At 45.3% G+C, this 144,179-nt stretch overlaps 3 protein-coding genes across 3 annotated transcripts in view; 2 read left to right on the forward strand and 1 right to left on the reverse strand.

The window, feature by feature from the left end:
* Window positions 1-17,537: 17,537 nt before the first annotated feature.
* Window positions 17,538-29,714, forward strand: LOC125455144 (uncharacterized). Its single transcript, XM_048536817.2, has 3 exons — window positions 17,538-17,673; window positions 22,605-23,101; window positions 24,969-29,714. The coding sequence occupies exons 2-3, from the start codon at window positions 22,612-22,614 to the stop codon at window positions 25,445-25,447; spliced, it is 969 nt and encodes a 322-aa protein (XP_048392774.1). The 5' UTR covers window positions 17,538-17,673; window positions 22,605-22,611; the 3' UTR covers window positions 25,448-29,714.
* A 30,617-nt stretch (window positions 29,715-60,331) lies between these two features.
* On the reverse strand, window positions 60,332-119,263 carry LOC125455206 (guanylate-binding protein 3-like). The gene is made up of 10 exons (XM_059648832.1): window positions 119,181-119,263; window positions 103,251-103,451; window positions 96,119-96,246; window positions 89,718-89,827; window positions 80,880-81,067; window positions 74,166-74,414; window positions 71,122-71,399; window positions 70,760-70,972; window positions 67,735-67,837; window positions 60,332-60,645 (listed from the first exon to the last, which is right to left on the reverse strand). The coding sequence occupies exons 2-10, from the start codon at window positions 103,441-103,443 to the stop codon at window positions 60,410-60,412; spliced, it is 1,698 nt and encodes a 565-aa protein (XP_059504815.1). The 5' UTR covers window positions 103,444-103,451; window positions 119,181-119,263; the 3' UTR covers window positions 60,332-60,409.
* Window positions 119,264-139,646: 20,383 nt separating this feature from the next.
* Window positions 139,647-144,179, forward strand: part of LOC132210044 (guanylate-binding protein 4-like) — a 24,830-nt gene continuing 20,297 nt past the window's right edge. The window contains exon 1 of the mRNA XM_059648857.1: window positions 139,647-139,743. The gene's annotated coding sequence lies outside the window, so the exon portion shown is untranslated. The remainder of the gene's footprint in view (window positions 139,744-144,179) is intronic.

Genomic DNA, 144,179 nt, shown 5'->3' on the forward strand with positions numbered 1-144,179 from the left:
AAATGGTAGATGGAGTATAAGGGTAAATGTGATCTAGAAGAGCAGTTTACAATTTCATTGTGGAGAGATTGCAGACCTCAGTGGTACAAAGGGGTCTGGGTGCCCTGGTAAATGAAGCATATAAAGTTGGAATGTTGCTGCTTATCGCAAGCGTGAATGTAATGGAGTTATATGGGATTTTGGTGAGATCATAACTGTAATACTGTATACAGTTGTGGTGTTCTTATTTGTAAAATGATACAATTACTTTATAAGTTGTTTAGAGAAGGATCTCTCAACTTATCCCTGGGATGGAGGGGTTATCTTGCAAAGGATGGATGGACAGGTTAGGTCTATACCTGTTAGAAGAATGAGTGGTGATCTTATTGAAGTAGAAAGGATCTGGAGTTGTCTTGACAGGGTGGGAACATGAAAGATGTTTCCTGAAAGGGAGACATAAACTAAGGGGCATCATTTCAGAAGGAGGTATCCCTTTTAGAGCAGAGACGAGGAAGATGCCTTTCTTCCAGAGGATCTTGAGAAAATTAAATTCTCTCTCACTTGAAGGTATTGGAAGTTAAAAGTTTAAATGTATTCAGCACTGAGTCAGATGGATTTTTGAAAGATAAGAGAGTCCAGGGCATTGTGTATAAACTAGAAAGTGGACATAAGGCCACAATCATATAGGCCACAAACCTATTGGATTGTGGAACAAGGTCAAAGGGTCAAATGTTGTTATTCACACCCCAAAATCTCATGTTCCTAAGCATTCATAATAGAATCATCCATAATAACAAGCTTGTGAAATGTAAGTAAGGAAATGTATTGAAACGGAAAATGCCTTTTTCCTAAGCTACACTAGATGACCTGTCAATCAAAACATTCAAGACCAAGTAGAGGCTTTCTTCTCTGAAGCTGTTGAAGTTTCCTTTATTTTATTGGGACTGTGGGCAACTATGTCACACATCTGACTGAACAATAAGTATCTAACTATTGAAGCTTAAAAAAAATGTTTTTCTTTGGGATTTCATGGCCCCTCAATGAAAGTGTTCCAAAATCAAGTGGCTTTCTGTTTGCCCCCTCCTCCCCACTTGAGAGTGAGGTTTTCTGTGAGTAACTCATCCTCTGAGAGGAGTAAGCCACTTCTACTTGCTGAATGGGCCCAAAACCACAAAACCCGTGTAGGTGGGGTTTAGGGATGGGGATGGGAACGGGTTTAATTTGATGGGTGCTTCAATGTGGTTGGTAAAGATGGCAGGTTACCACACCCAATACCTTTCCCATGAAAACTGTTGGAAATGGGAATGGGGGCAAGAATCCGAATCTCATTTGTAGGCCTCTCAAGTAAGGCCCAGCTCAGTGAAAATATGGGCCTGAACTACACAGTGAGATGATGTGGAGGTGCTCGTGTTGGACTGGTGTGAGCAGGGTCAGAAATCACACAACACCAGATTATAGCTCAACAGATTCATTTGAAATTTCAGTCTTTCGGAGTACTACTTATGATTTCAAATAAACCTGTTGGGCTATAACCTTTTGACATGTAACTTCTGACCTTACACAGAGAGATGTAGGATCCAACGAACAAAGATTTGGATTAAAACAGTAAGTTTTAATGAGAGACTTATATAATGAAGGAGCAGCAGAGAGCCAGTGTTTTTGGGAATTGTCATCATCTGGGATGAAAGGGTAGAGTCAATAGGAAGTTTGCAAAATGGAATTGAAAGTATAGCAGAGACAGCTGGAGGAGTGTGGAGCTGGAGGAAAACAGCAGGCCAGGCAGCATCAGAGTAGCAGGAAAGCTGATGTTTCGGGTTGGGACCCATCTTCAGAAATGGAGAGGGGGAAGAGAACTGGGAAATAGAGAGAGGAGGTGTGGGGCTAGGGAAGGTAGGTGGGATAGTGGGGGAGTTAAACCATTTTAACTCCCCTTCCCACCCCCTGGGTGACGTGTCCATCCTGGGCCACCTCCAGTGTCACGATGACACCACCCATAAACTGAAGGAGCAGCACCTCATTTTCTGCCTCAGGAGCCTGCTGCCCGATGGCCTAAACATGGAATTCATCAGTTTTAAAATCTCCTCACCCTCAGCGTCATCCTATGTCCAACCCTCCCTCTCATCCCCGCATCCTTGAACTGATACAACCTGTCTCTCTTCTCTCCCACCTATCCACCTCTCCCAACCCACTGACCAACCCCACCGCTCCCCACCTGCATTCGCCTATCACCATCTCACCTACCATCCCCAGCCCCACCTCTCGTCTCTCCATTTATTCCCCAGGTCCATTCCCCCTCCTCATTTCTGAGGAGGGCTCCCAACACAAAACGTCAACTTTCCTGCTCCTCTGCTGCTGCCCTGAAAGTATAACATGCAGAATTGTAAGAAATGGTTTGAGAAGTGGGATTAATCAGAAAGAGCTGTCCCAGGCTTGATGGTATGAATGGCCTCTTTCTGTGCTGTAAGGCTCAGTGATTTCATGTTATTCTGTTTCTGATATTACGCTCGCTCCAGTTTGTATTACATCATTAGGGCTTGTAATAATCTGGGAGCTGCGTTAGCGTCACTTTCCTTTCTTTATCTTTAATGTAATGTCAAAACTATCACTGGGCCCATTAAATTCAATCATCCCTGAGCACCATTGACAATTTACACCCTATCAACTCTCTGCAACAAATTGAATGTCCTGTGGGAGGTGAGTAACCACAAGTCAATTCATTCTGAAAGAGAAAGGGAACATTTCCCTCTGAGCTCTAACGACTAAATGCAGGTTTTCGGAAATCAATCCAATTTTACAGTCCAGATTAATGAGGTCTGATAGGATGCACTTAATGGAAAGCAGTATCTGAATTGCCACATTTCTCATGTTACAGACTATAATTGATTTTATTTTAGTCTACCTTCTCTTCTTCAAACTCTAATTCTTAAAACTTACATTCTTGTTGTAACAGTCTGTGACTGTACAAGCAAAATAAGATCACTAAAAGCAGAAGCTAGAAATATAGGCATGGCAACTGAAATAAACAGGGCACAGAAATTGGCCAAAAAGCAAGTTATGCCATGAATTGTTGATGTTTTTGGTCAGGACCTTCTTCTGAAATGGGGAGGGTGAGGGGAGCTGGGAAATAAATGGAAGCAGGAGGGTAGGGGCTGGAGAAGGTAGGTGGGATGGTAATAGGTGAGTGCAGGTAGGAAGTGGTGGAGATTTTGCAGTAAGGTGGGAGGGGGCATAGATGGAGGAGAAGATGAAATGATTGTGTTAGGATACAGAGGCAGGGATGAGAGGGAATGTTGGACGTGGGATGAGGCCAGGGGTGGGGAGATTTTAAAACTGGTGAATTCCATGTTTAGGCCATTGGGCTGTGGCTCCTGAGGCAGAATATGAGGTGCTGCTCCTCTAGTTTGCGGGTGGTGTCATTGTGACACTGGAGGAGGCCCAGGATGGACATGTCACCCAGGGAGTGGGAGGGAGTGCCGTGTTCTTCCAGCTCCATAGTGTGTTGTCTCTGACTTCAGCATCTGCAGTTCTTACTATCTCTGCATGCCTTGAATACTTCAGTCCAGGGCACACAAACGCAGAGACAATCCTGCACAGAGACAGGTCCTTGCAATATTTGAACCTAGACAATTGAAAACCAGAAAGGCACCAGAACATATGAGTAAAAGGGCAGTTTGACATTTCCTGACAATCACATCCCCAGTGGGTACATGGGACAGATGGGCCTCAGTAAAATAAAGACCAGCGGCATATTCTGGGCCAGAAACCAGGCACCCAGTTCCCAAAGCAGACCCTTCAAAGGGTTTACTGTTAACGAGCCATCACAAACCTGTGACAATATTTCGAGGCAATCAAAGCAATTAACTTGATGCCCCTAGTTGATTGTGTCAATGGAAAAATTCCAGATGATGGCCCTGGCAGGAGTTGAGGTGAGCCCTCTGCCCAGCTGGAGTCCCCTGGCTGAGAGCAGTTCATCCAGAGAGAGAGAAAGAGAGAGGAATGGAGGAAGAGAGATAGAGAGAGAGAGAGAGAGGAAGGAGGAGGGAAAAAGAAAGAAAAAGGGAGAGAGAGAGAGAGGGAGGGAGAGAGAGTGAAAGAGAGAGAAAAAGAAAGAGAGAGGGAGGGAGGGAAGGAGGGTGAGAGAGAAAGACAGAGACAGAGATCTCTGGGTCAATTGCAGGAAAATGGGATTAGCGTAGGCTGGCATGGAGATGTTGGGCCAAAAGGCCTCCTGTACTCTAAAACTCAATGACTGTACCTAAAAGGCAATGCCAACAGACCCAACAATAAATTTCAAAAAGTAACTTGGCCAATAGAAATTTTTAGGGTCATGGGGCAAGAGCAAGGCAATGGGACTGAGTGGATAGACCTGCCAAAAAGGAAACCCTGAAACAATGGATTGAATGTTTTCATCCTGCGCTATATGTTTCTACCATTTTAACGATGTGATAACTGCAGATGGGCCTGAACTGAATCTTGCATTGGAGCTAGGTTAGACTGAGGTTCAGGCGAATTGGTCTGTCAATTTCATTCCATTCTGAACCCAAAAACAGCCAGCCTCTGTTTTAAAGAGTGTTAATTGACATGGAATTCATGTTATTTTATGGGAGCCCAGTTCACAAATCTCGCTTACAGTCAGCAAATGCAAATGTTAGCTTTATTCAGACTTGTCTAGGGTTGTGTTTGTACTCTCTGGCTTTTTCTTCCTACATCAGGCAGCACTGAACATCGATTGCTTCTTGACACCATCATTAACTGCGTCTTTCAGCTTTCTAAATATCACATTATGTTCCACTTGAGCAAGCCCCTTTCCCCAGTGAAAACAAATTACCCTCTGTCAGTCATCCCATAAGTGAAAGGAGTGGACTGTTTTAGTTTCATTCCTCATCACCTCTTCAAGACATTACCATACTCTTTACAGTGCAGTACTTTCACAAGCACTTTAATTGTAATATAGACAAATATGGGTGCAGGAATCTTCCTTGTCACTGTAACTTTGCACCAGTTTCAGTGTAAGAGCATCCTTTTTGAATGACAATGTCAGACAATGTCACCTTATCACTCAATCACACATGATTATAGCAATTGGTTTTATCTCGTACTCGCAGTTTATCTCAGGGCAATACATTACACTGACTGATCACAGCCTCACACTGGTTTTCTCCAACAGGCACAACAATATATTATTTAACAATATCATTTACAATGGCCCCCATCATGCACTAAACTCTGTTACTTTACAGGCTGTAAGTTACAGGAGCGGAATTGGGCCATTTGGCCCATCGAAATTGTTGTACTGTTTGATCACAGCTGACACATTTCTCAACCTTGTTCTCCTGCCTTCTCTCCTTAGCCCTTGATTCCCTGACGAACCAAGAATGTTTTCCTGTTTTAATTTTTAACCGGTGTTTCTTAGCCAACAAACTCCGTTTGTATTTAAGCATCTGACCACAGAACTTAATGGACGCAGCAAATCTGGTCATTTACCAGATCCCTCAGCAGAGAGCCTATGCAGAGGTGAGAGCCCATCGTCAGCTTGATCTCATCCAAATTTGTCAGTCTTAGATCAGTAACTGTTCAGGAAAAGAACATCAGTGAACCAAATGGGTTTTCATAACAGTTCAAAGGAAGGCCCACCTGACCAGAAATGTTAACTCTGATTTTCTCAACACAGATGCTGCCAGACCTGCTGAGCTTTTCCAGCAACATCAGCATTCTGATCTCAGAGTCAGACGTGGTGTGTTCAAGCCCTAGTCCATCTCAGATATATAATTCAGACAGATAATGTTGTATAGTATTGAGGAAGGGCTGCTATGTCTATGTGCTGGGAAATGATCTCAAACTATTACTCGGAGAAGGACCAGTAGTTATAGAACACAGAGAGAACATAGAACAGTACAGGCCCTTCAGCCCACAATGTTGTGCCAGCCTATTATCCTACTAAGATCAAACTATCCTGCATACCCTACCATTTACAATCCTCCACGTGCCTATCCAAGAGTCGCTTAAAAGTCTCTAAAGTATCTGAGTCCACTGTCACTGCCTGCAGCACATTCCACACACCCACCCCTCTCTGCTTGAAGAACCTACCTCTGACATCTCCCCTATACTTTCCTCCAATCACCTTATCATTATGCCCCCTCATAATGGTAAATCAGTAGTAAATAATAGTAAATATATCAGTGTTCTGGCTATGATTCCTCTCTCAATCATTCCCACCAATATTGAGTAACTCTCAGACATGCCACCATGCATTTTTGAGTTCTGAGGACAGGTCACTGGAACGGAAACTTTAATTCTGATTTCTCTCCACAGAGCTGCCAGACCTGCTGAACTTTTCCAACAATTTCTGTTTCTGATTTCCAGCACCCACTGTTCTTTCGGTTTTTATTCATGTATTTTCGAGATCTAGCCGTGCGTATATTGATGGCTGTATTCCTTTACATGCCACGAATAACTGAAAAGCAATTGCTTGGCGATGAAACACGTTGAAATATGGTCGGCTAAACAAAAAAAATCAACTCTGACTTCAAAAGACAATGAGATAGACAAGAAATCATGTTTGTTAAAAATAGTTCAGTTCATTTTTACAGAATGGCAATATTTTTAGCCGACTAATAATATATTCTTCAGCAATGTAAGTAGGTGTTAATTTTGTATGCAATGTTTTCTCCATCAGCCTAATATTTTATTCATGTTTCAGCCGTTTTCCCCATTGGCTTCATCATTTATTTATTTTTAGGGAATTGATTATTTTCCCTGCATTTCCTTTTTCTAATGCACTGCTAGAGAAGTTGCAGGATTTTAGTATCACTTTGTATCTTACTTAATGGTAATTAATTACGTTAAACAGGGGACACTAGTTTAATTGTTCTTTGTGCTATTGGCTGCATCCCTTTTGTAGGCAGGTCCTCAGGGTTGATGTCGACTGGCTTGCCATTTGGTTTGCTGGGTTCTGTGGTGCTTGGAAAATCCAATGCACAATCCTAAACCCATGTGTGGTCAGTCTGGATAGTAGGTTCATTTCCTCCCCAGCCTCGTTTCCACCCCTGTACAATACCGACAAAGTGCCTCAATGTGCTGGGAAGATAGTAGGAACGGCAGATGCTGGAGAATCTGAGATAACAAGGTGCAGGGCTGGGTGAACACAGCAGGCCAAGCAGCATCAGAGGAGCAGGAAGGGTGGCATTTCTGGCCTTGGCCTTTCTTCAGAAGAAGGGTCTAGGCCCGAAACATCAGCTTCCTGCTCCTCTGATGCAGCTTGGTCTGCTGTGTTCATCCAGCTCTACACCTTGTTGCCTCCATATGTTGGTGCCTTCCTGGAATGAGCCTTGTCCATTTTGGTCCGTCCCAAGTCACTGTCTCTCATGAGTCGATGGAGATGTCTGACCTCTCCAGATCTGCTTTGATGACCCCCCCTTAAAGCTGTTTTTCCACTGTCTCCTCAGGTTCTCCTTCTGTGCTGGGTTCTGAGTAGAGTGGCTGTTTTGACAATCCAGTGTCTGGCACTGGGGAGTTTTCCACCACAATAGCCTTACCAGACCTTCCAATCCAGGAGCAACAATGCCTTCTCCAAAACCAAGTTGCCCAGTCTTGGGGCACGAATCGCCAAAGCCAGCTGTCACCCCAAAAGCAAAGCCTCATATCACGCAAATCCTCAGTTACCCTTACTCATAACATACTCACAATCACAAACTGTACTCGTGTTCCCATGGATGTAGTGATTGTAACGAGGTCAGCCAGGTGGGCCTTATAGAATATGAGCTCCCTGACTGGCATTGTTAATCTGGTCCAGTCAGGGATCCCTGGCTGACAGGTAAGAACAGGAGTGTCAGGCATCCTGCTCACTCTCAGAGGTGACTCCGAAGAAGTTGGACCAGTATCAATGACTCCCCACCTGTAAATAGAAGGGTGGCTTGGTGACAGTACTCTGACCTTTGAACCGTTTCAATGGTTACTCTCTAATTGCTCATGACAATCTATTTCAGTATGTAGATAAAGCCAGAGACAATTCTCAGGTGCTTGGTGATCACAATTCAGTTTATTTCCAGCTCTAACAATCAGGACTGAGCCAGGATGCACCCTATCGCTAAATGCACTGCAAAAATTTTGCTTCTGTGAAGCACTGAGCAGAACTCCACGAATCACCACCAAAACCCATTAACATATCCCTCATAGATATCACTATGGCCAGGAACCTATAAAGGAGCAGAGAAAGAGACCGCTGAGTGTTCCATTCCAGAAAGATGGAGAGAAAAGGATTGGCCTCGAACCACTCTTTATACACGTGCAAATTTATTTTCAGAATTGTATATCAATTTATGAGATACACTCCTGAACCCAGCAAACATAACTCAATCTGTGTCTATAGGGGCTCAACTAGAACTTTAATTAATTCCCACAATGTTCAAATGATTAGCCCCAATGATAATATAATTGTTAACAAGGTCATTCGCTGAGATCATGGCTGCGATTTGTACGTGAACAGCGTTGACCTGCCTTGCTTCCATAAAGTTGCTGCTTCTTCTCAATGTCACAGAGTGTGCAGAACAGGCCCTTTGGTCCAACTGGTCAATGCTGCTATTGCTGGCCCACATGCCTTTTTTTTAGCACCCCAAATTCACCTAACCCCAAACACATCTTTTTATCTCTTTCTCAGGTATGCTATTCGCCTCCATGCTGTTGTACTAACAAGTCCCATGCTTTGAACTGCACAGACTTGAGTCCTGTTGTGTCTTGACTCCAAGTTAAGTCAACTTTTCTGCATCAGCCTGTGCCTTCTGAATCCAGGCTGAACGGCCATTCAGTTTTTGGAACCTTGATGTCACTCTTTTATTACATAAGTTACAGCATTTAGAAAGCTAACAGTGGCTGAATTGTTTCACCCTGTTTTTTTGATCTGAAAGGCACTTTGTGAAAGTAAGAACTGTCATTCTTACTGAAATCTATAAAGTGTGCTAAGAAACAAAACATGTTCATTAGATCTTTCTCAGGAATATTAAAGAGGTACCATCACCATGGAGAAGTAAGTGGAAGATTTCCTCCAACTTGCTATTTTAATTGAGGAATTGAGAGAACAGTGTCAATGCGATGGGAACAGACCTCAGCAAATCCATTGTATGATGTAGGCTGTTTTTGAAATATTTTCACAGAGAGGGACAAACACCTGTCCACACAAGAAGGACTTAAATTAATTCTGTAAATTTATAGTCAATGAGTTTCCGTTTAATTTGCACATTGGGCTAACAGCCTCTGTGAGCCTCCTTCTTCAATCCTCTAGTATAATACTGAGATTTAATTAGCCATTAATCACTCTCCTGATGTCATGGAAAACTGTACAAATTCAGTTTCTTTCTGAATATACCAAGGAAATGTCTCACTATTTCAATCACTGGAAACTTCCAAAAGTTTTAAAACTCTGCATTAAAATTCCCTGAAAAAGCACCACACTTGAATATTCCAACTTGCTGAAATGATATTTGCATCCCTGTGATGTGTCTAAGTAGCACAAGGCTTTGCAGACCAGAAAACTTTTAAGCATTGCCTTGCCATATCAGTAGTTTATACAAACCCTTTCTGCACCTCTGATCCCCTGCTTACAGTCTCCTGTGGTCACTTTTTGAAAGATAAGGAAGAGTCAAAGTTTTTTTTAGGTTGTTTGAGCAATTTATCAATTAATTATGGAACAGGAAGTACATTTAGCCTCTTGATTCAACATCCTTTCTCCACCACATGTTGCAAAAATGCTGCCCCCTCCACACTTGACATCACCTCTGATGAAGCGTCATCGCGACTCGAAACATTGGCTTGCTCTCTCTCCATGGATGCTGCCTGACTCGCTGTGATCTCCAGCACTTTTTTGTTTTCAAGACAGATTCCAGCATCTGCAGGGATTTGCTCATCCTTCAGCCCTTTGAAGCTGTCCCATCGCTCACTGAGATAATGTCTGATCTGCTTCTATCCACTTGCCTTGACTTCTAATTCATTCATCCTCTCGTCGAGCAAAAATCAACCATTCCCAGAGAATACTTAATGAATTAGCATCTCTTTCATGGGTTTCACACAGTGCAGTAGGAAATGTCTTCTGATCACTTAGTAGGAGCAAATTACCGCAGATGCTGTGAACTGTACTGAGAACAATCACTGGAACCTTTCTGGAGAGCACAGCAGGACAGATAGTATCTCTGCGGGGAGGGTAAGCTAACATTCTGAGTCTGGATGACTATTCAACATTCAGCTCTGATGAAGAGTAATGTAGGCTTGAAACGTTAGCTTGCTCTCTGTCCATGGTTGCTGTCTGATCCTCTGTGATCTCCAGCATTTGTTGATTTCTGATCACTTTCCTGAGTATCTTGATTCTGAATGGAAGACGCCATTTCATGGTCCTAGACTGCCACATTAGTAGGGAATTTTTTTTCAACTAACCTGACATTTCATTTCAAAACTTTAAAAACCACAACCAAATCATCCCTTTAATGTAACATAACAAGGTGTAGAGCTGGATGAGCACAGCAGGAAAAGCAGCATCAGAGGAGCCAGAAGGTTGAAAGAAGGGTCTAGGCCCAAAACATCAGCCTTCCTGCTCCTAAGATACTGCTTGGCCTGCTGCGTTCATCCAGCTCTACACGTTGTTATCTCAGATCCTCCAGCATCTGCAGTTCCTACTATTGCTGAATCCCTTTCATGTAACATTTTTTCACAAACCTTCATCACATTCTGCTGAATCTGCACCTTTCAATTCCCCTTTCACATGTATCCGAAAAGCAATGAGTGTTCATGCATCTCAGTTCCCCGTACTATTTTTAACAGTGACAACAGATGATGTTTCAATTTTGAGGACTTGGAGTAGAAAGTTATGTTTTGAATGGGAAATTAATCTGGGCAGCAGCATAATAGGACACATCAGGGCTGATCCTGCACTTTGCTGATTGGAAAAGGAAGAAGCTCTACCCATATAGAGCTTGCAAGAAAGTATCCACATTCATGTGGTGCCTTCTTATTTTTTGGTGAGTGTCATATGTGCCACAGAAGCGCTGGTCGCACATTTTGGATCTGAAATCCAGACGTGAATGCTTCTGTTCCACTCCACCGAGCTCAGAATCAAGGCAGACACTCCAGTGCTGTCCATATGAACCGTGAAAGCAAGACCCTTCTCAAGTGAAAATAATGAACGGAAGGCAAGATTTAGCTATAAAAACCAAAAGAACTGTGGGTGCTGTAAATCAGAGACCAAAAAAGAGATTGCTGGAAAATCTCAGCAGGTCTGGCAACATCTGTGCAGAGAAATCAGAGTTAATGTTTCAGGCCAAGTGACCCTTCCATCAGAGATACAGCCATGGTGTTCTGGCCAATATTGATCATGCATCCAGAAACTCCCCATTGCTGATAGAGACATCTTTACTGTGTGCGATTTTCCTCTACATTATAACAGTGGCTGCCTTTCAAATAATACTTAATTGTTTGTGAAGCACATTAGTAGGTCTTGAGCTGTTATATCACAGTAAATATACAAAGACAATTACTTTCTCTCTTCCTCTGTATTTGGTGGTATTTGCATGCTTTTGTTTTTCTTTCTTTTCTACTGATTATTCACGGTGATTGCTTTGCAACTCGATTTCCTTCAAATGTCTGATCTTCTGTTTCAGAGTTCAGGTCTACGTCACTGTGGGACTTGGCGATATTTTGAATGGGTTTTCCAGGTGAAACATTTTGACCATGACTTGCCATGTATGCAGGTTCCCATGGAACCGGGCCCTTCTCGATGCCTTTATGTGATGAAGAAAGGTATGGACCAGTGTGTTTGGATGCCCAGCTATACACCAACCAGGAGTCAACACAGCAAATGTACTCATCCCAGTCAGACCAGGCAGCATCAGAGGAGCAGGAAAGTTGATGTTTCGGGTCAGGACCCTTCTTCAGAGCTTTTCTGCTCCTCAGATGCTGTTTGGCCTGCTGTGTTCATCCAGGTCTACACCTTGTTATTCCAGACTCCAGCATTAACAGTTCCTACTGTCTCATCCCAGTCTGATGTGACACTGGGACCTCAAGACAGGGGTAAAAAAAGAGCTGATGGCAAATGGGATAAAACAGTAATGTATCTAGACTGTGGTCAATGGAGAAATGAGCGATATGAGACTACAGAATGGATTGTTGAATGCAAAAACATGACGCAATGACAACATTACTGGAATAACCAAAGGCCGATCATCATGAGGCAACAGGTTCAAACCTCACCATGGCATTTAACGGAATTTAAATTGAATTAATAAATGTGGAAATGTAATGGTTCAGTGATGCCCTTTTCGTAAGGTAATCTGCTACTCTTATCTGGTTCTCGAACATAGAACATAGGACATCGGACAGAGAACAGTTCGTAACAGCACAGTACAGGCCCTTCGGCCCATGGTGTTGTGCCATACTTTTACCCTAAGCCTAAGATCTATCTAACCTCCACCACTGCCTTATACTATCATCCATATGCCTATCTAATAGCTGCTTAAATGCCCCTAACGAGGCTGACTCCACGGCCCTCTGCGGCAATGCATTCCATGCCCCTACCACTCTCAGAGTAAAGAACTTACCTCTGACATCTCCCCTGTATCTACTTCCACTCACTTTAAAACTATGTCCCCTCGTAATAGCTACCTCCACCCTAGGAAAAAGCCTCTGGCTGTCCACTCTGTCTATACCTTTGATCATTTTGTACACCTCTATCAAGTAAACTCTCATCCTTCATTGTTCTAAAGAGAAAAGCCTGAGCTCTCTCAACCTTTCCTCATAAGACCCTCCCACCATTCCAGGCAACATCCTAGTAATTCTCCTCTGCACCTTTTCCAACATGTCCACATCTTTCCTGTAATGAGGCAACCAGAACTGGACACAATATTCCAGACGCAGCTGAACCAGGCTTTTGTATAACTGGGGCATACCTTCACTGCTCTTGAACTCAATCCCTCTATTAATGAAAGCTAACACAACATACACCTTCTGAACAACTCTATCCACCTGGGTGGCAGCTTTCAGGGAAGTGTGAACATGAACCCCGAGATCCCTCTGCTCCTCCACACTGCCAAGAATCTTTTCCATTAACCCTGTATTCTGTTTTTATGTTTGTCCTTCCAAAATGAATCACCTTACACTTTTCAGGGTTAAACTCCATCTGCCACTTCTCAACCCAGCTCAGCATCCCATCAATGTCCCTTTGTAACCTAGAACAGCCCTCCAAGCTACTGACAATGCGACCTACCTCTGCAAAGAATTTAGTAAGGTTTGTGAGCCATGCTCTATCCCTCACAAATCCATGCTGTCGATCATGAATCAAACTGTGCCTTTCCAAGTGATCATAAATCCTGTCTCTCAGAGCCTTTTCCAATAATTTGCCCACCACTGAAGTAAGGCTAACTGGTCTGTAATTTCCAGGGTTATCCCTTTTCCCTTTCTTGAACAAGGGAATGATGTTTGCCTCAATCCAATCTTCCGGCACTATATTCGTGGATAGTGAGGAAAAAAAAATCATTGCCAAAGGCCCTGCAATTTCTTCCTTTGCTTCCCATAGAATCCTTGGACAAACCCCATCAGGCCCAGGGGATTTATCTATCTTCAAGTTCCTCCAAATTCCTAGTACATCTTCCTCACTAACATTGACCTCCTCTAGCTTACCAGCCTGTTTCACACTGTCCTCTACAACTAGATCCCTCTCAGTTGTGAATACTGAAGAAAAATATTCATTAAGGACCTCTCAGGCATAGCTGAAAACGAGAAAAAGGTTCTGGTCTACAGGTAACTCTAAATTCACACAGGTATGGAAAGCCACTTTGTTGTTGCACGAAACCGAGGCAGAAAAGACTAAAAGAGGAGAACCTGACAAACAGGAGACCTGGCATTTGCCTGGCACCAGAAGCAACAATGGCAAATTCAGCCCAATTGACCCTGCAAAATTCTCCTCACCAATATCTAGAGGATTGAGCCAAAATCATTACTTCCCCAGTTTGGCCAACACTGAGCATCGCAAAAGTGATAGTGTATATACTCCGGGAGAGGGGTTTCAATGTTGGTCACAAAGCTTTGGTTAGTAACTAATACCAGTGATTCAGCTGTTTGGGTCCTAAAGGATATTGCGACTAGTCTCAGGCTGCAACAGATGGTGATGAGCCAATAAAAGGGAAAATCAAACTTCATCTTGTCCTCACCAATTTGCATATCACATATCCATCCATGCTCCCCAGTGTTGGGGAGCCAGTTAGCTCAGTTGGCAGGGATGATTGGTTTGTGATGCAACAAGTTGCCTGTAGTGTGGTCATCAATAGCAACAGACCTGTACTCTGACACAATCTGTAACCTCATGCCTTAGCATATCCCCCATTCATCCATTACCCTCAGGCCAAAGGATCAACCCTAGATCAATGGAGAGTGCAGGAAGGCTTGCCAGGAGCAGCACCAGGCATACCTGAAAATGAGGTGAAGGTACAACATGGCAATATACGAACACCAGACAATGGGAGAAAATGCAAGAGACAAAACTAAGTGACACCCCATAACAAATGGATCAGATTGAGCTCTGCAGCCCTGGCACATCCAATTGTGAATGGTTATAGAAAATTTTTAAAAATACCCTGAAGCAGATATTCCACTACTATTCCATTCCTCAATACAGGGGAACCCCAGAACATCAAAGGTCTAGTCATTGCATACACGTCCACATCTTTCCTGTAATGAGGCAACCAGAACTGGATACAATATTCCAGATGTGGCCGAACCAGGCTTTTGTATAGCTGGGGCATACCTTCACTGCTCTCGAACTCAATCCCTCTATTAATTAAAGCAAACACAACATACACCTTCTGAACAACTCTATCCACCTGGTTGGCAGCTTTCTGGGAACAGTGGACATGAACCCCGAGATCCCTCTGCTCCACCACACTGCCAAGAATCTTTTCCATTAACCCTGTATTCTGCTTTTATGTTTGTCCTTGCAAAATGAATCACCTCACACTTTTCAGGGTTAAACTCCATCTGCCACTTCTCAGCCCAGCTCTGCATCCCATCAGTGTCCCTTTGTAACCTAGAACAACCCTCCAAACTATTGACAATGTGACCCACCTTTGTATTGTCCGCGAACTTGCTAATCCACCCTTCCACTCCTACATCCAAATCATTAACAAAAACCACAAATAGAAGAGGGTCCAGGACAGATCCTTGTGGTACACCACTCGTAACTGAGCACCATGTTGAATGTTTTCCATCCACTACCATCCTTTGTCTTCTAAGGGTCAGCCAATTCAAAGTTGAGAGGCGACTTAATTGAAACATATAAAATAACCAGAGGGTTAGATAGGGTGGATAGGGAGAGCCTTTTGCCTAGGATGGTGACGGCGAGCACGAGGGGCGCATAGCTTTAAATTGAGCGGTGAAAGATATAGGACAGATGTCAGAGGTAGTTTCTTTACTCAGAAAGTAGTAAGGGAATGGAACGCTTTGCCTGCAACGGTAGTAGATTTGCCAACTTTAGGTACATTTACGTCGTCATTGGATAGCATATGGACATACATGGAACAGTGTAGGTTAGATGGGCTTGAGATTGGTATGACAGGTTGGCACAACATCGAGGGCCGAAGGGCCTGTACTGTGCTGTAATGTTCTATGTTCTATAACTTAACCACTGTGGATCTTGTGGCCTCTTGCATCAGGCTTAGTAGTGTGGATATACTCTAAGGCCTGTCCTCGTAGGCCCCTACTGGGGCACATGACTCAACAAGAGGAGGCTGCAGATGCATTAAAACCGGTCACAAGCCATTGGCAGCCAGTCATTCCAAATGAATGAAGATGTGGGAATGGATGAGGGGGGGTGCCGGGGTTGAGGTGTTATGGGCTGGGGTTTGGCGAAGAAGGCAACTTTTCAGCATTGATTTGTATTTTGCTGATTGAGGGAAACTATTTGCACTCGCTGGGTGGGAGAGAATGATGAAGCATTGATTAAAGATTCGCGAAGTGATGGAACATCAGCACAGAAACCTTTGGAACTTTCTTCCAGAAAAGTCAATCGATGCTCGATCAGTGATTAATTTTCAATCTGTGATTGATATATTTTTGTTGACCATCGATATTAGTGCTGTGAGTAAATGTAAGAAAACGGGGTTAGTTTACAAAACAGCTGTGGTGTCATTGAATAAATGGAAAGTTGCAGCCGTGGGCAATGATTGGATAAGCTTGGGTGGTCTTCCTTAGAGCAGAGGAGGCTGAGAGGTGCTTCATTGAGGTGCACACAATATTGAAGGGCTTGGATAGAGTGGGCAGGGAAAGACCTCCTTCCTTGCAGTGGAGAGAACAATTATCAAGGGGCTCATGTTGGAGGTCGGAAGTATTAGAGACAAAGTGAGGAAAATAGCTTTCACCCAGAGGGTGAAACCAGGTGGCAGTTTGGTGGTGGAAGCAGAGATCCTTTATTTAAAAGGTACTTGGATCTGCCCCTGAAACACTACAGCCTGTGAAGATACAGACCAGGTGCTGGAAGATGGGATTAGAATGTGCAGCTCATTTCTTTTCCGTTTGCAACTGTCATGGGCAGAATGGGCCGAATGGTGGCTTTCAATGCTGTATCTTTTCTCTGGTTCCATTGGTGTAACAGTCCTGAAAGGCTCAAAGGCCTCCTTTAGCTCCTATATTCCCCTTCATTATGTATCAGAAGACTTCTCCTCCACAACCCCCTTACTGGAGGTGGTCCATTCATTTCTCATTTGCACTGTTTTTGGGCAAGTATCTTTATATCCCGGCCTTTGCCCCATTCGCTTTTATTAAATCTTTGCGAATTTGTCAGTGAGGCTGTTTTGAATGCATCATTTTAACAAATTATTGGAGGTTTCCAGGCCCAACACCATAAATAAAACCTTGTGTTTCTCACTGTCTCAGGAATCTTTCGTTGTGTTCTACCTTTAAGCCAGCAGCAACATCTAACATTATCAGATTCCTTTTTAAAACACACACTATTCCTTAACGCCTCGGGAGGTTTCTTGTATTTATTGGATTCCAAAATTGATTCTCTATCATTCATCCAATGATGCATCGCTGAATGGGAATTTCTTCCCAAAACCAATTACAAACTGCCTTACTTGAAGAGTTTGCAATTCTGCAATGTTTAATGACTCTCGGTGATACAATTTCTCATCTGTGACTGGAACACAGGCAGTACGAGAGCTGGCCAGCTCACAGTGATCATGGGAAGCATCTGCAAGATTGTAGCTCCAAGATGGTGGTGCGAGTGGGCGGGATATGGCAGGAGGGGGTCTTCCTCCCCTGCATGAATGCCAATCAGTCAGGGAACCCTGAATAAAGCTCACGGATGTGCCATTTTGTGCTTTGGCCCTGATAGTTGAGCTGTCTACCAAGTTTCTATTCAGGATCCAGGGTGAGAATCAAACTGGGGAACCTGAAGGAGGAGGAGGAGGGATGGACTTAAATGCATTAATGTTCCTCCATCACTTGTCTGTTAGAAATATGCCCCTCCCATCACTGAGCCTGGTATAAAAGCAGCTACACCACAGTTTTTGCTGTTAGTTACTGGCTGTCTGGGTGAATTTACTGGGATTCCCTTCCATCCACCATTTGGGTCTGAGCTTTCTCTAGCAGCCTCTCACCTCTCTCAATACTGGAAAAGAGGGAGAATTGGATTTTATTTACAGGACCACTCGACAGGATTGAACAGTGAGTACCATTTTAGGCTTATTTTCGACGTTTTTCTTTGCCTCAGTGTGCAGGAGAGTCTCCCCCTCTCTCTTGGCCTTTATGTCTCTTTCTGGATTTTTCTTCCTAAAAGGGCTCCTCCGAAGCGAATTGGGTGGGATTTAGGTTTCATTCGCACGTGCTCCAAGCGAGGTAATCGGTCCTCGATGATGTTATTGTGATAGGAAGGTGGGTGGGGGTATCATCAAAGTTTACCCAGTAAGGTTCTTGATAGGTTTGAACTGATTGAAGAAATGAGGTGGGATTTGTGTCGAATCAGTTCAGGGTCCAAGTGTTGTGAAGGTGATCCTGGCAGATTAGGGCTCAGTCCCTGCATCGAGAAGCCAAGGTGGATCGAGCCTCGTGGCTTGTATTTCCTCAGCAAATGTATTTGCAGCTCCTGACCGCGCCCGGAGCTCCTTCCAGTCTCGTGCTTCTCTCACATTTCACTGGAAGCACTGCAGTCTGACTGGCAAAAGGGATTTAAATCAGGACAGAAAATCAAACGGTTGAAGCAAGGTCTATTTAATTTTTCAAGAAATTCCATGTCTGGAGTTGAAATCTAGTTTGGAGGGTTTTTTGACACACAGTAAAAGTTTCCCACATTTTAGCTCCTGACAAAGCACTGAATAGTGCTTGAACTTTAGAACAGAATAGTTGCCTGAATATATTGAGCAGAAGAAAGATCTTAATTCAGAATGTGTGTCTGAGTGTTGAAAGACCCCACTTCACTCAGCTCTCCTTAAGGGACAAAGTCCAACTGTTTGAATAAGAGTTTCTTATCAGTAAACATCATTTATTGAGATTCATCCGTAATTTTTATTTTCAAATAAGCACAGCGAGGTTTTCATTTAAAAGAGAGAGATCTTAAAACAAAGGTGATTTACTTTTAAGGGCAGTATCTATCCAACAAATTTTTTTCTCAAAGAATCTGACTTAGAACCTTTTCTTTCCAAGAGTGATCTGAGAGAGAGAATGAAAAGACATTTGGACAAACAGCAGTGTTTTAAAAATCAGATCCCAGTTTCTGAGCTTGATTCTACATAACGTCACAGTGAGAGAGATAAAGAAGCACAGTGTGGAAGTAAAATGTCAGACCATTAAAGTTTCATTCTCATTGCTTGAGCAATATGAATAACATCTTTATTTGAAATTTGAAAGCAGCCCACATCATTTTATTTTGAAGAGAATTTCCACTGACTGCTGATTATGAGAAAGGGAAGGCTCTATTGTTATTATGGTTTTTCATTGTGTGTGTGTGTGTGTGTGTGTGTGTGTGTGTGTATGTGTGTGTGTGTGTGTGTGTGTAAATCAGCCCCTCAAATCCATACGACATAGGGAAATCTGGGCGTGGCAGGCTTTCTGAGAGAGACATCTGGCTCTTGACTTCTGTTTGACCCAATCAGAAATCATGATTTTGATTTCAACCTAGAATTCTCAAGCTTGGTTTTTATTGTCGGAGGGGCAAGTGTGAACATTGAATTATACAATGAGGAGAAAAATAAGTTCAGTCATTAGATAGTCGAGAAAGGAGAAGGATAGACAGTGTGTGAGAGAAGGGAAGGGAGAAAGAGGCAGAGAGGGATTTGGAGAAAGGCAATGGTAGGAGAGAGAGGAAGAAGGACAGGGTAAGGGAGATTGACAGATGGAGTGATAGACAATGAGGAAGGGAGATATAGGGAGAGAAAGGATGAGGGAGAGGGAGGGGAGAAGTGGATGGTGTGCAAATCGTAGATATACAGAGAAAACAGAATGAGAGAGGAAAAGGGGTTTACTGTAAGGGAAGGAGGGAGAGGCAGAGAGAGAGGGAGAAGGAAAGAATGAGAGAAGGAGGAAAGAAGCAGAACCGAGAAGGGGGAAGAGAGGGAGGGAAGGCAATGGAATGAGGGAGAAGAAGGGTTTGAAAGAGAAGGAGGATAAGTCGGATTAAATGCCTCATGCAGCTCACAAAGTGTCAAGAAAACACTAAGTTTTCTGAGATTAAATTAAAATGTGTTGTTAATCAAAAGATAATGCAATGAAACGACTGTAATCAGCTCACTTTAGAATTATTCCTGATCTGTTATGAGCAGAGTTTATTGTACTCTCCTTCAGTTACTCAGATTGTATGGAACACATTACTTTTGCCAATGAGAATGTTGATTGAAAGTCGTGTGATTTATTTCAGACGTGTATTGTAAGGATTGTAGAAAGAACAACCAGTGGTGACGTGTTGCAGTAGCCTCTCTCTGACTGTGTGCATGCGTGTGTGCGCGTGTGTGTGTTCTGAAAATGCAGGCAATCTGTGCTGGTGGTGAGCTTTAGTATTGCAATTTGGGTAAACAATACGTTTTGAGTTACTGCACACTGTCAATTTATCTGCAATGCTCTGAATTAGACCACAAAAGGAGAAGGTTGTGTGATTCCTCCACATTTGCTGAGTCTGTTTCATGTTAAAAAGGATGCCTTTATTTTGTGTGTCTAAAGGATGCTTCGAATTGATTGTCAACGCTGCTTTGCTGTGACATTCCATTTCCCTCCAGATTATGTTTTGACATGCGCAGATACCAAACTGTTGAGTTCATAGTCACGCCTCCTAGAAACTCCAGTCAGACCAGTGAAAAGATCATTGCATTTGAGAACAAGGCCAGAGTAGGGACCAAGGATAGACATTAATAGATTGATGAAGGAAAGCAGGAGAAACCAGACAGCAGTGAGGCAGTGCAAATCACAACCACAGAGGTGAATGATGTTAGTGCAGTTCAGGGAAAACTGGATAAACATAAGGGAGAAAAGAATAGAGGATATGCCAATCCGAGAGGGAGATGAGAAGTTCACGTTGCATAACCGGCAATGTAAGCCAGTTGTGCTCAATGTCCTGGCTGAGTGATGGTTGTTCTATATTATTGTTGTAAGAGAGCGACTTACCAACATTGCTTAGACAGCACCTCCCAAAGCTGTGACCTCTAATGTCTAGAAGGACAGGGGCAGCAGATACATGGGAACAAGTTCCCCTCCAAGTCGCTCACTATCCTGACTTAGAAATATATTGTCATTCCTTCACTGTCATTGGGTTAAAATCCTGGAATTCCCTCTCTAAGGGGAATTGTGGATCAATCCACAGCATATGGGCTGCAGTGGTTCAAGAAGGCAGCTCACCCCCACCTTCTCAAGGGGCAACGTGTGAATGGGCAGCAAATGCTGGCCTTGACAGTAATGTTTCCTAATTATACCACCTATTAATCTATGTCCTGCCTTTAAAGCATCGGAGCATCAGAAAGTGCTTCGCAGGGATATTATAAAGACGACTTCTGACACTGAGCCAATAAGAAGACATTAGGTCAAATTATGTTTCACTGAAGTAGGAGGAATTATGGAATGTTATAGAGAAGGAAAGTGAAGTAAAGAGGTGGAGAGATTTATCAAGGGCATTTCAAGGCAGCCAACGGCCTTGTGGCATTATTGCTACCCCAGTAATCCAGAAACCTAGGTAATGTTCTGGGGGCCAAGTTCAAATCCTGGCGTGGTAGGGCAGTAGCATTTAAATTCAATAAAAATCTGACGAGTTGACTGTTGAGGCAAAGTCCATCTGGTTTGCTAATGTCATTTAGAGAAGGGATCTGCTGTCTTTCTTTGGCCTGGCCTACATGTGACTCCAGACTCACAGCAATGGGGTTGACTCTCAACTACCCGGTGGGCAATAAATGATAGTCAGTGACGTCCTCATCCTGTGAATGAATAAAACAAAGAGTTCCTGAGCTTGGTGTCTACCCAACTACAGGCACTGCCAGCAATGTTGGAGTGATTAAAATCAGAGTTACACAAGAGGCCAGAATCTGAGGAGCCCAATAATCATGGGAGGCCAGGGAAATGTATATACCTGGAGGAGATCCCAGAGATAGGGAAGGGAGAGAGAGTAGTGGAAAGCAATGATGCTCACATATTAGACAAGACATTATATTATACATTTTGATTTTATATTAGAAGCTGAAATGTTGAATAAAAATGTTGCCCCTGTCATGTTAACCTTGAGTGACAAGGGAGCTTGAAGGTATGGGGTTAGTGGTAAGCAATGATCTGTTTGAATGCCAAAATAGTTCTTACTCCTAACTGGGTCATTCTCCTTTTGGTCACTGCGATATTAAGAATGTTACATATGGTTGTGAAAGATACAATTTTGCCAGGCATCTTCTAACTTTGTTCTTTCTATACTATACAGTTAAATAATTTTGATTGCCCCTGAATCAGTGAGCGATTCTCACTGACATAACAGTCAGATTGAAGGGGAATGATTTTGCTATTCCTGCTCAATAAGATATTTTGAGCTCACTCACAGCGCATCGCCTCCTGCTGTCCTAGTGCAAAATAGCAGCTTCGACCTCAGACAAGTTTATCCGCTGGTGATTGTCCACTTTGGTCAGTTAGAAAGAATTCTGAATCAGGAGGGTCTGGGTTCAATTAGTCTGGCAGAATGTCTTGTGCAGCTTTAATGTGGTACTCCTCTGTGGGATCCAGAGATAGTAAAATGGTGCTCATTAAACTGCTCGGTTCGGGGTACTGGGAATACCAGGGAAGTGAGACATCTTAAAGGCATCTGAACTCGAAGATGTATTAACCTTACTTCAGTTACATTTCCATCATTCGGTGGAATGATATTGAGTGATTTATCAGTCGGGGAACTGCCTTAATCATATTTGGAATAAATGATCATTTTCCTTCGAAAGGTCAATGAAACATTAAAAAACAAAAAGCATTTATTCACATTTTGATGAAGTTTTGTATATCTGCAAGATACCTAAATGTAAAAGATACAAACATTTAGAAGCAAATGATATGAAAGTGGCCAGTAATTCCAGGGAAATGCAGAGGTCTGACTGAATGCAGGTCTCAGCCATTAATCAGCTTTTTCACTTTTCATTCCTGTTCCCCTGCAGAACAACCATGACAACAATCGATTGCGAATCATACCAGAAAAAGTTCAAAGATGTCACATTGCCCCCGTTTGTGAGTGGGATGTCTTCCGTTGTATCCTTCGCCAACTCCGCTGCCACCTTCGGTAATAAGGAGCTGGAGGAGTCGGAAATTGGGAAGGTAAAGGTTGATATTGAATTGGCCTACAAGGAGATGAGCAGGGCTGAGAAAGAGGCCAGGACTGTGATCGACTCGATGACAGCTGAGGCCCTGCAGCTGGCGGAGGACTTTGACAAGGCTCAGAGGGAGAGGAAGGAGCAGGAGGAAAGTCTCTGGATCAAGAAAGATGAACTGATAATCCTGGAGAGTCATAGATACCAGGCCAATGATCAGCTTCAAGCTGCCAGATCATCCCTAAAACACAAAGAGACTGCCCTGGACACTGCAGAGGCCCGGAAAGGGGATAAAGTCACTGGAAGGGACATGGGAATTGGTTTAATATTCCTTGCTCCTTGTGTAGGTAAGAAGTGCTCAATATTCAATGAAACATATAAAATAACTAGAGGGTTAGATAGGGTGGATAGGGAGACCCTTTTTCCTAGGATGGTGACGGCGAGCACGAGGGGGCACAGCTTTAAATTGAGGGGCGAAAGATAGAGGACAGATGTCACAGGTAGTTTCTTTACTCAGAGAGTAGTAAGGGAATGGAACGCTTTGCCTGCAACGGTAGTAGATTCGCCAACTTTAGGTATATTTAAGTTGTCATTGGACAAGCATATGGACGTACGTGGAATAGTGTAGGTGAGATGGGCTGGAGATCGGTATGACAGGTCGGCACAACATCGAGGGCCGAAGGGCCTGTACTGTGTTGTAATGTTCTATGTTCTATGTTCTATAACACACCCACAGGTTTAAAGGGAATTGAAGGCTTGATGGAGTAGCAAGATGTCTAATAAGGGGTGCCAATCCATTAGGAACGGATTCATCTCACATTGTCCATCACAGTTTCTCTGTAGGTTTAGGTTCAAGGAGATTAAAAAGACAAGGGATGGTCTTAGAAATGGCTATTTAACTGCCAGACGGCATTTGCAACATTTCACCCGAGGCCTTGTCTAATACCTCAGGCGGACAGCAAGGACCCCCACTTTGACATCGGTGAAGAGACCTCTCCCTGGTGATCTGGGTTCCATTGTTGTCAAGGATTTTATGATAACTGCTGTCAAACCCACAATTTCCAACTTCTAAAAGAAAAAGGGTGGCTGGTTGATACTTTACCATCTCCAAATCCCGTCCTCACGCATCACCAGATATTCTGTCCTTTGGTTATGAGGTTAGTCTGAGGCCATGGACCCTTGGTATGGGGTAATTTTGATTGTTTTTAACACAACTGTTTGGACAATCTCACCACAGCAGGTTTGACTTGAACCTGAACCTCTGGCCGAGAATTAGGATCATTTGCACTGTACCACAATGTCAAGGAACGCTCACATAACAATTATTCACAAGCTTCCTTGTTCTTTGTTTCAATTCTCCTCAGTTTCCTCGAGCTGATTTCCCTTAGCTTCACTCAACAGATTGTCATGCTTGTTTATAAGTAACCCCTCTAAAGACTGACTTGATTCACCACTTGTTCAGGTACACATTCCCTGCTTCCACCCCCTTCTAACTAAATAGCCATTAACATGGAGAAGGTCTAAAGAGATTGCCTGGTTTGATGTGACTGATCAGTCAACACGTAGTCCTCAACTCAGAGATCAGTTGAATGATAAAAAGCCAGACTCCTCCTAGAGAGGAGTAAGAGAGAATTAGTACATAATTAGGCAGGACAAGGGAGACGTTATAGGGAGAGTCATCCTCTGACAGTACAGACACAAAGTTAGTTTAAGGTCTCTGGTATGGTATCCTTTCAATGAAAATCCAGGGAAGCGATGGCCTAGTGATATTATCACTGGGCTGTTAATCCAGAGAGCCTGCTAATGCTCTGGAGACCTGGGCACAAGTCCTGCCATAGTGGAGTTTCAATTTGATTAAAAATCTGGAATTAAGAGTCAAATAATAAAGATGTAGCTATTGTCAATTGTTGGGAAAAACCCATCTGGTTCATTTATGTCCAAATTACTGCTATCCTTAGCTAAGGAATAATGCCCTTTAGAGAAGGAAATCTGCCATCCTTACCTGGTCTGGCCTACATGTGACTCCAGACTCATAGCAATGTGGTTGACTGTTAACCGCCCTCTGGGCAATTAGCGATGGGTAATAAATACTGGCCTAGCCAGCGATGCCCTTATCGCATGAATCAACAAAAAATATTCCTGTATTAAGAAGATGTAACATAATGGAGCACAGTTCCCCCTCAATGTCACTTGTCTTTTGTTTTCATCTTCTAGGAATTCCAATGACTGTCAACTACAACAAGGAACTAAATATCACAAAAAAGTTGGTGAAGACAGTGGATGGTGAAATCAATCGTCTCCGGGCTGAAGTCAAGCAGAAAGAAGACGATATGCAAAAGTACAACTATCAGATACCAGAGAAAAGCAAAGAGATCGAGAGATTGAAGGAGAGCCTGGCTCGGAAAGAAAGAGAGGTGGAAAAGATGGAGAGAGCATGTGGGCTCTTGGCTGATATGAAGTGCAAACTGAAATATTGCTACAACTACCTGTACAGTCTCCATGGGGCTGTGGAAGTGTTGTACACCTCCTGCCAGGACTTGTACAGTCTGGATCCAATCATGCCCATTATCGAGGAAACATTTAAAACAATACAGCAGCAGAACTCCTACAATGAGCTACTAGCCTACGATGGAGATGTACAGAAAATGGTCAAAGAGTTGAAAATGATACAGTATCGAATGAACATGAAGTAGAGGCGGGTTCTCCTCACAGCAAATGGACTGCTAACTGTCACTTATTAAGGAATGGATGTGGAATAGCAAAGGAGGCTAAATCAAGGGAGGAGACAAGGGGAAATTTTCTTATTCACTGAATGCTTGAAGATGAAATACATTGCTGAAAGGCTGGTGGGAGGGTGATTTGTCACTTTGAACAGGGAATTAGAGAAAACTTTAAAAGGAACAGCTTGCAAGATAATAAGGAAAGAGCTGGGCACTGGGATTTATTGGATAGTTCTTCCAAAGAGCCAGCACAGGCACAGTGGCCTGAATGCTTCTTTTGCCTGTGAAATTCCATGAGTCTATGCAGCAGGTTGGTGCAATCAGTCTGATTGTTAAGTACAATTTGAAAATGCAGTGACAAAAGCCACTGTTGAAATGTGGGAAGGCGAATGTCCATGAATGGGGTTAAGCTGGTGGGTTTTGGGCAATAGGTGGGCAAAATGCTCACAGTTGTGGCTTTCACTCCTTCAGAACTAAAGAAGAATCATATTGGGCTTAAAACATTAAAACGCTTCTCTCTGTTCAGATTAGATTCCACCATGACCCATATTGAAAATGAATGCTTTAAATTTGTCGGGTTTACGGCTGAAGAGTGAGGATGGTGAAGCTCCTAACTGATGTCTACTTAAGCCTTTTCAGAAGGAGAATCTGCTGGACCTGTCTGCTCAGCCCCACGCCTCAATTCAGATCGGTGAATCCCAGTGAGAGGGATTCAGAAACTGGACAGGGAGTAATAGGTTAAACAAAGGCCTTCTGTCAGGGATGGTAACCAGAGAATGGATCAGGAGGAGACCATTCAGCCCCTCAAGGCTGTCCACTGCCATTCAATCTCACTGCGGCTGAGTGGTATCTCAAATACACTTGCACACTTCTTTTTGTTCTATTTCCCATCCCCAGCTAAAATCGATGCCCTGAAAGCTCCAGCAGATTCCCAGATTTTTGGGAATGGAGTTCCAGTTTTCACTGTAATTCATGTGAGGGATTTCTTCCTGACTTCACATTTGAATGGACTGGTGCAGATACGAACGCCTATTCCCACCAGATGAAATAGTTTCTATGTGTCTATCCTATTGAAATACAATTAGATCACTCCCCAACTGCTTAAACACTGAGGGTTAAAGATTGGTTTATGCAAACTGACCCCCACCCCCTCATTTAACCCTTTAAATCCCGGTATGAGTGGTGAATCTGCACTGAAGCCCCTGTTTCCTAAAGTGCAGTGATGAGAACACAGTCTGACCTAGACTTTGTATGTCATTGGATTATTTCTAATGAATCCTGAGAGAAACTGTGCAAACTCCAAATCAAATTCCAAATGGACCAAGGCTGAGGGAAGAGCGAAGAGATTGAGGTGGCTTCCAAGGTCAGAAGATTCCTTTGTGTACTGATTAAGGGGATACTGAGGAGCATGGGCTAAATGGGAGGGTGGGGAGGTGGGCAGGGAATGCCACCAATGAATCCTAGGAATTCTTGAGATGACGTGACTCAACTCCCTGGATGAGCTTTGCTCATATGTCACCTTCATTAACTCTGGTGGAATCATTGAGGATTAGCCAAGCACCAATTTGATAAAGTTTGTAAACACAGTTGGGCAGAGGAATCACTGCTGGCAAATGTAACGTACAAATAGATTATAGTAAAATTAAAGTTCCAGTTCCAATGAACTACAGCCGTTTATTGTTCAGAAATAGCCTCCTTTTTTATTCCTCTCCAACTTTGATATTAATCTCATGTGTAGAAACAGCTATTTTCACATTGCAATTTATCATATTCAGAACAAAAATCGTGATTGTGGTAAATGAGATTCTCCAGCTGCATGTCATAATGAATATAATCTTGATAATTAATAGATCCTTGTATTATTGTAATTGCCTATTATTATCGGAACGGGTTTGTGAAGACCCATCTCACTGCTTCAGAGTTAATTATTGTGACCTGTGGGATGACTAACTTGGAACAACTTGAAAAATGTGCTTGTAGCCACTGACTCACGCACCCTTCCACCTGTCAGAAAGTTCTTACCCTTGAGTTGCTATCTCCCTGTGGGGAATTGGTGGTGGGGAGAAGGGAGGAGCTCCTGGTGAATGGTTTATTAACAATGTGGTTGGATAGGAAGGAATGGTTAAACTAATCCCTGGTTGCAACTGTCTTGTGGTGTAGCACATTGAGCACTTCACCAGTTTCCAAGTCCCTTTTTCAACTGATCACAAGCTCCTGGCATGTAGCTCAAAGCAATCTGGGTTTCTGGTGGAATAGGAGCCAAGGGTTTAACATGGTGGTAGCATGATGCCTACTGTGCCCAGGCTAATTTCAGAACCCTCACCATCTTGGTGACAGGCTTCCTGGTCACTTATTCCATTGTTGTTTGTGGAAGCTTCCATTGTGCACATGTTGGCTGTCATCTTTCCCTGGTACACAGCAGTGACTACAAAATAGAAGCTGCTTCGCTGCCCCTAAAGTGTTCTGAGGCTTTGACAGGCACTGCAGGCGTTCAAGTTCATTCTTTGAGGCAAACAATTGGAATGACAGAGCTGAAGAAACCAGCAATTCCAAGCCCCCAAATACAGGGTCAGCAGAAGAGGAGGGGAGACAATGGTCTAATGGTGTTTTCACTAGGCCTTTGATTCGGAGATCCTGGCGACCTGGGTTTGAATCCAGCCTCTACAGATGGTGGCATTTGAATTCAATAAAATATCTGGAATTAAGAATCCAACGATAACAATGAATCTATTGTTGATTGCCGGGGAAAAAATCCCATCTGGTTCACTAATGTCCTTGAGAGAAGGGAACCGTCATCCTTACCTGGTCTGGTCTACATGTGACTCCAGACCTATTGCAATGTGATTGACAATGAGCAATTTGGGGTAGGCAATAAATGTTGCCGAGACAGTGATGTCCTCATCCCATTCACAAACTAAAAATAAAAGCCGTGAGAGGGCTGTCCAATTTCGAACAATTTTAACATTTAAACAATAGTATTGATTTCTCAGCTTTCGTTGTTCCATCATTGGCAGCCATGCTTTCAGCTACCTTGCCCTCAGCTCTGGAACTCTCTGTCCTTGTCTCTCTCTCTCTCTCTCTCTCTCTCTCAGTCTCTGTCTCTCTCTCTCTGTCTACCGACCTCTTAATCTTTCATTGAGATGTTTCTCAAATCTGCCTCTTTAGCTAAGCTTTGGTCTTCTGCCCTCAAGTGGCCCAGTGTCAAATTTTGTTCGACAATGTCCCTATGAAGCATCTGGTGATGGTTTCACTCTGTTAATGGTGATATATAAATGAAAGTTGTCGTTATTTCACTTATTCAATGGCATCAACTGTTTAAAGTCACGTGTGTTGGAAGGGGAATGGATTGGAAGATGCTTTCTCAGTCCACTCTGATTCGTTAACACTTTGAGAATGATTTTATTTTGATTAGTTCCATGACTGATAACATTTCCTGACAGAATGCCCTGGTGGTAGGGAATTAATTATTCAAACAGCTAGTCCTGCAATTGAGAGATAGCCTGCAAAATAATTATTTTTATTGGAGTGTGCAGACTGTTTTCAGGGATATTTGTTGGTTACATGTATTGGAATATAAGATAACTTATCTATTTTTGATGACAGATTAATTTGTGTTACTGAAGGTTATTGGTGGGCTGTGTTGACAAAGTGATGTGGGCTGCACTCTGGCCTCTGCAATAATGCCCACTGCCCATGCCAGTAAACAGCACAGGCAGCAGACGAGGATGTGAAGAACTCAGAGGCACTTGACCTGAGTGTCTCAGTAAAGATTGTCGGTGCAAGCCCAAGGCCCAGGATCCTCAAGGTCGCTGGTTCAACTCCCCAACAAGATCGAGTTCTGAAACTGAAGTTGGTATAACTTGAGGGCCTGGCACCAGGTAATTGACCACCAAACCTTGTTGTAGAAACCCAACAGGCTGCTGAATGTCTCAGAGGGAGCCATCAGCTTCTGAACTGTATCTGGTTCCTGTGCTGTGTTATATGGCTGATGACCAATATTCTTGGGCTGGGTGGTAAACTCTGCCTTGTTAGTGTCACTGCTTCACAAAGGGTTTAAAGAGGGCTTCATTGCAGAGGCATCTCTACAACTTTGAGGAGAAATGATGTCTTAATAAATGGTTTGTATTTTACTTTTCAATGATGTTTTCACACTGCCGCTATTATTAGAATGAGAACTGTTTTTATAACCCAGGTAACTGTATCTTCGATAATGTTTCATAAAAATAAATGTTGGACCAATTTTCGGTGTCGTGTAGTTAATCATGAGTTTGATATGGTGAAGTTGGCGTGCGTTGGGAATCGCAGTCCCTCTGTACTTGAAAGTTTGTGGGCTTAAGCCCAAATTAGAGGCACCAGTGCAGTCCTGAGTCAAAGGATGCTGTATTTCAGAGACAATGTTAAACTGATGTTCTGTTTGTTCTCTCAAACTTTCACAGCCATTGTTCAAAGGGGAGCAGGAACGTCCTCCCCAGTGTCATTAGAGCCATAGGGGTTTACAGCATGGAACCAGGCCCTTCGGTCCAACTTGGCCATGCTGCCCAGTTTTCACAATTAAACGTGTCTCATTTTCCTGCATTTGGTCCATATCCCTCCATACCTATCCCATCCATGCACCCTGTCTAAATGTTTCTTAAAGACAAAACTGTACTCGCGACGATCACTACCTCTGGCTGCCTGTTCCGCACACTCACCACACTGTGGGACAAAATTTCCCCTCTGGGCCCTTTTTGCATCTCTCCTCTCTCAACTTAAACATATGCCTTCTAGTTGTAGACTTCCCTACCATGGGAAAATGTTGCTGGCTATCTACCTTATATATGCCTGTCAAGGTTTCAGAGACCTCTATGAGGCCAGCTGACTATAAGTAGAGTGCAGAAAAGATTTCCCAGGATGCTCGCTGGACCAGGAGGGTTTGAGTTACAGGGAGAAGCTAGATATGTTGAGACTTTGGACCCTGGAGCATTGGAGACTGAAGGATCCGGGCCGATATTTCTTCCACAATAACATGATGGCAGCGGATTGCCTGGTTGTCATTAAAATTGTTGAATTTTTGGGATGTTTTTCTGTGCACAGTTTTTGACAGTATTTCCTACAAGGTACTTCATTCATGTATGAATTGGGATATCTTGAAAGTGAGTGGGGCACTATATAACAAAGTGTGGAGCTGTATGAACACAGCAGGCCAAGCAGCATCAGAGGAGCAGGAAAGCTGATATTCCGGGCATAGACCCTTCTTCAGAAATGGGGGAGAGGAAGGGGGCTCTGAAATATGTAGGGAGTGAAGGGGGAGGCGGATAGAAGATGGATAGATGAGAAGATAGGTGGAGAGGAGACAGACAGGTAAAAGAGGCGGGTGATGAAGCCAGTAGAGGCGAGTGTAAGTGGGAGGTAGGGAGGAGATAGGTCAGCCCAGGGAAGATGGACAGGTCAAGGGGGCGGGATGAGGTTAGTAGGTAGGAGATGTGGGTGGGACTTGAGGTGGGAGGAGGGGATAAGTGGGAGGAAGGTCAGGTTAGGGAGGAGGGGACGAGCTCGGCTGGTTTTGATATGCGGTAGGGAGAGGGGAGATTTTGAAGCTTGTAAAGTCTCAATCCCTCTTCCGTACCTACACTGGCCCTCAACACCACCTCTTCCTCCGTTACATTGATGACTGTATTGGCATCGCCTCGTGTTCCCACGAGGAGCTCGAACAGTTCATCCACTTTACCAACACCTTCCACCCTAACCTTAAGTCCACCTGAATCATCTCTAATACCTCTCTCTCCTTCCTGGATCTCCCCATCTCCATTTCTGGCAACCACCTAGAAACCGATATCCATTTCAAGCCCACCGACTCCCACGACTACCCAGAACACACCTCCTCCCACCCACCTTCCTGCAAAAATGCCATCCCCTTTTCCCAATTCCTTTGCCTCTGCCGCATCTGCTCCCAGGGTGGGGCACTCCACTCCCGTACATCTCAGATGTCCTCATTTTTCAAGGACCACAACATCCCACCCCGTCAGTAGCCAAGAATGCCCTAGACAGTGTCTCCCACATTTCCTGCAACTCATCCCTCACACCCTGTCCCCGCAATAACAACCAAAATGGAATCCCCCCTCATTCTCACATACCACCCCACCAACCTCCGGATCCAACGCATCATCCTCCAACACTTCTGCCATCTTCAATCTGACCCCACCACCAAAGACACTTTCCCTTCCCCACCCTTATCTGCTTTACAGAGGGACCGCTCCCTCCGTGACTCCCTTGTCTGGTCCACATTCCCCTCCAGCCCCACCACACCCGGCATTTTTCCTTGCAACTACAGGAAGTGCTACACCTGCCCCTACACCTCTCTGCTCAACCCCATCCCAGGCGTCAAGAAGACTTTTCACATCAAGCAGATGTTCACCTGTAGATCTGCTAATGTGGTATACTGCATCCTCCATACCTGTTGGGGAAACCAAGCGGAGGCTTGGGGACTGCTTTGCTGAACACCTACGCTCGGTTCGCACTAAACTACCGCACTTCCCAGTCATGAACCATTTCAACTCCCCCTCCCATTCCTTAGACGACACGTCCATCCTGGGCCTCCTGCAGTGCCACAATGATGCCACCTGAAGGTTGCAGGGACAGCAACTCATATTTCGCTTGGGAACCCTGCAGCCCAATGGTATCAATGTGGACTTCACAAGCTTCAAAATCTCCCCTTCCCCCAACACTCCACCGCATTCCAAAACCAGCCCAGCTCGTCCCTGTCTACTTAACCTGTCCTTCCACCTACCCGCTCCTCCCACCTCAAGCCCTACCCCTATCTCCTACCTACTAACCTCATCCCCCCCCCGACCTGTCTGTCCTCCCTGGACTGGCCTATCTTCTCCCTACCTCCCCACCTACACTCACCTTTACTGGCTTCATTCCCGCCTCTTCGACTGGTCTGTCTCTTCTCCACCTATCTTCTCCTCCATCCATCTTCTATCCCCTTCCCCCTCTCTCCCTATTTATTTCAGAATCTCCTTCCCCTCCCCCCTCTCTGAAGAAGGGTCAAGGCCTGAAACGTCAGCTTTCCTGCTCCTCTGATGCTGCTTGCCCTGCTGTGTTCTTTCAGCTCCACACCTTGTTATCCCAACATCTACTCTTGTTCTTTTTTATGATTAATGCTGCCAGATGAGTCAATCACTCTCTACCACGTCTCACACAAGCCAACAGGGCCTCACACATCTGTAAATCACCCTACGCCAAACGCCCCACTACCTAAGCCCCATACTGAGGGAGACTGAGGGGAGCATGACTGAGGTGTATAAAATTATGAGGGGCATAGACAGGAAGAAACAGGTCCTCTTGATAAAGTCATACAGTCATTCAGCATGCAAACTGACCCTTCGGTCCAACCAGCCCATGTTGAACATAAACCCAAACTAAACGATTCCCACTGCCAGCTCCAGGCCTATATCCTTCCAAACCCTTCCTATTCATGCCCTTATCCAAATGTCTTTTAAACATTATGATTTGGCCCACATCCTCAGCAAGTTCATTCCACACATGAACCACCCTCTGTGTTAAAATGTTTGCCCCCATGTCTTTTTCACATCACTCTGCTCTTCCCTTTAAAAACGTGCCCCAAAGTCTTGAAATTCCCCATCCTAGGGAAAAGACAACTCCCATTAACCCTATCTATACCCCTTATTATTTTATCAGCTTCTATAAGGCAACACTCAACCTTCTACACTCCAGTGAAAATTTGTTCCAGCCTATCCAGCCTTTCTTTATACCTCAAACCTTCCGTACCTGGCAACAACCTGGCAAATCTCTTCTAAACGCTCTCCAGCTTAATAATATTGTTCTTATAACTGAGCGACCAGAACTGGACCCCATGTTCTAGAAGAAACCTTATCAACATCCTGTACAATTTCCACATGACTTTGCAAATCTCATACACAAAGGACTGAGCAATGAAGACAAGTGTGCCAAATGCCTCTATAACCATCCTGTCCATATGTGATGCAAATCTCAAAGAATTATGTGCCTGCACCCCTAGGTCCCTCTGTTCCACAACATTACATAAGATCCTACTATTAATTGCGTAAGCCTACCCTTGTTTGTTGCACCAAATGAACTTTCTTGCATTTCTCCAGTTTGAACTCCAGCTGCCATTTTTCAGCCCATTGGCCCATTTGATCAAGATCCCACTGTAATCTTAGAAACCCTTCTTCCCTACTATACCACCAGTTTTGGAGTCATCCGCAAACTCACTAACCATGTCTTCTATATTCCCATCCAAACCATTGACATAAATGACAAATAAGAGAGGACCAGGAACGGATCCCTGTGGATCACTGCTCGTGACGGGCCTCTAGTCTGAAAATCAATACTCCACCCCCACTGTCTATCTCCTGCTGTTTATCTAATTGTGGTATCCAGTTGGCAAGCTCAGCCTGAAATCCATGTGACTTAACTTTACTAATTAGTCTACAATGCAGAACCTTGTCAAAGGCTTTACTAAAGTCCATTTAAACAATGTCTAGTGCTGTTCCCTCATTCATCTTTTTGGCAACTTCTTCAAAGAATTCAATCAAGAGTTGAGGCACAATTTTCCTCGCACAAAGCCAGGCTGATTTTACCTAATCAATTTTTGTCTCCCTAAACGTCCATGAATCCTATCTTTTATAAGCATCTCAAAAAATTTACCCCTAACCAAAGTCAGACCCACAGGTTACAGTTTCTCCTTGGTTTCTCCTTACACCTTTCCTTGAACAAAGGTACAGCATTAGCCACATCAGTCATCAGGCACCTCACCTGTACTTATAGAAGGTGCAAATATTTCTGCAAGGGCTCTCACAGTTTCCTCCTGTACTTCCCACAATATTCTGGGACACATGAGATCAGGTCCCAGAGATTTATCTGCCTTTATATTCTCTAAGACCTCCCAAACTTCCTCTTTTGCAACATGAACTGTTTTTAAAATAGCAACATTTATTTCTCTGCATTCTCTAGCCTCTACTTCTTTCTCCACAGTAGAAACTCATGTGAAATATTCGTTTAGTATTTCTCCCATCTCTTGGAGTTCAACACAAAGATGACCTCATCGATTTTTAAGGGGCCGGCCCTCTCTTTAATTACCCTTTTATTTTTAGCTACTTGTAAAACCTCTACGGACTATCCTTAAACTTTTCTGCCACTGCTATCTCATATCCCCTCTTTACCTTCTGGATTTCTCTATTAAGAATGCCCCCACACCCTTTATATTGATTAAGAGTTACAATTGAACCGAGTTGTCTACATCTGAAGTAAGATTCTCTTCTATTCTTGATTGGGGCAGAAGGTTCAGAGAAGATGTGAGGATAAATGTTTTCACCCACGGTGTGGTAACAGTGGTAGAAGCAAAAACCCTCAAAACATTTAAGAAGCATTTAGATGTGAACTTGCAAAACTAAGGGCCATGTGCTAGAAAATGGGATTAAAATAGTTAGTTGGTTATTACAGAGAATTTATAATCAGGCAGGACAAGGGAGACATTATGGGGAGGATCATCCTCTGAGAATACAGTCACCAAGTTAATTTACGGTCTCTTGTACCATCTCCTTTCAATGAAAATCCAAGGAGGTGATGGCCTAGTGGTATTATTGCTGGATTATTAATCCAGCAACCCAGCTAACGTTCTGGAGACATAGGTTCAAGTCCTGCTATAGTGGAGTTTAAATTTGATTAAAAATCTGGAATTAAGAGTCAAATAAAAGCCATGAAGCTATTGTCAATTATTGGGGGAAGCCCATCTGATTCACTAATGTCCAGATTAATGATATCCTTGCAGATTCAATGGGCTGAATGGCCTCTTCCTATGATGTGGGCCTCGATGACTCAAGGACATGCTGCTTGTGAGCTCATTTTATCCATTGAAAAACTGAACTCGCAAGCAGTGTGTCATTGAGTATCTATTTTATCCATTGCAAAATTGAATTGAAAAGTGCTTTCTTGGAACTAGACTATTCCCCACCCCCAGCAGGCCTGAAACTGATTGACATTTAGTTGACCCACTGTTAAAATAATACATGGAGATGTGGTCTTAAGTGCACACATATATTTATGGATTATGAGAATTGGGGAATTGAATATTTAGACAGATCCTGAGTTGCAAAGAGTTCATCATGTCACTGGTGGAACTGGAAAACAACCTTTGATCAGCTGTTTTCTTCATGAAAGCTCAAGTGCACTTGGGAGAAAAAAAGCTTTTAAAAGAGAAATAAGGATTGCTTTTATGATCCACAATTGTAAGTTGAACAGACTTGAGTTTTGGAAGTGGCCTTGAGTTGAAGGTTGCCTAGCAACAGCCTTAAACATTAAAACTCTGAGTTTTACACAAAGTTTTTGTTTTGTCAGTGAGAGGGAAGCATCCAAGAAGCAAGAAAAGAAAAACAATTTCTGGAAAAGAGATAACCTACAGCAAGGCAAACTGGTTTAAAAATTTATAAAGCAAATCCACATTATCTCTGCAGAGTAGTAATGTCTGTCATGTACATGAGGGTGTGTGTGTATACATGAGTATGAGTGAGTGTGAGTGAATTTGAATGTGAGTATGAGTGTGTGAGTGTGTGTATATGTATGTCAGCATAAGAGTGAACATGAATGTGAGTGTGAGTATGAGTGAGTGTGAGTGTGACTGTATGTGTGAGTATGTGAGTGTACGAGTGAGTGTGTGTGACTATGAATGAGGGCGAGTTTGAGTGTGAGTATGAGTGAGTGTGAGCGTATGTGTGAGTGTGAATGAGTGTGTGCATGTGTGTGTGCATGTCTGTCTGTGTATGTTTGTGTGGGCGTGTGTGTGTTTTCAGGGAAGCAGATACGGTTAAGTTCTATACAGTAGGCTAGCTAATGACCAGCTTTGCCACATTTAATTGGTATGTTTATGCTAGGGGCTCAGTTGCTGGATGGCTGGTTTGTGATATAGATTTGTGAGGAGTAGTGACCTTCAGCTTAAACCCCCAATACTCTCTAATGGGAGCATAGCCCTATGGTGCATTAGAACGAAGATGACTTTACCTATGTTTTTAATGAACAAATAAGTTATTTCTGAATTTATTAATTCAATCTGGCAAAAGCCTCTTTTGTTCTGGCTGACAGAAGTGAAAAGAAACAAATTGGCCATTTGGTGTTGAAATAAAACATCTACACCTTTGGTTTGAGAAGTGGGTTCGAGGAGCATCGCACTGCTCCCATCAGAATAGACAGTGCCCTCACTTCTCTTTCTGTCTCTCCATCGTCCTCACATCACTTTGACCCACGTAACTGCTCCTAACCATTGGTTCCTCCTTGGGAAAAGCAGCCCTCCCCGTGCCTGATCCTAAGTCAGATACAACAGTGAATGGGACCTCTGGGAAATGCTCCAATCCCATCGCTAGTTGAAGACTGACCTCAGTTGCATCATTTGCGTTATTCAGGTGAACTCACCAATCACACAACAGAACTAGTGAGCTACCAAGTAGGTTGGAAGACAGAGCCTAATGCATACAAATTAGCCCATTTGTTCAGCGGCGGGAGTCGGGAGAGAGCGCGAGGGTGCTGCTGGGAAGGTGAGCCTTTCATTTTGAAAGATTGACCTCGTGGAATCAGCGGCCTCCATTTTTGCAGCTGCAGTGGGAACGGTGAGCGCAAGGACCAGGGGGCTGCCAGGAAGGCGAGTCCTTCATTTCAGCAGTGGAGCTGAGTGGGAGCGGTCAAATTGCGCTCTCGGAAGGTGAGTGAACTGATATATTTGGGCAATGGCTAAACCCGAAACACCACACGTGTAGTGTCTCCCACTAGCCCTCCTCCTCTGTCCAAAGAAATAGACTCTGTGGCGTGTTGATAAGGTAAGGTTCTACCTTTATTTTAATCGTTCGCTGGTAAGTAGAGTGATTGGTCATTTCATTTCTCTATTATTTGATATTATAGTAGGACTAAGCTAAGCTCAAGAGTAAAAATGGCAGGAGATCTCAGACCCGTGTTGTGCTCCTCTTGCTCAATGTGGGAGCTCAGGGACAGGGCTGATGCCCCTGACTCATTCACCTGCAGGAAGTGTGTCCAGCTCTTGTTAGGCCGCATGATGGCTCTGGAGCTGCGGATGGACTCACTTTGGACCATCTGCAATGCTGAGGAAGTCGTGGATAGCACGTTTAGCAATTTGGTCACACCACAGATTAGGATTGCTGAGGGAGAAAGGGAATGGGTGAACAAAAGGCAGAGAAACAGCAGGAAGGCAGTGCAGGTGTCCCCTGCGGCCATCTCCCTACAAAACAGGTATACGGTTTTGGATACTGTTGGGGGAGATGGCTCACCAGAGGAAGGCAGCAATAACCAGGTTCATGGCACCGTGGCTGGCTCTGCTGTACAGAAGGGCGGGAAAAAGAGCGGAAGGGCGATAGTCATAGGGGATTCAATTGTAAGGGGAGTAGATAGTTCGGTCTGTGGTCGAAAACAAGACTCCCGAATGGTATGTTGCCTCCCAGGTGCACGGGTCAGTGATGTCTCAGATCGACTGCAGGACATTCTGAAGGGGGATGGCGAACAGCCAGCTGTCGTGGTGCATATAGGCACCAACGATATAGGTAATAAATGGGATGAGGCCCTACAAGCAGAATTTAGGGATTTAGGAGCCAAGTTAAAAAGTAGGACCTCAGAGATAGTAATCTCAGGATTGCTACCAGTGCCACGTGCTAGTCAGTGCAGAAATGAAAGAATATCTAGGAGAAAGCGTGGCTTGAGAGATGGTGCAGGAGGGAGGGGTTCAGAATTTTGGGCATTGGGAGCGGTTCTGGGGGAAGTAGGACTATTTCAAATCGAACAGTCTACACCTGGGCAGGACTGGAACCAATGTCCTAGGGGGTGCTTTTGCTAACGCTGTTGGGGAGGGTTTAAACCAATGTGGCAGGGGGATGGGAACCTAATGAGGAGGTTAGTGGACAGTAAGGAGATAGTAACTATAGCCTGTAGGGAACTAGATAATGAAGTCAGTGTGACTAAGGGGAAGAGTAGGCAGAGAACAGATGATAAATGCAAAGGAACAGGTGGTGTAGTAGAAGTGTAGTAGGTAAGGCAGATGAACTTAGGGCTTGGATTGGTACCTGGGAGTACGATGTTATTGCTATTACTGAGACTTGGTTGAGGGAAGGGCAAGATTGGCAACTAGATGTCCCAGGATATAGAAGCTTCAGGCAGTATACAGAGGGAGGTAAAAGGGGTGGAGGTGTTGCATTACAGTCAAAGAGGATATCACAGCTGTACTGAAGGAGAGCACTGTGGAGGACTCGAGCAGTGAGGCAATATGGGTTGAACTCAGAAATAGGAAGGGTGCAGTAACAATATTGGGGCTGTACTACAGGCCTCTCAACAACGAGCGTGAGATAGAGGTACAAATGTGTAGACAGATGATGGAAAGATGTAAGAGCAACAGGGTGGCTGTGAGGGGAGATTTTAATTTTCCCAACATTGCCTGGGATTCACATGTGTTAGGGGTTTAGATGGAGCAGAATTTGTAAGGAGTATCCAGGAGGGTTTTCTCGAGCAGTATGTAAATAGTCCAACTTGGAAAGGGGCCATACTGGGCCTGGTGTTGGGGAATGAGCCTGGCCAGGTGTTTGAAGTTTCAGAAGGGGATTACTAATGGAATTGTGATCACAATTCTGTAAGTTTTAGAATTCTCATGGACAAAGACGAGAGTGGTCCTAAAGGAAGAGTGCTAAATTGGGCGAAGGCCAACTATAGCAAAATTCAGCAGGAGCTGGAGAATGTGGATTGGGGGCAGCTGTTTGAGGGTAAATTCACATTTGAAATGCGGGAGGCTTTTAAAGAGAGGTTGATTAGAGTGCAGGACAGACATGTCCCTGTGAAACTGAGGAATAGAAAGGGCAAGATTAGGGAACCATGGATGACAGGTGAAATTGTGAGCCTAACAAAGAGGAAAAAGGGAGCATACATAAGGTCTAGGTGACTGAAAACAGATGAAGCTTTAGAACGATATCAGGCAGCTAAAAGGAGTCATGAAATATCTTTAGCAACCAGAGTTAAGGAAAATCTGAAAGCCTTTTATTCATACATAAGGAACAAGAGGGTAATGAGAGAAAGGGTTGGCCCACTCAAGGACAAAGGAGGGAAGCTATGTGAAGAGTCAGAAAAAATGAGTGAAATTCTTGATGAGGAGAGGGACATGATGGGAGTTGACGTTACGGGTAGATGTTTGATTATTCTAGGTCAAGTCAGCATAAGGAGGAGGGAGTGTTGGGTATTCTGAAAGGCATTAGGGTGGACAAGTACCCAGGTCCGGATGGGATCGATCCCTGGTTACGAGGGAAGGCAGAGAGGAGATAGCTGGGGTTTTAACACATATCTTTGCAGCATCCTTGAGCACGGGTGAGGCCCCGGAGGACTGGAGAATTGCTAATGTTATCTCCTTGTTTAAGAAGGGTAGCAAGGATAATCCAGGTAATTATAGACTGGTAAGCCTAATGTCAGTGGTGGGGAAGCTGCTGGAGAAGATACTGAGGGATAGGATCTATTCCCACTTAGAAGAAAATGGGTTTATTAGTGATAGACAGCATGATTTTGTGCAGGGAAGGTCATGTCTTACCAGCTTGATAGAATTCTTCGAGGAAGTGATAAAGCTGATAGAGGAGGGAAGGACTGAGGATGTGGTATACATGGGCTTCAGTATGGCGTTTGATTAGGTTCCCCATGGTGGGCTAATGGAGAAAGTGAAGTCACAAGGGGTCAGGGGTGTACTAGCTAACTGGATAGAGAACTGGCTGGGCAACAGGAGACAGAGTGTTGTAGAGGAAGGGAGTTTCTCAAAATGGAGAACTGTGAACAGTGGCATTCCTCAGGGATCCGTGTTGGGACCACTGTTGTTTGTGATATACACAAATGACCTGGAGGAAAGTATAGATGGTCTCATTAGCAAGTTTGCAGATGACACTATGATTGGTGGAGTAGCAGATAGTGAAGGGGATTGTCGGAGAATGCAGCAGAATATGGATAGATTGGAGAGTTGAGCGGAGAAATGGTGGATGGAGTTCACTCCAGGCAAATGCGAGGTGATGCATTATGAAAGGTCCAGTTCAAGAGCAATCTATATGGTAAATGGAAAAGCCCTGGGGAAAATTGATGCACAGAGAGATCCGGGTGTTCAGGTCCATTGTACTCTGAAGGTGGCAACACAGGTCGATAGTCAAGAAGGTCAAGAAGGCATATGACATGCTTTCATTTCATTGGATGGGGTATTGAGTGTAAGAGTTGGCAGGTCATGTTACAGTTGTATAGGAATTTAATTCAAACACATTTGGAATACTGCATACAGTTCTGGTCACCACGTTACCAAAAGGATGTGGATGCTTTGGAGAGGGTGCAGAGGAGGTTCACCAGGATGTTGCCTGCTATGGAGGGTGCTAGCTATGAAGAGAGGTTGAGTAGATTAGGATTATTTACATTAGAAAGACACGTTGTGGCGGGGGTGGGGGGGTGGGGGGGAGGTGGTGGGTGGGACCTGATTGAGATCTACAAAATCATGAGAGGTATAGACAGGATGGATAGCAAGAAGCTTTTCCCCAGAGTGGGGGTCTCAATTACTAGGGGTCACAATTTCAAGGTGAGAGGAGGAAAGTTTAAGGGAGATACGCGTGGAAAGTTCTTTGCGCAGAGGGTGATGGGTGCCTGGAACATGTTGCCATCGGAAGTGGTAGAGGCAGTCAGAATCGTGTCATTTAAGATGTATCTAGACAGATACATGAATGGGCAGGGAGCAGAGGGACACAGATCCTTGGAAAATAGGCGACAGATTTAGATAGAAGATCTGGATCGGCGCAGGTTTGGAGGGCCGTAGGGCCTGTTCCTGTGCTGTAATTTTCTTTGTACCAGAGACAATGGGAACTGAAGATGCTGGAGAATCCAAGATAACCAAGTGTGGAGCTGGATGAACACAGCAGGCCGAGCAGCATCTCAGGAGCACAAAAGCTGACATTTCAGGCCTAGACCCAAAATGTCAGCTTTTGTGCTCCTGAGATGCTGCTTGGTGTGCTGTGTTCGTCCAGCTCCACACTTTGTTATCTGTAATTTTCTTGTTCTGTTTGTTCTCTTTGTAGTGGATAGCTCAATAAATAGAATTACTCCATGGATTCAGCGCAAGGCAGCCAATCATGAACAGCAACAATTTCTGGGTAAACTCAGCAGAACAGGCAGCATCTGTGCACAGAGAAACAGAGTTAATGTTTCAGAATTATTCTGGGGAAGGGTCAATGGACACGAAATGTTAACCCTGATTTCGCTCTATGGATGCTGCCACACTTGCTAAGTTTTCCAATAATTTTTGTTTCTGTTTCTGATTTCCAGCATCTGAATTTCTCTGTTTTTTGTTATGCGTTTTTTGTTTAACAGCTGTACATGCGCTACTTTACATCATGGTCAGTGATGACTCATACTCATAATTTGCATATTTTCTTAAAGTGATGCAGCAATCACATCTAATTTTCACACCAAATGAGAGAGAGAGTTAAAAATGGCTGTGCATGTTCCATATACAATACATGAAATCATCTCCAGATTCAGAGCAGAGAATGGGGAGATGGAGTAAAGCCACTGAATAGGGAATTAATAAAAGGTGGTCTCAAGAGAAGGAAACAAAGGATGACGGTGTTGGGAGTGTATCAATGGAATTGCCTGAAATTGGAAAAACTTCCTTTTGGTGAGATTACAATGAGTACAGTTGGAAAATTGATGGGATCTTCAAATTAGACTTCAGTTCCAGTGGAATGTCAGTTAGACCTAGGTATTTGAAGGGAAGTAGCAAGAAGAAGTTAAAGCTACCGATTTATGAATAATCATAAAATCCCCACAGCCCAACAGGTCCACACTGCCCTTCCAAAGAGCATCCCACCCAGACCCTCTCTCCTACGCTTGCATTTCCCATGGCTAACCCACCCAACCTAAATATCTGAGACAATGGGAACTGCAGATGCTGGAGAATCCAAGATAATAAAATGTGAAGCAGGATGAACACAGCAGGCCAAGCAACATCTTAGGAGCAGGATGGCTGACATTTCGGGCCTAGACCCTTCATCAGAGAGGGGGATGCCACCCAAAGGTTGCAGGAACAGCAACTCGTATTCCGCTTGGGAACCCTGCAGCCCAATGGTATTAATGTGGACTTCACCAGCTTCAAAATCTCCCCTTCCCCCACCGCATCCCAAAACCAGCCCAGTTCATCCCCTCCCCCCACTGCATCACACAACCAGCCCAGCTCTTCCCCTCCACCCACTGCATCCCAAAACCAGCCCAGCCTGTCTCTGCCTCCCTAACCTTTTCTTCCTCTCACCCATCCCTTCCTCCCACCCCAAGCCGCACCTCCATCTCCTACCTACTAACCTCATCCCACCTCCTTGACCTGTCCATCTTCCCTGGACTGACCTATCCCCTCCCTACCTCCCCACCTATACTCTCCTCTCCACCTATCTTCTTTTCTCTCCCTCTTCGGTCTGCCTCCCCCTCTCTCCCTATTTATTCCAGAACCCTCACCCCATCCCCCTCTCTGATGAAGGGTCTAGGCCCGAAACGTCAGCTTTTGTGTTCCTGAGATGCTGCTTGGCCTGCTGTGTTCATCCAGCTTCACACTTTATTATCAACCTAAATATCTCTTGGCACTATGAGTAGTTTAGCATGGCCAATCCACCTACCCTGCAAGCCTTTGAGCTGTGGGAGGAAAACAGAGCACCCGGAAGAAACCCAAGCAGCCACAGAGAATGCGCAAACTCCACACAGACAGTCACCTGAGACTGAAATCAAACCCAGGTCACGGACCCTGTGAGGCAGCAGTGCTAACCACTAAACATTTTGGTTTCTATTGTAAATGTCAAAGATATAACTTATGTTTCAAACAATTGTAGGACTTTCACAGGTTCCCAGAAGACAATTCACTGGGATATTAGGGAGAGGTGATGGTCTGGTAGTATTATTGCTGGACTTTTAATGCAGACACACAGATAAAGTTCTGAGGACCCAGGTTCGAATCCTGCCATGGTAGATTGTAGAATTTGAGTTCAATAAATATCTGGAACTAAGAGTCCAATTACAACCATGGACCCATTATCAATTGTTGAGAAAGACCCCTCTGGTTCAATAATGTCTTTTAGGGAAGGAAACTGCCATCCTTACCTGGTTTAGCCTAGATGTGACTCCAGACTTGTAACTGCTCTCTGGGCAATTAAGAATTGACAACGAATGCTGCCTAGCCAGCAACACCCTCATCCTGTGAATGAATAAAGGAAAAAAAAATTATCTGCACAGCCTGTCCGGCTGGAAAGTTCTCTCTTTTTCCAGGAGATAGAGATCTTCGTTTTATGGCTAAGGTCTTTCCGAAAGGGCCATCCACAGGCACCCAGAACATTTTCACCCTCAAAGGGATGGGGTCAAAGCCACTGCTTAAAGAAAGCCTGAGGCCTTTCCTGGGATTACAGGTTCCTAAACCTCCAGGATTATCCCGGAGTCTCCTGGAATTGAATAATAATATTCGAGATCATAAGCAAGAAAACCCAGGAGAAGCACTGTTGTGTTTGTGGTGAAATATTACAGCTTGTGACTGTGTTTTCTATTATTAATTTATAGAGTGTGGGCTTTTCTTTCTGGTTCAGCATTTATTGCTCATGCCTAGTTGCCCCTTGAGAAGGTGGTGGTGAGTTGCCTTCTTGAAACGTTTCAGTCCACGTGCTCTGGGTTGATCCACAATGCCCTTAGGCAGGGAAATCCAGGATTTTGACCCAGTGACGCTGAAGGAATGGTTGATATATTTCCCAGTCACGATGATGAGTGGCTCAGAGAGAAACACTCAGGGGGCAATATACCCATGGATCTGCTATCCTTGTCTTTCTAAATAGAAGTGGATGTGGGTTTGCTTTTGAAAGAGCTTTCATGAATTTCTGCAGTGTATCTTGGTGCACTGGGATGCCAGGTAAGCGGGCTGTTTTGTCCTGGATGGTGTTGAGCTTCTTGAGTGTCTTTGGAACTGCATCCATCCATGAAAGTGGGGAGTATTCCATCACGCTGCTGACTTGTGCCTTGTCGATGGTGGACAGGCTTTGGGAAGTCAGGAGGTGAGTGACTTGTTGCAGGATTCCCAGCATCTGGCCTGCTCTTATAGTCCAGTTTATGTGGTGAGGCCAGTTATGTTTCTGGTCAATGATAACCTCTAGGATGTTGATAGTGGGGGATTCAGTGATGGTCATGCCATTAAATGTTAAGGGATGATGGTTAGATTGTCTCTTATTGATGATGGTCATAGACTGGCATTCATGTGGCGCAAATGTTATTTGCCACTTGCCAGTCCAAGCCTGGATATTGTCAAGATTTTGTTGCATTTGAACATGGACTGCTTCAGTATCTGAGGAGTCACGAGTGGTGTTGAACATAGTGCAATCATCAGCGAACATCCCCACTTCTGACCTTATAATGGGCGAAAGGTCATTGATAAAGCAGCTGAAGATGGTTGGGCCTAGGACACTACCCTGAGGAACTCCTGCAGAGATGCCCTGGAGCAGGGATGATTAACCGCCAACAACCATGACCATCTTCCTATATGTCAGGTATGACTCCAACCACCGGAGAGTTCTCCCCGATTCCAAGTGACTTTAGTTTTGCTGAAGCTCCATGATCCCACACTTGGTCAACTGCTGCCCTGATGTCAAGGGCAATCACTCTCACCAACAATGAGGCTACAGTGAGACATCAGGGAGAATAAGGTGAGTCAGTTGAGAAGCCTCATTTCCTATCTTACTCCCGCCACAAGGATGCTAGGCACTGAGAATTCTTGACATAGAATGACAAGTGGGCACCATGTGACTGTCACTCACAACTCACTCCTAACTGCCATCTTGGATACTGGGCATCAGCCTATTCTCACACTCTGTCATCCATGGACCTTGGCATTGGACACTCGCCAGCCTTTCCACATCGTCCTGGCATATCTCTGATCCTCATGATGCCAGGCTGTAACTGGGAGGCTAATGTAGCTGCTGTGAGAAGAGTTTCCCCCCAGGGCCAGGGACTGAGGTCATGGGCTAGACTGCACCATCTCAAGGCTGCTCACTCACTCTCCTGGAGTTCAGTCCCCAGTGACCAACCCAAATGCTCACAGGATTGGTTTGTATTTCAGCCTCTGATCCTTCAGTCAGAGCGAGTAGCCTCATTGTACTCCTATTTAACCTTGGTGTTTAGCACAGACAGAGTCAAGCAGCAGGCTACAGTCACGTTCATGTCCATGAGGAGAATGCTGTCACAGGAAGCGAAGGGAAGCCTCTGAGACACAGTCAGCAGCTCCAGAAGGTTCAGGATCAGGGACCCTTCCTCATACAGAATGAGGAGTGGAATGTTGGACTCTCCATTACCAGCTTCACTCTCTGTGCCCGAATGTCAGCTACTTCCGTATCGATTGAGACTGAGGGAAAGATTCAATTTGATGGAAGTGTGTGGCATCACTGTTAGTGTTGGTGTATGTGGGGGGAGACTGAGCGAATGAGTGAGTGAGTGTAAAACTGAGTGAGTAATTGAGAGTGATAAGATCAGAAGTCACACAACACGAGGTTATAGTCCAACAGGTTTATTTGAAATCACAAGCTTTCCAACCATTGGCCCTTCATCAGGTGTTGTCTGACTTCTAGCCTTGTCCATCCCAGTCCAACACAGGCACCTCCACACCATGAGTGAGAGTGAGTGAGTGAGTTAGTGAACAACTCAGTGAGTGAGAGAGAGAGAGAGAGAGAGAGCACGCAGCATAGAAGGTTGGTGCTGTGGGACAATTGCAGGGAAGGATTGAATGATGGAAGATGCAGCCAATAATAGCTAGAAGGTGCAGCTTGAGCCTTGGTAGGAGCTGGCTGCATTATCACAGACTGAGTGGGTGCGAGGTATTGAAGTGAAGACGATGCCGCTTTCCCTGGCACAGTGGCAAGGGGCATTGTCCATCTTCCTGGTCCACTGGCTAATCTCCAAAATACAGAAGCTTCAGCTCCCGCGAATCGCTTTGAAACCCAAAGTAAGATGTTATAATTCCCCAGACTGAGGAGAATATTACAAGTGTAAAGCTTCAGCACAGGGGCATTGAAAAGCTTCAGTCTACAGAGCATTACAAATGAATAAGGCTGTAAAAAACGCAATGGAACATGGGGATTTATAGCACAACCTCCCCAGTGGTATGGAGCCATCGTCCTTACAAAGGACCAGGGTCACCGCTCTCCTTTGAAGGGGAACAATAGGAGCTTGAGAGAACCTCCCGATGAGAGTAGGTTCAAGGTAGGAGGCAGGATCCCCTTGGACTCCTGCAGCTGGTGGAGTGATTCAATGCACTTTGTTGGCATCAGCCTCGATCACATGTTAGTCAACTGGCCAAATGAGCTGCTGTCTATAAAAAGCCAAGGCGCACTGGTGAATCTATACAAGCCTCAGCTGAACCTTGGTTAGAGCCTGTGTGAAATTCTGAGCTACACAATGAGAAAGATATCGAGGCTATAGGCAGAGTCTGATGCAGATGCTGTAAGGAAGCTGCTTTTACAAAATGGTACAAAGAAACTTGTCAACAATTGTTACAGAGACAGTGGGAACTGTCGATGCTGGAGAATCTGAGATAACACGGTGTGAAGCTGGATGAACACAGCAAGCCAAGCAGCATCAGAGGAGCAGGAAAGCTGACATTTCGCGTTGAGACCCTTCTTCAGAAATGGGGTGTCGACCCGAAACATCAAACTTCCCTGTTTCCCTGATGTTGCTTGGCTTGCTGTGTTCATCCAGCTCCACACTGTGTTTCTTCAACAATTGTGGCTATTTCCACTGGAACAGAGGAGGTGCCAGTGTGGTTTAGCAAAAATACCTGAAAATATTATTGGACAGCTGGATAGAGACTGGCGTTTTCTGTTGGTTGTGTGATTGAAGAGAAACAGAAGGGATTGGAATGCTGGGTATCCTCCCTGAGGTATGTGAGTGAGAATACAGCAGGGGCATGGGACCAGATCACTGCGGGGAGAATAAACACACCAAGATGAGATGACGGGCTTACAGGCCTGGCTATGTATTGTTAACTTATTCACAATACAGAAGATATAACCACAGCGTGGAAATCCTGCGGCTCTTAACTTACAGCCCTGAGGCTGTTTGCCTGGGCAATATCAAGAAATTAGACCCCAGGTACAAAACCAAGTTAAAAGACTTTAACTGTGCATTTCTTTTGGCCTGTCTTGTGATTTTTTTAATTTCCAGAGAATATTGAAGAGATTTTACAAAAGCTAACCTGGCAGCTGAATGAGGGCCATTTTAAATGTCTTTAATTAACCTGTTCATTCACATTACAACACACATCCCCAGTACCCAAGGCCCCAGACACGCCTTCCAGGTGAGGCAGCACCTTACCTGCACTTCCCACAATCTAATCTACTGCATTCGCTGCTCACAATGTGCTCTCCTCTACAGTGGGGACACACAGACCCGGTGATCACTTTGCAGAGGGGAGATTTCCTAGAGCCACCGCGGAGGATTTAAATTTGTTGGGGAAGTGGTCAAACATTGGAAATAGTGAGAGGGATCAGTCTCAGGCTAGTACAGTTGGGAAAAATAGTAAGTCAACAATCAAAGCAGGCAGGAGCAAAGCAGGGAACGAGGTGGGACTGATAAATTAATCTGCATTTATTTCAAGAGGCCTGACAGGTAAACTCAGGGCATGTTTGGGAACACGGGACTGGGATATCATAGCTATTACTGAGGGGGCATGCCGGACTGGCAGCTTAATGTTCCAGGGTATAGGTGCTACAGGAAGGATAGAATGTTGGCAGGCGGGCGGCCGGGGAGTGGAGGGAGCTGTTGTAGTGGGCAAGAGAAGAGGCAAAGTGGTGTTTTTGATCAGAGATAACATTACTGCTGTACGTGGGAAGGATACTCCTGGCAGTACGTCCGGGAAGTAATTTGGGTGAAACTGAGGGATAAGAAAGGAATGATCACCTTATTGGGATTGTATTATACACCAATTTGTAAGGAGATCTCAGTTAAATTTAGGAATAATAGGGTGGCTGTGGTAGTGAATTTTAACTTTCCAAACATATACTGGGATTGCCATAGAATTAAGGGCTTGGATGGAGAGGAATTTGTCAAGTGAGTGCAAAAGAATGTTCTCGTTCAGTACGCAGACGTACCTGCTAGAGAAGGGTCAAAACACTAGGTCAACTTTCCTGCTGGTCTGATGCTGCCTGGCCTGCTGTGTGCCTCCTGCTCTACACTGTGTTATCCAGAGACAATGTGTTCCTGTTAGGGTGAAGGCCAAGGCTGGCGTAGGAAATGCTGCATAACTAGAGAAACTGAAGTTCTGGTCAAGAAAAAGAAGGAAGTTTATGTCAGGTATAGACAGCCTTTTTTGAGCGAATCCCTAGAGGTGTGTAAGAGCAATAGGAGTACACTTAAGAAGGAAATTGGGAGGGCAAGAAAGGGGACATGAGATAGCTTTGGCAAATAGGATTAAGGAGAATCCAAAGGGATTCTGAAAATATGTTAAGGGACAAAAGAGTAACAAGGGAGAGAATAGGACCCCTTAAAGATCAGCAAGCCTTATCTACTTGTGGAACTGCAGGAAACAGGGAAGACACTAAATGAGAATTTTGGATCAGTGTTCACTGTGGAGAAGGATGTGGAAGCTGGAAAGCTTGGGGAAATAGATAGTGATATCTTAAAAAAGTTTCCACATTACAGGGGAGGAGGTGTTAGATGTCTTAAAAAGCACAAAGGTGGATAAACCCCGGGACCTGATCAGGTTTACACTAGAACTCTGTGGGGAGGCAGGAAGTGATTGCTAGCCCTTGCTGAGATATCTGTATTGTTGATAGCCGCAGGTGAGGTGCCGGAAGACTGAAGTTTGGCTAATGTGGTATCTTTGTGAAAGGTGGGAAGGAAAGGCCAGGGAAAAACAGACCGGTGAGCTTTAAATCGGTAGAGGGCAACTTTTTGGATTGAATCCTGAGGGGCAGGATTTACATGTATTTGGAAAGACAAAGACTGATTAGGGATAGTCAACATGGCTGTGTGCGTGGGAAATTGTGTCTCTCTAACTTGATTGAGTTTTTTGAAGAAGTAACAAAGAGGATTGATGAGGGCAGAATGGTGGATGTGATCTATATGGACTACTGTAAGGCATTCAACAAGGTTCCTCATTGTAGTTTGGTTCGCAACGTTAGGTCACATAGAATACAAGGAGAACTAGTCATCTGGACACAGAATTGGCTTGACTGTAGGAGACAGAGGGAGGTGGTGGAGAGTTACTTTTCAGACTGGAGGCCAGTGACCATCAGTGTGCCACAAGGATCACTGCTGGGTCCATGGTTTTTTGACATATATATAAATGATATGGATGTGAATATGGGAGGTATGGTTAGTGAGTCTGTAGATGATACCAAAAGTGGAGGCGTACAAGGGGACTTTAATCAGATAGGCCGATGGGCCGAGGACTGGCAGATGGAATTTTTTCTAGACAAATGTCATATGCTACATATTGGTAGGGCAAATCAGAGCAGGGTTTGTAGACTAAATGGGAAGGTAGTGGGAAGAAAGACTCTTGGGGTGCAAGCTCATAGTTTCTTGAAAGTGGAGTCACTAGTAGATAGTATAGTGAAGAAGGTATTTGGTAGACTTGCATTTATTGGTCAGTACATTGAGGACATGAGATGGGAGGGACATGTTGCAGCCGTACAGGACATTGGAATACTGTGTGCAATTCTGGTCTGTCTGCTTCAGGATGTTGTGAAACTTGAAGGGGTTCAGAAAATATTTACAAGGTGTTGCGAGGTTTAGAGGTTTGAGCCATAGGGAGACACTGAATAGGCTGGGGCTATTTCCCTGGCAGCATTGGAGACTGAGGGGTGACCTTATTGAAGTTTATAAAATCATGTGGGGCATGGTTAGGGTGAATAGCTAAGATCTTTTCCCCAGGGTAGGGAAGCCCAAAGCTAGAGGGCATTGCTTTAAGGTGAGAGGGAAAAAATATAAAAAGACCAAAGAACATAGAACATTAATTGTACCAGTCTCAACCATTTCCTCTGGCAGCTCATGCTATACACACCCCACCATCTATATGAAAAAGTTGTGTGTTTACTCAGAGAGTAGTAAGGGAATGGAACGCTTTGCCTGCAACGGTAGTAGATTCGCCAACTTTAGGTACATTTAAGTCGTCATTAGATAAGCATATGGACGTACATGGAATAGTGTAGGTTAGATGGGCTTCAGATCGGTATGACAGGTCGGCACAACATCAAGGGACGAAGGGCCTGTACTGTGCTGTTATGTTCTATGTATAGAAGCTAATGTTGATTGGATGGGACTGGACATGTAGACAAGCTGGTTTAGAAGACATTTAGCATGCTTGCCTTCATTGCTCAGGCCATTGAGAATAGGAGATGAAAAATCATTTTGAGGTTGTACAACACATTGGGGAGGCTTCCTTTGGAGTTCTGTGTCCATTTCTGGTCACCCAGTTATCATAGAATCCCTACAGTGTGGAAATAGACCCTTCGGCTGAGAAAGCCCACACCAACCCTCAGAGCATCCCACCCAGACCCATCCCTCTATACCCAACCCAGCCTGCACACCTTTGGGCTGTGGGAGGAAAACGGAGCATGCAGAGGAAACACACGCAGACACGGGGAGGATGTGCAAACTCTACGCAGACAGTTGCTCGAGGGTGGAATTGAAGCTGGTGCTGTGAGGCAGCAGTGCTGCCCAATTATAGGAAAGATATTTTTTAGCTGGAGACAGTACAGAAGACATTTACCAGGATGTTGCCAGTAATGGAGGGTTTGTGTTATTAAGAAAGGCTGAATAGGCTGAGACTTTTTTTTACTGGTTGAGTACTAGGAGTTTGAGAGGTGACTGAACAGAGGCTTATAAAATAATGGCTAACAGTAGGTGTCTTTTCCTAGGCTGGGGGATTTCGAGACTGGGGGCATGTTTTAAAGGTCAGAGGAGAAAGATTTAAAAAAGACGCAAGGGACAATTTATTTTACACAGTGGGTTATTTTTGGGCGGAATAAACTTGCTCGGTAAAAGACACTGTCCCCGTGCTCCGGGCAGGGGCAGCAGGATGCCCCGTCCCTGTGCTCTGTTGGCTCTCTGACTTTGTGCTTGCATCACCCTCTGGTGGTGAGTTGGTGGAAGGACTGGTTATTGCACTGCCACCTGGTGGTAGTTTGGGGAGAAATGGAGCTACTACTGATCAAGGGTCTAGGCCTGAAACGTCAGCTTTCGTGCTCCTGAGATGCTGCTGGGCCTGCTGTGTTCATCCAGACTCACATTTCATTATCTTGGAGCTACTACAGCTGGGATCAGAGATAATGGGAACTGCAGATGCTGGAGAATCCAAGATAACAAAGTGTGGAGCTGGATGAACACAGCAGGCCCAGCAGCATCTCAGGAGCATAAAAGCTGACGTTTCGGGCCTAGACCCTCTGATGAAGCCAGAGGGTGGTGAATCTGTAAAACTTATTGCCACAGAGGACTGCAAATGCCAAATCATCGGGTGTGTTTGAAAACAAAGATAGTTAGGATCTTGATGATTAAGGGGCTCAAGGGTTGTGGGGAGATGGCAGGAGAATGAGGGTTGAGAAATGTCTCAGCTGTGATTGAATGGCAGAGCTGATTTGACAGGCCAAATGACCTAATTCTACTCCTATATCTCATTGTTAGATGGTCTGAGCTCATAGAATGGAGGGAGAATGACCGAAATGGCTGGGTGCAGAAAATAATCAAGAAAGCTAATGGGATACTGGCCTTTATGTTAGAGAATGGGAGCACAAGAATGCAGAAGTTATGCTACTGTTATAAAAAACTCTGGTTTAAGCCTACTTGGAGAAATGTGAGCTAATCTGGGTCCCACACCTTCGGAAGGACATATTGTCCTTGGAGGAAGTGCAACAAGATTGATACCTGGACATCCGCCACCCTAGCCCACAACCTAATTTCCTGGTTTAAAGCCCTGATACCCATCCTGTTTCAGCTTTCCGCTCAGAACCTCGTCCCAGATTGGTTCAGGTGAAGACCATCCCAACAGTACAGTTTGCTCCGGTCCCAACAGTGATGCCAGTGCTCATTAAATGCAACCCTTCTTTCCCAGACTACTCCTTTAGTCACATGTTAAACTCACAATGTTTCTTATCGCAATGCAATTTATATATGTTTTGGGAAAGAATCCAGGGGTTGTCATCCTTGAGCTCCTGTTCTTTAATTTTTTGTTCTTAATTTCTAATATTGCCCAAACAGGACCTGTTGCCTATGTTGTTGGTGCTACATGGACCATAACGGGATGCTCCTCCTTTCGGTGTCCATTCCATTTGGATTGAGATGTCCCTTACCTTGGTACTGGGCAGGCAACATCCAATACAGGACTCTCAATCCTGCTCACAAATGATGTCCTCTCTTTATACAATTGCCTACTATGACCAGGATTCGTGTTCGAACTCCCACTTGAATGGCCTCCTGCCTCATCACGATGTGGTCACTTTATCCATCCTCCCTCCAGGCCTTTCCCTCACCCACACAGGGAATAAGTACCTCATAGCTGATTTACAAGGCTGAGACTCCCCCAGTGCTAAATTCAGGATCCCTCTACCCGCCTCATTGGTAGTTCCATCCTCTTGTGCCTGGCTTCTGACAGAAGTCAAGGTAGTTAATCTGAGGGGCGTGACGACCTCTTGAAATACAGCGTCTAGGTAACTGTCTCCTTCCCTGATGAGTCGGTGTTTGAAGCTCAGACTCCAGCTCAGTAACCCTCAGCTGGAGTTCCTCGTGGTATGCAATACTTGTTATAGATATGATCAATATGAAGAACAATGGGGTCCTCCAGCTCCCACATCATGCAGCTACAACACATTGCCTGGCCTGGCCTGTGATAATGGGAACTGCAGATGCTGGAGAATCCAAGATAATAAAGTATGAGGCTGGATGAACACAGCAGGCCCAGCAGCATCCCAGGAGCACAAAAGCTGACGTTTCGGGCCTAGACCCTTCATCAGAGAGGGGGATGGGGTGGGGGCTCTGGAATAAATAGGGAGGGGGGGAGTGGGCTGAAGATGGAGAGAAAAGAAGATAGGTGGAGAGGAGAGTATAGGTGGGGAGGTAGGGAGGGGATAGGTCAGTCCAGGGAAGACGGACAGGTCAAGGAGTTGGGATGAGGTTAGTAGGTAGGAGATGGAGGCGCGGCTTGGGGTGGGAGGAAGGGATGGGTGAGAGGAAGAACAGGTTAGGGAGGCAGAGAAAGGTTGGACTGGTTTTGGGATGCAGTGGGTGGAGAGGAAGAGCTGGGCTGGTTGTGTGATGCAGTGGGGGGAGGGGACGAACTGGGCTGGTTTTGGGATGCGGTGGGCAAAGGGGAGATTTTGAAGCTGGTGAAGTCCACATTGATACCATCGGGCTGCAGGGTTCCCAAGCGGTATATGAGTTGCTGTTCCTGCAACCTTCGGGTGGCATCATTGTGACACTGCAGGAGGCCCATGATGGACATGTCATCTAAAGAATGGGAGGGGGAGTGGAAATGGTTTGCGACTGGGAGGTGCAGTTCTTTATTGCGAACCGAGCGGAGGTGTTCTGCAAAGCGGTCCCCAAGCCGCCGCTTGGTTTCCCCAATGTAGAGGAAGCCACACTGGGTACAGTGGATGCAGTATACCACATTGGCAGATGTGCAGGTGAACCTCTGCTTAATATGGAAGTCATCGTGGGGCCTGGGAAAGGTGTGAGGGAGGAGGTGTGGGGGCAAGTGTAGCATTTCCTGCGGTTGCAGGGGAAGGTGCCGGGTGTGGTGTGGTTGGAGGGCAGTGTGGAGCGAACAAGGGAGTCATGGAGAGAGTGGTCCCTCTGGAAAGCAGATAAGGGTGGGGATGGAAAAATGTCTTGGGTGGTGGGGTCGGATTGTAGATGGCGGAAGTGTCGGAGGATGATGCGATATATCCGGAGGTTGGTGGGGTGGTGTGTGAGAACGAGGGGGATCCTCTTTGGGCGGTTGTGGTGAGGGCGGGGTGTGAGGGATGTGTTGCGGGAAATACGGGAGACGCGGTCAAGGGCATTCTCGACCACTGTGAGGGGAAAGTTGCGGTCCTTAAAGAACTTGGACATCTGGGATGTGCAGGAGTGGATTGCCTCATCGTGGAGCAGATGCGCCGGAGGTGGAGGAATTGGGACTAGGGGATGGAATTTTTGCAGGAGGGTGGGTGGGAGGAGGTGTATTCTAGGTAGCTGTGGGAGTCGGTGGGCTTGAAATGGACATTAGTTACAAGCTGGTTGCCTGAGATGGAGACTGAGAGGTCCAGGAAGGTGAGGGATGTGCTGGAGATGGCCCAGGTGAACTGAAGGTTGGGGTGGAAGGTGTTGGTGAAGTGGATGAGCTGTTCGAGCTCCTCTGGGGAGCAAGAGGTGGCGCCGATACAGTCATCAATGTAACGGAGGAAGAGGTGGGGTTTGGGGCCTGTGTAGGTGCGGAAGAGGGACTGTTCCACGTAACCTACAAAGAGGCAGGCATAGCTTGGGTCCATGCGGGTGCCCATGGCCACCCCCTTTGTCTGTAGGAAGTGGGAGGGATCGAAAGAGAAGTTGTTGAGGGTGAGGACGAGTTCAGCTAGGTGGATGAGGGTGTCGGTGGAGGGGGACTGGTCGGGCCTGCGGGACAGGAAGAAGCGGAGGGCCTTGAGGCCATCTGCATGAGGAATACAGGTGTATAGGGACTGGACGTCCATGGTGAAGATGAGGTGTCTCTATTTTCTGTTATGTAAGAACAGATGTTGGTTTTCCCATGGACCTGGTATTTCTTGTGAACTGTCTTAATGAGTGCAAGGTAAAAAGCTGCAAAAAATGCTTTTTTGTTATTCAGCCATACTGAAGTTTGCTAACTTAGAACAATATAGCACAGTACAGGCCCTTTGGCCCATGATGTTGTGCCGACCTACTAAGATAAGTCTACCCCCCCATGCCCTACATTTTACTGTCCTCCATGTGCTACCCAAGAGTCGCTTAAAAGCCTCTAAAGTATCTGACTCTATCATCACTGCCGGCAGCGCATTCCACACAGTCACCACTCTTTGTGTGAAGAACCTACCTCTGACATCTCCCCTATAAGTTCCACCAGTCACCTTAAAATTATGCCCCCTCATAATAATCATTTCCGCCCTGGGAAAAAGTCTCTGACTTATCCACTCTATCTATGCCTCTCATCATCTTGCACACCTCTATCAAGTCACCTCTCATCCTTCTTCACTCCAATGAGGAAAGCCCTAGCTCCCTTAACCTTTCCTCTCAAGACTTGCCTCCAGTCCAAGCAGCATCCTGGTAAATCTCCTCTGCAGCCTCTCTCAAGCTTCCACATCTTTCCTAAAATGAGGTGACCAAAAATGAACACAACAATACACAACAAACTTGTGTCCTGTTTCTTTTCAATAGGAGATATCTCATTTTGTAGCATCACAGAGACAATAGAACAGATTACATTGCTTAATGAGAGATCTGGATTGTCTCGACTGTCTGAACTGACTGCATTTCTGACCTTACCTGCAACAGAGAAAATGAAGATGCTACATTCCAGTTCAGCAATACAACAGGGTTTCTAAACAGAAGTATTCCTCTCTGTGTTGCATCATGCTTCACAGACCGTGCTTTCAGCAGCTTTATTTCCCTTTGAAAAATCTTTCATGCTATCAGAAAATGTCAGCCATAAGGGGATCACTGAGCTCAGTTGGCTGAATGGCTCGTTTGAGTGCAGAGTGAAGCAAACACCGTGGCTTCAATTCTTGCAACGGCTGAGGTTACCATGAAGGTTCTACATTCCCAACCCCAACCTTGCCAGGGGCACGGTGACCCTCTGCTTCAACCACCACCAGTCATGTCTCTCAGAGAGAACAGCTGTCTGGGACTATGGCAACTGTATATTTCTACACCTTCGAATCATATCGTACAGAAGAGGCCATTTGGCCCATCAAGTCCGCACCACCCCTATACGAGTCCCACTTTCCAAACTCACTTTGTGCCGAAACTGCTCCATCCCAGGAAATATCCTGGTGAATCTCCTCTGCAGCCCCTTGAGAGCAATCACATCCTTTCTATAGTGTGGGGACCACAACTACAGAGTGTGATGACGCTGTGGCCTGACCAAAGTTCTATAAGCTCCAACATAACCTCCCTGCTCTTATAATCTCTGCCTCGACCCAGTTTATGAACAAAGCCTCTGTGTTTTTGTTGCTGTGGCACCATTCCAAGTGGCTACTTCGCACGTTCAGGCAGAAGGTGTAGAAGCTTGAACACACACACACCACCACGTTCAACAATTAACTTCTTCCCTGCTGTTAGGAGACTGCTGAATGGACTCTAATTTCAAATAATATTGATCTTGTTAACATTGATCTTGCTTCGTGGTCCTCCTGTGCAATTTAAACTCTGACTAAGCACCCTATGATGTAAATGTCCTTTTTTGCTATGATCCGCCTATACGGCTCACAAAACAAAACTTGACACTGTACTTAGGGACATGGAACTCCAATAAATCAAATCAAATAGTTTTACCCAATTCTCAAAACTCATTTTGCTTTGCCTCCTGTCTCTCTGTTGGTTCTTTCTGATTTTTGAACTGTGGTTTATTTTAACTCCGTTTGTCTCTGACAATCCTCTGTGAACATTGTATCTCCTTTCTAATGGTGATCATGAATGCCATCTCACTGTCAGATTAACTCTCTCCTACAGCACATGTTCACCTTGTACAGACTGTCCCTGTTCCAGGCTGGAGAACAAATTACAGGCTTACCTTGGGCATTCCAGACGCAAAATTACACCAGAAGATGTAGAGCAGAAGTAGGCCATTGGGCCCATCAGGTCTGCTCCACCACTTAATCACAGCTGGCTTGTTTCTCAATCCCATTTCCCCACAAACCTTGATCCCCTTACTAATCGGGAACATATCTATCTCTGTATTAAACAGACTCAATAGCTTGGTCTCCACAGCCCTCTGAAGCAATGAGTTCCACAGAGTCACCACCCTCTGCCTGAAGAAATTCCACCTTCTTTCAGTGGGAATTGAACCCACATTTTTATTTCAATCCTCAATGAATACCAGCTCTCCAGCTAATTGAAAAAATTGCCCTTCTATTGCAGGGAACTGACCTGAAACCAGCTTGGAACTAACTTTCACTGTGGAATATTCCAGTGGGTATGAGCTGTGTGACAACAATGTGTCTGCAGACAGGCAAAGCTCTAAAACACCAGCACGTGTTTCAATTACAAGCTTTATTGGCTGGAAACAACAGGCTGTTGAGTAAAAGGAGGAGCACAGTTGTATAAGTTATAAAGTATTAAATTCATGACAAACATTCATGTGATACAATTCAATAGTAACATGCAAAAAAGGAATCTCGAGGTCTTATTGAATGGAGAAGTAGGCTGAGGGGCTGAATGGCTTCCTCCAACATTTTCCTCACATATTTGCAAAAATGTCATTCTTAATCGATCCGGGACTGAGTAATTGTACATGAGGAACAGTACAGCTATGGTTAACTGTGTTGTTCTCCGTTTTCCCTGTCCATAACTTTACCAATTAAAAAAAATCTGCCTCGAAGAATTGATTGAAAGTAATATTACCTTCTGTCTCACATGGTAACAAATGAATCCTGGTGAAATCCTGAGTGAGTGAGCAAAGGCCTGCTGTACCATCAGTTTGTTATCATGTCACCATGACTTCCCCCTCCTTCAGGACTTGTGGTGAGAACAGGAAATAGTGTGGCGAGTGGATGCTGGAGAGAAATCCCATCTTTTCGGATCAAATCTAGCCTCATTAAGGCCCAGGCAAGAAGATCCATGAGCTGCTTTCTTGCGATGGCCTAATGGAGGTCCAGATGTGCTCAGTTCATCACCGCTCAGAGACCTCAACTCACCACATCCCTGGTCACCTGCATGCTTGGTGGGTGGGAAATGTAGCTTTGATTGGGAAAGGTGAGGTGCCAGGGTGACCAGCCTGCCAGGCTAGTGGCACGGCTTGGTGGCTAAGGGTCTCTAATGACCCAAATCTCAGGACATTCAATAGAATGGATGGGAGAAGGAAAGGGGCTTGTCCCTTGCCTCCAATCCCCCTCACAACCCCTTCTCTCCTCACACTGCAATTGGCTGGCACACTTTGGTAGCTGGAGACATCAGGGTTGAGGCCTGTGATTGGTTAACGTGGTCATCCATGGGCACCTGTCAGTTCTTAATAAGCTGATTGGCAGGTGTTGAGGTGGTTAACTTGTTGGGGGGTTGATGTTTTCGGTGCCACCAAAGCACACTTTCCCCCAACCCCACAGTTTGAAATTAAAAGGGGAGAATCTTGTCCATAGTCTCTGTTGGCAGGGAAGAGATTGCCTGGCCTTTCTTGTAGCCAAAAAGAGAAGGGCAGGTTTTTAAACCTCCCACTATAAGCACTGTCTACATGCTCAGGGCTGTATCATGTGTTTTCCAGCAGTGAGCATAAAGTGCAGCTCATGTTATGATACCCTTTTAGAAGTTGGATTTAGCAAAGTCTTTTCAAGTTAAAAAGTATGTTTTTGGTGTTCCAAAAGACAAATCATACAAAGCTGAAGTCATACTTTTGGCTTTCTGCGTTCTTTTATTGCTCACTTTGATGGAGAGTGCAGGACCACAGTCCAAAAGGAGCACAAGGTAAACCTGTAAATGCTCTGTCAGCCCGCTGAGGCTGCAACACGGGATTATGTGCATGTCAAACAGGGAGTCTCTGCGTGAGTTCCTTAGGCTGGTGCCCAAACATGTGCAGGTGAGGCAGACTGGCTAAATCACCCATAGCATCCAGGACAGGTGCATCGTACCTGTGCAGATCTGCAGGGACAGGGTGAGACGAAATGTTTGCCGATAATTGCACAATGTTCAGCACCATTCGCGACTCCTCAGGTACTGAAGCAGTCCATGTCCAAATACAGCAAGATCTGGGCAACATCCAGAAATGGGCTGAAAGGTGGCAAATAATATTTGTGCCACACAAATACCAGACAATGACCATCTCCAGTCTAACCACTGCCCCATTACATTCAATGCATTAGCATCACTGAATTCCCCAGAATCAAACCCTGGCAGTTACTATTGATTGGAATCTCAACTGGGCTGGCCATACATGTACAATGGCTACATTCGCAGGTCAGAGACTGGGAATCCTGCAGCAAGTAACTCACCTCTTCTCTCCATAAAGCCTGTCCATCTACAAGGCACAGGTCAGCAGTATGATGGAATACTCCCCACTTGCCTGGATGGGTGTAGGTCCGCCAACAGACAAAGCTTGACACCATCAGGGACAAAGCTGCCCAATTGATTGGCATCACATCCAAAAGCCACTCTGCCCAGCCCTGCCATTGCTCAGTAACAGCAGTGTGTACTATCTACAAGATGCACCACAGATATTCACCAAAGATCCTCAGACAGCACCTTCCGAACCCTTGACCACTTCCATCTAGGACAAGGACAGCAGATACATGGGAACACCAACCCCTGCAAATTTCTCTGCAAGCCATTCACCATCCTGGCTTGGAAATATAGCGCTGTTTTTTGCCAGTGTTGCTGGGTCAAAATCCTGGAATTCCCTGCCTAAGTATATTGTGGGTCAATCCAGAGCACATGGACTGCAGGGTTCAAAAAAGGCACCTCCCCACCTTGTGAAGGGGCAATGTGGGACGGGCAATAAATGTTGGCCTAACAAGTGCCTCCCACGCCCCAGGAGTAAATTGAGAAGTCATTGGTAGTCATGTGCACTTGTGAGATAAGGATGTGCATTCCGGAAAAGGAATAATAAAGCGATTGGGAAACCAAAAAATCTTTCAGACCCCGACCTATCCATTCATTAAAATTTGAAAACAAATAAAAAATTCATGCATATGGGCACAATTTTGTCTTGTTTCCCAATCCATTGTTTCTTTATTGTATAACACATGATGTTTTGTTTGACATATTTTCAATTTCTTGTTGTTTTCTTGTAATTTGCTCCTGTTGTTTCATTTGTAATTCTCTTTCTTGTCTCAGCATTTCCATAAATTTTGTCAGATTGTTATTATTATTTTGTGCCACAGCTTCCAAAATGCTTTTCATCATTTTCGTCTGTTGCTCCATCGCAGCCTTTTGTAGCTCTGCCAGGGACTGTCTTTCTTTCTCAACTGCAAAGTTTGAAAAGTTAAATTTTTAACACCATTGTCTGCAGCGACTATGATTCAGTTTGCAATTTGTTTTGAAGTAATGAAGACATAAATGGGTGGATGGGGGCTAAAGGGGGAATAGGGAATTGGGTGGGTGGTGGAAAAAAGAAAAGGAGGGAATTGGAGGAATTAAGAGGAGTGAGAAGGAGGCTGTGCTCAAGGAAGCATTTTGCCACGGCTGGGAGAGAAGGTGGGGAAGTGGCAAGGAGACATTGTGCAATGCCTCAGCAGGAAACAGCAGTCTTTTCTCCCTTAGAGTGAGGAGGGCAGGATCTACAGAGTAGAGGGCAGCAAGAAGGGGTTGGGGAGAGTGTGCAAGAGACAGGAGTGTATGGTGGGATGGTGTATTGGGGATAACAAGGAGGCAGAGACAGGAGTACAGGAGGGGGAGACAGAGAGAATGGGTTGGGAGAGACAAGGGAAGTGCAGAGGGGGAGTGCAGTGACGGAGTACGGGGTGGGAGTCCGGGGTGTGAGTACATGGGGGAGTATGGGCGAGGAGTACAGGGGTTATGCGGGGGATTGGAGTATGGGGGTCATGGAAAACAATATTTGCAATTAAAAGGCTGATTTCCAACAAAAATATTTTCTTTCTAAAATATCATTTAACATGGTAAAACATTCTAGATACATTACTATATCAAACATACTACACAGCCTCTGAGAGTCATGCAGCATAGAAGCAGGCCCTTCTGTCCACTGTTGCCATGCCAACCAATTCCAAACTGCACTAACCTCGTCTACCTGCTCTTTCTCCATTATGATAAGGGGTCGAGCTGTACTGATGTGCCACTGGACTGTTTATCCAGAAATCCTTTGAAATGCTCTCAGGACATAAGGTTTCATTCCACTAATGGGATTGCAGCTGGTGGACATTATAATTAGTGAATAAATCTGGAATTAAAAGCTAAACTCACTAATGGGGACTGTCGAATGATTGGACTGTCAGAATAACTCATCATTTAGGAAAGGAAATCTGATGTCCTCATCTTGCCTGCCTGATATGACTCTAGACCCACAGCAATGTGGCTCACTTTTATTACCCTGGAAACAATTTTCTTATTTTTTATTTCAAAAGTGTACTTACTTCATTAAAAAAAATCTTTATATACATAGATAATGGGAACTGCAGATGCTGGAGAATCCAAGATAACAAAGTGTGGAGCTGGATGAACACAGCAGGCCAAGCAGCATCCTGCTCCTGAGATGCTGCTTGGCCTGCTGTGTTCATCCAGCTCCACTTTTCATATACATACATACTCACTGGAGCAGCTCGATTCTGTAGATTCTTTGCATATTGATAATCAAACAAATGTTGGCACATGACTTTCACAGAAGTTCCAACAAATAAACCCAAGGTATTATGCAATATAATATTTACATACATTTGAGGAACCAGTCGATAATAAACCGGCCCCCATTGTACTTGGGCTGAAAACCATTGGACTGTGGTCTTTCCCCACTGAGCCTTGGTGACAGCTGACCCAAACTTTAATGGCCCCTCAGCATGTAGTCCTGGACCTTGGAATGTGCCAATCTGCAACACTGGGTCAGGGCTAACTCCTTGCTCTGGAAGCTTCAGGCAGCCCAAAGAGCATCTTTCACCAAGTTGATCGTGCTTGAGGCGGAGTTGATGTTTGTCATGGTGTGCATCCCGAGGAATAGACTGCACAGCACAGAGTTTCACTTCATGGAGCTGCTCGGGACGAACCTCGACAAAAACCACTGCATCTTCCTCCAGACTGCCTTTGCTAAAACACATTCCAGAGGGCAGTGTACGGTAGTACGCAGAGACAGGATTGTGCTTTTTCATCAGGAGTTTCATCAGGATCGTGCTTTACTCTCATTGCCACTGAACTATTTCCACAGAGGCCAGTATCCCATTGCCAATCACCCTTTATTTACAATGTCAACAGCACTGCCTTTCACGAAGTCAGACGTTCCTGCAGTCCAATATTCCTGACTCTGACCTTTTTATGTAAGCCAGGGCTCCCCAATTGGGCCAGATTAACAGCCCCAGTCAGTGAACTCAGTCTCTGAGGTCCAGCTAGATGACTTTTTTACAATCCCTCCAGGGTATTATGATGAAAGGTTGGCCCAGGGAATGAGAGGAGGATGTAAGAAGGTCTCAGTGGGAAGCAGATATTGATTTCCACAAAGCATTACTGTCACACAGCTCCCTCAACAAAAGTCCCAAAGTATTTGCAGAGGGGTTTCTTAGCTTCTGCTGAAACACTTGGTCAAAGGAGTGAGAGGACCCCGGCCATCAGTCTGTAGCATTGGGTATGTACAACATAGAAACAGGGGCCTGGGATAAATTGGCCCTATATACTCAATAGCCAGATCCATAATGACCTTTATAGGAGATCAGGAAATGCAAGTGTAGCAGTTTTTGTTCAAACAATCACAAATTGTTGAGTGTCGGTATGAGCTAGCTGTGATCACAAACCCCATAAATCCACCAAGCGGCAGAGGGTTAAGGTCAAAAGTTGCTGGTTGAAGGTGTTTGGAGATAGGACTGGAAGCAACATAGAGTTATACAACTGTACAGCACAGAAACAGACCCGTCGGTCCAACACGTCCATACTGACCAGATATCTTAAATTAATCTAGTCCCATTTGCCAGCACTTGGCCCATATCCTTCTCAATCCTTCCTATTCATATATCCATCCAGATGCCTTTTAAATGCTGTAATTGTACCGGCCTTCACTACTTCCTCTGGCAACTCATTCCATACACGCACCACCCTCTATGTGAAAGAGTTGCTCTTTAGGCCCCTTTTAAATCTTTCCCTTCTCATCTTAAACATATGCCCTCTAGTTTTGGACTCCCCTACCCCAGGGAAAAGATTAAGTAGAGTCTAGAAGAACTGTAGATGCTGTACGTCAGGAACAAAAACAAAAAACAACCCTATCCCACCTCCCTCCATAATTTTTGCACATAATCTGACGTTTTCCCAGCCACCATCAATTCTGAAGAAGGGTCACCAAACACAAAACGTTCACTCTGTTTTCTTCTTCACAGATGCCGCCAGACCTTTTGAGCTTTTCCAGCAACTTTGTTTTTAGTTCCCAGGGAAAAGGCCTTGGCTATTCACTTTATCCATGTCCCTCGTGATTTTATAAACTTCTCTCAGGTCACCGCTCAGTCTCGTTGGAAAATAGTCCCAGACTATTCACCTCTTCCGACAGCACAAACCCTGCAAACCTGACAACATGCTCGTAAATCTTTTCTGAACCCTTTCATGTTTCACAACATCCTTCCTTTAGCAGGGAGACCAGAGCTGAATGCAGTATTCCAACAGTTGGCTGACCAATGTCCTGTGCAGCTACAACGTGACCTCCCAACTCCCATACTCAATGCACTAACCAATAAAAAACAAGTATACCTTCTTCACTATCCGACTCCACTTTCAAGGAACTATGGGATAGCACTACAAGGTCTCTTTGATCAGCAACACTGACCAGGACCTTACCATGAAGGTATATCAATCCTGTTCTGATTTGCCTTTCCAAGTTGCAGCACCTCACCTTTACCTAAATTAAACTCCATTGGCTCCTCCTCAGCCCATTAACCCATCTGACCAAAGTCCCATTTTACCTCAAGGTAACCTCCTTGGCTGCCCACTACAACACCAATTTCAGTATTATCTGCAAACTTATTAACCATACCTGCTAAAGTCACATCTAAATCATTCATATAAATGAGGATAAACAGTGGACCCAGCACTGAACCTTACGGTATACTCCAGGTCACAGGCTTCCAACCTGAAAAGCAACCCTCTACAACCACCCGCTGTTTCCTATCTTTGAGCCAATTCTGCATCCAAATTGTTAGTTCTTCCTGTTTTCCACATGATCTAACCTTGGTAACCGTTCTACCATGTGGAAATTGTCAAAGTAAGGCGTTCGATAAGGTTCCCCACAATAGGCTATTGTACAAAATGCGGAGGAATGGAATTGTGGGAGATATAACAGTTTGGATTGGAAATTGGCTTGCTGAAAGAAGACAGAGGGTGGTAGTTGATGGGAAATGTTCATCCTGGAGACCAGTTACTAGTGGTGTACATCAAGGGTCGGTGTTGGGTCCACTGCTGTTTGTTATTTTTATAAACGACCTGGATGAGGGCGTAGAAGGATGGGTTAGTAAATTTGCAGACGAAACTAAGGTCGGTGGAGTTGTGGATAGTGACGAAGGATGCTGTAGGTTGCAGAGAGACATAGATAAGCTGCAGAGCTGGGCTGAGAGGTGGCAAATGGAGTTTAATGCAGACAAGTGTGAGGTGATGCACTTTGGTAGGAGGAACCAGAAGGCAAAGTACAGGGCTAATGGTAAGATTCTTAGTAGTGTAGATGAGCAGAGAGATCTCAGTGTCCATGTACACAGATCCTTGAAAGTTGCCATCCAGGTTGACCGGGCTGTTAAGGCATACAGTGTTTTAGCTTTTATTAATAGAGGGATCGAGTTCCGGAACCAAGAGGTTATGGTGAAGCTGTACAAAACTCTGGTGCGGCCGCACTTGGAGTATTGTGTACAGTTCTGGTCACCGCATTATAAGAAGGATGTGGAAGCTTTGGGAAGGGTGCAGAGGAGATTTACTAGGATGTTGCCTGTTATGGAGGGAAGGTCTTACGAGGAAAGGCTGAGGGACTTGAGGCTGTTTTCATTAGAGAGAAGAAGGTTGAGAGGTGACTTAATTGAAACATAAAATAATCAGAGGGTTAGATAGGGTGGATAGGGAGAGCCTTTTTCCCAGGATGATGATGGCGAGCACGAAGGGGCATAGCTTTAAACTGAGGGGTGAAAGATATAGGACAGATGTCAGAGGTAGTTTCTTTACTCAGAGAGTAGTAAGGGAATGGAACGCTTTGCCTGCAACGGTAGTAGATTCGCCAACTTTAGGTACATTTGAGTCGTCATTGGACAAGCATATGGACGTACATGGAATAGTGTCGGTTAGATGGGCTTGAGATCGGTATGACAGGTCAGCACAACATCGAGGGCTGAAGGGCCTGTACTGTGCTGTAATGTTCTATATTCTATGTTCTAAATGCCTCACTGGAGCACAAATAGATCATGTTCATCAATCCCCTTCCTCACTTCTTCAAAAAACTCAATCAAGTTAGTGAGACACGATTTCCCACACACACATCCCTCGTCAGTCCTTGTCTTTCCAAATACATGTAGATCCTGTCCTTCAGGATCCCCTCCAACAACTTGCCCACCACCGCTGTCAGACTCACTGGTCTACCGCTCCTCAGCTTTTCCTTCCCACTATGTTTAAATAGTGGCACCACGTTAGCCAACCTCCAGCTCCTGGCACCTCAGTAGTGGCAATTGATGATACAGGTCTTTCAGCAAGAAGTCCAGCAGTCACTTCCCCAGCTTCCTACAGAGTTCAAGGCTAAACCTGATCAGTTCCCAGGCATTTATCCATCTTTGTGAAGACCAGCACCTCCCGCTCTGTTTTATAGACCCTTTTCAAGACATCACTATTTATTTCCCCAAGTTCTCCAGCTTTCATATCTTTCTCCAAAAGAAACACTGATGCAAGATACTTGTTTAACATCTCCTGAAGTTCCACACAGAGATAGCCTTGCTAATCTTTAAGGGCACCTATTCTCTCCCCAAGTACACTTTTGTCCTTAATGTATTTATAGAATCCCTTTGGATTCTTCTTAATTCTATCTGCCAAAACTATCTCATGTCCCGTTTTTGTCCTCCTGATGACCCTAATAAGTACACTCCCCCTACCTTTATACTCTTCCAGGGAGTCAATCGAACATGGCTGTCTTTACCTGACATATAATTCCTTCTTTTCCTCGACCAGAGCCTCAGTTTCTCCAGTTATCCAGCATTCCCTACACATGCCAGCCTTGCCCTTCACTGTGACAACAACATACTGTCACTGGACTCATGTAATTTTTGAAGGAATCTGACTTTCCAGCCATCCCTTTACCTGCAAACATCTGCCCCGATCAACTTTTGTTCGTTCTTGCCTAATACCGTCAAAATTGGCTTTCCTCCAATTTAGCACTTGAATTTTTAGACCAAGTCTATCCTGGACAATCACTATTTTAATTCCAATAGAATTATGGTCACTGGCCTCAGAAGTGGTCCCCCACTGACACCTTAGTTACCTGCCCTGCCTGATATCCCAAGATTAGGTCAGGTTTTGCATCTTCTCTCACAGATACATCTGCATACTGAATAAGAACATTTTCTTGCACACACTTAAATTCCTCACCATCCAAGCTCTGAACACTATGGCAGTCCCAGTCTGTGTTTGGAAAATTAAAGTCTGCAACCATTACCACCTTATTGGAATGTTTTCATGCTACTTGTCATTAGGATTTGCAAATCTGTTTGAGAGCAAAGCTTTCAAACCTGAAACAGATCTTTGAAGAAAAAGTACAGGAGTATGGAGAAAAAATGTAATGATGCAGATTGCGTTTTGAAAGAACAAGCGCAATCTGAAAGTGAATGCAAATATGATGAAAGAACGTATGTTTCTATTCAAATGACCCACGCCCCTCAGAATCTTGTAAACCGTGATCGGTTGCCCCTCCTCCTTCTCTGCTCCAAAGAAAAGACCCCATTTAAGGAGTGCCCTTCCCAGTAACCCCATCTGGTGCAGGAATTGAACCCATGCTATCGGCATAATATCTCTGTTGCAAACCAGCTGTCTAGCCAACTGAGCTAACCAACCCCTCCAGAAACAACACTTGGGTCCCTGCACCATCAGACTCTGGGTCAGGCATGTTCATACTAAACTGCAGGCTGCATCCAGCAGTCTTGGTCACTGCTGCATATCCCATGAGTGTAACAGCAGCTCTCTGTCAGAGTGATGGGCTCCTGGAGGTGAAGATTTCTGTTTGTGTTAATCCAGTTTGTCTCAAGTAGACAATCAGCCAGGAACAATGTAGCACATCGACATGGAACTGAGATTACATTATTAATATCTCTAACCTCTTCGTGGGGGCAGAGTGGGAAATGCTCCAAGAAATTCTCAGCCAATTGAATAAAAGATTTAAATCAAAAGTAACTTGCCCTCCACTTTCCGCTCTCTGTTCGTGAGGTCCTCATCCATCATACGAATGTTTTCAGATTCACTCTTTCTCTGTTTTAGAAATTCTTCAAGAACATCAGTTGCCTAATGAGTGAACAGACAAACGTTAGCTTATTATCAAAAAAAGACTGTGTTTTCTCATTAAATAATTCTTGCATGTTGGAATTTAACTCATAAAATGTGTCCAATACACAATGTGCAGCTGTAAAGTTTCAGATTGAATGTATGAAATACGCAAAGGGATAGGGGCTGGAGAAGACTAACTGCTCCACCATTCGATACAAGCATGGCTGATCTTGGGCTGAAACTCTGAAACCATTTGAGTTGGGAATTCCAGGGATTCACAATCCTTTGACTGAACTCTGGACTGAGCGCCTGGCTCTTTATCCTGTGACTGCATCTCCATGTTTTAGATTCCCTGAGCGGTGCAATCTTCTGGCATTTACCCAATCGATCCCTTTTAGAATCGACAACGGTTCACTCCAGTTTACTCAACTTCTTCTAAGAGCATTGGAACAGGAGTACGCCATTCAGCCCCTCAAGCCTGTTCCATCATTCAGTAAGATCAAGGCTGATCTGTGGCCCAATTCCTCATGTCTGCCTTGGGCCTGTACACCTTGATTCGCTTGCTACATTAAAATGTGTCTACCTGAGACAGATTACCAGAGGACAATCAGCACATCCCAGGGTAAAAGTGAATTGGCTGTGCTGCCATGAATACAAGCATATACTTCCTGGAAATATGGAGACCAAATAGTTTTCTGGATACAAACGGGAAATATTGGAGAAATTCAGCAGGGCTGGCTGCAACTATAGGAAGACAATGAGGGCTACAAGTCCGATCTGAGCCTTCTCCAGAACTGAAGTGCCTTGTCTAACTGATGGTATTTATGGTGTAGAAAAGGGGGAGGAGGAGCAAATGGAATTGATGCTAAAAGGGCCCACAGCAAAAGGTAAAGGGGTTGTGATTGGTTGTAGAGAAGTAATATTGAATCAAGACAAGGTGTTAATTGAACATAGCAATAGCAGAAAATTGGTCAGCTTTACTGAGAGGAAGACCACATCAGCAGTAAACTGAGGGCGTGGGGTATAAGAACTCATTGAAACAGGGGACATAGGTGATGATCTGATGCTGTTGAATGCAATGCCCTAGTCCAGTGGCCTGTAAAATGGCCAAATGGAAAATGAGGTGCTGTCGCTCCAGCTTGCACTGGGCCAGTAGACCTAGAATGGAAATGTTAGCACGAGATCAAGATGGTGTATTGAGATAGCAAGTACATAGAACATAGAACATTACAGCACAGTACAGGCCCTTCGGCCCTCAATGTTGTGCCGACCTGTCATACCGATATGAAGCCCATCTAACCTACACTATTCCATGTACGTCCATATGCTTGTCCAATGACGACTTAAATGTACCTAAAGTTGGCGAATCTACTACCGTTGCAGGCAAAGCGTTCCATTCCCTTACTACTCTCTGAGTAAAGAAACTACCTCTGACATCTGTCCTATATCTTTCACCCCTCAATTTAAAGCTATGCCCCCTCGTGCTCGCCGTCACCATCCTAGGAAAAAGGCTCTCCCTATCCACCATATCTAACCCTCTGATTATTTTATATGTTTCAATTAAGTCACCTCTCAACCTTCTTCTCTCTAATGAAAACAGCCTCAAGTCCCTCAGCCTTTCCTCATAAGACCTTCCCTCCATAACAGGCAACATCCTAGTAAATCTCCTCTGCACCCTTTCCAAAGCTTCCACATCCTTCTTATAATGCGGTGACCAGAACTGTATACAATACTCCAAGTGCGGCCGCACCAGAGTTTTGTACAGCTTCACCATAACCTCTTGGTTCGTTCCAAGTGATTGGATGGTCAGGGTCATTTTTACAGATAGAGAAAAGGTGTTGTACAAAGGCTTCACCCAGTTTACATTTGGTCTCAGTATCCCAAACATGGTCTCAGCTGTGACTTATATAATTGCAACAAGAATCCTTCGTTCCTGTGTTCCAATCCCTTGCAGTCAAGACCAACGTTGTTACAAAATCAGAGACAGTAGGATCTGCAGATGCTGGAGAATCGGAGGTAACAAGGTGCAGAGCTGGATGAACACAGCAGGCCAAACAGCATCAGAGGAGCAGAAAAGCTGATGTTTTGGGTCTGGACCCTTCTTCAGAAATGGGGGAGGGGAAGGGGATTCTGAAATAACTAGAGAGAGAGTGTGGTAACAGGCCATTTGGCCCGACAAGTCCACATTGCCCATCCAAACAGCATCCCACTCAGACCCACTCCCCTGCATTTCCCATGTTTACCCCACCAAACCTAAATATCCCTGGACACGATGGGCAATTTAGCCTGGTCAATCCACCTACCCTGCATATTTTTGGACCATGGGAGGAAACCCACGCCGACACGGGGAGAATGTGCAAACTCCACACAGACAGTCGCCCGAGGGTGGAATTGATCCCGGGTCCCAGGTGCTGTGAGGCAATAGTACTAACCATGGAGCTACCGTGTTGTCAAACCTCTTGTGTGTTGTTGGATTTGCACTCATCCAGGCAAGTGGGGAGTCTTCCATCATATTAGGCTACTTAGTAAGAGCCCATGAGTGTGGATGGAGAATATTCTAATGGACAGAGAACTGGATAACCAATGGAAGGCAGAGAAATGGGGTAATGGACCATTTTCTGGATGGTGATCTGGAATAGTGTTGGGGCCACAATTATTTACAATACATATCAATGACTTTGATGAGGCAGCTGAACATCCTACACTAATGTTTGTGTGAAGCCAAGCAATGAGGTTGACCCAGGAAGTCTCTGGAGAGATAGAGATAGGTTAGGTGAATGAGCAAAAACTTGGCAGATGCAATATAAGGTTCAGTAAAGTGTGGGAAAAAACTGTCTTCTTCCCAATGGATCTGAGCTGTATGCACTGGGTGGAAGGGGTTAAAAACAGTCCGATAGTTTTTATGTCTAAATAACTGATTTGCATTTTTTTCCAAATTACCTTCACTCCTTTTTGTGGTGTCTGATTATAGCGATTGATAGCTATAGTTCGATCTTTCAAATACTCCGAGTATCCACCAGGCAATAAGTAGACATTTGCTGCAAAGTTCACATCAATTTCCTGAAATAGTTCCTTCAGTAGCCCTCTGCATTTCTTGCTAGATTCCGCTCCATTTCTTTTACAATAATCATCAAATGTTGCATCAATGGCTCCCTATGAATGGAAAGAGAAATGGGTGAGTTTGAACACTTGTCTGCTTCATTGTGCAAAGTGTAAAGAACACGCATTTGGATTATGACTTTCGAACCAACTATATTCTTTCTGGATATAGTGAAGTACTTTAGATCAGCTGGTGCACAGACCTGTAGTTTGTCTCTGTATCTCTCACTGTTTCCTAAAGCACGTTTCAGGAACATATCAAATGCTTCTTTGTTACATTTCGTATAAATGTCATTCAGTTCTTCAGCAGTTTCCGTTGGGAGAGTAACCAGTTTTTCCATCTGCTCTTCAAAGAGTTTCTCAGCTTCCTTCACTGCTTTTTCATTCTCTGTATCTGTCAATGACTGAACAACTTGGTCAAGACATGCAAGCTCTCCTCGCCTGAACAGGTCAGTGTATGCGGTCAACAGTTGTGCAAACACTGGAGAAACCAAGGAAACATTGTATTTAGAAATCAGATCTGAAAGCAATATCGTTCAGCTGCTGAGAGTGTGAACAATTCAGGCTAAGTGTTGGAAAAACTCAGCAGGTTGAGGTCCTATCCACTGCGAGGGAAACATAACATTAACATTTTAGATTGATGTCCTTTCTCCAAAACTTGGAAATGGGTCAAACAATATCAGTGACAGACTCCAGGGGACAGTGAGGGGTATCTGAAGCAGGTGATGAGATTCGGAATGCTGGTGAGAGCCACATAAAGCTCCTTTCATGAAGACCCACTGTGTTAATGCCAAATGCAGGGTAATTAGGGATAAGTGATCAGTACTGGCTCATTCGACCAGACCTGTCTACCACAAACATTAAAACTGAATAAAGGCCAGGGACATATGAGTATGACAATGGCCATTTCATTTGATCAAAGAACCTGTTGTGGAAAAGCAAACCACCTCAGCCTTTCCCCGCCAACACTTCCGGCCAATGAGAGGGCCATGAGCTATCCATTACAGGCAGTTCCAGCATTATAGTTCATAGGGGCTAGTAAAATGCACAAAACAAGCATCAGTTGTTGTTCCAAGATAGTAGGAAATGCAGATGCTGGAGGATCTGAGATAACAAGGTGTAGAGCTGGATGAACACAACAGGCCAAGCAGCATCAGAGGAGCATGAAGGCCGATGTTTCGAGCCAAGACCCTTCAGAAATCTTCAGAAATTTCAGAAGAAGGGTCTCGGACCGAAATGACAAGCTTCCCTGCTCCGATGATGCTACTTGGCTTGCTGTGTTCATCCAACTCTAACCTTGTTATCTCAGTTGTTGTTATATACACAATCTAAAGGATGTATGACAACAATTTATCATGGTTACTTGGTAATTACATTTTTGTAGTGGAGCACATTGAGTGAATTCCCCAGAATAATTTTTATTTTGCCATGGGACTGTGAGCATCATTGGCTTCGCCAGCAATTACAGTCCATCTCTAATTGTATTGGGCAAGGTGCTGATGAGCTACCTTTCAGAACTGCTGCGGTTCATGGGATGTAGCAATGTCACGATGATTTCGGGAAGGGAGTTCCAGGGTTTTAAACCAAGCAGCGCTGAAAAGGAGGAAAGCTTTCTAGAAATCCCAAAACAACATGAACAAAACATTTAAGAGACTGCTGGACATGCATATGGTCACAGAAATTTGAGGGTGCATACATGAGGATCAATGGTCGGCACAACATTGTGGGCTGAAGGGCCTGTTCTGTGCTGTAATGTTCTATGTTCTATGTTCTATGTTCTAAAACAAAGGATCGGGGCAGGATCTGAATAAAATTAACGTCAGGAAATCATCAGTATTTGGGAAGTGAATGGTAAGGAAGTTAATTCATGGAAGTGGAGAATAACAAATCCCCAGGAGCTGATGGTTTTCACCCACAGGTGTGAAAGGAGGGATGAGGGCACATTGTTGATGCCCTAACCATTGTCTTTCAGAGGTCCCTGCATTCAGGAGTTGTATCTCTGGAAATTTGCTCATCTCACTCTGCCCATTATGAAGGGTGACAACGGGAAACCAGGGAAAGACCAGGTAGCTAACATCTGTTCTGGGGAAACTGTTGGAATCTGTAATCAAGGATAGATTAACTGATCACCACAAAAAATTTCAGGTAATTAGGGCAAGTTATTATGGATTCATGAAGCTGCGATCGTGCCTGACAAACTTCAGAGTTTTTTGAAGAGGTGCAAATCCTGGTAGACAGAAATAAATCGATGGATGTCATTTAATTGCAATTCCAGAAGGTTTTGGATAAATTCTGACACAAACAACTCTTACCTCAGTTTGAAGCCCAGCCACCTGAGGGAATGTTGCTGACTTGGACAGGAAATTTGTTGAGTGGCAGGAAACAGAGAGTTGGAATGATGGATGAGTACTCAATGCTGGGCGTGACAAGTGGTGTCCCACCTCCTCATGGGCAACTAGGCACAGGCAATAAATGCTGGCCCAGCCAGAGATGCCCACATTCCATGGGTGATTTTTTTAAAGAAAATCTCCTCCTCAGGGCATTTAGGGATTGGCAATAAATGCAAATTTGCCAGTGTTACACACATACCGAAGGCAATATTTTAATTTAGAAAATGATACACGTGTCTCTTCTTCAGTTTTAAACATTGTACAAGGAGGCAGTGGGTCATTGGACAGGTTACAGAATGTACTGTGTATGGACTGGAGAATGCTGTCAGTGAGCTGTCCCACAGCAGGGCCTTATCAATATTCCAATATAAACATTCCAATAATTCAACCTCAAGCAACATCATGACAGGATTATCTAGTCTCTATCCCATTCCTGTTTCGAGAACTTTCCTGTGTAAATTTGCTGCTACTTTTCTAACATTCCAACAGTAAACACACTTCAGGAACAATTTCATTGGCTGTAATAGCTGCTATTTCAATCTTTATTCTGCTTTAAAGCAGAATATTCAGCTCCCGTGACCTAGACTTTCAGAAAACATTCTTGTGAGCTTGAAGCCTTTTGATCAGTGAATTCCCACCAGTTTTTGTTATTTTCCTGAAACCAGCACATACACCTGCAACCTCCGGCAAAGCATCATTTGCAAAATCTGAAAACCATCCCAATGTCCCCACTTGGTGCATGATCATATTCAGTGGTGCTTTTGTGCTGTCAGCAGGTTTGAAACTGTTGGTCAGCTTTGCAGGTTTAGGTTGGGATGTGTATGTACAATCTGTGCACAGAACTCAAAAGGACTTACTTGTTCCAGTGAACACTTTGCTCCCAAAACCAGGAACAGTTTTCTTCATTGCCATTGTGTAAATAAATTCACAGAACTTGTTACTGATTTGAACAAAATCTTCTTCCAGCTCTTTGTCATCGACTGTTTCGATATTCCGAAGCACACGTTTATTTCCAGGTGTGTCAAACACAAAGCAATTCCTGGAAGGAAAGTAATATCTGATGCATCGTCGTGGCAAGTTAAAGTTCTCAATATCCGGACCTTCACCTGTAACAGGAAACATTTCACTTCATACTCATGCAGCACAGGCCGGAATGGTACATGCAACACGGGCAGAATTTTAACCAGCAACAGGGGTCTGGGGAGACAGTGATAACATAATAGTCCTGTCACCAGGGGAGGAACTCTGTACAACAGGCTAATGCTCTGGGGCTTGTGGTTAAGCCTGATTGCAGCAGATGGAGGAAACAAATCAATTTACGAATCTGCAATTGAAAATGGAACACATTGAATTTTACTTTTGGGATCGACAGGAAGGGAGAGGAGAGAGAAATCAAGACCCAGGGACTATAAGTTAGAGGTAACGGGCAGGCGATTTAAGGAAGATTATTTTTCATGCACAGGCTGGCCGGAATCTGGGACTCACTGCCTGACAGGGTGGTCGAGGCAGGACCCATCACAAATTTGAAGAAGTCGTGTTTTGGTGAAAAGTTGAATTGTCATTGCAGACAAGGCCACAGGCCAAGGGCTCTAAATGGACCCAGAGCAGATGGGTTCTCGATGCTTGGGACAGATACGACGGGCCAAAGGGCCTCTTTCCGAACTGGAAATCTTGATGGGTCTATGAAAAGGATAAAGTCCTGTAAGTTTGATTACAACAATGGTTTTCCAGACTGATTCCTGGGATACAGGGATTGAAGAATGGAGACAGACTGGATGAGTTAGGACAATATTCACTGGAGTTTAGATGAATGAGAGGGGATCGGGGGTGAAATTCAAACAGGACCAGATAGGATAGATACAGGAACAATGTGACCAATGACTAGGAAGACCAGATCCAGGGGTCACTGTCGAAGGGTATGGGGTAGGCCATTCAGGACTGAGATGAGGAGAACTTTGTTTCAGCCAGAGAGGAGGGAGCTTATAGAATTCATTATCTCAGGGCATGGTAGTGGTCAAAATGCTGAATGTTTTCCAAAAGTAGATAGAAATAGTTCTTGGGGCTAAAGGGATCAAAGGGTGTGGAGAGTAAGCAGGAACAGAATCAATGAGGAGAAATTTTCCAGCTACATAAAAGCAAATCAGGCAGGGAGGAACAATGAAATAACACGGTATAGAGCTGGAAGAACACAGCAGCCAATGCAGCATTAGAGGAGCAGGAAGGCTGACATTTCAGGTTGAGACACTTCTTCAGGAATGGAGGAGGGGAACAGGATTCTGAAATAAATAGGGAGAGAGGGGGAGGCAGATAGAATATGGATTGATGAGAAGATAGAACATAGAACATAGAACATAGAACAGTACAGCACAGAACAGGCCCTTCAGCCCACAATGTTGTGCCGACCATTGATCCTCATGTATGCACCCTCAAATTTCTGTGACCATATGCATGTCCAGCAGTCTCTTAAATGATCCCAATGACCTTGCTTCCACAACTGCTGCTGGCAACGCATTCCATGCTCTCACAACTCTCTGCGTAAAGAACCTGCCTCTGACATCCCCTCTATACTTTCCACCAACCAGCTTAAAACTATGACCCCTCGTGCTAGCCATTTCTGCCCTGGGAAATAGTCTCTGGATATCAACTCTATCTATGCCTCTCATTATCTTGTATACCTCAATTAGGTCCCCTCTCCTCCTCCTTTTCTCCAATGAAAAGAGACCGAGCTCAGTCAACCTCTCTTCATTAGATAAGCCCTCCAGTCCAGGCAGCATCCTGGTAAACCTCCTCTGAACCCTCTCCAAAGCATCCACATCTTTCCTATAATAGGGCGCCCAGAACTGGACGCAGTATTCCAAGTGCGGTCTAACCAAAGTTTTATAGAGCTGCAACAAGATCTCACGACTCTTAAACTCAATCCCCCTGTTAATGAAAGCCAAAACACCATATGCTTTCTTAACAACCCTGTCCACTTGGGTGGCCATTTTAAGGGATCTATGTATCTGCACACCAAGATCCCTCTGTTCCTCCACGCTGCCAAGAATCCTATCCTTAATCCTGTACTCAGCTTTCAAATTCGACCTTCCAAAATGCATCACCTCGCATTTATCCAGGTTGAACTCCATCTGCCACCTCTCAGCCCATCTCTGCATCCTGTCAATGTCCCGCTGCAGCCTACAACAGCCCTCTACACTGTCAACGACACCTCCGACCTTTGTGTCGTCTGCAAACTTGCTGACCCATCCTTCAATTCCCTCGTCCAAGTCATTAATAAAAATTACAAACAGTAGAGGCCCAAGGACAGAGCCCTGTGGAACCCCACTCACCACTGACTTCCAGGCAGAATATTTTCCTTCTACTACCACTCGCTGTCTTCTGTTGGCCAGCCAATTCTGTATCCAAGCAGCTAAGTTCCCCTGTATCCCATTCCTCCTGACCTTCTGAATGAGCCTTCCATGGGGAACCTTATCAAATGCCTTAGGTGGAGAGGAGACAGACACGTCAAAGAGGCGGGGATGGAGCCAGTAAAGGTGAGTGTCGGCAGGGAGTTAGGGATTGGACAGCTCAGTCCAGGGACGACGGACAGGTCAAGGAGGCTGGATGAGGTTAGTGGGTGAGAGATGGGGGTGCGGCTTGAGGTGGTAGGAGCAATTAGAGATGCAGGGACGAGCTGGGCTGGTTTTGGGATGCAGTAGGGGGAGGGGGAGATTTTGAAGCTTGTGAAATCCACATTGATACCATTGGGCTGCAGGGTTCCCAGGTGAAATATGAGATGCTGAGATAACAAGGTGTGGAGCTGGATGAACGGAGCAGGCCAAGCAACATCAGAGGAGCAGAAAAGCTGGCATTTTGGGCCAAGAGCCTTCTCCAGAATATTTTCTTCATTTTCTGAAGTCTAGGCCCAAATTGTCAGCTTTCCTGTTCCTCTGATGCTTTTTGGCCTGCTGTGTTCATCCAGCTCTACGCCTTGTTATCTCAGATTCTCCAGCATCTGCAGTTCCTACTATCTCTAAATATGAGATGTTGTTCCTGCAGCTTTCAGGTGGCATCATTGTGGCAATGCAGGAGGGCCAGGATGGGCATGTTGTCCAAGGAGTGGGAGGGGTAGTTGAAATGGTTTGCGACTGGGAGGTGTAGTTGTTTGTTGCGACATGAGTGTCGGTGTTTCACAAAGTGGTCGCCAAGCCTCCGCTTGGCTTCCCCAGTGCAGAGGAGGCCACAATGGGATACAGTATACCACATTAGCAGAATATTTGTTTGACGTGGAAGGTTTTCTTGGGGCCTGGATGGGTGTGAGGGGGGAGGTGTAGAGGCAGGTGTATTGCGGCGAGGGGGTGTGAGGGATGAGTTGTGGGAAATGTGAGAGACACGGTGGACGGTGTTTTCGACCACTGCCGGGGGGGATGTTGCAGTCTTTAAAAAACAAGAACGATGGAGATGTTTGGGAGCAGAATGTCTCATCTCAGGAGCAGATGTGGCGGAGGCGAAGGAATTGGGAAAAGGGGATGGCATTTTGCAGGAAGATGGGTGAGAGGAGGTATATTCTACATAGCTGTGGGAGTTGGTGGACTTGAAATGGATATCGGTTTCCAGGTAGATGCCAGAGATGGAAACAGAGAGGTCCAGGGAGGAGAGAGGTGTCAGAGATGCTGATGGCATTTGAAGCAAAATTCGAGAATTTTCAATTCTTAGCAAAATAAGCTGCTTCCAAAATGCTCACAGGGCACAAAAAAAACCCTTTGCTGGAGAGTCTGGAGCCAAGGGACACAGCCTCAGAAAAAGGCAGACCGTTTAAGACTGAGATGGGGAGGAATGTCTTCACTCAGAAGCTCCTGGATTTTTGGAACTCTCCAGTGAATCTCAAACAATGATAATACAGTGTGGAGCTGGAGGAACACAGCAGCCGAAGCAGCATCAGAGGAACAGGAAAGTTGACGTTTCAGGTCGAGACCCTCCACCCGAATGAGTGAGAGATTGACAGCCCTGTTAACAATATTTCTGGCGAGTCCTCAGTTGAGGAAGAAGGTGGACATTTCGGAGGCTCCATTATCGTAGGTGGCCTCATCTGAACATATATGACCAATGTATACTCATGCAGGTCCAATCCACCTCCCACACTTCACCCCTCGGCCATTCTCTTCCTTCCAGCAATAACAACCGATTTCCCCTAGTCCTCACCTACCATCTCACCAGCATCCTCATCCAGAAGATCACCAGATCCCATTTCTGCCACCTCCAGCGAGATGCCTCCACCAGGCACATATTCCACCACCCTCCCTGGTCCACCTTCTGCAGGGACCATTTCCTCTGGAAACACCCTGGTCCACACTTCCTTCACCCCCAACACCCTCCCCTCAGCCCTACAGCACTTTCCCCCGTAACCAGCAAAGGTACAACACCTGCGCATTTACCTTCACTCTCCCCTGTATCTAAGGGCCCAAACATACCTTCCAGGTGAAGCAACACTTCACCTGCACTTCTCAGAATCTAGTCCACTGCATTTGCTGCTCACAATGGGTCTCCTCTACACTGGGGAAAATAAGTGTACACTTGGTGACCACTTCACAGAACATCAACATTCTGCTCGCAGAAAAGGCCCTGAACTACCTGCTGCCTGCCACTTCAATGCACTACCCTGCTCCATGGCCAACATAACTGTCTCTGGCTTGCTGCAGTGTTCCAGTGAAGCCGGAGTGAAGCAAGCTGTAGGAACACCACCTCATTTTCCGCTTGGGGATCCAACAGCCCTCTGGACTCAATATTGAGTTCAATAATTTTAAGGCCTAAACTCCCCATGTCCCGGCCCCCTACCCCACACACCAGGCCTTGTTGTCACATAGCCTGCCACTACACACCTCCTGTTAGTCACTAACAGTCCCCATTAACAGCTATTCACCCTCCCAGCCTGATCGTTAGCAACATCTTTGTCTATCCAACTGTCTTACTCTCTCTTTGGGCTTTATTCTATTGCTTACTCCCTACCCACTCACCTCTCTATTTTCTGCAGCTAAAACGACATTTTCCCAGCCACCATCAGTTCAGAGGAAGGGTCACTGGACCTGAAATGTTAACTCTGTTTTCTTCACAGATGCTGCCAGACCTGCTGAGCTTTTCCAGCATCCAAGTACTCTAATAACTATAATAACAAGCAACCTGAGATAATTGGTCCAACTCATCACACAGCTCATTTACACTGGAGAGGAGTAACATACATTCATACCAGGTAACCTTTCTCACTAAGCAGAAGAGATGTATTTAAATCGTCTTCCCAATGTTGAATTGCAAGGGAGTAGGTCGTTCTTTTTTGCTTTCTCCATGGCAACGCTTCAGCCAATCACCACTTTATTGCCCAGCAGTGTAAATAATTGCATTTGTTTGAAAATTGGCATCTTGAGTTCATCTTGTTGAGTACAAGACAAAAAGTTTCAGTAATGGGTCCCGTGCTTCAACAAATCTCAAGTACTGGCTGACCAGTAGACTGGGTTAACAAAGCGTAGAGCTGGATGAACACAGCAGGTCAAGCAGCAGAGGAGCAGGAAAGCTGACGTTTTGGGTCTAGGCCCCCCTGCTTTGCAGAACACCTACGCTCTGTTGTAAAAATGACCACAAGCTACCAGGTGCGTTCCACTTCAACACACCACTGTGCTCCCAGTACAACATCTCAGACTCGGGGCTGCTGCTGTGTTCCAGTGAGCCTCAGCACATGCTCAAAAAACATTTCATCTTCTGCTTGGGGACCCTGTAACCTCTAAGACTCAACACTGAGTTCAATAACTTTAGAGCCTGATTTCATCCTTCCATGTTTTTTAGCCACTCCCAACATCCCGGCCTGTTATAACATGGAATGATTTTAGCAAAGTCATCCAATCTCACAGAATCCGAGATCAATGATCACATTATATGGGGGCATTCAGTACTGCTCACTCATTTTCTCCAACTCTGAGCTTTCATTATCACTTATTCAGCATTTCTTCTGACCTGGCCTGCTGTCCAGGATCTCCTTCTTTACCTATCTCTCTCTCTCACACACACTCTGGGCTTCATCTCCACCGATCCACTCACCTCTCACCACCCTCCCACACCCCCAACATTGTCTTCAGCATAAACACCAGGTTTCCTTGCTGCTTACAGTTCTGATGAAGAGTCACCAAACTCAAAACGTTAATACTGTTTTCTTCCCACAGATGCTGCCAGGCCTGCTGAGTTTCTCCAGCAATTACTGTGTTTGTTTCAGATCTGCAGCATCCACTGTCCGTTGTTTGATTTTAATTCTCAAGTTGTGTTTTGGCTAACAGCTAGATGAGAGAACCCCTGGAGAAATGAGGGTTCGAGCCAGAACCTGCCATTGATGGGGTAGCAGATCACGTATTGCTTCAAACATTACTGATGTTGTGTTGTCATTTTATTGCTGCATGCTTCTGGGTTTTCCAGCTTCGCTCAATCTCACTGTCACCCAAAAGGTTCATGGGACCCACAGAATGAAGAATAATAGAACTTGTTTAATTTGCACAGCACTTGATTAAGGAGATCTACGGATTCACTGCTTCCCTTATATGATTTCATTTCCTTACCTTCTTTCAGTTTAAGGGCATTTTCCAAATATTCATCTGCTGTTACTTCTTTCTTGTTAATTTTCAGCTCCAGACAAAAATCCCGTACGACCCACACAAAGCCAGGAAAGTATTGCATGAATTCTTCTCCATGGTCATCTTTCTCTCCAGATTTAGATCGGATGATTTTGGTCAGTTCTGTCACATAACTGTCCCATTGTTAAGGAGAATAACATAGAAACAGGCAAACACTGGGTTTCGAAACATCTGTGACATTTTGATAAGGTTCAGGTTCCCACTACATCAGAAAGCCTTTACAATGCTGGGAAAGCAGCAGAAATGGCCCAAAATCACATGCCCCATCCCTGGCCCCGGCATTTCCCATTTCCATGAGGTGAGAATGGAGTCGATGCAGATTTCACTCACTTACATTTCCCAGAGGCAGCTGGCTAATGAATTGGAGATAATGGGAACTGCAGATGCTGGAGAATTCCAAGATAATAAAATGTGAGGCTGGATGAACACAGCAGGCCAAGCAGCATCTCAGGAGCACAAAAGCTGACGTTTCGGGCCTAGACCCTTCATCAGAGATGTCAGCTTTTGTGCTCCTGAGATGCTGCTTGGCCTGCTGTGTTCATCCAGCCTCACATTTTATTATCTTGGCTAATTAATTGGTCAGCTCTCTCCACTGAAATCCCATTTGGAGATTCCTGCTGTGTGGAACCCGGACCGTACACCGCAGAGTGGCTCAGCACAGGTTAGTTCTATGTGCATTTCCTTTTGGGAACCATGGTATTCCTTTGGAAAGACAAGTTATTCCTGTGGGTATTCTCCTGAGAAACCTCACAGGCTTGTGGGTGGGACTGAGGTTTCATTTGGGGTTGTTATCTGTGGAGAAATTGTGTGCAAGCTTGTCAAATCTCCAAGGCCTGTCAAAATGCAATTTTGTGATTCCGATCTACTTAACACAATATGGTCTGAAATATAAGATGTTACAAAAAAATCAAACTTCATGATTTTCTCCTGCGTGTATGTATTATTGTTGATGTTTGTTCAGTTATCAGGGTATGTAATGGGAGAAAGGGTGGGAGGTAGGTGCAAAGTTGGTGTAGGGCTACGAGGAGCAAAAGACAAAGTGTCGAGACACTAAAGGTAGCGTTCTGGATATAAACCTACATAGAAATGGGAGGAGGAGTATAGGGTTACTCAGGAAGTATGAGGGATAATGGGGCATGGGTAGGGAGGCATAGACTGGTCAATGGGGTTTGAGGGGCTATATATGGAGGAATAGGTGGCACAGAGGTATAAGGGATGGGTTGAGAGGTTTGCCTGGCATGGGTTGACATGAATTGGACGTAAGAAACATATCGGTGTGAGGATAACTGAAGAAGCGGGTGAGGACTGAGGAACATTTGATGTTTGATGCTTTTAACTTTATGTTTGGCACAGTGCTTAAGACTCAAGGTAGGCTTTCTGCCCAGTCCACCTCAGTACCGAGCAGCTTCATCAGCTCATTCAGACTCGCCCAGGCCCACTTTTATTCCAAGATAATAAAATGTGAGGCTGGATGAATAAAGCAGGCCAAGCAGCGTCTCAGGAGCACAAAAGCTGACGTTTCGGGCCTAGACCCTTCATCAGAGAGGGGGATGGGGAGAGGGAACTGGAATAAATAGGGAGAGAGGGGGAGGCGGACCGAAGATGGAGAGTAAAGAAGATAGGTGGAGAGGAGTGTATAGGTGGGGAGGTAGGGAGGGGATAGGTCAGTCCAGGGAAGACGGACAGGTCAAGGAGGCGGGATGAGGTTAGTAGGTAGGAAATGGAGGTGCGGCTTGAGGTGGGAGGAAGGGATGGGTGAGAGGAAGAACAGGTTAGGGAGGCAGAGACAGGCTGGACTGGTTTTGGGATCCAGTGGGAGGAGGGGACGAGCTGGGCTGGTTTTGGGATGCAGTGGGGGAAGGGGAGATTTTGAAGCTGGTGAAGTCCACATTGATACCATTGGGCTGCAGGGTTCCCAAGCGGAATATGAGTTGCTGTTCCTGCAACCTTCCAGTGGCATCATTGTGGCACTGCAGGAGGCCCATGATGGACATGTCGTCTGAGGAATGGGAGGGGGAGTTGAAATGGTTCGCGACTGGGAGGTGCAGTTGTTTGTCGCGAACTGAGCGGAAGTGTTCTGCAAAGCGGTCCCCAAGCCTCCGCTTGGTTTCCCCAATGTAGAGGCAGCCACACCGGGTACAATGGATACAGTATACAAGATTGGCAGATGTGCAGGTGAACCTCTGCTTAATGTGGAATGTCATCTTGGGGCCTGGGATGGGAGTGAGGGAGGAGGTGTGGGGGCAAGTGTAGCACTTTGTGCGGTTGCAGGGGAAGGTGCCAGGTGTGGTGGGGTTGGAGGGGAGTGTGGAGCGGACAAGGGAGTCGCCCCTTTGGTCCAGGAACTCCCCACCTATGTCCGTGACAACACCCACGCCCTCCACCTCCTCCAGGACGTCCAATTCCCTGGCCCCCAACACCTCATTTTCACCATGGACGTCCAGTCCCTATACACCTGTATTCCTCATGCAGATGGCCTCAAGGCCCTCCGCTTCTTCCTGTCTCGCAGGCCCGACCAATCCCCCTCCACTGACACCCTCATCCGCCTAGCCGAACTCGTCCTCACCCTCAACAAGTTCTCTTTTGAATCCTCCCACTTCCTACAGACAAAGGGGGTGGCCATGGGTACCCGCATGGGCCCCAGCTATGCCTGCCTCTTTGTAGGTTACGTGGAACAGTCCCTCTTCCGCACCTACACAGGCCCCAAACCCCATCTTCCCTGGACTGACCTACCTCCCTACCTCCCTACCTCCCCACCTATACTCTCCTCTCCACCTATCTTCTTTTCTCTCCATCTTCGGTCCGCCTCCCCCTCCCTCCCTATTTATTCCAGTTCCCTCTCCCCATCCCCCTCTCTGATGAAGGATATGCAGCAGATAGGTGGAAAGACCACCACCTGAAAGTTCACCTCCAAAAAAGATATGCATGTTATCTCAGATTCTCCACAATCTGCAGTTCCTACTATCCCTGCATGTTATGTGAACTGACCAGCTATATTGTTCATTGTGTTCAGGGATATGGAGGTTAGGTCTGTTAGTTATGGGAAATGCATTGTTTTAGGAAAGAATAGGGGAATGGGTCTGGGTCGGATTCTCTTTTAAGGGTTAGTGTGGACATGTTGGGCTGAATGGCCTGTTTCTACACGGTAGGCATTCTATTCATTCTAAACCCACCAACCATCCTGACTTGGGGAGGTGACGGCCTAGTGGTATTATCACTGGACTGTTAATGCAGAGACCCCGATAACATTCTGGGGACCCAGGTTCAAATGCAAAACTAAAGCAAATGGTGGAATTTGAATTGAATAAATACCTGAAATCAAGAATCTAATGATGACCATGTATCCATTGTTGATTGCTGGAAACACCCATCTGGCTCACTCATGCCCTTTAGAGAAGGAAACTACCATCCTTACCAGGTCTGGCCCTCATGTTACTCTAGACCCACCGTAATGTGGTTCACTCTGAACTGCCTTTTGGCCAATTGGGGATGGGCAATAAATGCTGCCTAGCCAGCCATGCCCTCATCCCATTAATAAATTAAAAAATTGTCCTTCAGTGTTGCTGGAACAAAATCTTGGAATTCCCTCTCCAAAGGCATAGTGGGTCAACCCAATGCACATAGACTGCAGTGGTTCAAGAAGGCAGCTCACCACCACCTTCTCAAGGACAGTTAGTGATAATAAATGCTAGGAGAATAAGCCCACTCATTCTAATCTTTTCTAGTACTTAAAATCCATTATTCCTGGGATCATTTTTGTAATCCAGACATGAACACAAAACTCCAAATGTGGTCTGTCAATGATTTGTACAGGTGAAGTAACTCTTGCTTATGTATTCTCTGCCTCTATTTATTTTCACAAGGATCCTATAAGCCTTCTTAATGACTGTTTCAACTTGCCTGACCATTTTCAGAGAATTGTTCACATGAACCGCTAGGTGCTTTTGCTCCGGTATTCCCCTCAAAGTTGTGCCATTGAGCCTGTCTCTCTGTGTTTCTTCTACAAAAAATGCATTCCCTCACATTTTTCTGCATCGAAATTCATCTGCCAGGTGCCTGCCCATTTGTAACTTGTCAAAGCCCCTATGAATTCCCTCAGCATCATGCTCACAATTCACTATTCTCCCTAGCTTAGCATCATCTGCAAATTTAGAGATTTTGCTCTCAACACCCATCTCAGAGTTCTCTATATAAAAAAATGCCCATCCATAGCCAACCTCTGTTTCCTATCTTTTTGTCAACTTCTAATCTATGCTGCCAAGGACAAATCCATCCCAAACATTGCTAATCTGCTCAGCCAACCGCCAAGTGGCACTGTGACAAGTGCTTTCCAAAACTACCATCAGACATTGACCGCACTACCCCCATCCGCTGCCTGTGTCAACTCATCAAAGACAAAAATAATTCTGTCAGACATGACCTGCCCTTGATAAAGCCACGCTGGCTGTCTAATATTACATTGTTTTCTCTAAGGGCACATTGACCGTAAGACCATAATACATAGGAGTGGAAGTAAGGCCATGTGGCCCACCAAGGCCACTCTGCCGGTTAAATCGTGGCTGATGGGCATTTCAACTCCACTTCCCTGCACTCTCCCCATAGCCCTTAATTCCTTGTGAGATCAAGAATTTGTCGATCTCTGCCTTGAAGGCATCCAACATCCCGACCTTTCCTATATTATGGCCTCCATCAGTTTTCCCACACAGGATGTGAGGCTGACAGGTCTGTCATTTCTTTTGCCTCTTTCTTAATCAACAATGTCACATTTGTGACCCTCTGGACATCGGGACTAATCCTGTGTTCGATGAGGCGTGGAAAATTTCTGTCAATAGCTCCACAATTTTCTCCTTTACCTCTCTCAGCAATCTACGATGTGTCCCATCGAGTCAAATTCCCCAACCTCTGTGCCTGAAATGCTGTTGGTGTCTTTAGTTTGTCTTCTCTATCTATCACTCTCCTGCTGAGTTTCTCAACAGACATATTGGTTTTAATTTGGTTAAGATAGAGGAAAGTAGTCATTTTGTACTTCAGCCATACCCCTTGCTTCAGTGAATAGCTTACCTTGCTCGTTGCTCAGGAGTTTCTCTCAACTGTGACACTGCCAGGGCTTTAAGAGTTTATTTCATCCCTATTTGTTTTTGGAAGAGAGGTTGTAAGGTAGAAGTGATAAAAACCACGAGAGTAAACAGTTTGTGTGGCCTTGCTTTTTTTAAAAATTTAAAACAATGGAAACAAACTGGGTGTGGCCACCTCTCACAGCTTTTTAGATTTTTTTTCAGTTTTTCGCTTTAGCTTTAAGGAGAATATGTTGGGATCTCAAACAAGTTGGAAGTTTCAGTGAATGTCTCCTAGCTGTTACTCTCTGAAATTTTTGTTGATGATTCTTCCTCTTGGTTTAGACAACTGCATGTGAGAGCCTGTGTAAGAATTTGCCTTTTTAATGGGCGCAGATACTTTTAAGAAAACGCTAGGGACATTGCTATCTTCTTAAAATATATTGAAAGGATCTTGTCTGGTTTATAACACAATCCTTCACTGATCATTCACCAGTAATTCGTTTGAATAAAATTTAACTATCTTACTGAGCACAGCCTGCCATCTTTCTCGTAGCAGTTCTTGCTCCAGCGTTAGCCTCTCTTCGACATTTGAGATCCTCTTCCGAATTCTGTCACTGATATTATTCCAGTTAGCATCTTATGCCTTTATTTTCTTCCTTATCTTCTCATCAACATCCTTGGTCATCCAGGGTAGATTAGCTTTAGGTATCCATATTTCTCATGTGTACGTACCAAGTATGCACCCGATCATCTCTCTTTTGAAAGTCTTCCTTGTTTTGTCTCTAGGACTATCCATTAAAATTGTTTCCAATCAACATACTCCAGTTCAACTTTGAAACCCCTAAAATCTTCCCTTTCCCAGTCTGGGATCTTAATCTTCAACTAATTTTTATTCCTTATCCAACTTGATATTGAACCTTATTACATTATGATTGCTGCTTCCCAAATGCTCCCCACTCTGATGCTCTCCACTTGGTCTGCCTCATGTCATGTGACCAGATCCAACCCAGCTCCCTCCCTGGTAGGACTGGAAATGTATAGTTCTAGAAAGTTCTCCTGCACACATTGCAGAGATTTCTTCCATTCCATGCCCTCCACTCTACCTAAATATCTAATTCTGCTCCATCAGGAGCCAGGATTGTGTCAATGCTGCTGAGTCATATTCCCCAAGAGTGATTTCTACTTCCAGTTCCCCAGTTTTATTCATTATACACCATGCATTTACAGACATACAACTTAGCCCCGCTGTTATCTCTCACCCATTGAGAGGCAATAATTCCTTTGTTCACTATCAACACTCAAGCCTTTCCTCACTTCTTTATCCCTGGGATCCATCTTCACTCTTTCATCCTCACTTGTACATGCAAAACTAGTCATCCCTGCTGTACAAGTTTAAATCCATCCTCATTACAGTATTTACTCTCATATCAATGGCTTGGAGGAAGGACATGAATGTACTGTAGCAAAATTTGCCAATGACACGAAAATAAGTGGATAAGCAGATTGTGAGAGGGATACAGCAGTTTATGGAGAGACATTGACAGTTTAAGTCAGTGTCTAAAAAGTTGGCAGAGTATAATGTGGGAAAATGCAGTTATTCATTTTGGCAGGGAGAACAAAAGAGCAAAATATCATTTAAATGGAGAGCAACTACAGAAAGATGTAATACAAAGGAACATGGGGAACACTTGAGCATGAAACACAGAAAGCTAGCACACACGGGCGGCAGGTAATCAGGAAGGCTCATGGAACATTGGCCGTCATTTCAAGGGGGTTGGAGTAAAAGAGTAGGGAAGTCTTACTGCAACTGTACAAGGTGCCAGGGAGACTACATCTAGTGTACTGTCAGTAGCTTTGGCTCCTCTTCTTCAAGGGAACAGAATTTCATTGGAGGCAGTTCAGAGAAGGTTCACAAGGATGTTGCCTATTTTGGAGGAATTATTTAATGAGCAAAGACTAATCAGGCTGACACTCTACTCTGTGATCATTCAATATGATCAGAGTTGATCATCCAGCTCAATACTCTGTTCCCTTTTCTCCCCATTCCCTTTGATCCATAGCTAGAACATCTTTCCCCAGAAATGCAAACAAAAACTGCACACAATTTTCCAGGTGCGTTCTCATCAACTTCCCGTACAAATACAGCAAGACATCCCTGCTTCTGTAATTGAGTACTCTCGCTATGAAGGACAACATACCATTTCCCTTCTTCACTGTTGGTTGCAGACTAAGGAAGTAAAGATATTTCCACTGGTTTGGGATTCCAGAATCAGGGGGCATAGTCTAATAACTAGGGCTAGACCATTCAGAAGAGATGTTAGAAAGAACTTCTACACAGAAAGAGTGGGTGGGGTTTGGAACTCCATTCCTCAAATGGCAGAGAATGATGGATCAATTGTTAGTTTTAAATTGGAGATCGATAGATTTTAATTAAGCAAACCTATTAAGAGATATAGGCCAAAGGCAGAGATACAGAATTAGGCCACAGATCAACCATTATCATAATGAACAGTGGAATAGGCTCAATGAAACTGAATGGCCTACTGCTGTTCTCATGCTCCTGCAATTGTAAGGAGGACTTTGCAGGGTTGACAGGATTGTGTTTATTTTGTTCAAAGCTAGGTTGTCTGTCAAGTGTCATTACTTTTTACATACTGTGTGGCCTTTGAATTTTTTTTTATTTATTCATGAGATAAGAAGGTTGATGGCTCGGCCAACATTCATTGCCCTGACTGTCCAGAGTCAACCACATTTTTGTGGGCCTAAAATCACCAGTAGGCCAGAGGGGGTGAGGGTGGCAGTTTCAATCTCTAAAGGGCATTCGTGAACCAAACGGGTTTTTCCAACAATTGATTCATAGTCATCAGCAGATTCTTAATTCCAGATTTTTCAAAATTGAAATTAATTTCCACTGTCTGCACCAATCCACGTCCCTGGGACATTGCCTGGGTCTCTGAATTAACAATCCAGCGGTAATACCACTGGGCCATAACCCTAACCACCCTACTCCATGCAATGCAATTGAAAGGCATGCTGGGTCATTTCAGACGAGGGATCAAAGATGGCCATGTTACTGGCAATCTGGAAAGAGAGAGATAACAAAGTGTGGAGCTGGATGAACGCAGCAGGCCAATCAGCATCTTAGGAGCACAAACGCTGACATTTCGTGCCTAGAAAAAGGATGAAGGGTCTTGGCACAAAATGTCAGCTTTTGTGCTCCTAAGATACTGCTTGTCTGCTGCGTTCATCCAGCTCCACACTTTGTTATCTCAGATTCTCCAGCATCTGCAGCTCCCATTATCTCTGATACAGTCTGGAAAGACATGTAGGCCAGACCACATATGAATGGTAGATTTCATTCCCTCAGCGATGTTCTATCTACAAGATGCACTGCAGAATCTCACCAAAGAATCCTTAGTTAGCACTTTTCAAACTCACAAGTACTACCATTGAGAAGAACAAGGGCATCAGATAAATGGGAATACCAGTGTGTGTAAATTCCCTGCAAGCCACTCACCGTCCTGACTTGGAAGTATATCACCATTACTTCACTGTCAATGGGTCAAAATCCTGGAACTGCCTCCCATTGCTGAAAGTGTTTCTTGTTATGAGATTGAGTTTACAACAATACAACAGGAAGGAACATCAATAACTGCTGGAGGTTTATACTGTCAGTCATTTTGAGTGAACACCATGTTAAGGATACTTGATGTCCTGTAGAGCCTGTTGGTCGATTGTTCCTTTGCTGTTATACACGAACATGCTGCTCAGCAGAACTGCAAGTGCGAAAATCTTGTTATCATTGTTTACATTTCCCTGCAACACAGAGACAGAGAAAACCAATGATTGATGTAAACTTTCATGTCACATTTCATGCATTGCAATTCAAATGTTTCATGTAAAATTCTCAAATAACAATAAAACAGTGACAGAGGTGAGTTACCAATAAGCTGATTAAAACTGACAAATAAATTGGAGTTTGTGTTTTATAAAGTGGGGGAGAGAGACAGACTGAATTCTTTCATTCTCCACACTTTGCCTCTGCAAGAGGGTGGTTTTATTTTGAAGAAGCAGTGGTGAGTTCCAAAACCCCTGACTGAGAATTCAATTTTAACATAAGCGTGGCGACCCTTAACCATGTGCTGGAAAAGCTCAGCATGTCTGGCAGCACCTGTGAAGGAAATAACAGAGTCACAATTTCGGGCCCAGTTTGATTGGAGCAACACCAGGATCCTGGGACAGGCCAATCAGAGAAAAGCACAGGAATTCCTAGAGGCCTGATGCTTCGCTAAGAAGGCCATCACCAAACAAAAATACACTCCACTACAAAGGAAAACTGGAAGGGAGGTAACCCAGCTCAATGGACACCAGAGTTTAAAAACACAACAGCACTTCATCGGAGGTTGCACTGATATTATCCGGCAGGGCAATGAAACGTCTGAACAACAAACCAGCTCGGCGAGCCAACCAACAACAACACCCACAACCTGAGCTACAAACCTACTTCTAAGCCTTAGATTCTTGTTTCCTCATTAGCTGCTGGGAAGGTCCTTGAGGGCTGGCATGTGGATAATGTAGTTCCTGTGTTCAACAAGGGAACTAGGCACAATCCAATAAACTGCAGGCCGTCGAGTCTCACATCAGTGGTTGTGAATCTATTGGAGAGAATTCTTAGGGAAAGGATTTATGAAAATTTGAAAAAGCACGGCCTAATTAAGGATAGTCAGCATGGCTTTGTGCAGGGCAGGTCATGTCTTACCAACTTAATTGCATTTTTTTGAAGAGGTGACAAAGGTGATCGATGAGGGTACGGTGGTGGATGTGGTTTACATGGATTTCAGTAAGGCTTTCAACAAGGTCCTGCTTGGTAGGCTCATCCAGAAGATTAAGATGCATAGGATCCAAATGATTAGGCAACGTGGATTCAGAATGGGCTTGCCCATAGAGGGCATACCACAGTTGCAGAAGGGTATTTTTCAAACTGCAGGTCCATGAATAGTGGTGTTCCACAGGGATCTGTACTGGGACCTCTGTTGTGTGTGATATATACATATAAATGAGTTGGAAGATGTAGGTGGGTGGGTTACTAAGTTTGCCGATGATACCAAGAGCATTGGAGTTGTGGACAGTGTTGAAGATTATCAAAGGATACAGTGGGATATACAGCAGTTGCAGATATGGGCAGAGAAATGGCAGATGGAGTTTAATCCAGGTAAGTGTGAGATGCTGCACTTTTGGAGGTCAACTTGTAAGGAAAGGTAGACAGTTAATGGCAGGACTCTGAACAGCATTGACGTACAGATGGATCTCGGGGTTCAAGTCCGGAGATCACTGAAAGTAGCAACGCAACTAGATAGGGTGGCAAAGAAGATCTATGGCATGCTTGCCTTTATTGGTCAGGAATTGATTACAAGAGTTAGGATATCATGTTGCAGCTTTATAAGAATTTGGTTAAGCCGCACTTAGAGAATTGCATTCGATTCTGGTCATCACTTTACAGGCAGGATGCGAGAATTTTGTGAAGGTGCAGAACAGGTTTACCAGGATGCTCCTTGGATTAGGGGGTATAAGCTGTAAGGAGAGGCTAGAAAAACTTGGGTTGTTTCCTCTGGAGCAGCGGAGGCTGAGGGGAGACCTGATAGAAGTCGGTAAAATTATAAGATGAGGTTGAAGGTCAGAATCTTTTTCCCAGAGTTGAAATGTTTCATACTAGTGGGCATGCATTGAAGGTTAGAGGGGAATGTTCAAAGGAGATGTGAGGGGTAAGTTTTTTCTTTACACACAGAGTGGTAGGAGTCTGGAATGCACTGCCAAGGGAAGTGGTGGAGGCAGATACGATAAGGGTATTTAAAGGAATTTTAGATAAGCACATGAATATGCAAGAAATGGAGGGATATGGACCAGGTGCAGACAGAAGGAGTCAGTTCCATTTGGCATCACATTCGGCACAACATCGTGGACCAAAGGGTCTGTTCTGTACAGTTCTGTGCTCCATGTTCTATGTTCTGTCAGGAAAATTCTTCCTACATCTAGCCTGTTCAGACCCATCTGGATTTTATATGTTTTTGTGAGATCTCCTCATTCTTCTAAATTCCAGTGAATACAAGCCCAGTTGACCCGATCTTTCTTTATATGTCAATCCTGCCATCTTGGGAATCAGTCTGGTGAACCTCTGCTGGATTCCCTCAATAGCAAGAATGTCCATCCTCAGACTAGGACCAAAACTGCACACAATGCACAAGGTGTGACCTCACCAAGGCCCTGTATAACTGCAGCAAGGCATTCCTACTATGATACTCAAACTCTCTGGCTACGAAGGCCAGCTGCACCTGCATGCCGACCTTCCACAACTATTCCACATGACACCCAGGTCTCATTGCACCTTACCTTTCCCTAAACTGCCACCAGTTAGATGACAATCTGCCTTCCTATCTCTGCAACCAAAGTGGGTAAGCCTCACATTTATCCACATCATATTACATTTGCCAAGATTTTGCCCACTCAGCCAGGCCATCCAAGTCACCCTGCAGCCTCTTAGCATCCTCCTCACAACACACGCTGCCACCCAGCTTAGTGTTATCTGCATATTTGGAGAGATTGCATTCGGTTTCTTCATCCAAATTGGTAATGTATATTGTGAACAGCTGGGGTTTCATCACTGAGCACTGTGGCACTCCAATCGTCACCATCTGCCAGTTTGAGTACCTACCCAATATCCCCACATTCTGTCATCTGCCACTCAACTATGTCAACAATTTATCCTCAATTCCAAGGACGTCTTCCTTAGTTCACAGTCTCTTCCCCCTGGATGGGGAATTTCAAGAGTTGGGGGCATAATTTTAAGGTAAGAGGAAGAAGACTTGAAATGGACAACATTTTTATACAGAGAGTAGTTTGTGTGCAGAATGCACCTCCAGAGTGTGGGTGCAGTTACAACATTTAAACGACACTTGGATAAATACATGAATAGGAAAACTTGAGGGATATGGGCCAAGCTCAGGCAGGTGGGGCTAGTTAAATTTGGGATTATAGTGGGCGTGGACTTGCTGGACTGAAGGGTCTGTTTCTGTGCTGTATGATTCTATGACTATAGGACTGTTATGTGGGACTTCTCACGCAAATTGATTACTAAATCATATCATATTATGATCATAATATCCTTGGGGATCTTTAGTCTGAGGTCCTTTATCAAATGTATCTCTTTACACATTACCAGATCCAGGATTATCGACTCCCTGGTTGGCACGATGACATTGCTCTCAGAAACTATCCCCAATGCAGCCTGTGAATTCATTGTTCTAGCCAATATTTCCAACTTGATTGCTGCTAATGAACAAAAAGCTTAAAGTCACCCTTAGTCACTGCTCTATTCTTTGGACATGCTCCCACTATTTGTAGATTTACACACTTCCCTACAGCTTGGCTACACCACAGTCACGGCGAATCACATAACTGGGGCTACAGCCACAACTTTAAACTAAATTGTGGGATAGTGGGTTCATGTGCATGGAAAATTAAGAAAAATTATGAGGGGGTGGGCGGGGGGGTTCTGTAGAGGTTATTAACATTTATAGAGCATGTAATAGGACAGAGAGAATGGAAAGGGTCAAGAATCCAACTTCCAGCACAGCGGAGAAGAGAGAACTAAAGTCTATCCCTACTTTATCCTTCCCTCCTGTCTTTCCGAATGTTCAGACCTCAGTGTCATCGCCTTGTAACCATGTCTCCATAACAGCTGTGAGGCCACTTCCAATTCCTGCAAGTTGCATTGTGAGTTTGTCTGTCATATTCCAAATGCTTTGTGCATTAAGGCACTAAGCCTGGAAGCTTGTCTTTATCCCATTGTAACCATCCCGATTTTCCCTCGGACTGGGTCTCTATTTGCTTCTCACCCTTGAATAACTGGCCTACGGTTTTTATATTTTACTATGGCTCCCCCTTTTTTGGCTTCTTTTGGTCTTTAAATCCTAAATGCAATGAGATCTGGACAATATTCAGACTGGGGCTGACAAGTGGCATGTAACATTCGCACCATTTAAATTCCAGGCAAAGCCCATCTCGAATAACAAAAAATATAACCATCACCCCACAATTTCAATGGTGTTACCATGACTGAATTCCGCCCCGGCCCCCTATCAACATCCTGGGGGTTATCATTTATCAGACATGAAACTGGACTCTCCATATAAGTCCTGTGGCTACAAGATCAGATCAGAAGCCAGGAATACTGCGGTGAGTAACTCCCCTCCTGACTCCCCAAAGCCTGTTCACCATCTACAAGGCACAAGTCAGGAGCGTGATGGAACACTCCCCACTTGCCTGGACGGGTGCAGCTCCAACAACACTCAGGAAGCTTGACGCCATCCAGGACAAAGCAACCGCTTGATTGGCACCACATCTACAAACAGCCTGACGCTGAGGGGTGATGTTAGGGAGGTTTATAAAATCATGACAGGCATAGATAGGGTGAAGATTCAAGGTCTTTTCCCCTGGGTAGGAGAGTCCAACACCATAGGTACAGGCTTAAGGTGATAGGGTAAATATTTAACAGGGACCTGAGGGGCAACTTTTTCATGCAGGGTGTGCATCAATGGATTGAATTGCCAGAGGAAGTAGTGGAGGCTTGCGCAAACACATCATTTAAAAGGCATCTGGATGGGTATACGAATAAGAAGAGTTTAGAGGGATATGGGCCAAATGCTAGCAAATGGAACTAGATTAATTTAGCAAATATGGTCAGCATGGACTTGTTGGACCGAAGGATCTGTTTCCACGCTGTACATCTCTACAACTCCATCCACTCTACCCCCGACCAATGCTCAGTAGCAGCACTGCGAACCATCTGCAAGATGCACTGCAAAAATTCTGTTAATGATTTAGATGAGGCAACTAAATGTAACACCTCCAAGTTTGCAGATTACACAAAGCTGGGTGGGAGGTTGAGCAGAATATGGACATTCAAACTGATTTGAACAAGCTGAGTGAGTGGCAAATGTGTGGCAGATGCATTATAATAGGGATCAATGTGAGGATATCCACTTTGGGACGAAAAACACGAAGGCAGCTTACTTTCCAAATGGCAATAATTTGAGGAAGGAGAAATTGTAGAAAGACCTGGATGTTCTTGTGCACCAGTCACTGAAAGTAAGCATAATAAGCTGCAGACGCTGGAGAATCTGAGATAACAAGGCATAGAGCTGGATAAACACAGCAGGCTAAGCAGCATCAGAGGAGCAGGAAGGTTGACATTTCGGGCCTAGACCCTTCTTCAGAAAGAGGTCAGAAAGATCTAGGCCCGAAACATCAGCCTTCCTGCTCCTCTGATGCTGCTTGGCCTGCTGTGTTCATCCAGCTCTATGCCTTGTTACCTCAGATTCTCCAGCGTCTGCAGTTCCTATTATCACTGAAAGTGAGCACGCAGGTACAGCAGGCAGTGAAGAGGGCAGATGGTATACTGACGTTCAGGGAGAGAGAGTTTGAACACATGAGCTGGGATTCCTTGCTGCACCTATCCAAGGCATCTGGTGAGACCACACCTGGAATATGGTATGTCTTTCTGGTCTCCTTATCTGAGGAACAATTATCTGGTCATGGAGGGAGGGCAATAAATGCTTTCCAAGAACAAGGAAGTATGGGGTATCTGAGCATAGGTCATGGATTAGAATTCTATAAAAATTATTTGTACACAGCTTTGGCAATGCACAGTATCTGCTATTCAGCAAGAGCCCTATACAATCCTGGGGCTTTTAATGTCTTGAGAAAGATTCACATTGAAACTTTGAAATATTTTTGAATTATTCCATGAAGCATTCCCACTTTTCAAAACTGCCTGATCACTTTTCCTCATCGTCAGGCATCCTGCTGTATTCTCAATGACATGGATACACGCCCAAAGCATTTAAATACCCTTAAGTCTGAGAAATGGGTTGGGCTCAGGAATAGACATAATGGAGCAAGTTCAGTGCACTGCACTGATTGTCTGGGCAGAGCTAATACAGGCCCTGACTGATTCTATCCCTGTGCAGTGAACGGGTGACCATTCACTGACAGCACATTACACGTGCAAGTGCTGTTCTTCATGTTGCTGTGAAAATGAAGCAGTTCTACCTTTTCCACATCTCCAAGACCTTCAGTGTCCAACAGTAGCAGACAGCAATCTTCCATCCGTGGATGTGGGAGGGCCCACATCCAGATTCCCTTCGTCTCTGACTGGACGCTGCCTCCAATTTCAAACCCTGGTGAAACCGAATAAATAATAGCCCGTGTTATTCAGTGGAACATCCTTTACTCAGTCGATTACACGCTTGCTTTTTGGGGACAATGGTTACACACAGCACCCAGACTGGGAAGTACAGTCCCACAGGAATGCTGGCTTTTCAGGGCTAGAATTGTACAGATGGGATTTTAAATTAAAGTTTTCACTTTCTGGTTCAGCTAGGTGCTAATGTCCCTCAACAGCATGTTCTCCTGAACCAATACCATCCAAATAGACATACACTGATCGCTGTGAGCAGTTGGAAAGACTGCGTTATTGTGGTAGCCAGTGAGAACAGGACATTCAGTCTGACAGTTTGGGACTCGTTTGAGGAGGGGCCAGGGCTAATGTTTCAGGCTGATGATGACCTTGAAACAGAGCAACCTTTCTCACTAGGGACGATCTCACAATTGAAAAAATAGATGGGTGTAGGGGAGATAAAACCCAGGAGAAGATGGATGGTGAGGAGATGGTTAGTTATGAAGGAGAGGGGAAACGATCAGGAGAGAGATTGTACATAGAAACCAGGACTGATCAGAGAGAAATAAAACAAAATGGAAAGGAAAAAATTAGTTGTATTTATGTAACACCGTAAAATCACAGGGCTTTACACGATCATTCATGATCATATTGGTCAAGAGAAAGTTCACCTGGAGATGGGAATAATTCTGACTGCTTTGTATAGATGTATGGATTCTTCCACCATCAGCAGAGCTACTAGAACAGGGATGTTGCTTTAATGGTGCATTCAATTGGCTGAATTTCACCAGAAATTGGCTCAGTGTCAGTTTCAGGGAGTTTAATTCAGAGGTCCTCCTGAGGAGCTGCAGTGAGTTCTCTCACAAGGTTACACTACTCACTTCATGAGGCATACACCAAACCTCTGTGGCACCACTCATGTGCAGTCATATGCTCAGCAGCGATAGGGCGAGGATCTTTAAACTGGCCATAGAGGACCATAACTATTCATATGGAGACACCAAAAGCGTCCCTGCCCAGGAAACCCAACGAGCTTCGTCGTGCTGTGCTGTGCTGCTCTCCCATGACCAACACTTTCAACTGATTCTCAACATGTGCAGGTCTTAGCCCTGTAGCAGAACCTGTTCCCTCCCTCCTCCTGTGAAGAGACCAGCAGCACTGACAGAACCAATGCCCTGGCTGAAGGAGACAGGATGGTATCCATAGGCAAGCAGAGAGCCACAGAGAATGCACACAGGTCACCGAGAGGCTTCCTCGCCCCGTCATCCCGCAAGAATGTCACTCACATATGCTTGAGGTTTAGCATTGATATAACACCGCGCTGGATAGCAACCTGTCTACACCCAGAATGTGGAGTGCCAGAGACGTAACAAGTTGCTGGGCTCTGTGTGAAAAGGCAAGGCAGAGAGGCCGTGAACCTACAGGTTCTCAATGAAACAGCAGTGTTATAGGCAAGGCAAGGCCACATGCTGGCAGTATGCAGGCATCAACTAAGCGAGCAAACCAAGTTGGAATGCCTCCCATTGAGGTGCAGGAGATGGGTGTCAGAGTGCTAAATCAGCAGTAAACTGCAAATTTCAGAAATGTATTCTCAGTGAGTGGGAGGTCAGCTACCAAGGTGCTGAGAGACTGGTGTCCCACTGACGCCCAGTTCCATGGACAGAGGTTGGAGACAGTTCAGTTTCCTTACAGCATTCCCAGAGAGGTTGAGGAATACCGGCCATTCTGTGGGAAACTGTTGCAGGCAAATTTCGCTCTGTAACCTGGGAGAATAGACAATCTGTCCATCAGTGAGAGTAGGTAATGACAAGCTGTAAGTGGGTACATATGGTGTTAAAACCTGCTCTAGAAATTCTGGTTACTATTGCTTTGACTTTCAAAATCTTACTGTTTTCTTCATGATTACACACATCATTCAGAGAAAGGCAAAGGTCCCAAAGTACAGAGTTTTTCTAGTACCTGGAGCACATCACAATGGAATAGATAGTGATCCAGAAGTGGTTTTCAAAAGAGTCTGGAAACGTTCTGTGAAGAAATGAACGGTTTGACTCTCAGCCTGGTGATTTTACAAATTTAAAGGGAGTTTCAGGAGAGAGGGGGCAAACATTAGTTTGGAAAGATACTGATCAGGGTTTGAGTGAAGATTTGTAGCTCAGGTGCTGGTTGTAAATGTTGGTGTGTTCCCCGAGCTGAGACGTTTGGTAGCAGGCGTTTCGTCCCCTTGTTAGGAGACATCCTCAGTGCTGTGGATGCTCCTGTGAAGCGTTGTTGTCTTGTGCCAGTTCAAATTGATATGGTCTGGTTGTTGCTGCTTTCGGTAGATGCTGGTTCCAGTTGTGTGCAGTAATGATCAGTTTATTGGGTCTAATTCAATGTGTTTGTTGATGAAGTCCACGGATGAATGCCGAGTCTACAAGAATTCCCTGGCTGTCCTCTGTTTGGTTTGTCCTATGATAGTAGCGTTGTTCCAGTCGAAGGTGCAGTTTTGCTTTTCTGCGTGCATGGAAACCAAGGACATCTGGTTGTATTCTGATTCAGGATTTCAAAGCCGGAGTGGATAAGGAAACTTATGAGTGCTGGAAAAGAGGAGATCAGATTGGAGAAAAATTGTGATGACGGGGTTGGGGGCAGGAAGAAGCCGAGTCAATGGGTTTGATTTCTCAAAGTCCAGCTGCAAGCTTCTCATGGTCAGAAAGGAGAAAGAGATCTCTTTCAGAGATAGTCACAGCTCTGGGAATTTAGAGGCAATGTGGGAAATCGAACAGGATAAACTGAGACCAGGATGAAGGGCCCAGCACAGAAGTGGGATATCACAGGAAAACTATACGTTCATTGATGGGTGTGAGCTACTAATTTGACTGTTATTGGTTCCTTTCAGGTTGAAGGTAAATAGTGCAAATGTTTACAGGTTATAAACTAAAAGACGTGTGAAATGTTTAAAAGTCAAACTGAGTACTCAGTAATTCCCCACACATTTCAAGAGGAAGAAGCTGGATTGAAATGTAAAAAATTACAACCAAGTGGAATTTAAGTTCAATGACATGAGGGAGAAGGTGGACAGAGTTGGTTGGAAGGGGAGACCAGCAGGGAAGATGGTTGAGCAGCGCGAGTCTGAGCTGAGAATCTTCATTATTGGAAGATTTTCTGATCGTGAGCAGAACTTGGAAGACTATTGGTTGAGCAGATATGAATTTGATGGATCTTTATGTTGGCTTCAGCTCTTTTCTTAATTTCAAAAATTTGCAGGAAGGCTGTTTAAGGCTCTGGTCTGACTGCATGTCGAATATTGAGAACAGTTTTGGGCCCGACATCTAAGGAACGAAGTGCTGACATTGAAGTGAGTCCAGAGGAGATTTACAAGAATGGTCATGGGCTGAAAGGCTTGTCATATGAGGAGCAGTCATATGAGGTTCTTAATTGGTAAGGGGATCATGGGTCACAGGGAGACAATGGGTGAATGGAGGTTGAGAGACATAATGGTCACGACTGAATGGTAAAGCTTATTTCATGGAATGAATGGACTAATTCTGCTCCTATATCTTCTGTTTGTGGTGTCAATCAGGCAGGCTGGATGGTGTCAAGCACCTTGAGTGTTATTGGAGCTGCACCCATTCAGGCAAGTGGGGAGTATTCCATCATATCCCTGACTTGTGCCTTGTCGATTGTGGACAGGCTTTGGGGAGTCAGGTTGAGAGTTATTTTTTGCAGGATCCCTCGTCTTTGACTTGATCTTTTCACCATTGTATTTATATAGTCGCTGAATTATAGGATCGTACAACATGGATACAGACCCTTCGGTCCAACCAGTCCATGCTGACCATTATCCCAAACTAAATTAGTCCCACCTGTCTGTGCTTGAACCATATCCCTCCAAACAGTTCTTATTCAAGCATTTATCGAAATATCTTGCAAACATTGGAACTGTTCCAATATCTACCACTTCTGGAAATTCTTTCCACACATGGACCACTCAAAAATATTGTCTATCATGTCTTTTAAAATCTCCCTCTGGTCACCATAAAAACATGCTCCCAGTCTTGAAACCCCCTATCATGGGGTAAAGACACCTACCATCCACCTTATGTATACCCCTCATGTTTTATAAACCTCTATATAGTCACCTCTAACCTCCTGTGCTCCAGTGAAAAAAGTTCTAGCCTATCCAGTCTCTCCTTATAATTGAACATCCATTCTAAGTATCATCCTGGTAAATCTCTTCTGATCCTTCTACAGCTTAATGATATCCTTTCTATAACAAGGAGGGCACAATTAGACATTACTCCAGAAGATGTCTAACCAAATGTCCTGTACAACCTCAGCATAACATCCCAACTCGTACACTCAAACATCTGAGCAATGAAGGCAAGCATGCTAAATACTTCTTAACTATCCTATCTATGTGATGCAAACTTCAATGAATTATGTCCCTGAGCCCTTAGTTCTCTCTTCTGCAACACTGCCCAAGGCACAACCACTCATTGTGTAATAGATATAATAAAGTGTGAGGCTGGATGAACACAGCAGGGCAAGCAGTATCTCAGGAGCACAAAAGCTGATGTTTCGGGCCTAGACCCTTCATCAGAGAGTGATAGGGTTAGGGTTGGTGTTAGCTCTCTGATGAAGGGTCTAGGCGCAAAACATCAGCTATTGTGCTCCTAAGATGCTGCTTGGCCGGCTGTGTTCATCCAGCTCCACACTTTGTTATCTCGGATTCTCCAGCATCTGCAGCTCCCATTATCTCTCATTCATTGTGTAAGCCATATCTTTGTTTTACTAAAATGCAAAACCTTGCATTAATCCAAATGAAACACCATCTGCCACTCCTCAGCCCATTGACCCAATCAATCAAGATCTCTGTCCACTAGAACACCAATTTTGGTGTTACCTGCAGCCTTACTAACCATCTTTCTACATTCTCATCTAAATTATTTATATAAATGGCAACATGAGTGTATGCAGTACCAGTCCCTGTCACCATCATCCTCTGCCTCCTGCCATTAAGGGAGACCAATCCAGCTTCTGGACAATAGAAACCCAAAGAAGGTTAATAGTGAGAGATTCAGCAATGGCAAGCAATCAACAATGGATTCATAATCATCACTGGACTCTTAATTCCACATTTTTATTGAATTTTAATTTCACCATCTGCTGTGGGGGGATTCAAACCCATGTCCCCCGAACATTATCTGGGCCTCTGGATTAACAGTCCTGTGGTCATACCACTAGGCCATCACCTTTCCCTGTGAATCCATTGTCTGATTATCAAGAAAAACCTATCTGATTCATTAGTGTCCTTTCAGGAAGCAAACTGCCATCCTTTCCCGGTCTGGCCTACACATGACTCCAGACCCACAGCAATGGGGCTGACTCTGAACTGTCCTCAGAGCAATTAGGGATGGGCAATAAATACTGCCTAGCAAGCGACACCATCATCCCATGAAATGAATAAAGAATAAAGACCACCTTAACAATGCAGAAGCTGCTGGGAGCCCGAACCCACCTCTGAAATTACTGACATTAAGTACACAAAGCTGGGCCCACTGGAGTCCATGCTGCTGGGCCTTTGCTGCTGTTGCCATGACCTAGCTATTCACCATGGGGTAGGCAAAGCAAAATAAAAAAAAGGAGTGAGCGAGAGCGAGCGAGCGAGCGAGAAAAGGTGAAAGAAATACAGGCAGAACGGACAAGCCCCAGGCACAGAAACCCTACTCCACCACTATCTTACTGGGCGATAGAGGGAAGATCATCAATGAAGCAGCTGTAGATGGCTGGGCCCAGGATACTACCCTGAGGAGATGTCCTGGAGCTGAGATGGCTGGCCTCTAACAACCAGAACCATCTTCCTATGTGTCAGGTCTGACTCCAACCAGCAGACCGCCTTCTTCCTGACTTCCATTGACTCCAATTGTGCTCAGGCTCCTTGAACCTACACTTAGTCAAATGTGGCCTTGCTGTTAAAGGCTGTCCCTCTCACCTCCCCTCTGCAATTCAGCGTTTGTCCATGTTTGAACCGAGGCTGTGATGAGGTCAGGAGCTGAGTGGCCCTGGCAGAACCCAAACTGAGCGCCACTGAGCAGGTTATTGTTGAGCAGGTGCTGCTTGACAGCGCTGACACCTTCCATCATTTTCCTGATAATTGCCAGGAGAACGATGAGGAATTGGCCGGCTTGGTTTTGTTCAATTTTCCACATTATTGGGTTGACTTTGGTATTGTAGCTCTACTGGAACAACTTGGCGAGGAGCATGGCAAGTTCTGGAGCACATGTTCTGTCCTCGAGTTAGGATGTTGTCAGGGCATATGGCCATTACAGTATTCAGTGCCTGAAGTCATTTCTTGATATCATGCGATGTGATTTGAATTAACAGAAGTCTATTGAAAGGGATCTCCAAAGGAAACTGTAATGGTCCAACCATTTGGCATATCCTGCTGAATAATGTTGCAAATGCTTGGGCGTTGTCTTTTGTACTGAAGAACTGAGCTCTCAGATGATTGGAATGGAGGACATTGCTCAATTATCCACCATCATTTCACACCGGCCGTGACTGGATTGCAAAGATTCGAGCTGATCCTTCGGTTTTGGGATCACGGTGCTCTGTCACTAGCTGCGTCTCTTGTCTGGTGTGCGCGCAGACACACACACTTCGGTAATTTCACCAGGGAGACACCCCTGTTTTGGGTATGCCAGCTGAAACACCACAGTGTGCTATGAATTAATGCTTTGATTCTGTGTTTTAGCAATTATTTTAATGGAACAATGACGGTTATGGGAGATAGTGATAAATACTCCCAGATTTTCCAATCAGTGGCCAGAGGAACCCATTGTAAGCTTTCACAGTGAATTGGAAATTTCTACTTCATTAAGACTTGCTCCTGTTTGTTGCTGGGCCCATCCTCACCCAAACAATAAGATCTGCAGTCATCTACTTTCCTTCAGTGCTCAGTTCTCCCAATACACACTGTCAGAGTCATTCCCAAAGTGGGCAGTTTCACATTCTAACACCTACCTTTCTGTTTTCCAGCAAGGCGGTTCAGCAGATATGATTTTCCTGTCCGATATTTCCCGATTATAGCAACAACTACCAAAGCCTGATCAATGGTCTTTAACAAATCCACAGCAGGTTGATGCACTGACAGGCTCCCATCGGGTGAATTTACAACCAGGGCTATCGGAGATTCCATTTCTGTGTATGATTCCATCCTGTTGACTGAGAACACATGATATACCGGGAATATTGTTGAGCAATATTTGTGTATGTAGCACATCTACTGGAATTAATTAGGTTGATAAACTGCGATAATCATATTAAATATTACTGAGCAGTTTGTTCAAACTTGACTTCCTTCCTTCTTTTGTTATGACAGACAGTCCCTGTCTCAGACCATCAAATTGGCTTTCCCCAGTTTTGAACTTTAACTTGTGGACCAGACCCATACTTTTCCATTGCAAGGTTACAACTAGCAGTTTGCAAAACATTTTTACAGGGGAGGATGAGCAGCCAGAGGTCACAGTGCACATTAGTATAACAATATTCCACCAATAACATAGGTAGAAAAATAGGTGAGGTTCTGCAAAGTGAGTACAGGGAGTTACGAAAGAGGCTGAAAAGCAGGACCTCAAGGGTGGTAATCTCTGGGTTACTACCAGTGCCATGTGCTATAGAAGCAAGGAATAGAAAGTTAGGTCAGATGAATGTGTGGCTAAGCAGCCAATGCAAGGGGCAGGGGTTCATGTTCTTGAATCATCGGGACTCTCCTGGGGCAACAGTGACCTGCAGAAGAGGGATGGGTTGCACCTACACTGGAGGGGAACCAACATCCTTGCAAGGAGGTTTGCTGGTGCTACTCAGGAGGGTTTAACCTAGGGTCATAGGCGGCTGGGAACCAGAGCAGCAGGTCAGCAAAAAGGGATTGAAGGGAAAGTAGGCGTTAGAACCAGTAAGTCAGAAAGGACAGGCAGAGAAAGGTAAGTGAACACATTGGTACTAAAGGGCAGAAGTGTGTTTATTTCAACGCAAGGAGAATTATAGGTAAGGCAAGTGGGCTTAGGACCCAGTCAGTGCATAGAACTATGATGCTGGGGCCATTAGAGACTTCGTTGAGGGGGACAGGGCTGGCTGGTCGACACTCCAGTGTTTTGTTGTTTTGGACAAGGTAGAGAGGAAGATAAGAGATGAAGGAGTTAGGCATTGCAGTCAGGGAAAATGTTACATCTCAAATCCAAGGACATAGTGGAAGGCTCATCCACTGAGGCAAATGGGTAGTATGGCTGAAATAATAGGTGCAATCACTCTAATAGGGTTAGACTATGGGAATCTGCACAGAGATTGACGAACAATTATGTAGGCAGGTTATTGAAACAACAAAAACAACAGGGTTGGCATACTAGGCGACTTTAACTTTCCCAACATGGGCTGGGACTCCCATAGAGCAAGAGGTTTAGATCAGGCAAAATTTGTTAGCTGCATCGTGAAACAAGACGTGGATGGTCCAACTAGAGGAGGAGCCATATTGAACCTTGCATTCGCTAATGAGCCTGGCCACATGACTGACCTTTCGGTGGGAGAGCATGTTGGTAACAGTGACCACAACTCCTTATGCTTTATGACAGGTATGAAGAAGGACAAGTCAGGACCCTGGGAGAAGGGCAAATTACAAAAATATTAGGCAGTGGCTAAATACTGTTAATTGGGAGGAGCTGTTATCAGGCAAGTCCACATTTGACATGTAGGAACTGTTTAAAGGCATGCTGATGAGAGTTTAGACCAGCGTGCTGCAGTAAGGTGAAAGGACGTGGATGGCAAGGTAAGGGTTAATGAGGGGGTTGAATATTTAGTCAAAAGAGAAAAGGAAGCATATGTAAGGTTTTGGAAGCTAAAATCCATCAAGGGCTGGTGAGGATTATAAGGAAAGCAGGAAAGATCTCAAGCAGTGAATGAGGAGAGCAAGAAGGGGCCATGAAATGACCTTGGGGGCACGTCGGGTTAAACAGAATCCCAAGGTATTCTCTACATGCTGTAAAAACAAGAGGATAACTAGGGAGAAGGTAGGATCACTCAAGGACAAAGGAGGGAAGTTATGCTTGGAGGCAGAGGATGCTAGATCCTAAAGGAGTGCGTTGTATTAGTGTTCACCCAGGAAAGGATATGGAGCACAGTGAGATTGGTGTGGATCACGCTAACATGCTAGGGAATTTGGGATCAAGAAAGAAATAGTGTCAGGGCCCTTGACGAGCATTAAGGTGGATACGTCTGCAGGGTTTGATGGCACTAATCCCAGGTAGGATGGAGGCAAGAAGAGATTGCTGGTGACCAAGAACTTTCTACCCTCACTGGACACTAGAGAGGTCTCAAAGGACTGGTAAGTAGCTAATGTTGTTCCTGTGTCCAAGGAGGGAAATAGGGATAATTCAGGAAACTGCAGACTGGTCTGCCTCACATTGGTGGTTGAGAAGCTCTGGGAGGGAATCCTCAGGGATAGGATTAATGCACATTTGGAAAAGCATGTTCTAATTAGGGATAGTCAGCATGGCTTTGTGCAGGGCAGGTCATGTCTTACCAACTTATTTGCATTTTTTTGAAGAGGTGACAAAGGTGATCGATGAGGGTAGGGTGGTGGATGTGGTTTACATGGATTTCAGTAAGGCTTTCAACAAGGTCCCTCATGGTAGGCTCATCCAGAAGATTGAGATGCATGGGATCCAAATGATTAGGCAACATGGATTTAGAATAGGCTTGCCCATAGAGGGCATACCACAGTTGCAGAAGGGTATTTTTCAAACTGCAGGTCCATGAATAGTGGTGTTCCACAGGGATCTGTACTGGGACCTCTGCTGTGTGTGATATATACACATAAATGAGTTGGAAGATGTAGGTGGGTGGGTTACTAAGTTTGCCGATGATACCAAGATCATTGGAGTTGTGGACAGTGTTGAAGATTATCAAAGGATACAGTGGGATATACAGCAGTTGCAGATATGGGCAGAGAAATGGCAGATGGAGTTTAATCCAGGTAAGTGTGAGATGCTGCACTTTTGGAGGTCAACTTGTAAGGAAAGGTAGACAGTTAATGGCAGGACTCTGAACAGCATTGACGTACAGATGGATCTCGGGGTTCAAGTCCGTAGATCACTGAAAGCAGCAACGCAACTAGATAGGGTGGCAAAGAAGATCTATGGCATGCTTGCCTTTATTGGTCAGGGAACAGAGTGTAAGAGTCAGGGTATCAAGTTGCAGTTTTATAAGACTTTGGTTAGGCCACACTTAGAGCATTGTGTTCAGTTCGGGTTGCCACATTGCAAGATGGATGTGGAGATTTTAGAGAGGGTGCTGAAGATATGAACCAGGATGCTGCCTGGATTCAGGGATATGAACTATAAGGAGAGGCTAGAAAAACTCAGGGTTGTTTTCTCTGGAGCAGGAGAGGCTGTGGGGGACACTTGATAGATGTCCATAAAATTATGAGATGCATAGCTAGGGTTGACAGTCAGAATCTTTTACCCGGGGGTGAAATGTCTAAAACTAGGGGGCATGCATTGAAGGTGAGGGAGAAAGCTCAAAATGTGAGGGGCAAATTTTCTCCCCCTCCCACCCACCCAGAGAGTGGCAAGAGTCTGGAACACACTGCCAGAGGTGGTGGTGATGGTGGCCGATACATTAGAGATGTTTAAGTGGTTTTTAAGATTAGCACATGAGTATACAAAGGATGGACGGATATTGGGTCAATGGGCCAAAGGGTGGCAAATGGAGTTTAATTTGGACAAATGAGAGGTATTGCATTTTGGTAAAACTAATAAAGGCAAGGCTTATGCTATTAAAGATAGGGCCTTGGTCAGTGTTGCAGAACAGAGACAAATTGACCACAGGGTAAAAAAGGAAATCCACGGAGTAGGGGGTAGAGAGAGCAATTATAAAGCTCTGGTGTTTTCACTGCAGTTATGTAGGCCACATGAAGTCACAGTGTTGGTGGGTTTAGGAAAAAAAAACACACACTGGGAAGTTGCATGTGGAAAACCAAGAGAAGCCAGTGAGTTTTGTTGAAGTGGCAAAGGAAAGCACAGTGGAAGCTAAAAAGCTGCATAAGAATGTACAACCTGATCAGGGGCTGGTGGAGAAATAAGTGGCTGATCTCTTTAAAGAATTCACTTGCATGAGTCTATGCCGGGAGGAGCAGGTAAAGAAATTAAAATGTTAAGAGATAAGGGAACAGGTTAATCTTTCACTGTGAGATACGAAGGAGATACGTAATTCAGAAGGAGTATTGCTAGAAAAGATGGTAAATTCATCGTCGGAAGAACAGTGTTCCTTTATATAAAAAGTGAGGTTGTAGACACCAGCGAAAGTGATGCAGTGGTGGTAGGAGTAAAAGAGAAGTTGAGTTCCAGAAACAGTTTATCCTTTTTAATAATATAGCTGGATCACAGGCGGGTGTGATGCCAACTGTGGTTGAAAAGCCAGTGAAAAATGAGACAAATCTTACAGGAAGGATATCCTAGGATTTTTCCTGACCGTTTGGTAAAAAGACCACAAAACTACACGTTGAAACAGGAGGAGAAATGAAGGAGTAAAGATAAGGAAGTTGGAGTTCAATTTTCAGACATGATGTTTGATCAAATGGTTGAGGAAAAAAAAACACAAGAACAGGTGGAGGACAAAATGGTTATTTTTTGTTTTGAGAGGTTAGCTGAATTGCAACAGAAAGGTGGAAAAATAATATAACAAGGTGTAGAGCTGGATGAACACAGCAGGTCGAGCAGGAAAGCTGACGTTTCGGGCCTAGACCCTTCTTCAGAAAAATGTTTTCTGACCAAGGGTCTAGACCCAAAACGTCAGCTTTCCTGCTCCTGTGATGCTGCTTGGCCTGCTCTGTTCATCCAGCTCTGCACCTTGTTATCTCAGACTCTCCAGCATCTGCAGTTCCTACCATCTCATGGAAAAATAATGTACTTTTGTCAAAAAGCTTAGGAAGCAGCAGAATGTGAGTGTATCCCAGAATGTTATGACCTTAAAAATGATGCTTGATGAGGAAGTGGAGACCATTACATATTCAGCCGAATGCAAAATGGGCAGAAGTTAATCAAGTTATATTACTGTAGGGTTATAGAAAGATGGTGTTGCGGGGATCACATGACCTACCAGTAGGTGGTCATCTTGAAGCAAGGAAAATTTAAGCCAAAAAAGAAGAACACTTTTATTAACCTGGACTATATAAAGATTTAAAGCTTTCATTAACAGGGGGATTGAGTTTAAGAGTCGTGAGATCTTGTTGCAGCTCTATAAAACTTTGGTTAGACCGCACTTGGAATACTGCGTCCAGTTCTGGGCGCCCTATTATAGGAAAGATGTGGATGCTTTGGAGAGGGTTCAGAGGAGGTTTACCAGGATGCTGCCTGGACTGGAGGGCTTATCTTATGAAGAGAGGTTGACTGAGCTCGGTCTCTTTTCATTGGAGAAAAGGAGGAGGAGAGGGGACCTAATTGAGGTATACAAGATAATGAGAGGCATAGATAGAGTCGATAGCCAGAGACTATTTCCCAGGGCAGAAATGGCTAGCACGAGGGGTCATAGTTTTAAGCTGGTTGGTGGAAAGTATAGAGGGGATGTCAGAGGCAGGTTCTTTACGCAGAGAGTTGTGAGAGCATGGAATGCGTTGCCAGCAGCAGTTGTGGAAGCAAGGTCATTGGGGTCATTTAAGAGACTGCTGGACATGCATATGGTCACAGAAATTTGAGGGTGCATCCATGAGGATCAATGGTCGGCACAACATTGTGGGCTGAAGGGCCTGTTCTGTGCTGTACTGTTCTATGTTCTATGTTCTATGTTCTATGTGGTTGGATTTTGCCAGATAGGTCTCACGTGTCAGTTAATAGTGTAACCTCAGGCAAGGATAAAAACAGCAACCTTCACGATTGCAGCATTTGAGGAACCTTTTTAGAAGAGTTTAAATGCATCCATAAGAATCCTTCCCTAGAACACAAAGTGGGAATCAGCATTTGTTGGCCATAAATGAAGCGTCCACTCGATTTCCAGAGGTGAGACAGAGTTTGGAGATTACATACTTGGACCGTGTGTCATATTTTAGAGAGAGATTAAGTAGAGAGACTGTGTTGACAGGACAGCATTTAAAAGTCACACAGCAGGTCATGAAACAGGAAGCTGAAAAAAGATCAAAAACGTGTAATTTCTCTACTGGAGATAAAGTGTTGCTACCAGTGGGAGGTGAGTGATTCGATGTAAAATTTAGTGGGCCTTATCAAATTCAAAGAAAATTGAGTGAAGTGAATTACTCGATAGGAAAACCAGATAGGAGAAATCTCACAGAATGTGAATTTGCGCCAAGGTTTTTGATAGGGAAGGAAAGTAAGAAGGAAAATGCGTAGCTGGTTATAACATAGCGTGAAATAGTAGTTCAGATGGTTCTGAAGTTTATTTTCAAGATGGCAGCAGAGTAGCAGTGCTGCGTTTGAGATCCAGAGCTCATCTGCTTTTCTTTGTCTCCTTCTATCCGATTTAGCATTTTCTTTAAGGTCTTTTGCTTTTGGGGAGGCATTGATGACTGGTCCTCTGTGAGCATGTTCCAGGACCTGGAAACTGCTGAACTTATCGTAGATTAAACACACTTCCACTAACCTGCTGACGGTTCTATGGAAGACTTATTCACAAGAATCTACCTGCAATTAACTTTCAGGCCTGGCCTCAAACAAACAATGGTTTCTTTGGCTTTTGCTTTAAAACAAGCTGCTGCCTACAGCCCAAAAGTCAACTTCAGCTCACAGGCCACAGCTCCAAACCCTAGGGGATGAAAATAGTGCACGACAGGAATGAAATATCAGCGAGGGTTCTCGCTCTTTCAATGGGTGTGACTTAATGGGATTTTCTGGAGTGGGAAAGATAGTGGGCAGCACCGAATCAGATGGGGAGATTGGTGTCTGATTCCCATTGACAGGAAAACTGCCTGTCATTTAGAGAAAGTTGGAGGAGCCCAATATGGGAAACCAGGTTACAGGCAGCAGGAAGCACGTGAGATTTGTTCCTGAACAACTTGAAACTGTTTAATAGAATCACAGAATCATGGAACCTCTACAGAGTAGAAACTGGCCACTCGACCCAACAAGTCCACATCCAAACCTCTGAAGAGCTTCCCACCCACACCCATTCCCCTATCCCTACATCTCCTTTGTCTAACCCACCTAAAACTAAGTATCCCTGGACACAAGGGGCAATTTAGCACGGCCAATCCACCTACCCTACACATCTTTGGACTGTGGGAGGAAACCAGAGCATCTGGAGGAAACCCATGCAGACACGGGGAGAAAGTGCAAACTCTGCACAGACAGTCACCCAAGAATGGAATAGAACCCAGGTCCTTGGTGCTGTGAGGCAGCAGTGGCTCAACAGGATTTGATGGTGGCTCAGGGATTTAACTGGCCTGTGGGGGAGGCAATGACCTCGTGGTATCATTGCACAACTGTTAACCCAGACACTCAGGCAATGTTCTGGGAAACTGGTTCAAATCCCATCATGGCAGATAGTGGCAGTTAAATTCAATTTTAAAATTCTGGACTGCAAGAGTTTAATGATGATCATGAAACTATGATCAATTATTGGAAAAACTTATCTGATTCATTGATGTCCGTTATAGAAGGAAACTGTGATCCTTACCTGGTCTGGCCTACATGTGACTCCAGGCCCACAGCTATGAGGTTGACACTGAAATGCCCCCTGGGCTGTAGAGAAGGGCAATAAATTCTGGCCCAGCCAGCAACGCCCTCATCCCGTAACTGAAAAACCAAATACAAAACATGTGTCTCATGAAGACACAAAGCCACACAGTGACCCCAGTGCGACCAGGATGGGCCTGGGGCAAATGAGGGTGGTCCCTTACTTACAGACTGTTCAGGGCCCAATCAGGGACCTAGCTTTAGGGAAGCAGCATTACTGCTCACATACATCCTATTGCTCCCTTCATTCACTCCCTTACCAGTGACCTTCTCCCTGTAATTCCCATCCTGCCCTATGTATCTCTCTCCAGCGATTTATCAGTGATCCATGGTAAAGAGCTCAGTGGAATCCCAGCAGTAACTCCCATTCCCAATGGCATTGTGAATCCTGGAGGAGCTGCTGACCTCAGGTGGGATTTCTGATGGAACCAGGCCTTCATTCAGCCAGCAGGTGGATGCTTCAGGAAAGTGTCTGATTAGTCAGAAATAGCACTGCGGCATCCTGTGGAAAGGGAGCACGGGGGCCCCACTGGTTCGAGACTCACTTGATTCACTACAACTAAATTCCAGCCAATTGGCCCATCCCAGGCAAAATTATGATTTTGACTGATAGGTGTCTGCGAATATGTTCTTGCTTAGCAACAAACAACTTGTTGATAGATACTGAAATCTGATGGAGATTAAATCCTTTTCTGATTCCTCGAGGATCTGAGCATCCAATGTGAAACCTTCACCTCGAGTTGAAACCTCCTCATTATGGAATACCTTAGGGTCCTGCAATCTGTGTCTTTGAAACAATACATGACCTCAGTGGTTTGGTTAAAGTGTCTTCATTTGAGGAGATGCTACCATGGGTTAAAAAGATAAGAAACAGGAGCAGGAGTGGGGCCATTCAGCCCCTCAAGCCCGCTCTGCAATTATTTTTCATTAATTCACAGCATGAGGGACATGCTGTCAAGGCACGATTTATTGCCCATCCCTCACTGCCCAGAGGGCATATCAGAGTCTGCCATATTGCTGTGGGTCTGGAGTTGCAAGTAGGCCAGACTAGATAAGGATGGCAGGTTCCTCCCCTAACCAGATGGGGTTTTTCCTGATCATCGACAATGGATTCACAGTAATCATTAGATTCTTAATTCCAGATAGTTATTGAATTTAAATTCCACCATCTGCCATGGTGGGATTTGAACCTGGGTACGCAGAACGGGATCCGGGGCTCTCCCTCCAACCGTGATGGTTTGTTCCTTCAGTTATTTTTAAAACTGAGGTAAAGAATTCCTGACATTCACTACCAACTGGGAGAAGACATTCTTTCACATTTCAGTTTTAAATGAGTGATTCCTTATTCTGTGATTATCACCCCTAGTTTGAGATTCTCCAACTCATGGTACAATTTTTGTATCATCTGTGAACTGAGCAATGTGCCCTCCCACATTCCGGAGTAAATCATTGACAGGAACCACTAGCAGTAAGGGCCCCACACTGACACCTATCGGACCCCATCGAACACAGACTTCCAGTTAGAAAATCACCCCTTGACCATCACCCTCTGCTTCCTGATACTCAGCAAATTCTGGATCCAATTTCACACATTTCCTTGTATCCCACGGGATCTTATTTTCACTGTTAGCTTCCCATGTGGGCCCGTCTCAAAAGCCTTGCTGAATACCAAGTGGATACATGAAATGCATTGTCCTCATCTACAAGCCTAGTGACCTCTTCAAAAAATTCAATCAAGTGAGGCAGACATGACCTCCCTTCAACAAAACCTGATCTTGATTAATCCCTGCCTCTCCAAGTGCAGATTAATTCTGTCCCTCAGAATTGCTTCCAATAGTTTTCCCAGCACTGGGGTTAGCCTGTAGTTTCCTAGTTTATCTGTGCTCCCTTTCTGAATTATGATACCACATTGACTGCTCTCCTGTCCTCTGAGATCTCTCCTGTGGCCAGAGAGCAATTGAAGACTGTTGCCAGCTGCCCTGTTATTTCTTCCCCACCTCGCTCAGGCTGGGATACACTTCACCTAGCCCTGGAGATTTATCTACATCTGAGACTGCCAAATCACCCAGGCCTCTCTGTTGACGTTAATTTCTTTAATTACAGCAAAGTCTTTCTGCCTGATTTCCAGCCTCACTTTGCACCCTCACTCCCGTACACTGACATGAAGAATTCATCGACAACCCCACCTACATCCTCCATCTCCGCGTTCACACACACATTACTGCAGCCGATCTTAATGGGCTTTACTGTTTCCCCAGAGACATTTTATCCTCTTGTACTTGTAAAATAACTGAGGATTTTCTTTTATTTTACCTCCTGTGCATGCCCCATACTTTCTCTCCGAACTTCCTTTTAAAATTTCCCCTTGTACATTCCATCCACCTCTAGGGCTCCTGCTGTTTTAAGCCCTCAGTATCTGCCTGAGGCCTCCCTTCTTCTCTCTATCCAATCCTGTCTATCCCTTGGTACCCAGGGTTTGCTGGATTTGGTGGTCCCACCCTTGATCTTTATTTGAACATGTTGGTGCTGTGCTCCTGATCGCATCTTTGAATGCATCCCACTGCTCTGACACAATTACCTCAAACATCTGCGTTCTGAGGAAGGGCCACCAGACCCAGAACGTTAAATACATTCTCCTTCACAGATGCTGCCAGACCTGCTGAGCTTTTCCAGAAATTTCTGTTTTGTTTCCAGATTTACAGTATCCACAGTTCTTCTGCTTTATGTTACCTAAAATATCTGCTCACTATCCACTCTGGCCAAATTGTACACAATTTTATGAAAAAGAAAACAGCCTTCCCAAGTTTAGGATATCGATGTCATCCTTTCCAACAATAACCTTCAATCTCAATGTAGTGAGGGAGGAGATCACAGGGACTGTGACCAAACTGTTTAATTCGAGTCTGGCCACAGGGAGGTGCTAGAGGATGGGAGGACAGCTAATGTGGCTTCATTTTCTGTGAGAAGGCTGATAGAGATAGAGCTGGGACTCCCACATGCTCAGCTTCAGTTTGTCACCAAGCTTGCTGGTGTCTCTGAGGTTGTGATAGTGTGAGCGGTAGGCGTGTGTTAGCGATCGATTCACTGTGTTATAAAACTCTCTGAAGGTGCTGAGCATTTGGTTAAGGGGCATATTGTATGTTTGGAATGGGGGGGGGCACGAGGGGGGGCACAGTGGGGGTTTGGCGTGGTGACAAACTGAAGCTGAGCATGTGCCAGTCCCAAGCCATTAACTCTACCTGTACACATCATGGTTTTATAAACTTCTGTAATGTTACCTCTCAATCTCCTCCGCTCTAATGAAAAAAGTTCTGGCTTTCCTCATACCTCAAACCTTGCAAACCCAGCAGCATCCTTCATCCATTCTCTTTTGAACTGTCTCCAGCTTAACAAAAATCCTTCCTACGACTGTGCAACCAGAACAGGACACGGCACTCTAGAAGGGGCCTCACTACTGCCCTGTACAATCTCAACATGACATCCCAACTCCTATACTCAAAAAGGACGTTCTGAGGAAGGGTCACTCGACCCAAAACTTTACGTCAGATCTCTCTCTACAAACGCTGACAGACCTGCCATGTTTTTCCAGCAAATTCTGTTTTTTAAAACCCTAGTTGCCTCTGTTCTAGAACACTACTCACGACAGATCTCCATTCTAAAGAACAACCCTTCACCATCACTCTGACTCCTCCCTCCCCTTCCTTAACCTCGGTTTCTATTTCTGGGGATAGACTGGCCACTAATATCCAGTAACAATCCACCGACTCTCAGTTACCTGGACTATACATCCTCACACTCTGATTCCAGTAAAGACTCTATTCCATTCTCCCAGTTCCTCCGTCACCATCACATACATTCTGATGATACCAACATCAGCAGGGGAGACTCCAAAATGTCCACCTTCTTCTCCATCAGTCTTCCTATTTGCATTGCCAGTAAGAATTCTTCCACCCTGGCCCTCGAGCAGCATAAGGTCTCCCTGAATGGAACTAACAAATCTCCCTGCTAAGATATTGATCCCTTTCCAGTGCACATTGAACCCATCCTTTCTGGCCAGGTCTTCACTGTACCAGAACAAAGTCCAGATGTCCTGAAAACTGGAATCTGTGAACAATTCACCAACTCTTCTCTCACTGATATATCTCCTTTAACCTTTTTCTCCCTTCCCTCACCAGAAATTAGTTCTTTCACAGTAATATTTTCAAATCTTCTACTGAAACTTTTAAATTCACGTTGTAAACAAAATCTTTTCCCTAAAAAAGTGTGATTCCTCACATTGTGTATACAATAATTTCTGTCTTCGAAATCTCACCTTTAGCAATGTGCTTGAATTGTTTACAGACATGCTTAATCCAAGCACCAGGAATGCAACATAACATCCTAAATTTACGCTTGCTGCCACAGAATCTGTTTGTTTGTGCCCTGACAAGTGTCCACAACAACAATTATTCTACTAAATTTTGTCAAACACTGCCCATTACCCAACTGCCTCTTCCATTTTCTTAGGAAAGGCTGTCCCCTTCAACAGTTACCAAACACTGATCTTGCTGTCTAATCACTAGATTTTCTAAATCTAGTGCCCATCTCACTCTGTACCTCCCTTCGGCCCTTCAGAGCATCAATCTGAAGGATAGGAACTTTCAATCATCCCTGATATATTAAAAATGAATTACCTTTGATTCCCTCAAGAAAGTTACATTAAAATGCAAAATAATTAAAAACGAAACATGTAAATCTAAATAAAGTCAAGCACTTAGCAGATTCACCGGAATTAAAAAGACCCCTGGACAATTAATACTTTAAATAAAAACAAATCATCTCCAGAGCCAAGATAACAAAAGTGTGGAGCTGGATGAACACAGCAGGCCAAGGAGCCCAAGATCCAGCCCCACACTTTGTTATCTCGGATTCTCCATCATCTGCAGTTCCCATTATCTCATCTCCGGAGCCGACCACATATCGGAGTGCTGAAAACGAAATCACAACCGCTTATTAAAAAGAAACTGTTCAGCTTTTCGAGGAAAAATTCCTGCACTGTGAATAGAAAGTTCCCTTTAACATACCAATGCCTTTTTTGAAGCTTCTGAATTTAGAACATGAAAACATCAACTTTTCACGCTGCCGAGGGTGTAAGGGATCTAAAGATATCAGTGAGCTTAGCAGGGGGTCAGTTTTATAGTTACTCATGAGGTAGACTGTGTTTAATAAAAACCAAAAGAACTGCGGATGCTGTAAATCAGGAAGAAAAGCAAAGTTGCTGGAAAAGCTCAGCCGGTCTGGCAGCATCTGTGGAGGAGAAAACAGAGGTAACGTTTCGGGTCCAGTGACCCTTCCTCAGGGCTGCTGGTGGCTGGGAAAGCATCAGTTTATCTGCAGAAAACATACGATAGGATAGAGCTCAGAGAGAGAGCAAAAAAGTTGGACAGACAAAGGAGTTGCTAACAATCAGGCGGGGAGGGTGAATAGTTGTTCATGGGGACTGTTAGTAAAACCGAAAGAACTGCGGATGCTGCAAATTGAACTGACCAGACCCTGTATTTAGTTGTCTAACTTTTCCTGAGCAAGTATTTCACTTTAAACTTTACTCAGTAAGATCAGTCAGAAAGATGGGTGAATGTCAGGAACGGCAAGAATTTAGTCACAGAGTGTATTAGAGACAGAGACAGATCGGCTCTTTAATGGTAAGATCTATGATCTAACATCCTGCCCGAATAACAATGTGTGGAGCTGGCTGAACACGACCAGCATCTTAGATAATACAATGTGAGGCTGGATGAACACAGCAGACCCAGCAGCATCTCAGGAGCACAAAAGCTGACGTTTCGGGCCTAGACCCTTCATCAGAGAGGGGGATGGGGTGAGGGTTCTGGAATAAATAGGGAGAGAGGGGGAGGCGGACTGAAGAGGGAGAGAAAAGAAGATAGGTGGAGAGGAGAGTATAGGTGGGGAGGTAGGGAGGGGATAGGTCAGTCCAGGGAAGACGGACAGGTCAAGGAGGTGGGATGAGGTTAGTAGGTAGGAGATGGAGGTGCGGCTTGGGGTGGGAGGAAGGGATGGGTGAGAGGAAGAACAGGTTAGGGAGGCAGAGACAGGTTGGGCTGGTTTTGGGATGCAGTGGGTGGAGGGGAAGAGCTGGGCTGGTTGTGTGGTGTAGTGGGGGGAGGGGACGAACTGGGCTGGTTTTGGGATGCAGTGGGGGAAGGGGAGATTTTGAAGCTGGTGAAGTCCACTTTGATACCATTGGGCTGCAGGGTTCCCAAGCGGAATATGAGTTGCTGTTCCTGCAACCTTCGGGTGGCATCATTGTGGCACTGCAGGAGGCCCATGATGGACATGTCATCTAAAGAACGGGAGGGGGACTGGAAATGGTTTGCGACTGGGAGGTGCAGTTGTTTATTGCGAACCGAGCAGAGGTGTTCTGCAAAGCGGTCCCCAAGCCTCCGCTTGGTTTCCCCAATGTAGAGGAGGCCACACCGGGTACAGTGGATGCAGTATACCACATTGGCAGATGTGCAGGTGAACCTCTGCTTAATGTGGAAAGTCATCTTGGGGCCTGGGATAGGGGTGAGGGAGGAGCTGTGGGGGCAAGTGTAGCATTTCCTGCAGTTGCAGGGGAAGGTGCCGGGTGTGGTGGGGTTGGAGGGCAGTGTGGAGCGAACAAGGGACTCACGGAGAGAGTGGTTTCTTCGGAAAGCAGACAGGGGTGGGGATGGAAAAATGTCTTGGGTGGTAGGGTTGGATTGTAGTTGGCGGAAGTGTCGGAGGATGATGCGTTGTATCCGGAGGTTGGTGGGGTGGTGTGTGAGAACGAGGGGGATCCTCTTTGGGCGGTTGTGGTGGGAAATGCGAGAGACGCGGTCAAGGGCGTTCTCAATCACTGTGGGGGGAAAGTTGCGGTCCTTGAAGAACTTGGACATCTGGGATCCCGCACATCCCAGATGTCCAAGTTCTTCAAGGACCGCAACTTTCCCCCCACAGTGGTTGAGAACGCCCTTAACCGCGTCTCCCGCATTTCCTGCCACACATCCCTCACGCCCCGCCCCCGCCACAACCGCCCAAAGAGGATACCCCTCGTTCTCACACGCCACCCAACCAACCTCCGGATACAACGCATCATCCTCCGACACTTCTGCCATCTACAATCCGACCCCACCACCCAAGACATTTTTCCATCCCCACCCCTGTCTGCTTTCCGGAGAGACCACTCTCTCCGTGACTCCCTTGATTGCTCCACACTGCCCTCCAACCCCACCACACCCGGCACCTTCCCCTGTAACCGCAGGAAATGCTACACTTGCCCCCACACCTCCTCCCTCACCCCTATCCCAGGCCCCAAGATGACTTTCCACATTAAGCAGAGGTTCACCTGCACATCTGCCAATGTGGTATACTGCATCCACTCTACCCGGTGTGGCTCCCTCTACATTGGGGAAAGCAAGCGGAAGCTTGGGGACCGCTTTGATGAACACCTCCGCTCAGTTCGCAATAAACAACTGCACCTCCCAGTCGCAAACCATTTCCACTCCACCTCCCATTCTTTAGATGACATGTCCATCATGGGCCTCCTACAGTGCCACAATGATGCCACCCGAAGGTTGCAGGAACAGCAACTCACATTCTGCTTGGGAGCCCTGCAGCCCAATGGTATCAATGTGGACTTCACCGGCTTCAAAATCTCCCCTTCACCCATCGCATCCCAAAACCAGCCCAGTTCGTCCCCTCCCCCCACTGCACCACACAACCAGCCCAGCTCTTCCCCTCCACCCACTGCATCCCAAAACCGGTCCAACCTGTCTCTGCCTCCCTAACCTGTTCTTCCTCTCACCCATCCCTTCCTCCCACCCCAAGCCGCACCTCCATCTCCTACCTACTAACCTCATCCCACCTCCTTGACCTGTCCATCTTCCCTGGACTGACCAATCCCCTCCCTACCTCCCCACCTATACTCTCCTCTCCACCTATCTTCTTTTCTCTCCATCTTCGGTCCAAGTCCCCCTCTCTCCCTATTTATTCCAGAAACCTCACCCCATCCCCCTTTTCTGATGAAGGGTCTTGGCCCGAAACGTCAGCTTTTGTGCTCCTGAGATGCTGCTTGGCCTGCTGTGTTCATCCAGCTCCACACTTTGTTATCTTGGATTCTCCAGCATCTGCAGTTCCCATTGTCTCTGATAAAACCTGCCCCATTATGTTTCTGCTCACTGTTTGATGCAGTACTCACCTATCCACTGGTTAGTAATCGCCGTGTTCTGTCTGTGTCTAAACGAAACTGCATCTGAGCTGGTTCCTCTGAGTGCCTCAGTATTCAACATGCAAGCCGACCTATGAGTGCACGAGTTGGTTGATTACTGAGTGTGCCTCACCAAACAAGCAGCCACCCACTGTAATGAACGAACTGTCCAGAAGGGGCCAGTGCTTCCCGCAGTCCGGCTGAGAGATTCAGCATTGAATTGTGCAGAGACAGGAAACGCTGGTGACAGAGAGGGTCACTATTCCACTGAACAAAGTGAATTCTGTGAACTTTCTGTCTGGAGCTCTCATATTTTTATTTTCAGAAATGCATTTTTCAACGCAACAATCTCTCAAGTGTTTTCTCACCCAGAACTGACTTGGATCAGGTGATTCCAAAAGCTGCATTATTACCTCACAGAATCTTACGATTACACACAACTTTCTTCGACTTATTAAACTTCAGAATGTACTTCCGAAAGGGTGAAGAGAGGGCACTGAGCCAAACGAGGCAAATTCAACAGTTCAGCCCCAATGGTTGGGTTTTAAGGAGGCTTTCAATGAGATGTGTGATTTTCCTCTCCCAGACTTGGGGAATTTCACGATGAAGAGAGGCTGGATAAGTTTGTGATGAACACAGCAGGTCAAGCAGCATCAGAGGAGCAGGAGCATTTTCTGAAGAAGAGCCTAGGCCCAATGCTTCAGCTTTCCTGCTCCTCTGATGCTGTTTGGCCTGCTGCGTTCATCCAGTTACACGCCTTGTTATCTCAGATTCTCCAGCATCCTGCAGTTCCGACTAACTCTGGATCAGTTTGTGTTCTTTTGTTTCGAGACGGGTGTGGGAACCAGAAAGGGCTCTATAATTTAACAACAGATCACGTGAGGCGTAAATAAGGTGAAGAGCTCGAATCATTTTTCAAGGTCAAGAGAGTTCACAACAAGAGGGCATAGGTTCAAGGTGAGAGGGGAAATATTTAACAGGAACCCGAGGAGCAGCTTTCTCAGACAGATCGTGCTGAGTGCATGGAATGAGCTGCCAGATGAAAAGGAACTCTGTGGATACAATTACAACATCTAAATGGCAACTAGATGGGAATGTGGGCCAAATGCACACAAATGGGACCTGTTTGGTTCAGGACATCTGTTTGCCATGGATGATTTGGACGGAAGGGTCTGGTTCTGTGCTGAATGACTCTATAACTCTATGACACTGTGGATACAAATTAGCTGTTCCCATTAGTTGAAGGATAAATAATGAGAGAGCTTAATTTTAAAGTGAAAGGCAGAAGGCTCAGAGGGGATTGGATGAAAACCAGTTGCACAAAGAAAGTAGTGGGAATCTGGAATAAGACCAGGAAATACAGGAGCAGAATTCAACCATTTGGCCTGTTGACACTGCTCTGCAGTTGTATCATGGCTGATATATTTCTCAGCACTCTCTCCTGCCTTCTCCTCATACATCTTACCATTAAAGAGCCGATCTGTCTCTGTCTCTAATACACTCTGTGACTTGACCTCCACAGCCCTCTGCAGCAATGAGTTCCACAGACTCACCCGCTCTGGCCGAAGAAATTCCGATTCATCTCAGTTCTAAAGGGTCATCCCTGTACTCTGAGGCTGTGCCTTGGGGTCCCGGTCTCTCCTACTTGTGAAAGCATCTCCATGTATACTCTGTCCAAAATTGGGTAGTTAAGGGGGAAGCCTCACAACATTTAATAAATACATGAGCGTGCATTTGAAATGTTACAACATTGAAGGTTCTAAAGGGTCACTCCCTTTGCTCTGAGGCTGTGCCCTGGGGTCCTAGGTGTGAAAACATTGAGTGTTATGTGCCATGTGCTGGAATGTGAGATGAATGTAGATTCAGGGTCATTTCTGCATCAGTGCAAACTCGATGGGCTGAAAGGCCTCTTCCGGTCTGTATGGTTCTACGATTTAACAGTGTATGGTGTGTTTCTGGACCATTTCTAACAATGTGCACAAATTCATACTTATCCACCGAGACACAGGGAGAATGTGCAAACTCCACACATTCATACAAGGAGCGGTACTGGGAGAAGAATCTACAGGTAGAGAGCGACACTGGGAGAGGGATCTACAGGTAGAGAGCGGCACTGGGAGAGGGATCTACAGGTAGAGAGCGGCACTGGGAGAGGGAACAACAGGGGAAGTAGCGGCATTGGGAGAGGGACCGACAGGGGCAGTCTGGCACTGGGAGAAGGGTTTACAGGTCAAAGTGCTCTGCTACAATATCCTGTTGAATGAACCTCCTCATCCTAACCATTACTGACTTCAGACCCACTTCTCTATGATTCCCTGTTTTGTCTCGGGGTCACTTTTTAAAATGCTGGCTACATTTGCTTCACTTCAGTCCGTAGGGACGATTCCGGAGTCTAAGCAATTTTGGAAGCTGGCCAATGAGACATCCAGTATTTGCAAGGCACTTCGTTAAGTCCTTCTTTAGGGTCTGAGAGGGTTGCCCTCTGCTCTGGGAGTGTGACCAATGCAAGCCCAGCTGAGCTCTGAGTAGGAGCTCTCGCTCAGGCACTGTGTGAACAAGACCCACTGCAGACGCTGGAAATGAGAATCCAGGAGAGCACTGAGCGAGTGTTGGTATTGTTGGAAGGAAGGTCTTTGCGATGAGACAGAAAACCCAGGGTCCCTCTGCTTTCTGGTTAAATGTGGAGATTTCACAATTCAGTGTGGCTCTGGGCTCCAGCCAGCAGAGAGCTAGAGAAAGTCACAGAAAAAGTGTGATTTCCCAGAACAGGTGGAAATTCTCCCACTTTCAGTTTCAAATTGAATGTTTGCCATGTTTTTGCAAACAGGAAGCATGAAGTCAGGCTAAGAAAGATTAGCACAAAGAGAAGTCACACAGGAAAGATAACAGCACAGGATGTGGGGAGGGTGAAACACTCGGAGTCCTGTCAGGTCCAATTGCTCTGCTGTGAAATCTTCAATGGTGGCGTCTCGCATTTTCATAGATATCGAGTCAGAGCGACGCGCAGCACAGCAACAGACCCTTCGGTCCAATTCATTCATGCTGACCAGTTTTCCCAAACAAATCTCATCTTATTTCCTGCTTTTGGCCCATATTCCTTTCAGCGCTTCCCATTCATGTCCCTGTCCCAATGTTTTATTCATGTTGTCACTGCGCCTGTATCTACTTCTTCCTCTGGCAGTTCACTTCATTTCATACGTGCACCATTCTGTGTGAGAAACCTGCTCCTTTTCTCCCACCTGAAAACAATGTGCTCTAGTTTTGGACACCACTAACCTTGTAAAAAAGATCTCTGTAATTTACTTTCTCTATGTCCCTTGTGATGTTATAAATGTTTATTAGATCACCTCTCAACCTCCTACACTTCAGGAAAAACTTTCACAGCCTATCCTACCGAGCTGTGTAACTGGGACACCACGTTTAGGAATCCTAGGTCTCTCTGTTCTACAGCACTCTCAATGACCCCACCATTAACTGAGCAGGTCCTGCCCCGGCTTGGCTTACCGAACTGCAGAACCTCACATTTATCTGACCTAACCTTCACATTCAGTCATTGGCCCAAATGATCAAGATCTTGCTGTATTGGTGAACTTAGGCAATCTTCCTCACTGGCCAATATATCACTAATTTTGGTGTCATTTGCAATTTCACTCACCATGCTTCCGATATTCACCTCCATATCATTTATATGAATGAGAAACTACACTGGGCCCAGCACTGATCTTTGCAGCACACCACTGGTCACAAGCCTCCAGTCCAGAAAATAACCAACGAGTCACAACAGCCCCCCAACACCACCCCCATCAGACAATCCTGGGACAGGGACAGCAAGGGGTTAAGCTCAATGTAAAGCTGATGCTACTCTTTAAAAAGAGAAAAGTAAATGCTTCCCCAACTCTCAAATTGAAAAAAAGTTCTGGTGACTTTCTGGAACAAACACAAAACAAATAAACAGGAAACGGCTTTCCTTGTTTCTGTCCCCATGAGACAGGGACAACAAGAGGTCGAAATGTGGAATTAAACATTCCTTTACTCGGTGAAAGTAAAAATGGCCCGACCCCATCGAACACTCCAGGACAAGGACAATAATGATCTAGCAGTCGGAGGGAAAGGTCCCTCTGCCCGTTGTTCCCCTTACAATGGCCCCTATCAAGCACTTCTGGGACAGAGACAGCACGGGGTTAAATGAAAAGGCCCCTTTGCTTACTCGAGGCTTCCAAAGTTTACGTAAAGAGGAGACCAATCAGCCCTCTCCCTGAGGAACCAAACCAAAAAGAATCACAAGCTCAACATCAAACAGAAAGAAAGCATGAAGTAAATCAGAATATTGTTATTCAGGCTGATCAGGCACTTCTGCTCCACAATGTACATCAGTCTGAAATGGCCTGGATCGTACCGGTGAGCACCGTCTGCTCGTTTTCCATGGACACTGGAGCGTGGGCGGAACTGCAAACGAGGGGCAGACAGTCAGAAAGGAGAAGATACTCCTCAGCCTGTTACCTGCACCTGTTACTGACCATTTTGTCCAGGCCCAGGAGCAAAGCCACGAGAAGGCCTATCGACTTGTCTGATAATATGACAGCTTTACAAAATGTATTTTGTCCTGGTGTTCTTTAGGAAGAAAGGTTGTGACAGAGCTGTTGAGCAGTCTGCTCCAAAGCTAGTAAAGTAAGCAGCTTCTTGTGAGATCTGGGGATTTATTTTAAAGTTGGAACAATAGAAGCAGCCTGAATGGGTGGGATCAATCTCCCACAGAACCAAGATATTCTTTAGTTTTTATCCTTCTGAAGCAGTTGTTGCTGAGGTCTTGTCACTAGATGTTTTCCCTCTCTCTCTGTCAGAGCTAAAAGCTGGGGTTGTCTTCCTGCTGCTAGAATTGCAGGTGAGATAATCTATTTTACTGAATTTGCCTTTGCCAAGTTTATGTTTATGGGATGTTACTATATTGGCACAGTTACTGTGTAGTAGTTAAATAATCTATTGTTCTCTTAAGTTCCTCAAATGAGTTGTTATTCAAATTGTTTCTTTTATCATATTTTTACTATAATATGTTTAAAGTGTGTTTTTCCTGAAGACTGGTAACTTGACCAATCAAATGCATCAGGAGCAGGCACCTGCCTTTAAAATAAGAAAACGTTAGGGCCTAGATGATCTTCTTAGTCTATTTTGAGGGAATTACATTTAATTGAAAACACTTGACTGCCCAGATATGATGTTATAGGCCACAGTCAGGAAGATATAATTAGGAGAAGGCCTAGATTTTGATTAGTTCTAGGCCCCAGACTCCAGACTATGGTCACGTACAGTCAACGGCTCAGGCCCCAAGCTGTTCATGCCCAGGTCCTACCCCCATGACTGAAGTCCCGGCCACAATGTCCACATCCCACATCCCACATCCCACAAGCGAATAAAGAAAAAACATGGATCATTTTCACATTGGAAGTCTGTAATTAGTGGAGTACCACAGTCTTAAGTACTTGAGCCCCAGCTATTAACAATACATGTTGACAAATCGGAGGAGGGAATGACATTTTGAAGCCTGCTGATAAAAGAAAATAAGAGGCAATTGTGAGTGATGAGGTTGATATAAAGAGGCTTCTGCGTGATCTCAGTAAGTTGAATGAGAGAGTAAATGAATTGCAGATCCTTTGTTTCTGGAGAAATGTGAAGGTAACCAGTTCAGTACAAAATAATTGAGTGGAGTGTATTGTGTAAACGGTGATCACTTGGGAAATGTAAATGTACAAAGGGACCTGGTGTCATTTTAGGCTCGATACTGAAAGCAAATGTGAAGGTGCAGGAAGCAGTCAGGATGGGAAATGGTACTTTGGCATTCATTTCAACAATGTTTGAATAATAGACCAGGGATATCGTACTGAAGCTGTATGAGACAGTGATGAGACCGTACCTGGAGTATCATGTGCAGTTTGGGTATCCTTACCTGAGGTCTCCTTCACCAGACTGATAGTGGGATAGCAGCACAGTCCTATCAGGAGAGAAGGGACTGAATGGGCTCATGTTCACTGCAGTTCAGAAGAATGAGAGGGGAACCTCATTGTGTACAATGCTGATAGGCCTGACACATTGGATGTCAAGATGATATGTCCCTAGTGAGAGCTCATAACGTGCAGTCACCATAGGCAATGGAACTTGTCAGAATGAGATGAGGAGAAAGATCTTCGCTCAGAGGGTCATGGGGACTCCCTACCATGGTGTATGCTGCCGAGGGAAAGTCACTGAATATGTTTCAGAAAGAAACAGATTTCTACAGACCAAAGGCTGTGGGGAGAGTGTGGGAGTATGGCAGTGCGATGCAGGATCAGACATTAATATGTTGGATGGCGAGGGGACACGCTGTTGCAAAACGTTCTGTGTCAGTAAGGGGAAATGGGGAGTTAGGGAAAATGGGGAATTAGGGGTAGCAGGGTGTCAGGAGAAATGGGGAGTTCGGGGAAACGGGGAGTTAGGGGAAATGGGGAGTTAGGGGAAACGGGGAGTTAGGGGAAATGGGGAGTTAGGGGAAACGTGGAGTTAGGAGAAATGGGGAGTTAGGGGAAATGGGGAGTTAGGGGAAACGGGGAGTTAGGAGAAATGGGGACTAAGGGGAAACGGGGAGTTAGGGAAAATGGGGAGTTAGGGGAAATGGGGAGTTAGGGGAAACGGGGAGTTAGGGGAAACGGGGAGTTAGGGGAAATAGGGAGTTTGGGGAAACGGGGAGTTAGGCGAAATGGTGGAGTTAGGGGAAATGGGGAGTTAGGGGAAACGGGGAGTTAGGAGAAATGGGGACTAAGGGGAAACGGGGAGTTAGGGAAAATGGGGAGTTAGGGGAAACGGGGAGTTATGGGAAACGGGGAGTTTGGGGAAACGGGGAGTTAGGAGAAATGGGGAGTTATGGGAAACGGGGAGTTAGGGGAAAGGGGGAGTTAGGGGAAATGGGGAGTTAGGGGAAACGGGGAGTTAGAGGAAATGGAGAGTTTGGGGAAACGGGGAGTTAGGAGAAATGGGGAGTTATGGGAAACGGGGAGTTAGGAGAAATGGGGAGTTAGGGGAAAGGGGAGTTAGGGGAAATGGGGAGTTAGGGGAAACGGGGAGTTAGGAGAAATGGGGAGTTAGGGGAAAGGGGAGTTAGGGGAAATGGGGAGTTAGGGGAAACGGGGAGTTAGGGGAAATGGGGAGTTAGGGGAAATGGGGAGTTAGGGGAAATGGGGAGTCAGGGGTAAGGGGAGTTAGGGAAAATGGGGACTAAGGGGAAATGGGAAGTTATTGGAAACGGGGAGTTAGGAGAAACAGGGAGTTGGGGTAACGGGGAGTTAGTGAAAATGGGGAGTTAGGGGTAACAGGGAGTTGGGGTAACGGGGAGTTCGAGGTAACAGGGAGTTAGGGAAAATGGGAAATTAGAGGAAATGGTGGAGTTAGGGGAAATGGGGAGTGAGGGAAAATGGGGAGTTAGGGGAAATGGGGAGTTAGGGGAAATGGGGAGTTATGGAAAATGGGGAGTTAGTGGAAACAGGGAGTTAGGGGATACGGGGAGTTAGGGGAAACGGGGAGTTAGGGGAAATGGGGAGTTAGGGGAAAGGGGGAGTTAGGTGAAATGGGGAGTTAGGGGAAACGGGGAGTTAGGGGAAATGGGGAGTTAGGGGAAACGGGGAGTTAGGGGAAACGGATTCTAGACTCTAGACTATAGTCACGTACAGTCAAGTGCTCAGGCCCCAAGCTGTTCATGCCCAGGTCCTACTCCCATGACTGATGAAAGCCCAAGTTTCAAGAACTAAGTGTCCCAGGCAGCCAAGAGACCGGAAATGTCAACATTCCTGGAACTAATAGACCTTGGCACTGGCCAAATAGAATTGCAGGCCATTAGCAACAACAAAAGAGACAGGCAGGCTGTAGCACACATGGTCCCAGGTTCTAGGCCTCACTCAGCAGCAGCAGCTCCTCTCAATAGCCTTCAACTCACTGACAGAGATACAGGGCAGCAGCAGAGACTGCCTGGCTTGTGTCCCTCTAGTCAGGCACGCCGCAGCACCTGAGGCCCCAGGGTCTAGGCCTCAGTCGCCAGCCACAGATCCCAGCCACAACAGCTGTTGCAACTTCAGGAAGTGCCCAGATATAAAGCCCCCGACAGGAGAGTAATCCACATCCAACACCCACTGCCCCAACAATATCACCGACCATCAGTCCAGTTTTGTATCTAATTTTGAGTTCTGTCTCAATTCCTCATGATTGCACCATGTGTAATCTTGTCAAAGGCCTTACTTCCCAAGAAATCGTTGAGCTTCGCTCCTCCTCTAGCAGCGCCATCTATATATTGATAATAAAATTCATGAATACATTTCACAAATTCTGTCACGCCCTAGTTCTAATCACTATGGCATTCCCAGTCTATTTTTGGAAAGTTATAAACTCCACTATTACAACTCTATTACTTTTACAGATACCAGAGATCTCCCTATGTATTTGCTCCTCAGATTCCCGCTGACTATGGGGATGCGTACAGAACAATCTCATGAAGGTAATGACCCCTTCTTATCTCTCGTTTACACCCATATCGCATCACTGGCCAATCACTCATGAACAGCCTCTCAAGGAACAGCCGTGATGTTTTCCCTCATCAAAAAGCTCCAGTCTCTGTCGTCTCTTGGCCTCCTTTTTATCCTTCCAACGGCATCTATACCACACAACATTGAACTGCCAGTCCTGTCCCTCCTTCAGGCATCTTTCTCCAATAGCTATGCCATGGACCTGTTACAGCAGTAGGTGAATTGTAGTGGTTGAAGGCAGCCTGGGAAGCTGGAGATAATGTGTGCTATTACTGACCTCTCAAAGCACTTCCTACTGATGGAGGCCATTCGCACTAGACAGGAATCATTCCAGCGCACTGCCTGACTTTTCGATGTCACTGTGATGATAGCGGTCTTCCTGGAGCAAGTCAGAATGTTATATTGTAGTAAGGAGAAATTAAAGATCTCTGCAAATACTCCCACCAGCTGGCCCATGCAGGAACTGAGTGCACGGCCAGGGAATCCCTCCAGGCCAGTCGCATTCCATGGGTTTACCTCCAAGAAGATCAATCTAATATCTGTGGAGGTGACTGTAGATACAGGTACACCCAAAGCTCTCGGAGCAGATAGCATCATTTCACTGACCTTCTGTTCCAAATGAGCACAGAATACATTGGTTGGGTTTCTGTATGGCAAGCATTCAGATGGACTTTGTTGGCATGTAACCCTCTGTATACTTACTAATGAAGTCTCTGACAGCTAAGGCACTCTCATCCAGGTTGGCCGCTGAGTTCTTCAATACGGACCATTCCACTGACTCCAGTCAGTCACATAGCAGCTTGTCTGTTTCCTCAGGCCTGTCTGACTCTCTGTGCCTGACCGCCACGTTCCAGTTTCTGCTTGTAAACTGGGAGAAAGAGCACAGCGTTCGCATATGATTTTATAAAATGCAGCTGGGTCCTGGAGCAGGAGGTGTTTTCGATGGTTTGTGTAGCAATGGGCCAAGGTATTTGGGCCTTTGGTGGGACAGGAAATGTGTTGATGATATCTTGGTAGCACCCTCTTGAGGTTGGCCTGGTTGAAGTCAGTGGCTCAGATGGACATATCCTTGGGGCATTCTGTCTCAGGGCTGTTTGTGGTGGTGTATACTGACCAAGTGTGCTCTTCCCTTGCACATGGGGTGGGATGGCAACTGTTGTCGCAGAAGCAGGACTGATCCCCTGGATCTGGTGGCAGGGACAACACCGTTAGATATTCTAGGCCTGGGGAGCAGTCACTCCCCAGGGTTACCGTGTGTGAGCACCAGGAGGTGTTGAACAGGAGGCAGACACCTTAGTCCTTTGCCTTGCCTGAGGATGCTGTAGAGTCCACCCGATAGATTGAGAAATGCTCAGGCGGTAAGGCATGGACAGGTGTAGCAGGAGTGAGCAATGGTCTCTGTAAAACCAAGCACACAGCACTCTGTCTGTTCCCTTGAGAAGGTATGCCTAGCTTTAAGTTTTCCCATTTTGTTTTCAATAGCTTGGACATTTTCCAGGTGATGGGGGGGGGACTTGAAACCACATTATTTCAGTCCCACCTGTCGGCCAGCGTGTCTCCCCCATTTCCTGAACAAGTGGCTGCTTCTGCTCAGGCCCAGGAGCCACATGTATGGCCTAGTGTCCCAGAAGGTAAGGATGTGTCCGGTGGCATCCTAGGCACTGGTCACAGCCTCGGGAGCTCAGGACGGGTTTGTTCTCCATCTGGTCGGGTCTCCATGTGGACCCACAATGTCCTTAGTGAGGGAATTCCAGGATTTTGACAAGTGACAGTGAAGGAATGGCGATATATTTCCAAGTCAGGGCGGTGAATGGCTTGAAGGGCAAATTGAAGGGGCCGGTGTTCCCTTGTATCTGCTGCCCAAGTCCTTCTGTTCGGAAGTGATCATAGGCTTGGAAGGTGCTGTCTGAGGATCATTGGTGAATTTCTGCAGTGCACCTTGTAGATAGTACACACTGCTGCTACTGAGCGTGGCGAGTGAAGGGAGTGGATGCTTGCGGATGTAGTGCCAATCAAGCAGGCTGCTTTGTCCTGGATGTTGTTAAGCATCCCGGGCACTGGGAATGTTCCCGCATTCCCACAGGGATCAGGAATAGCACAGAGATAATGGGAACTGCAGATGCTGGAGATTCCAAGATAATAAAATGTGAGGCTGGATGAACACAGCAGGCCAAGCAGCATCTCAGGAGCACAAAAGCTGACGTTTCGGGCCTAGACCCTTCATCAGAGAGGGGTTGGTCCGGAGGGAGGAGGGTAACTTCTTCAGGTTAGGCATCCCTGGAAGAGGCTTCGCAGTGAGGTTAAAATAGTATCAGAGATAATGGGAACTGCAGATGCTGGAGATTCCAAGATAATAAAATGTGAGGCTGGATGAACACAGCAGGCCAAGCAGCATCTCAGGAGCACAAAAGCTGACGTTTCGGGCCTAGACCCTTCATCAGAGAGAGGAATAGCACAGGATGGCTTTAAGCTCTCCTGCCGGGCTGCACCTCTTTACTTAAATCTCGTAAAATTAAATAAGCACTGACTATTTTAGCTTTCTTCTTCCCTTGGCCTCATTCAAGTTTCAATTAGCTCTTCTAAACGATAAACCACAAAATAAACCCATTACAGGCGGTATGTTGTCATATTAGCGTAAATATTTACTATCTGTACTCTCCCAATCAGCAGCGTTCATTTGCCCTGACCTCCAGTGCTCTGCACTGTCAGAGTTCCTTCAAGTCCCTCTTTGTCCAGTTGCTCCCATTTCCCTAAGATCTTGCTTTGATATGAATGAATACTCAGCAATCACAGAATGTACGAGGACATAAGAGAAAGGAACAGGAGTGGCCCATCTGTCCCATTGATCCCATTCAATAAAATCATGGCTGATCTTTTTGTGGACGCACCTCCACTTACTCACCCACTCACTATTAATCTTATGTCCTTTACTGTATAAAATTCAACCAATACTTGCCGTGAAAATATTCAACAAGGTAGCCTCAATGCTTCACTTGGCAGGGAATTCCACAGAATCACAACCCTTTAGGTGAAAGTTCCTCCTCAACTCACTTCTAAATCTGCTCCCCACCTCATTTTGAGACAGTGCCCCCTAGTTCTATCCTCACCCGCCAGTGGCAACTACCTTCCTGCTCCAATTTTATCTCTTCCCTTCATATTTTGATGTGTTTCTATAAAGTGCCCACTCATTCTTCTAAATTCCACAGAGTATAATCCCAGTCAACTTAATCCCTCCAAATAAACCAACTCCCTTGATTCCAGAATCAATCTCCTCTCCACCCTGCACCATGCCAGTACGACCTTTCTCAAGTAAGGCGACCAAAACTTTACACAGTATTCCATCTATGGCCTTACCAGGTAGGACTGATCAACTGCTCTCTGTTTCGCCAAAATCTGCTTCACCCACCTCCCCGTGTCCTCAAATGTTCCATTTCCTCCCCGTTTCCCCTAACTCACCACTTCCACGAATTCCAAGTTTCCCCGAACTCCCTGTTTCCCCGAACTCCCTGTTTCCCCTAACTCCCCATTTCCCCTAACTCCCTGTTTCCCCAAACTCCCTGTTTCCCCTAACTCCCCATTTCCCCTAACTCCCTGTTTCCCCAAACTCCCTGTTTCCCCGAACTCCCCATTTCCCCTAACTCCCCGTTTCCCCAAACTCCCTGTTTCCCCGAACTCCCCGTTTCCCCTAACTCACTGGTTCCCGAACTCCCCGTTTCCCCGAACTCCCCGTTTCCCCAAACTCCCTGTTTCCCTGAACTCCCCATTTCCCCGAACTCCCTGTTTCCCCTAATTAACTGTGCCCTCTAACACCCCAATTTCCCTAATTTCCTGTTTCCCTGAACTCTCCTCTTCCCCTAAATCTCAGTTTCCCCAACTCCCTCTTTCCCCACCTCTTTTTCCTGAACTGCCCTTCTTCCCCTTACCCTCCAATTTTCCTAACACCCAATTTCCCAACTCCCTGTTTTCCTATACTGCCAATTTCCCCTAACTCACTGTTTCCCCTACCTTCGTGATTCCCGTAACTCCACATTTTCCTCTAAATCTCCGTTTCCCCTAACTCCCCATTTTCCCTAACTCCCTGTTTCCCGTATTCTCCATTTCACTTAACTCCTCATTTCCTCTAACTCCACATTTCCCCTGCTCCCAATTTCCCCTGCTCCCCGTTTTCCCTAATTCCTTGTTTCCCCTACTCGCCATTTCCCCTAACTCCCCACTTCCTCTAACTCCCTGCTTCCCCTTCTCCCAACTTCACCAACTCCCCATTTCCCCTAACTCCCCGTTTCCCCTAACTCCCCAATTCCCTTCCACCCTGTTTCCCCTAACTCCCCGTTTCCCCTAACTCCCTGTTTCCCCTAACTCCCTGTTTCCCCTAACTCCTCATTTCCCCAAACTCCCCATTTCCCCTAACTCCCCGTTTCCCCTAACTCTCCAATTCCCTTCCACCCTGTTTCCCCTAACTCCCCGTTTCCCCTAACTCCCCGTATCCCCTAACTCCCTGTTTCCACTAACTCCCCATTTTCCATAACTCCCCATTTCCCCTAACTCCCCATTTCCCCTAACTCCCCATTTTCCCTCACTCCCCATTTCCCCTAACTCCACCATTTCCTCTAATTTCCCATTTTCCCTAACTCCCTGTTACCTCGAACTCCCCGTTACCCCAACTCCCTGTTACCCCTAACTCCCCATTTTCACTAACTCCCCGTTACCCCAACTCCCTGTTTCTCCTAACTCCCCGTTTCCAATAACTTCCCATTTCCCCCTAGTCCCCATTTTCCCTAACTCCCCTTACCCCTGACTCCCCATTTCCCCTAACTCCCCATTTCCCCTAACTCCCCATTTCCCCTAACTCCCCGTTTCCCCTAACTCCCCATTTCCCCTAACTCCCCTTTCCCCTAACTCCCCATTTCTCCTAACTCCCCGTTTCCCCTAACTCCCCATTTCCCCTAACTCCCCATTCCCCTAACTCCCCATTTCTCCTAACTCCCCGTTTCCCATAACTCCCCATTTCTCCTAACTCCCCGTTTCCCCAAACTCTCCATTTCCTCTAACTCCCCGTTTCCCCTAACTCCCCATTTCCCCTAACTCCCCCTTTCCCCTAACTCCCCGTTTCCCATAACTCCCCATTTCTCCTAACTCCCCGTTTCCCCAAACTCCCCGTTTCCCATAACTCCCCGTTTCCCCTAACTCCCCATTTTCCCTAACTCCCCGTTTCCCCTTAGTCCCCATTTCTCCTAACTCCCCGTTTCCCCTAACTCCCCATTTCCCCTAACTCCACCATTTCGCCTAACTCCCCGTTTCCCCAAACTCCCTATTTCCCCTAACTCCCCGTTTCCCCTAACTCCCCGTTTCCCCTAACTCCCCATTTCCCCTAACTCCCCATTTTCCCTAACTCCCCGTTTCCCCTTAGTCCCCATTTCTCCTAACTCCCCGTTTCCCCTAACTCCCCATTTCCCCTAACTCCCCATTTCTCCTAACTCCACGTTTCCCCTAACTCCCCATTTCCCCTAACTCCCCGTTTCCCCTAACTCCCCATTTCCCCTAACTCCCCGTTTCCCCGAACTCCCCATTTCTCCTGACACCCTGCTACCCCTAATTCCCCATTTTCCCTAACTCCCCATTTCCCCTTACTGACACAGAACGTTTTGCAACAGCGTGTCCCCTCGCCATCCAACATATTAATGTCTGATCCTGCATCGCACTGCCATACTCCCACACTCTCCCCACAGCCTTTGGTCTGTAGAAATCTGTTTCTTTCTGAAACATATTCAGTGACTTTCCCTCGGCAGCATACACCATGGTAGGGAGTCCCCATGACCCTCTGAGCGAAGATCTTTCTCCTCATCTCATTCTGACAAGTTCCATTGCCTATGGTGACTGCACGTTATGAGCTCTCACTAGGGACATATCATCTTGACATCCAATGTGTCAGGCCTATCAGCATTGTACACAATGAGGTTCCCCTCTCATTCTTCTGAACTGCAGTGAACATGAGCCCATTCAGTCCCTTCTCTCCTGATAGGACTGTGCTGCTATCCCACTATCAGTCTGGTGAAGGAGACCTCAGGTAAGGATACCCAAACTGCACATGATACTCCAGGTACGGTCTCATCACTGTCTCATACAGCTTCAGTACGATATCCCTGGTCTATTATTCAAACATTGTTGAAATGAATGCCAAAGTACCATTTCCCATCCTGACTGCTTCCTGCACCTTCACATTTGCTTTCAGTATCGAGCCTAAAATGACACCAGGTCCCTTTGTACATTTACATTTCCCAAGTGATCACCGTTTACACAATACACTCCACTCAATTATTTTGTACTGAACTGGTTACCTTCACATTTCTCCAGAAACAAAGGATCTGCAATTCATTTACTCTCTCATTCAACTTACTGAGATCACGCAGAAGCCTCTTTATATCAACCTCATCACTCACAATTGCCTCTTATTTTCTTTTATCAGCAGGCTTCAAAATGTCATTCCCTCCTCCGATTTGTCAACATGTATTGTTAATAGCTGGGGCTCAAGTACTTAAGACTGTGGTACTCCACTAATTACAGACTTCCAATGTGAAAATGATCCATGTTTTTTCTTTATTCGCTTGTGGGATGTGGGATGTGGGATGTGGACATTGTGGCCGGGACTTCAGTCATGGGGGTAGGACCTGGGCATGAACAGCTTGGGGCCTGAGCCGTTGACTGTACGTGACCATAGTCTGGAGTCTGGGGCCTAGAACTAATCAAAATCTAGGCCTTCTCCTAATTATATCTTCCTGACTGTGGCCTATAACATCATATCTGGGCAGTCAAGTGTTTTCAATTAAATGTAATTCCCTCAAAATAGACTAAGAAGATCATCTAGGCCCTAACGTTTTCTTATTTTAAAGGCAGGTGCCTGCTCCTGATGCATTTGATTGGTCAAGTTACCAGTCTTCAGGAAAAACACACTTTAAACATATTATAGTAAAAATATGATAAAAGAAACAATTTGAATAACAACTCATTTGAGGAACTTAAGAGAACAATAGATTATTTAACTACTACACAGTAACTGTGCCAATATAGTAACATCCCATAAACATAAACTTGGCAAAGGCAAATTCAGTAAAATAGATTATCTCACCTGCAATTCTAGCAGCAGGAAGACAACCCCAGCTTTTAGCTCTGACAGAGAGAGAGGGAAAACATCTAGTGACAAGACCTCAGCAACAACTGCTTCAGAAGGATAAAAACTAAAGAATATCTTGGTTCTGTGGGAGATTGATCCCACCCATTCAGGCTGCTTCTATTGTTCCAACTTTAAAATAAATCCCCAGATCTCACAAGAAGCTGCTTACTTTACTAGCTTTGGAGCAGACTGCTCAACAGCTCTGTCACAACCTTTCTTCCTAAAGAACACCAGGACAAAATACATTTTGTAAAGCTGTCATATTATCAGACAAGTCGATAGGCCTTCTCGTGGCTTTGCTCCTGGGCCTGGACAAAATGGTCAGTAACAGGTGCAGGTAACAGGCTGAGGAGTATCTTCTCCTTTCTGACTGTCTGCCCCTCGTTTGCAGTTCCGCCCACGCTCCAGTGTCCATGGAAAACGAGCAGACGGTGCTCACCGGTACGATCCAGGCCATTTCAGACTGATGTACATTGTGGAGCAGAAGTGCCTGATCAGCCTGAATAACAATATTCTGATTTACTTCATGCTTTCTTTCTGTTTGATGTTGAGCTTGTGATTCTTTTTGGTTTGGTTCCTCAGGGAGAGGGCTGATTGGTCTCCTCTTTACGTAAACTTTGGAAGCCTCGAGTAAGCAAAGGGGCCTTTTCATTTAACCCCGTGCTGTCTCTGTCCCAGAAGTGCTTGATAGGGGCCATTGTAAGGGGAACAACGGGCAGAGGGACCTTTCCCTCCGACTGCTAGATCATTATTGTCCTTGTCCTGGAGTGTTCGATGGGGTCGGGCCATTTTTACTTTCACCGAGTAAAGGAATGTTTAATTCCACATTTCGACCTCTTGTTGTCCCTGTCTCATGGGGACAGAAACAAGGAAAGCCGTTTCCTGTTTATTTGTTTTGTGTTTGTTCCAGAAAGTCACCAGAACTTTTTTTCAATTTGAGAGTTGGGGAAGCATTTACTTTTCTCTTTTTAAAGAGTAGCATCAGCTTTACATTGAGCTTAACCCCTTGCTGTCCCTGTCCCAGGATTGTCTGATGGGGGTGGTGTTGGGGGGCTGTTGTGACTCGTTGGTTATTTTCTGGACTGGAGGCTTGTGACCAGTGGTGTGCTGCAAAGATCAGTGCTGGGCCCAGTGTAGTTTCTCATTCATATAAATGATATGGAGGTGAATATCGGAAGCATGGTGAGTGAAATTGCAAATGACACCAAAATTAGTGATATATTGGCCAGTGAGGAAGATTGCCTAAGTTCACCAATACAGCAAGATCTTGATCATTTGGGCCAATGACTGAATGTGAAGGTTAGGTCAGATAAATGTGAGGTTCTGCAGTTCGGTAAGCCAAGCCGGGGCAGGACCTGCTCAGTTAATGGTGGGGTCATTGAGAGTGCTGTAGAACAGAGAGACCTAGGATTCCTAAACGTGGTGTCCCAGTTACACAGCTCGGTGGGATAGGCTGTGAAAGTTTTTCCTGAAGTGTAGGAGGTTGAGAGGTGATCTAATAAACATTTATAACATCACAAGGGACATAGAGAAAGTAAATTACAGAGATCTTTTTTACAAGGTTAGTGGTGTCCAAAACTAGAGCACATTGTTTTCAGGTGGGAGAAAAGGAGCAGGTTTCTCACACAGAATGGTGCACGTATGAAATGAAGTGAACTGCCAGAGGAAGAAGTAGATACAGGCGCAGTGACAACATGAATAAAACATTGGGACAGGGACATGAATGGGAAGCGCTGAAAGGAATATGGGCCAAAAGCAGGAAATAAGATGAGATTTGTTTGGGAAAACTGGTCAGCATGAATGAATTGGACCGAAGGGTCTGTTGCTGTGCTGCGCGTCGCTCTGACTCGATATCTATGAAAATGCGAGACGCCACCATTGAAGATTTCACAGCAGAGCAATTGGACCTGACAGGACTCCGAGTGTTTCACCCTCCCCACATCCTGTGCTGTTATCTTTCCTGTGTGACTTCTCTTTGTGCTAATCTTTCTTAGCCTGACTTCATGCTTCCTGTTTGCAAAAACATGGCAAACATTCAATTTGAAACTGAAAGTGGGAGAATTTCCACCTGTTCTGGGAAATCACACTTTTTCTGTGACTTTCTCTAGCTCTCTGCTGGCTGGAGCCCAGAGCCACACTGAATTGTGAAATCTCCACATTTAACCAGAAAGCAGAGGGACCCTGGGTTTTCTGTCTCATCGCAAAGACCTTCCTTCCAACAATACCAACACTCGCTCAGTGCTCTCCTGGATTCTCATTTCCAGCGTCTGCAGTGGGTCTTGTTCACACAGTGCCTGAGCGAGAGCTCCTACTCAGAGCTCAGCTGGGCTTGCATTGGTCACACTCCCAGAGCAGAGGGCAACCCTCTCAGACCCTAAAGAAGGACTTAACGAAGTGCCTTGCAAATACTGGATGTCTCATTGGCCAGCTTCCAAAATTGCTTAGACTCCGGAATCGTCCCTACGGACTGAAGTGAAGCAAATGTAGCCAGCATTTTAAAAAGTGACCCCGAGACAAAACAGGGAATCATAGAGAAGTGGGTCTGAAGTCAGTAATGGTTAGGATGAGGAGGTTCATTCAACAGGATATTGTAGCAGAGCACTTTGACCTGTAAACCCTTCCCCCAGTGCCAGACTGTCCCTGTAGGTCCCTCTCCCTGTGCTGCTCCCCTTCCTGTAGACCCCTCTCCCAGTGCCGCTACTTCCCCCTGTTGTTCCCTCTCCCAGTGTCGCTCTCTACCTGTAGATCCCTCTCCCAGTGTCGCTCTCTACCTGTAGATTCTTCTCCCAGTACCGCTCCTTGTATGATTGTGTGGAGTTTGCACATTCTCCCTGTGTCTCGGTGGATAAGTATGAATTTGTGCACGTTGTTAGAAATGGTCCAGAAACACACCATACACTGTTAAATCGTAGAACCATACAGACCGGAAGAGGCCTTTCAGCCCATCGAGTTTGCACTGATGCAGAAATGACCCTGAATCTACATTCATCTCACATTCCAGCACATGGCACATAACACTCAATGTTTTCACACCTAGGACCCCAGGGCACAGCCTCAGAGCAAAGGGAGTGACCCTTTAGAACCTTCAATGTTGTAACATTTCAAATGCACGCTCATGTATTTATTAAATGTTGTGAGGCTTCCCCCTTAACTACCCAATTTTGGACAGAGTATACATGGAGATGCTTTCACAAGTAGGAGAGACCGGGACCCCAAGGCACAGCCTCAGAGTGCAGGGATGACCCTTTAGAACTGAGATGAATCGGAATTTCTTCGGCCAGAGCGGGTGAGTCTGTGGAACTCATTGCTGCAGAGGGCTGTGGAGGTCAAGTCACAGAGTGTATTAGAGACAGAGGCAGATCGGCTCTTTAATGGTAAGATCTATGAGGAGAAGGCAGGAGACAGTGCTGAGAAATACATCAGCCATGATACAACTGCAGAGCAGTGTCAACAGGCCAAATGGTTGAATTCTGCTCCTGTATTTCCTGGTCTTATTCCAGATTCCCACTACTTTCTTTGTGCAACTGGTTTTCATCCAATCCCCTCTGAGCCTTCTGCATTTCACTTTAAAATTAAGCTCTCTCATTATTTATCCTTCAACTAATGGGAACAGCTAATTTGTATCCACAGTGTCATAGAGTTATAGAGTCATTCAGCACAGAACCAGACCCTTCCGTCCAAATCATCCATGGCAAACAGATGTCCTGAACCAAACAGGTCCCATTTGTGTGCATTTGGCCCATATTCCCATCTAGTTGCCATTTAGATTTTGTACTTGTATCCACAGAGTTCCTTTTCATCTGGCAGCTCATTCCATGCACTCAGCACGATCTGTCTGAGAAAGCTGCTCCTCGGGTTCCTGTTAAATATTTCCCTTCTCACCTTGAACCTATGCCCTCGTTGTGAACTCTCTTGACCTTGAAAAATGATTCGAGCTCTTCACCTTATTTACGCCTCACGTGATCTGTTGTTAAATTATAGAGCCCTTTCTGGTTCCCACACCCGTCTCGAAACAAAAGAACACAAACTGATCCAGAGTTAGTCGGAACTGCAGGATGCTGGAGAATCTGAGATAACAAGGCGTGTAGCTGGATGAACGCAGCAGGCCAAACAGCATCAGAGGAGCAGGAAAGCTGAAGCATCGGGCCTAGGCTCTTCTTCAGAAAATGCTCCTGCTCCTCTGATGCTGCTTGACCTGCTGTGTTCATCACAAACTTATCCAGCCTCTCTTCATCGTGAAACTCCCCAAGTCTGGGAGAGGAAAATCACACATCTCATTGAAAGCCTCCTTAAAACCCAACCATTGGGGCTGAACTGTTGAATTTGCCTCGTTTGGCTCAGTGCCCTCTCTTCACCCTTTCGGAAGTACATTCTGAAGTTTAATAAGTCGAAGAAAGTTGTGTGTAATCGTAAGATTCTGTGAGGTAATAATGCAGCTTTTGGAATCACCTGATCCAAGTCAGTTCTGGGTGAGAAAACACTTGAGAGATTGTTGCGTTGAAAAATGCATTTCTGAAAATAAAAATATGAGAGCTCCAGACAGAAAGTTCACAGAATTCACTTTGTTCAGTGGAATAGTGACCCTCTCTGTCACCAGCGTTTCCTGTCTCTACACAATTCAATGCTGAATCTCTCAGCCGGACTGCGGGAAGCACTGGCCCCTTCTGGACAGTTCGTTCATTACAGTGGGTGGCTGCTTGTTTGGTGAGGCACACTCAGTAATCAACCAACTCGTGCACTCATAGGTCGGCTTGCATGTTGAATACTGAGGCACTCAGAGGAACCAGCTCAGATGCAGTTTCATTTAGACACAGACAGAACACGGCGATTATAAACCAGTGGATAGGTGAGTACTGCATCAAACAGTGAGCAGAAACATAATGGGGCAGGTTTTATCAGAGACATTGGGAACTGCTGGGCTGTTGTGGGGAAGAGCTGGGCTGGTTGTGTGGTGCAGTGGGGGGAGGGGACGAACTGGGCTGGTTTTGGGATGCGGTGGGGGGAGGGGAGATTTTGAAGCTGGTGAAGTCCACATTGATACCATTGGGCTGCAGGGTTCCCAAGCAGAATGTGAGTTGCTGTTCCTGCAACCTTTGGGTGGCATCATTGTGGCACTGTAGGAGGCCCATGATGGACATGTCATCTAAAGAATGGGAGGGGGAGTGGAAATGGTTTGCGACTGGGAGGTGCAGTTGTTTATTGCGAACCGAGCGGAGGTGTTCTGCAAAGCGGTCCCCAAGCTTCCGCTTGCTTTCCCCAATGTAGAGGAAGCCACACCGGGTAGAGTGGATGCAGTATACCACATTGGCAGATGTGCAGGTGAACCTCTGCTTAATGTGGAAAGTCATCTTGGGGCCTGGGATAGGGGTGAGGGAGGAGGTGTGGGGGCAAGTGTAGCATTTCCTGCGGTTACAGGGGAAGGTGCCGGGTGAGGTGGGGTTGGAGGGCAGTGTGGAGCGATCAAGGGAGTCACGGAGAGAGTGGTCTCTCCGGAAAGCAGACAGGGGTGGGGATGGAAAAATGTCTTGGGTGGTGAGGTCGGATTGTAGATGGCAGAAGTGTCGGAGGATGATGCGTTGTATCCGGAGGTTGGAGGGGTGGTGTGTGAGAACGAGGGGTATCCTCTTTGGGCGGTTTTGGCGGGGGCGGGGCGTGAGGGATGTGTGGCAGGAAATGCGGGAGACGCGGTTAAGGGCGTTCTCAACCACTGTGGGGGGAAAGTTGCGGTCCTTGAAGAACTTGGACATCTGGGATGTGCGGGATCCCAGATGTCCAAGTTCTTCAAGGACCGCAACTTTCCCCCCACAGTGGTTGAGAACGCCCTTGACCGCGTCTCTCGCATTTCCCACCACAACCGCCCAAAGAGGATCCCCCTCGTTCTCACACACCACCCCACCAACCTCCGGATACAACGCATCATCCTCCGACACTTCCACCAACTACAATCCAACCCTACCACCCAAGACATTTTTCCATCCCCACCCCTGTCTGCTTTCCGAAGAGACCACTCTCTCCGTGACTCCCTTGTTCGCTCCACACTGCCCTCCAACCCCACCACACCCGGCACCGTCCCCTGCAACTGCAGGGAATGCTACACTTGCCCCCACAACTCCTCCCTCACCCCTATCCCAGGCCCCAAGATGACTTTCCACATTAAGCAGAGGTTCACCTGCACATCTGCCAATGTGGTATACTGCATCCACTGTACCCGGTGTGGCTTCCTCTACATTGGGGAAACCAAGCGGAGGCTTGGGGACCGCTTTGCAGAACACCTCTGCTTGGTTCGCAATAAACAACTGCACCTCCCAGTTGCAAACCATTTCCAGTCCCCCTCCCGTTCTTTAGATGACATGTCCATCATGGGCCTCCTGCAGTGCCACAATGATGCCACCCGAAGGTTGCAGGAACAGCAACTCATATTCCGCTTGGGAACCCTGCAGCCCAATGGTATCAAAGTGGACTTCACCAGCTTCAAAATCTCCCCTTCCCCCACTGCATCCCAAAACCAGCCCAGTTCGTCCCCTCCGCCCACTGCACCACACAACCAGCCCAGCTCTTCCCCTCCACCCACTGCATCCCAAAACCAGTCCAACCTGTCTCTGCCTCCCTAACCTGTTCTTCCTCTCACCCATCCCTTCCTCCCACCCCAAGCCGCACCTCCATCTCCTACCTACTAACCTCATCCCACCTCCTTGACCTGTCCGTCTTCCCTGGACTGACCTATCCCCTCCCTACCTCCCCACCTATACTCTCCTCTCCACCTATCTTCATTTCTCTCCCTCTTCAGTCCGCCTCCCCCTCTCTCCCTATTTATTCCAGAACCCTCACCCCATCCCCCTCTCTGATGAAGGGTCTAGGCCCGAAACGTCAGCTTTTGTGCTCCTGAGATGCTGCTGGGTCTGCTGTGTTCATCCAGCCTCACATTGTATTATCTAAGATGCTGGTCGTGTTCAGCCAGCTCCACACATTGTTATTCGGGCAGGATGTTAGATCATAGATCTTACCATTAAAGAGCCGATCTGTCTCTGTCTCTAATACACTCTGTGACTAAATTCTTGCCGTTCCTGACATTCACCCATCTTTCTGACTGATCTTACTGAGTAAAGTTTAAAGTGAAATACTTGCTCAGGAAAAGTTAGACAACTAAATACAGGGTCTGGTCAGTTCAATTTGCAGCATCCGCAGTTCTTTCGGTTTTACTAACAGTCCCCATGAACAACTATTCACCCTCCCCGCCTGATCGTTAGCAACTCCTTTGTCTGTCCAACTTTTTTTCTCTCTCTCTGAGCTCTATCCTATCGTATGTTTTCTGCAGATAAACTGATGCTTTCCCAGCCACCAGCAGCCCTGAGGAAGGATCACCGGACCCGAAACGTTACCTCTGTTTTCTCCTCCACAGATGCTGCCAGACCGGCTGAGCTTTTCCAGCAACTTTGCTTTTCTTCCTGATTTACAGCATCCGCAGTTCTTTTGGTTTTTATTAAACATAGTCTACCTCATGAGTAACTATAAAACTGACCCCCTGCTAAGCTCACTGATATCTTTAGATCACTTACACCCTCGGCAGCGTGAAAAGTTGATGTTTTCATGTTCTAAATTCAGAAGCTTCAAAAAAGGCATTGGTATGTTAAAGGGAACTTTCTATTCACAGTGCAGGAATTTTTCCTCGAAAAGCTGAACAGTTTCTTTTTAATAAGTGGTTGTGATTTTGTTTTCAGCACTCCGATATGTGGTCGGCTCCGGAGATGAGATAATGGGAACTGCAGATGATGGAGAATCCGAGATAACAAAGTGTGGGGCTGGATCTTGGGCTCCTTGGCCTACTGTGTTCATCCAGCTCCACACTTTTGTTATCTTGGCTCTGGAGATGATTTGTTTTTATTTAAAGTATTAATTGTCCAGGGGTCTTTTTAATTCCGGTGAATCTGCTAAGTGCTTGACTTTATTTAGATTTACATGTTTCGTTTTTAATTATTTTGCATTTTAATGTAACTTTCTTGAGGGAATCAAAGGTAATTCATTTTTAATATATCAGGGATGATTGAAAGTTCCTATCCTTCAGATTGATGCTCTGAGGGGTCTAAGGGAGGTACAGAGTGAGATGGGCACTAGATTTAGAAAATCTAGTGATTAGACAGCAAGATCAGTGTTTGGTAACTGTTGAAGGGGACAGCCTTTCCTAAGAAAATGGAAGAGGCAGTTGGGTAATGGGCAGTGTTTGACAAAATTTAGTAGAATAATTGTTGTTGTGGACACTTGTCAGGGCACAAACAAACAGATTCTGTGGCAGCAAGCGTAAATTTAGGATGTTATGTTGCATTCCTGGTGCTTGGATTAAGCATGTCTGTAAACAATTCAAGCACATTGCTAAAGGTGAGATTTCGAAGACAGAAATTATTGTATACACAATGTGAGGAATCACACTTTATTACGGAAAAGATTTTGTTTACAGCGTGAATTTAAAAGTTTCAGTAGAAGATTTGAAAATATTACTGTGAAAGAACTAATTTCTGGTGAGGGAAGGGAGAAAAAGGTTAAAGGAGATATATCAGTGAGAGAAGAGTTGGTGAATTGTTCACAGATTCCAGTTTTCAGGACATCTGGACTTTGTTCTGGTACAGTGAAGACCTGGCCAGAAAGGATGGGTTCAATGTGCACTGGAAAGGGATCAATATCTTCGCAGGGAGATTTGTTAGTTCCATTAAGGGAGACCTTATGCTGCTCGAGGGCCAGGGTGGAGGAATTCTTACTGGCAATGCAAATAGGAAGACTGATGGAGAAGAAGGTGGACATTTTGGAGTCTCCCCTGCTGATGTTGGTATCATCAGAATGTATGTGATGGTGACGGAGGAACTGGGAGAATGGAATAGAGTCTTTACTGGAATCAGAGTGTGAGGATGTATAGTCCAGGTAACTGAGAGTCGGTGGATTGTTACTGGATATTAGTGGCCAGTCTATCCCCAGAAATAGATATCCTAAACTAGGGAAGGCTGTTTTCTTTTTCATAAAATTGTGTACAATTTGGCCAGAGTGGATAGTGAGCAGATATTTTAGGTAAAATAAAGCAGAAGAACTGTGGATACTGTAAATCTGGAAACAAAACAGAAATTTCTGGAAAAGCTCAGCAGGTCTGGCAGCATCTGTGAAGGAAAATGTATTTAACGTTCTGGGTCTGGTGGCCCTTCCTCAGAACGCAGATGTTTGAGGTAATTGTGTCAGAGCAGTGGGATGCATTCAAAGATGCAATCAGGAGTACAGCACCAACATGTTCAAATAAAGATC

Source organism: Stegostoma tigrinum, chromosome 9 (assembly GCF_030684315.1).
Source record: "Stegostoma tigrinum isolate sSteTig4 chromosome 9, sSteTig4.hap1, whole genome shotgun sequence".
Taxonomy (NCBI): domain Eukaryota; kingdom Metazoa; phylum Chordata; class Chondrichthyes; order Orectolobiformes; family Stegostomatidae; genus Stegostoma; species Stegostoma tigrinum.

What these genes read in the sequence shown, in the direction of transcription:
- LOC125455144 (XM_048536817.2), top strand. Translation starts at nt 22,612, where the DNA reads ATGACAACAATCGATTGCGAATCATACCAGAAAAAGTTCAAAGATGTC. An exon ending in ATTCCTTGCTCCTTGTGTAG is followed by an intron (nt 23,102 to 24,968) that starts GTAAGAAGTGCT and finishes TTCATCTTCTAG; the next exon opens with GAATTCCAATGACTGTCAAC.
- LOC125455206 (XM_059648832.1), bottom strand. Translation starts at nt 103,443, where the DNA reads ATGGAATCATACACAGAAATGGAATCTCCGATAGCCCTGGTTGTAAAT. An exon ending in CAGGCTCTACAGGACATCAA is followed by an intron (nt 81,068 to 89,717) that starts GTATCCTTAACA and finishes ACAATGGGACAG; the next exon opens with TTATGTGACAGAACTGACCA. An exon ending in GATACAGAGACAAACTACAG is followed by an intron (nt 70,973 to 71,121) that starts GTCTGTGCACCA and finishes TTCCATTCATAG; the next exon opens with GGAGCCATTGATGCAACATT.